The sequence below is a fragment of the Pan paniscus genome, chromosome 3 (assembly GCF_029289425.2).
Source record: "Pan paniscus chromosome 3, NHGRI_mPanPan1-v2.0_pri, whole genome shotgun sequence".
NCBI lineage: Eukaryota > Metazoa > Chordata > Mammalia > Primates > Hominidae > Pan > Pan paniscus.
The window spans coordinates 4,499,072-4,631,433 of NC_073252.2; the positions used below are offsets into that span (position 1 = coordinate 4,499,072).

At 45.2% G+C, this 132,362-nt stretch overlaps 3 protein-coding genes and 1 long non-coding RNA gene across 8 annotated transcripts; 2 read left to right on the forward strand and 2 right to left on the reverse strand.

The window, feature by feature from the left end:
* Positions 1-3,319: 3,319 nt before the first annotated feature.
* On the reverse strand, positions 3,320-16,395 carry TMEM128 (transmembrane protein 128). Of its 2 annotated transcripts, none has more exons than XM_003816486.5 (5): positions 15,872-16,395; positions 13,964-14,105; positions 8,099-8,257; positions 5,603-5,711; positions 3,320-4,034 (listed from the first exon to the last, which is right to left on the reverse strand). In XM_003816486.5, exons 1-4 carry the CDS (start codon positions 15,966-15,968, stop codon positions 5,612-5,614), a joined length of 498 nt encoding a protein of 165 aa, XP_003816534.1. In that variant the 5' UTR covers positions 15,969-16,395; the 3' UTR covers positions 3,320-4,034; positions 5,603-5,611. The 2 variants fall into 2 exon arrangements, with proteins under 2 accessions (XP_003816534.1, XP_008967791.1); XM_008969543.4 differs by having other exon boundaries at positions 15,367-16,395.
* On the forward strand, positions 16,147-16,650 carry LOC117978781 (uncharacterized). Its single transcript, XR_004669458.3, has 2 exons — positions 16,147-16,271; positions 16,389-16,650. It is a non-coding gene; the product is annotated as an uncharacterized LOC117978781 (long non-coding RNA).
* An 18,791-nt stretch (positions 16,651-35,441) lies between these two features.
* Positions 35,442-57,959, reverse strand: LYAR (Ly1 antibody reactive). 4 transcript variants are annotated; one of them, XM_003816483.5, is made up of 10 exons: positions 57,763-57,959; positions 54,252-54,305; positions 51,361-51,535; positions 49,521-49,635; positions 47,385-47,492; positions 47,190-47,273; positions 42,105-42,507; positions 41,321-41,407; positions 36,274-36,359; positions 35,442-35,766 (listed from the first exon to the last, which is right to left on the reverse strand). In XM_003816483.5, exons 3-10 carry the CDS (start codon positions 51,480-51,482, stop codon positions 35,632-35,634), a joined length of 1,140 nt encoding a protein of 379 aa, XP_003816531.1. In that variant the 5' UTR covers positions 51,483-51,535; positions 54,252-54,305; positions 57,763-57,959; the 3' UTR covers positions 35,442-35,631. The 4 variants fall into 4 exon arrangements, with proteins under 4 accessions (XP_003816531.1, XP_054967142.1, XP_034807858.1 ...); XM_055111167.2 differs by having other exon boundaries at positions 57,330-57,883; XM_034951967.3 differs by lacking the exon at positions 54,252-54,305 and having other exon boundaries at positions 57,763-57,931.
* ZBTB49 (zinc finger and BTB domain containing 49) lies at positions 57,947-89,429 on the forward strand. The gene is made up of 8 exons (XM_003816482.3): positions 57,947-58,078; positions 67,606-67,776; positions 69,666-70,768; positions 73,821-73,867; positions 80,706-80,779; positions 83,301-83,383; positions 83,474-83,635; positions 88,288-89,429. Exons 2-8 carry the CDS (start codon positions 67,625-67,627, stop codon positions 88,962-88,964), a joined length of 2,298 nt encoding a protein of 765 aa, XP_003816530.1. The 5' UTR covers positions 57,947-58,078; positions 67,606-67,624; the 3' UTR covers positions 88,965-89,429.
* The last annotated feature ends 42,933 nt before the right edge of the window (positions 89,430-132,362 follow it).

Here is a 132,362-nt window from a genome sequence, read left to right on the forward strand (position 1 = left end):
GATGAATGGACAAAGAAAATGTGTGTATGTATACACATTGTATACATACACAACAGAATACTATTCAGCCTTAAAAAGAAGGAAATGGCCAGGCACAATGGCTCATGCTTGTAAACCCAACACTTTGGGAGGCCACGGTGGGTGGACCGCTTGGGCCCAGGAGTTCAAGACTAGCTGGGCAACATGGCAAAACCTCAACTCTACAAAAAAAAAAAAATGCTGAGTGCGGTGGCTCAAGCCTGTAATCCCAGCACTGTGGGAGGCTGAGGCGGGTGGATCACCTGAGGTCGGGAGTTCGAGACCAGCCTGACCAACATGCAGAAACCCCGTCTCTATTAAAAATGCCTGTAATCCCAACTACTCAGGAGGCTGAGGCAGGATAATCACTTGAACCCGGGAGGCAAAGGTTGTGGGTGAGCCAAGATCGCGCCATTGCACTCCAGCCTGGGCAACAAGAGTGAAACTCTGTCTCAAAAAAAAAAAAAAAAAATTAGCCAGACCCAGTGGGGCGCACCTGTAGTCCCAGCTACTTGGGAGGCTGAGGTAGGATGATCATTTGAGCCTGGGAGGTCCAGGTTTCAGCGAGCTGAGATTGTGCCACTGCACTCCAGCCTCGGTGACCGAGCCAGACCCTGTCTCAAAAAAGAAAAAAAAAAAAATCCTGACATTTGCAAAAATATGGATATGAACCTGGAAGATACTATGTTAAGTGACATAAGCCAAGCACAGAAAGACAAATGCCACATGATCTCATTTACATGTAGATCTAAAAAAGCTGAGGTCATATAGATAGAGAGTAGAATAATGGCTACCAGGGGCTGGGCGGCAGGGGGAATTGGGGGGTTGGGAGATGTTGGTCAAAGGGTACAAAATTTCAGTTAAGTAAGAAAGGTATGTTCAAGAGATCTATTGTGCAGCACAGTAACTATAGTTAATAACAATTTATAGCATTTTGAAAATTGTGAAGAATAGATTTTAAGAAATCTCACCACAAAAAATAAGTATGCAAAGTAATGCATTGATTAATGAACTCAATCTAGCCATTCCACATGTACCCTTGGACTTCAAAACTTGGAAAAAATGAATGGAAAATATAAACTTTATGTCTCAACATAAGCTCCATCAAGTTCAAGACACTTCTATAAGTCATGCTACAGCCATTTAGCCCACCCCTAAGGAACTGAAGGTCCTGAGAATTTAACCATATCAATGCAGTTAAATTCTGAAGATAAAAGGATACCCTCTACAGATTTTTTAAGATTAGGAAACAAAAAGAAGTTAGGAGGAGCCAAATCAGGACTGTAATGATTTCCCATCAAAATTCTCCCAAAATTGCCCTTGATGAGAGGAATAAGCAGAAGCATTGTCATGGTGGAGGAGGACTCTCCTGAAGCTTTCCCAAGAATTTTTTGCTAAAGCTTTGGCTTTCTCAAAACCCTCTCATAATAAGCAGATGTTACCATTCTTTGGTCCTCCTGAAAGTCAACAAGCAAAGTGCCTTGAGCCCCAAAATACTGTTGCCATGACCTGTGCTCTTGACTGGTCTCCTTTTGCTTTGACTGACCCGCTTCCACTTCTTGGTAGCCATTACTTTGATTGTGCTTTGTCTTCAGGATAGTACTAGGAAATCCATGTTTCATATCCTGTTGCAACTTTTTGAACAAATGCTTCAGGATCTTGATCCCACTTGTTTAAATTTCCATTGAAAGCTCTGCTGTTGTTTGCAAGTGATCTGGGCACAACAGTTTTGGTGCCCATCAAGTGGAAAGTTTGCTTTCAGTCAGAATTGTGTAACCTGAACCAATTGAGACGTCTCTGACACTGTCTATTGTTTCTGCTATTGCTAACTGCTGTTAATCATCAGTCCTCTTTGATTAGGGCATAAACAAGATTAATTTTTTCCTCAAAGATTCATGTGTAGGGTCTCTCACTGAGGGCTTCCTCTTCAACATCATCTCATACCTTCTCAAAACAAGTTATTCATTTGTAAGCTGTTTATTTCTTTGGGGCATTGTTCCTATAAACTTTTCATGAAGCATTAGTGATTTCACCATTTTTTCACCCAAGCTTCACAATAAATTGATGTTTGTTCTTGCTTCGATTTTAGCAGAATTCATGTTGCACTGATGTGGTCTCTTTTCAAACTGATGTCTTATCCTTCTTAGTGTCTCAAACTAGATCCTGTTCGGACATGTTATGACAAGTTAGACTCTGTCTCAAAGTCTTTTTTTAAGTAATAGGATAATCTTCATACCATCCTAACTGGCCAGTTATTAGCTCTTGGGAAACTGGGTTTTAACTAATTGTTTTAAACACATGCCAGCCTTAGACTTCTATCCATGTTGTAAACATACTCTTCAAGAAAAAAAAAAAAAAGATATAAAATGTGTGAAGGCTGATACTGGGGCACTCTCCACCCAAGCTCCCTCCAGGGAGTCTGATCCAAATGCCCTACCTTCCAGGGCTGCAGCCTCAGTTGTATCAGACCCTCACATCACTGCCTGATTAATCACTGCCTGACTCTGCTGCCTGATTGTGGCCTTTGCCTGGCCTTGCTCCCTACTTTAAATGACACTCTCGCCACACCTTCACATACCCATGACCACAAACTGGGTTTGCTTCTGTCTACTCATCATGCCTGACTTTCTGCTTTGCAGACATCATGACCAGATGTGATATTCCTGATCCTAGATTCTGCTTTCCCTTTCTTTCCCTCTCCATTACCATTTATTGAGTGGACACCTACTATGTCAGGCACTGTAATTGGTGTTTTACAAACATTATTACTATTATGCACAACCCTATAAGACAGATATTGTTCCCACTTCACAGCTGAAAAAAGATTACAGTCTGACTACCCCTTCTCTGAAATGCTTGGGACCAGAAGTGTTTTGGATTTTGGAATATTTGCATTATATTCCAAAACCCAAAATGCTCCAATGAGCATTTCCTTTGAGTGTCACGTCAGTAATCAAAAAGTTTCAGATTTTGAAATTAGGGATACTAAACCTGTACTACTGAAGGTCTTGCAGCTAGTAAATGGCAGGGTATGATCTGAACCAGACACAAGTGGTGATTAAGTCAGGTCATTATTAGAAGTCACCTTACAGAGAAAACAATCAACATGAGATACATTCTGTCACAATGCTTATGCTGCTTAGATTTAATGTAGACATATTGGCATTTGAAAGTGCAAATACTGTCTTTATAAAGTCTTTGAAGAACAGAGTTAGCCCTTGTTATTGCTACAGTTAATTCAAAGTGCTAATAGCTAAAAACCAGAAGTTATTCCAAAGTTTGCATGAACAAAACTCACAAGAAAGTTATAAAGATATTTTATTTAAATGATACAGAAAAAAATGTATACTTAAAAGTGATTAAAACTTCACATTAGGAAATGCTAAAAACCCAGTAATGTACATAATGATAAAATCTAAAGTGATGAGAAAACATAAAATGTTTTCATTTGGTCCTGTCACCTAACAAAACTATCATAAATATGAGATTATAGTAATTACTAAAGCTGGTTAAAGGCACATGACAACATAATTCCTTTATACACATCCAGTCATTTTATACAAGGAACTGCTATCCCTTAAATGGAAGAGTGAACTATTTGTTTAAAATATTAACAGTGCACTATGTACCTATAATGAAACCACTTTCTCCAAAGACTCAAACAGATTAACATTGCAAAATAGTATTTCTGTATCACTGACTTCTGAAAATTTTAATAATTTAAGCATATGCAAGTGAAATATAATTTATTCTGGTTTCAACAATAGTTATACAAAGTCACAATTTTTCCCAGGAAACCATTCACTTCACAGTTGCAAAAACACACTGTAGCTTTTCTGTTAGGGTCTGCCATGCTTTCAGCTAGCTGGATGTTTAACCACTCACTTCAAATTTACATGTCCAGCCAGGCACGGTGGCGTGGGCCTGTAGTCCCAACTACTTCGAAGGCTGAGGCAGGAGGATCACTTGATCCCAGGAGTTCAAAGACAGCCTGGGCAACATAGAAGACCCTGTGTCTTAAAAAAAAAAAAAAAAAGTATATGTCCTTAAATCTGAAAGAAAACCAGCATTTATGTACCAAGTAAAACATTCTATCTCAAGCTATTGCATTTAACACTAAAAAGCATAGTTCACTCTGTAATCTACAACATTGTCTGAGTCTCCATTACCAATTATAACTTCATGTCAGAGTAAGAGCTCCCAAACATCTGTAAAAACTCAAAATTCAAGAGTCAAAGAAGGGGCTGAGCACATGAGAAGCGGAGACGGGTGACAGGGTCAGGTGAGGAAGTGCTCTGAGATGCGTAGGATTCCTCCGGGCCCAAAGCCGCTTGTGGCACCACATGTGTACAGGAACGAAGGGCCTCCTGTGAGGGCTCCCAGTGGTCCCAAGACACAGCAAGGTGCCTAAAGGAGGCTGGAGACATTGGCGTGGGCATGGAGGTGCTAGCAACTATTTTCAGACTGCTAACAATGAGACTATGTCCATTTCTTCTTTACACAGTTACCACTGACCTTCCTTTAAAATCCCACAGGGAGAACATGCTGTTTTTAGCAGAAATGTCAGTTTTCATTAACTCCTTGAAAATTTAGCGTATTAACTTTTAGTTCCATGAGCTTCAGTTTCCACACCTGTCAACTGCTGTATAAAGCAGGTTTCCTGCAAGTTCTGATGTAAGTGACCTGACAGGAGGCACTAACTTTGTCCTTCTCACCATGCCCCTAAGCATCTGGAGTGAGTATTCTCAATATACACTTATTTAATAACAGAGTTATCCGACACTCAGAAAACAGCCTCCACTGTGTAAGGCAGCAGATCTCAGGATGGGGTGATCTGTAGGGAGGCAGAAATTCTATAAATAACACCAAACGAAAGCTGATTGTGTCATCCAACACATTTTTATGAGGAAGTCAGAATAATTAGAAGATGGCAGAATTTTTTTTCCCAATTGGGTAAAATTGTTCATTCTTCCTGTATTCCCATTTCTTAAGAATGATCTAGCCAACAGTCATTGAATATAAGCTGACAGAAATTAATATAATTTCAACATAAAATGGTCTAATGTGTGAATTTAACTATATTGGAAGGTACAAATCCTGTCTTTATGAGGTCTTTGAAAGGCAGGGTACCTTCTCTAAAAAGTAGTCACTTAGAACCAACTTTTACAAAAGAAAGAGTCTCAGCCCCCAACCCCCGCCAGCCTGGGCAACATAAGGAGACTCTGTTTCTAAAAAAAAAATTTTTAAAAATTAGCCAAGCATGGTAGCACATGTTTATAATACCAGCTACTTGGGAAACTGAGGTGGGAGGATTGCTGGAGCCCCCAGGTGGTCAAGGCTGCAGTGAGCTGTGATCATGCCACCGTACTCCAGCCTCGACAACAGAGTGAGACGCTGTCTCAAAACAAAAAGGAGTCTATCTCAGAGTTCAATGAATGGATAATTCTAGTGTGGACAACTCTGGTGTAAACATGACTGAAAATAATTCACAAATAGTCTGTTACAGCTCCATCCACTGAAAATTGTCATAAAAGACATTTTTCAAACGAGTTCATTTTTAGAAAAACCACTCCAGATATCTTACCTTCGGAAATCATCCAAGGAGTGTGATAAACATGACAACCCCCATAAACTGGGTAAACAACAACAATGGAGTGAAAAAGGACCACACATGCCATAAAGCAATGTTGAAGCTGAAAAGAACAAGACATAAACAGTTGACAACTCCAATATGCATCAATAATTTTATTCTAGAATCCAGATTTAAAGAATTCAATGTAGAAAAGTTCATCCAGTCAGCAACTTTCTCTATGTATCATATTTCTCAGGTATGTGACTTAGCCAATGCTGGAAAGGAAAACTCTAGATATAATTACACAAGTATCACAATTTCTTCAAGAAGGCCCTGGAACTGGAACCACTAAAGGTCTCCTAATAGGAGTTGACATGGCTTAATAGAAACTGAAGTCTCTTAGTTTCTGCACTTGAACAAGAATTTAAATGGCTACAGCCCATTTTTATGACATCACACACTAAACTATCATGGTAAAAAAGACCAAAGTATTGTCTCTTAAAAACAGAATGAAAACAGTTATCACTTATAGGCTGCTATTATATCTTTCATTGAGAAAAACACTATTCCTGTCATCAAAGTAAAATTAAAACACTAATTATAAAGATTTTTAATGACTGAAATTTCTAAGAACAGAATAGGGAAAACTATATTCAAATAAGTTCAGATGGTTATTGGTTTTAATATATAATAGTTTGATAAGTATGAGTATTAAATAACTATAATCACAAATCACACTGTCTAAAAAATTAACATTTCTGGAGATGATCTTACCCTCATGGGAAAAAGTAAAACAACATATCTGCATGCCCCCACATACAGGTTAACAATAACCACATCACACTGTCAAACAACCTTGAACTTCAACTACAGAAAATAAGTCATAGAAAGAATATGTATAAAGGTATATGGTTCTTCCAAAATAAAAATTCAATTAGGCCGGGGGTGGTGGTGCACGCCTGTAATCCAGCACTTTGGGAGGCCAACACAAGCAGATGGCTTGAGGCCAGGAGTTTGAGACCTGCCTGAGCAGCACAGTGAAACCCCATCTCTACAAAAAATACAAAAAATAGCCAGATGTGGTGGCACATGCCTGTGGTCCCAACTACTCGGGAGGCTGAGTGAGGCAGGAGGATCACTTAAGCCTGGGAAGTCGAGGCTGCAGTGAGCTGTGATCATGCCACTGCACTCCAGCCTGGGTGACACAGTGAGACCCTATCTCCAAAAAGAAAAAAAAATCCAATTGATATAAAGAAAGAAAAAACTAGAGAGCTACACACAACATAGGAAAAGTAGTTTTCTTTCTGGTTGGATCATAGGATATATTTCCTTTGCGTTTTTATGTAATTTACAGATTTTTTTTCCCTCGGTGAGCAAGTATTACTTTTATAAACCCAAAAAACCCTGTATTTTTCATTGAGTATTTAATTAACTTATGAAGAAGGTTATTCATTGTGGCATTGTTTGGGTATAAATATAACGAAGTCCAGCAACAGAAGACAGGTTAAATAAATCATGTTATGTCCATGCTGTGAAAACTATGCAACTGTTTAAAAAAATGAGACACATCTATATGTACCATTATGGAAGAATCTCAAACTATAAGGATCCACTGAAAAACAAAAGGAAAAAAGGACAAACAACCACTTTGGAAAGCAGTTTGGCATGATTTACTGAAGTCAAAGGTACGTACATCCAACAATTTTACCCCTTGGGGTACATATATATACATATATACATACATCTCTACACCCAACAGAAATGTGTTCACTGTGCTACAAGAGCCATGTACAAGAATGCTCTTTATAGCATCCTTCATAGTAACCCCAAACTGAAAAAAATCTAAACACAATCAACAAGGGAAAAGAAAACTGGGATTCAATTAAACAATGGAATGCTAAAGAGCAATGAAGATGAGTCACTGTTCCCGGCGACAATATGAAAGAACTGCACACAATGCTGCACACAGCCAGCTCAATGTGAAGGAATACACCCTGTACAAATCCATTTCTATAAAGTTCAAAAGCGTAGCTGAAACAAAAATAGAATATCTAATGGAAGCAAAGCAAGTAGTTACCATGAAGGTCAGGGCAGTATTTACCTGTGGCAGGAGGGAAGGTGTAGTAACTGGGAGGGAGAATGAAGGGGGTTCCCAGTGTGCTGGCTCAGTTTACACCAATGATCACTTCATGAGAATTCATTCACTAATTCATTCATCTCAGTTTTTTCCACTTTTCTATATGTACTGTATGTCATAATAAAATAGATTTAAAAAGCAAAATGCAGAATATGTACAGAATGTCACCATCTGTGCTTTAAATAACTAGATCCATAAATAGAAGCAGAAAGAGATACTAATGAAAAGGGAACCAGAGAGCATGAATGACCAGGAGACTATTTTTCTGTTTTAACTTTTTTTCTTTCGAAGTTTGGACCAAGCATATCACTATCTGATCAAAAAAAAAAATTTGTTGTTCATTCCTGTTAGTCATTTCAAAGTTAACTTACCAAATTCCTGCTGCAATAAAGGAGGCAGTGGTAATGGGTATCAAGGCCGGATACGTGACATCATATTCTCCAATTCCACAATACCATTCCAGGTAGACTATGCAGTAAAATGCAATTGATAAACTGACAAGCAACAAGGCACTGCCACAGAGAAACCAGCTGTGGAGATAAAAACAGTAAGAGGTCTGACAGCACTTAATGAATCGTCAGATATCTTAAAAGTTTTTACTAATAGCTTAAAAATCTGCTTCTAAGAATATCAAGTGTTGCAGAGGGAGCCATACTTAAACAATCCATGCTTTCAGAAAGTCTCAATCTATGGGAGATGGGGGTGAGAAAAAGAGATACACAACTCAGGAAAGAATGAAAAGTAAGACTTGAAATACAAGCATTTATATACACACTCTCATCAGCCAACCAACCAAGGGAAAATTCTGGTCATGACAATGCATTTTCTTTAAAAATACAAGGAAGAGGCCGGGCGCAGTGGCTCACGCCTATAATCCCAACACTTTGGAAGGCCGAGGCAGGTGGATCACCTGAGGTCAGGAGTTCGAGACCAGCCGACCAACACGGAGAAACCCTGTCTCTACTAAAAATACAAAATTAGCCAGGCGTGGTGGCGCACGCCTGTAATCCCATCTTCTTGGGAGGATGAGGCAGGAGAATCGCCTGAACCCAGGAGGCAGAGGTTGCAATGAGCTGAGATGGCACCATTGCACTCCAGCCTGGAGTGCCTGGGCAACAAGAGTGAAACTCTGTCTCAAAAAATAAAATAAATAAAAACAAAAATACAAGGAAGATAGTGGCTTTCTGGTTGTTTCTGAAGTTTTGAGTGTGACAGGATTAAAGAAGTTTATCAGTGGGAAACTTCATTCCTCCAAGTTAAGTGGACTTTCTTGGAATACTGGAAGACAATTAGGAAGATCAATAATTCAAATTTGCTCTCATAAAAGATTTCTAAATGAAATCCTCCCATTTTCAAAATATCTTCTACTCACCACCTCACCCTCAATGCCAATGCCTTTTTACTCCCTTCCAATTCCACCTGTGACCTGATTCAGCAAGTGTGAGGCAAGCTGGACAACCCCTTCCGTCCACCCCAGCTGGACTTGGGGACTGAAGTCCCTTTCCCATTCTCCCAACTCAATCCAATATCCCATCATCATCTGCTTCTCTATGGGAAAAGCCTGACAATCCATGTGGAAGAGAGAGGGAGAACAGATGGCTACAACAGATAAGTTACAAAGGCACAAAGTGAACTTCCAATAATGGCAAGGTTCCGGATTCCATGAAGGCTTTTTACGATGATGCAATTCTGAGATTCGGAGTCATGAGAGGCTGTAGAGGGAAGGGGTTAAGAGCACAGCCTCTGAAATCTGTCTGTATGGGTTTGAATCTTAACTTGAGCAAGACTAGTTTTGTGACTCTAGGCAAATTACCTAACCTTTGTGTGTTTCAGAAATATTGACAGTACTTAACTCAGAATAGCTGTGAGAATTAAATCAAGTGGTCAGCAAAGTGCTCCTCACAGCTGACTCTCAATCATAATCATTATTATTCCACTCAAGTTATTTTTATTTTCATTTATTTATTTTTGAGCCGGAGTCTTGCTCTGTCGCCCAGGCTGGAGTGCAGTGCTGCAATCTCAGCTCACTGCAACCTCCGCCTCCCGGGTTCACCAATTCTCCTGCCTCAGCCTCCCGAGTAGCTGGAATTACAGGCACCGGCCACCACGCCCAGCTAATTTTTGTATTTTTAGTAGAGATGGGGTTTCACCATGTCCATGTTGGCCAGGCTGGTCTCGAATTCCTGACCTCAAGTGATCCACCTGTCTCAGCCTTCCAAAGTGCTGGGATTACAGGGGTCAGCCACCGTGCCCAGCCATCACTCAAGTTATATCCATGAGGAAAAAATTTCCATGTTCATCTTCAGGAATCTTCAAAGACCTCTCTTCTGCTAGAGCATGCAATCTCACTGGGGGGAGTATCGCCCCCAAAGTGAAGAAAAAAATCTGGCTCTAATTGTATGTATAAAGCATAGACATGCATGCAGTATATAAGTGAATATATAGTTTATCTAATTCCACATTCCACAGGAATGATTAGGAAAAAAATGTCTAAAAAGGCCTTTTATCATTACCCCTAAGGAGTCTTTTTAGACATTTTTTTTCCTTTGCCAACATGTGGATATAAGAAAAAAAAAATTTTTTTTTTGAAACGGAGTCTCACTGTTGTTGCCCAGGCTGGAGTGCAACGGCACGATCTCGGCTCACTGCAACCTCCACCTCCCAGGTTCAAGCTATCCTCCTGCCTCAGCCTCCTGAGTAGCTGATATTACAGGTGCCCAACACCACACCCAGCTAATTTTTGTATTTTTAGTAGAGATGGGGTCTCACCATGTTGGCCAGGATGGTCTTGAACTCCTGACCTCAGGTGATCCACCCACCTCGGCCTCCCAAAGTGCTCGGATTACAGGCATGAGCCACCATGCCCGGCCTAAGAAAATTTTTTAAACTGCCTGAACAAAATATAATACTATCAGTCAGTGGTCCTCGGCCCTGGCTTTATATCACAGTCACCTTGCACCTTTCTAAGAGAAACTACCTAGTCCCCAGTTTCCAAAATTCTGGGCCTGAGCATCTAGGATTTTAATTTTACTTTCTGTCTTTAACTCCACTGTTGATTTTGATGCACACAAGCAGTGTATTTTAAACTGTGATTTCTAAAGCATCACAGTGTTGTTTTGTTATTATTTATTTACTTATTTTTTTTGAGATGGAGTCTCGCTCTGTCGCCCAGGCTGGAGTGCAGTGGCGCGATCTCGGCTCACTGCAAGCTCCGCCTGCTGGGTTCACGCCATTCTTCTGCCTCAGCCTCCCAAGTAGCTGGGACTACAGGCGCCCGCCACCATGCCCGGCTAATTGTTTTTTGTATTTTTAGTAGAGACGGGGTTTCACCGTGTTAGCCAGGATGGTCTCGATCTCCTGACCTCGTGATCCGCCTGCCTCGGCCTCCCAAAGCGCTGGGATTACAGGCGTGAGCCACCGTGCCTGGCCTGTTTTGTTTTTAATACGGACCTGCTCTCCCATTTTTGAACAATATAAAGAACCTTAAGGCCTCAAGCTTCTAAATTTAGGCTAGAACCAGAGGAAAAAGAAATAACCTCAGGCATCAGAAGAACGAGCCATTTTAGCCATTTTCCAAAAGCAGAACTCAGCCGGCACTGTCTTTTGTGCAGCCCTCTCATTTCATGGCTGTTCAATGCCCCCCAACCCCCCTTAATGAGTCCTTCCCAAGAAAACAATGCAACTCAAAATCCTCAGCCTTTGAGAATGCATTTCTGCCTTTTTCTCCCTAAGATGACACCTTGTTGAGGACAGATCTATGACTTCTACTTTCTTTCCAACCCCCACAGCCCTGGTCCCAGTGTCTGCGTCCTGGCTTTGCCACACAGCAGCTACGTGGTCCTGGGCACTCCACTTCACTGCAGTTGCCCCCAAATATCTTATGTGTGACCATTTCTTACTCTGCCATTTCTTTAAACTACTAAAAATACCCAATATAAGGACACAAATAGAGAAGTTCTCTCACATCTCCTAAAACCTCAAAAAGGTCTCAGTCCTGAGGTTGACCTGGACTAGATATCCCTCCTAGATGCTCCCATAATACCCTGTGCCTACACTTACAGAGCACATACCATGCGGCCTGGTAACTTGTCTGCTGCAGCCTAGAATGAGCTGTTGGAGAGCTAGAAATGCACCTTCCACGTGTTTGGCACCGACAGCCAAACACATCTCAGCCTCCATAAAGTATCTGATGAAGGAAAGAGCAGCTGCTATTGGTGGTGGTTAAAGTACCCATCCCCTCCAGCCAGGTGCAGTGGCTCACACCTGTAATCGCAGTACTTTAGAAGTCAAGGTGGGAGGATCACTCTAGCCCAGAAGTTTGAGACCAGCCTGGGCAACATGAAGAGACCTCGTCTCTACAAAAAATAAACCAAATTAGCCAGGCATGGTGGTGTGCGCCTATAGTCCTAGCTACTTGGGAGGCTGAGGTGGGAGCATCACTTGAGCCTGGGAAGTCAAGGCAGCAAGCCATGATCGCACCACTACACTCCAGCCTGGGTGACAGAGTGCAGCAAGACCCTGTCTCAAAATAAAAATAAAAATAAAGTATCCATCCCTCTTTTCCCAGCCCAAGTTCTAAGAAAGATGACTGAGTCAAGCTGATGAAGATTAAATGTCTGTTATACTGATGCAGCCGTGGGAAGAATATGGCTTTGGTGAGTGATGACAAAGCACTTCCTAATACTGGGTCTCTGACACCCAGAAACAGCCTTACCCACTGGGTTCCAGGTCAAAATGAAAACCTAGAGACCTCTTCCTGTGGGGACTGCCCCCGTGAAATGACACCATGGGAAGGCAGACCAGACTCTGCGCTTCCTATGGGCAGCCGACTTGCAGCAGAAGAAGGTGCTGAGCTAACTTCGTCCAGTTCTTCATCACACACTCAATCAGTCACGCCACCTCCCACAAAGGAGTGAGTGACATGGAAGGGCAGAAGATGGGAGTGTTTAGGGAAAGTTTCTCCCTTAGAAAGTAGAGGACAGTTTAAATAAACTCCCCTCTGCCTACTTTCCCCTGTGGGCTTTTTCCTTGTGGCTCGGCAGTCTCCTCCGCCAGAAGTCACTGCTCCTCCTGAAGGCCCTTGAGGAGAAATCATGTGTCCTGCCATGATACGAGGGGACCACAGTCCTGTCTGCATCTTCCTACCCCCACTGGTACTTCCAAATTATTACTCTTGACCCTAAGCACACCAGCCCTCCCAATGCCATGATGCTCACCAACATACCTCTCCCTTCCATTTCTTATCCAAGGGTCTCCACATCACTCTCCAATGTGCAGTAAGGACCCTAGGATATGATTCCAACCCTCTCCTCCATGTCAACTCTGGAGACTATACTGAAAGGATCTCAGTCCCTGTGAATGAGGAACTACTGGACATCTGGTCTGGCCACAAAGTTCTCACTCCTCCCACTGTGGACCTTCACCTCCACTCTAACGCAGTCACACCCTGTAGTTACCTTGTCAGCTGTAACTACCCTCTGAAACCAACCCTGAGACCCAATTCCCACTGGCCACAGTTCTCGACTCTTCCTCCCAGTACTCTTGTACTTGGTCTTTGAAGACCTTCGGTCAGTCTTTCTCCCTCTTTTCCCCAAACGGATTAGGTTCTTCTTAAATTTACTACCTTCCTACAACACATTTATTTGCACACAAATAATTTCCAGTTCTATTCCACTCTACTGTATATGCCCAGAGCACACACCCTCTCATTGGTTTTATTTTTTTCCAGCTTTATTGAAGTATAATTGACAAATTAAAATTTTATATATTCAAGGTATACAGTGTGATGACTTGATATATATATACACACACATGAATATATACATATATACATATATAAATATATATGTGTGTATACATATACACACACACATTGTGAAATGATTACCACAATCAAGTTAATTATCACACTCATCACCTCACATAGTTACCACTGGTAGGGGAACAGGGGGAGGACACAAGACCTACTCTTAGAAAATTTCAAGTATACAATACAGCATTATTAACTATAGTCACTATACTGTATGTACATTAGATCTCCAGACCTTATTCATCTTATAACTAAAAATATGTACCCTTTGACCCCCATCTCATATTCATCTTCGTATCACCAGCACCTCCAACACAGGGCCTGGCAGAGAGTAGTAGGTGCTTACTGTTTGAAGAATTCAACTAACAAAATATAACACGAAAAATCAGACTTGGGTTTAATTTACAAAGCAATAAAATTTTCTTACCTGCTAGTGTGGAAGTTTTCTTTAAGGGTTTTAAAGAAGTCAACATAATAGGTCACAACAATGGATGCCAAAATCCAGAATCCAGAATGGATATTAAGTCTTGGAAGAGGTTTCTCCTTTTTCTCAACAGCTGCAGAGGTTTCTGCAAATAAGGAAGATTTCAACTTATTAAGTTACCACAATTTTGCGAGGAAAAATTACACTTAAGCCAAATAAAATCATTTCCTAGAGCTAAGAAACAGTCTCTCCCATGATAACAAATCCTTCTGTAAAACCCTTGAGATAGGTTTATATTTACAAAAAATAAGAGCCCACTATAAAATACGGTCAATACAGTCAATTTATTTCCTCTAAATACATTGTGAAATCAAATTTACACTTTCATCGTTTTTCGGAAATAACAATGTCACCTGGAAATGTAAGAATTTTAATATTATGTTTCACATTTCTTCTAGGAAAGCAATTAGTCTTGTTAATTAGGAAAAATGCCAAAGGCAAACATTAGCGCATGAACTGGACTTGTGGTCTTCCAAGAACACTTTTATAACTAAAAAAAATTTTTTTTTTTTTGAGTCGGAGTCTTCCTCTGTAGCCCGGGTTGGAGTGGAATGGTTTGATCTCGGCTCACTGCAACCACCGGCTCCCAGGTTCAAGCAATTCTCCTGCCTCAGCCTCCCGAGTACCTGGGATTACAGGCGCCTGCCACCACGCCGGGCTAATTTTTGTATTTTTAGTAGAGACGGGGTTTCACCGTCTTGGCCAGGCTGGTCTATTTGGCCAGGTTGGTCTCGAACTCCTGACCTCGTGATCAGCCCGCCTCAGCCTCTCAAAGTGCTGGGATTACAGGTGTGAGCTACTCTGCCCAGCCTATAACTAAATATTTTAGTTACTTTAAACACAGCTCAAAAGTGGAAACGGCACACCAGAGCTCTAGTTCCAGCACAGCACTGTCTAGACAGGTGATGGACAAGACATTTTTCCTGTCTGGAACGCAATCTGAAAGAATGGGTGGATGGGGGTTGGGTCAGATGGATGATTTCTATTAAGCTTTCCGGGGATTCTGACATGCCCTCTACGTTCACGTGAGAATCAATGGTCCACATCTGAGGTTTTGGGCCTTTAGATGACCATCGGAAACCCTGGGAAGCATGTTCATAATATTCTGGGATATCCTCAAAATGTATACATCATCATGCCTGGGCATGAGGTTATTCGTGTTTATTTTGAAAAGGTAATAAATGGACACGGTTTTAAAACATATGAGATAAAAAATATCCAAAATGAAGTATCTGTCTCCCATCCTTAACCTCAGATCTAATCCCCAGAAGCAACCACCACTTACAATTTCTACTGAATTCTTCCATATTCTACGCATCCACAGGTGAACATATATCACAAGTTACCTGTTTTGTACCCAAATGGCGGCATACCATAGTGTTCCACACTTCCCTTTGAAAATCATCCCCATTGGTACATACGAGTCGACCTGGCGTGTCAGGTATACATATACCCAAATTTACTTAACCAGCTTTCTGCTGACGGGCAAGACAGATATTTCTAGTAATTCGCTATTACAAGCAATCCTGAAGTGAAACACTGCGCACATCATTGTACACTGCGGTACAGGCATGTTTCTGGTAAATCCTTAAGACTTAAAACTGGTGGGTATTTTTAATTTTAATCGCTATTTCCAAACAGGTGTCAAATCAGCTCTCCAGAGAATTCTGAAGCGCAGCTGAGATGACGATGCACAGCACTCCGCGATTCTAAGGATCTTCCCTGACATTAAATATTCGACTTGCAAAGCCGAAACTCAGTCCTTCCAGACTGGGCCAGGGCTGCCGGAGGCCGGCCGTTTTCCGACGCCTCGCCTCTGAGAACCTCGGGGCGGCTTGGTGCGCGCCTCACCCGGCCCGGCGTCACCCTCGCGGTCCAGCTGGGCCTCGGCGTCCGGCAGGAGGAGGAATCGCCGCCGGAGCTGCTGCCGGGCCCGCGAAGAGTCCATCTTGGTACCGCCCCGAAATGCGACGGAAGTGACGTCAGACACAGCGCTTCCGGCGTCGGCTCCGGTTCTGGGCCTCCTGGCGTTTGGATTGGAGACTGTGTTCTCTTCGCTGTTTAGTTAGCGAGCAGTTAGGGTGGAGTCGGCCTCAAAGGTTCCGCTCTCATGTCGGCAAGTGTGATTTGAATTTTACAACACTGAGCTTTCCCGGTGGAAGAGTTCCCAAGTTCATTCCGACCTACGGAAGCCCAGGAGGACCAGGATTACCGCTGCCGCTGGATGCGTCCAGGGCCGGGATGCGCGACCGTGAGTCGCTGCGCTTCCGAAGCCCTCGCAGGCTTCCGGGTGCCAGAGCAGGAGACATACCCTCTGTCCAGCCCTCCACTCTCAGCCCCCAGTTTTTTTCCTACTTTTGCTTTTCAGGAGTCGTCCAGCAAGACTTGAAAGGAGGAGAAAGGCCTGCTGGACAGGATGCTAGAGCCTGGCAGTGACCACTTGGGGGCCCCTGGGCATTAAATAAACTTCTTGGGGCCCGTTTCGTTATTACACTTGGCTCTAGATTTGTTGTGCGTTTCAGTGAGAAGTACCTGTATGTGGTTCATGTGAGCCTCCTCCTCGCCACTTGTGAAAAATCCTCCCAGCCTGAACCGAGGGAACTAAATTGCTTTCCCAGCAAACTGCTGTTTTCCACACTGCTCACGTCCACAAACTGTGTGTTATGAGTTCACAACTTTTTCTTCGTCAATAATCCCGCGTATTACTCTCCCAGCCGTTTCCCAGCGAGTCATGTGCTGAGAAATGGTGGGCTTAGCCACGCAAACGTTTACTGAGCATCTACTATTTGGTAGGAGCTGTTAGGCACCATGCTAGCAGTGGAGATAAAGATGAGTAAGACATGGCCTTGCACGTGAGGAGCTCCTTGTCCAAAGAAAACCACAGAGGTATATTACAAGAAAACTCCATTTGTAAATGTATGAAAGCATTTCATCAATGCAGCCAACATTTTCTGAGCAGCTGCATGTGATAAAATGATGAGGACAGAAGAATCTAGTAGAGGAAGCAGCTTCAATACAGTGCCATAATAAAAACACTGTACATGGGGCATAATAGAAACACTGTACATATAAAGGGCAGTTTATTCTGCTGCAGAGTGGGAGAGCAGGGAGAGTGGTTTCAGGTGAGTTGAATACAGGGGTGGAGAACCAGCTACATAGGAAGTAAAATTTGAATTAGTAGGCACTGTTTAACATCTTCGATGTGTTGGGGTGTTTGTAAAAGGAATGTAATAAGAAATACTCAAGAAAAGAGTGCCAGCCCCGCGCGGTGGCTCACGCCTGTAATCCCAACACTTTGGGAGGCCGAGGCGGGCGGATCACAAGGTCAGGCGTTCGAGACCAGCCTGGCCAACATGGCGAAACCCCGTCTCTACTAAAAATACAAAAGTTAGCCAGGAATGGTGGCCGGCACCTGTAATCCCAGCTACTCTGGAGGCTGAGGCAGGACAATCACTTGAACCTGGGAGAAGGAGGCTGCAGTGATCCTGCCACTGCACCCCAGCTTGGGCAACAGAGTGAGATTCCCTCTCAAAAATAAAAATTAAAAAAATTTTTTAAAAAAAGAGAAATACCAAATCTCTACTGATTTATCATTTCTTCAGCCTTTCTTCCCCGTTCGGAGCACAGGATTTAACAGCTGGGTGGATCATATGGCCTTTCTAAACAATACCTCCTTTATCCTGTTTTTTTTTTCTTTTTTTTTTTCTTTCAAGACTCCTAAAGAACTGGATTCATTTATTCAAAGCCAACTGAAGTCTTTGCCCTCTCTTCTTCTCTTTCGTACAGGGTTAGAAGCCTTGTTAACAGGAAGTGAATTTGTCCCATCAAATACAATCTTCTGTTGATTGTCTCCTCGAAAAAGGGTCAGTGCAGGGCCTCCGTGGTAACTGAATACTCCCAAGAGCATCGCCGCTATCCCAGGTTCCCATACATGGTATGTTCAGGTCAGATCAGGTTTCTCCTTTTGTGGTTTCGGGGCCTTTGAATTTGGATCTGAAATCCTTCCAGAGTTTTTTCTCTGCAATTTTAAATGGCACTACTTGCACAGCATATTGATGATACTTAAAAGGAGGTTGGAAAAATTCCAGTATTTAATGACCACATCTTCATTTCTGAGGTCCATTAAAGAAGCTCTTTGGGCAGGTGCAGTGGCTCATGCCTGTAATCCCAGCACTTTGGGAGGCTGAGGCAGGTGGATCACCTCAGCTCAAGAGTTTGAGACCAGCCTGGCCAACATGGTGAAACCCCGTCTCTACTAAAAATACAAAAAAAAAAAAAAAAATTAGCTGGGCATGGTAGCAAGCGCCTGTAATCCCAGCTGCCTGGGAGGCTGAGGCAGGAGAATGGCTTGAACCCAGGAGGTGGAGGTTGCAGTAAGCCAAGACCACCCATTGCACTCCAGCCTGGGCAGCAAGAGTGAAACTCTGTCTCAAAAAAAAAGAAAGAAAAGAAAAGAAACCCTTCAATGTGTGTACTGTGGCACCCTAATTATAGATAGATATGTGATACCAGATTTGCTACCAATTAAGAAATTTTCATTTTCAATGTGGATTACTTGTGGGGAACAAATGAATTTCATTGTGACCTTTACTGGCCCCCCACTTAGCAACATAGTTAAATCCAAGGTGTGTATAGACTGTCAAATCCTGCCTCCATCCCTGTGGGTCTTTGGGCAAGTTATTTTATTGTTCTAAGTATCAGTTTGCTCATCTGTGAAACATCGGGTATTGGAGTGAAGATACATGTATACAGATTGTTTAGCTTAGTGCCCGGCATATATAGTTTGCCTCGAAACAGCAGTAGTTACTATTCTTAGTAATTTGGCTTGCCAGGCCTTCAAGATCCGGCACCTGTTCGCCCCTTGATCAGTGTTCCCTCGTCCCTGGGTTCCAGTGATTCTTTATTCATGTCTCTCTTCCAAAAATTACCAAGCTTTATTGTTATTTTCCTTTTGCCTGTGTTTCCCCCAGTTGATTGGGAGAAACAACCATGTCTTGGTATCCCCCAGTATCTTGCAAACACCAAGCACACGGCAGGAACTCCATTACCCGTGCTTACTTTGGTCCTTGAGCACAGCTAACTGGTCTTCAATACGGACATACATGTGTCTGCCTACCTCTGAGAAACCACTGCTGCTTTCTATAGTGGTCCTGCTCAGATCCCAGAGACTGACCCCGTCCTAGGGGAGGGCACAAGACCCAAAACAGACTTCTCATCCTCCACGTCTTAGGCTGGGAAGATGTTCACGGTTGCTTTGATATGGTGAGCTGTGAGGTCAGTTTGGGCTTGGGGCTGCTGTTCTGGAAATGGGAGCCCACGTGGGAAGGAAGCACTGAGAGGCAAGCTAAGAGGTCTTGGTAGCATTGTGCCGCCTCCCAGATCTAGCCAAGCCTTAGTTAACCCTGTTAAGGAACTGAGCTCTGGAGCTAGCTGCCTGCCTGGCTGTCACTGCCGGTCCTGTCATTACTGACTCTTTGAACCTTGAGAAAGCATCTTATCCACTCTTTGCCTTAGTTTCCTCACTTGCAAAATGGGGTTAAGAATAATACCCACCTCACAGGATTGGGTAAAGATTAAAAGTATTAATACATGCAAAGTCTTTAGAGCAGCCCATAGAAAACTCTCAGTAAATCTTAGCTGTTATTATCCATTGCTGAGACTTTACAGATGGTTAAATTTTCCCTTTTTTAATTAATTTTAATTTCAGTTGTTTTCTGTTACTTGAAACTCTGAGGCCAGACCAGTACCACCCTGTTCTCTCACTGTGCTGTGTAGCTGCCCTGTTGGTCCCCAGGTATTCTGTGAGTGCCTCCAGGAATGAGAATACAGGTAAAGCTCTTAGAAAAGTACCTGGCATATGGAAAGTACTCAGTGAATGTTAATATCTATCATTTAGGATACTGTTCTTCATTCCAAGAAGAAAGCTAGTTTTAAAAAGTTCTTTCATTGATTGTATAAAAACACAATAAAATGTGTGCCTATTTCTACACAGCTGTGATTATTCCCCTGGTAAAAGCTATAGCATTGGAATCCCTAGATCAAAAGATACAAACGTTTTAAAGACTTTTTTTTTTTTTTTTTTTTTAGATGGAGTCTTGCTCTGTCACCAGGCTGGAGTGCAGTGGCATGATCTCGGCTCACTGCAACCTCTGTCTCCTGGGTTCAAGCAATTCTCCTACCTCAGCCTGCCGAGTAGCTGGGACTACAGGCGCATGCCACCATGCCCGGCTAATTTCGGCTAATTTTTGTATTTTTAGTAGAGACGGGTTTTTTTTTTTTTTTTTTTTTGGAGACGGAGTCTCGCTCTATTGCCCCAGCTGGAGTGCAGTGGCGCGATCTCGGCTCACTGCAAGCTCCGCCTCCCGAGTTCACGCCATTCTCCTGCCTCAGCCTCCTGAGTAGCTGGGACTACAGGCGCCCGCCACCACGCCTGGCTAATTTTTAATATTTTTAGTAGAGACGGGGTTTCACCATGTTAGCCAGGATGATCTCGATCTCCTGACCTCGTGATCCGCCCGCCTCGGCCTCCCAAAGTGCTGGGATTACAGGCGTGAACCACGGCGCCTGGCCATTTTAAAGACTTTTGATTGATATTTTCAAAGAAGGTCCAGAAAGGACTTACCATACTACTGTAGTTTAAATTCCCACCAGCAGAGAGCAGGAGAGGCCATCTTCAATGTTTGCACCAACAGCGGGCTTTATCATTTTGATAAATTTTTCCCAAGTGATAGTTGTTGGCCGGGGCGAACTGCCATTTTAACTTGCTTTTCTTTGCTAACAGATTTTTTTATGTTAATCGACTATGCATATGTCTTTTTCCTTTTGGAATTTTCATTTTTGCATATTTTGATAGATCAAGGCTGTCTGTCTTTGAACCTCAAATATGTGGCAAGTCTACTTTTTTTCCAATTTGTTTACCTTTTAAGTTTGATCATGTTCAATATACGTTCATACCTATGTTTTGTTTCTTACTTCTCATACCATGTGATGAAGAGAGTTGGAATGGGCTTCCCTGTAGGGTCTAAATGGAAAAGCATGTTTCATGGAAAGTGTTCAGTCGATGTTAGTGTCTTTCACTTAGGGGACATACTATGTGGTAAAAATCACTTGAATCATCTTCAAGTGAGCCTAGTTATTCCTCACCCATTCATTACTCAAACTGGCTGTACTGTGAGAGGTTCTACCCACGACAGAAACCAACTTTAACCAGCCTGTGATGGTTAATACCGAGTGTCAACTTGATGGGATTGAAGGATGCAAAGCATTGATCCTGGGTGTGTCTGCGAGGGTGTGGCCAAAGGAGATTAACATTTGAGCCAGTGGGCTGGGAAAGGCAGACCCACCCTCAATCTGGGTGGGCACCATCTAATCAGCTGCCAGCGCAGCTAGAATATAAAGCAGGCAGAAAAAAATGTGAAAAGGCTAGACTGGCTTAGCCTCCCAGCCTACATCTTTCCCCTGTGCAGGATGCTTCCTGCCCTTGAACATCGGACTCCAGTTCTTTAGTTTTGGGACTCGGACTGGCTCTCCTTGCTCCTCAGCCTGCAGATGGCCTATTGTGTAACCTTGTGATCGTGTGAATTAATAATAAACTCTCCTTTATTTGTATATATGTGTGTGTGTGTATATATATATATCCTGTTAGTTCTGTCCCTCTAGAGAACTCTAATACACAGCCTAAGCAAAACAGTAGCAGTAATGACAACAGTAATAATGGGCTGTGCACAGTGGCTCACACCTGTAATACCAACACTTCAGGAGGCTGAGGCAGGAGGATCGCTTGAGCCCAGGAGTTGGACACCAGCCTGGGCAATATAATAAGACCTTGTCTCTATCTATAATAATAATAATAATGACAGTAATAATCATTATCATCATAAAATACATGTACAGTTTTTTTAGAAAGAAACCTATTAGAATTCCTCTGAACTGTTTCATAAGATTGAAAGAAAAATAGGATTTCCATCAAGCCTGAGTGAGCGTGAAGCCCAGGAAGCTCATGATGCAGCTTTGAGGACACTGTGCGTCTGTCACATATGGTGTGCCCGCCGTCATCCCTGTGGAACTCACCACTTCAGTGCCTGCCAGCCCTACTTGTGACTCTCAGCACCTGCGCCGCTTTGCCTGGGGTTTTCTCTGGATGCATTCTATTTAAGCAGGGAGATGGAGGGGTTTCTCACAGAAGCGAAGTCAACGTGAGCACAACAGCTGTCTGCTGCACTGGCAGAAAAGGGCCGCGAGTGAGCCTCTAAGGACAGACAGTGTGTTGTTTTCTGAAATAGGATGTTGGGGAGAAGAACAGAGAATAGAGATGCTGGTCTCAACCAAAATATCAGGAACAGGGAAAAGGACAGTTCCTATAACCAGAAAGAAGAGGGGAGGGGTAGGAGGGAGCTGGCCTTGATTGAGAGGCCAGGTGGGCAGGACCCTTGACTATGTAAGTGTCCCCAAGCACTCCTGAAATTTCTGGCTGTGCGGCAACATTTGGGTTCCAGTTCTGTGGGAGGACAATTTCTTTTATTAAATTGCTGCCATTCAGGTTGAGGGCCACTACCAGGCTGGCAAACCTAGAGGAGAATGGAGGTGGGTCCTGGCCGACTGCCCTTCCCAGGCGAACCCTGCAGCCTTGTCAGTCTTGTCACTGGCTGATTGTTCGGTGCCTGGAACTTGGTCTGTTACTGGTTTGCAGATGATCAAATAAAGCAGACTCATTTTTTTCTCTTTCAAAAAAAACCCTATATATTTGAATGATGGCCGTGCCTGATATTACCATCCATAAAACCATGATAAAGGCTTTCTGATCACATGGCCCATCACGGAACCCGCTTAGAAAACCCTGTTGTTTTTAATTAAAACCCTACTTGCAAGATCTTTTTAATAGTGATCTAATCAGTACTGAGAAAGGGAAGGGGGAAAAAAGAAGGGGGTCCTGACCAACGGAAAATGATGACCAGGAGAATACAAAGAAATCAAGGAGACACCTGTTGTGCCAAAACCCTATTGACTCCAATGTAGATACCGCCAGGTTCAACAAGCTAAAGAAGAGACCCAGAGTCAGAGCAAACGAGACATGGAGTGTTACATACAAGAGAGAGTCTACTGGTGGAGGGCTGGCCTGGATAACTGCAACTGCTTTCGAAAGGCATGCAGCTTATATAGCATCTTCTTTTAACACCCACCCCTAACAACCTCCACGCTATCCCTAGCAACCTTCATGCAACCCAAAACTCAGGGCTTCAATATCCCCTGTACAGCTCGTGTTTCGTAGGACAGGACAGGACAGGGGCTCAGATGACAAGGAAAGAATCTCTGGTTGGCCACTCCCGGATTCCCTAATCTGGAACACACATTCAGGTGCATCTGCCATAAAGGTCATTCCCAGGGTCTGCTTAAGTTATTGCTATCAGATGCATTTACCATACAGCACCTGAGTTCAAATCAGTCCTGATTCTGCTACTTACCATGTGGCCTGGGACAAGTCACGTAAGCTCTCGGCACCTGCTCATCTATGAAGAGGGAGCAATAACGCCTCCCTCCTAGAGATTTTGAAAGGCTTAATGATACATGTAAAGGGCTTATCACTATGCCTGGCATATAGGAAGTACCCATGAAAGGGAACAATTCATATTAAAGTGGAATCCAGGCAGTGGGGAAAGGCTGCCCACGAAGGCCTCATGGTCACTCCCAGGGGAGCAGCAGCAGGTCATTGCAATGCGGCCTTGAAGGGGTGAGGCTGGTGGCCATGCCAGGAGAAAGAGGGCAGGAAGCAGTGGAAGAAAGGATGACTGTGGTGCAAACTGGCCATCATTTACCATGCCCCTCACCTGTTAACTATGCCATCCTCACAGCAGCTGGATGAGGCAGTTACTGTTATAATTCCTATTTCATACATGAGAAAATGGAGGCACCAGGCTTTTTTGTTATGAGATTCAAAGGAACTTCTTTCAAGTATTCCTTTGCTATAAATGATTAAACTCTCCCTTTGGTAGTTTAATTACAATTACTGAGAAAATACCTACTTTGTCGGAGTTCAAAAGTCAATCATCCCTCAGGTCTTTGCTCCATAGTCTCAAAGCTAGGAAAGTGGGGGAGCTAGGATACTAACCCAAGCTTTCGGCTGCCAGGCTAAACTGCGTCTCATGACTCAAAGCACCTCAGGACATAAGCTATTTGTCAGTATCAGAAGCCGGGTGCGGTGGCTCACACCTGTTATCACGGCATTTTGGGAGGCCGAGGTGGGCAGATCACCTGAGGTCAGGAGTTTGAGACCAGCCTGGCCAACATGGGGAAACCCCATCTCTACTAAAAATACAAAAATTAGCCAGGCGTGCTGGTGCACACCTGTAGTCCCAGCTACTCTGGAGGCTGAGGCAGGAGAATCACTTGAACCCGGGAAGCGGAGGTTGCAGTGAGCCAAGATCGCACCACTGCACTCCAGCCTGGGCAACAGAGCTAGACTCCACCTCACAGAAAAGAAAGAAAGTCAGTGTCAGCTTCCAGCCCAAGCTGGGGTCCGAGGGGAGTAGGTGGACCGGTGGCGGGTAGCTGAAAGAACACTTGAGGGATCTTATGCAGGTGGGATATGGCTTTATTCTCTGTGTCAGCCTTTGTCTTGGCTGCCTGCTCAGCAGCCCCACTCAGTGCCAGCTCCACAGTCTGCAGCTGCACTCCCCAGTGTGCTCACCATTTCCTGGCTCCACCCACCCACCCCCACCTGCAAGGCAGCCAACTCCATTATGCATGCCTTCTCACAGTGTTCGTGATACATTTATGCACTTCACAGACAATAGCGGCTCAGAGCCAGGGGACGAGCCCACCCATAACATGGTTACATAACTGATTATATGCTGCACGGGATTGTGCACCTGCACTCCAATCCCACTGCGTCATGCTGCACCGGATATTTACCTCGGCCTACTCTTGATGGCAGCGCAGCCATTTCCTTTTCCCTTCCCTGGGGTCATTCTTGCTGAATGCTGGCTCCATGGTGCTGGCCATCTCCATAGATGAGAAGCCAGGAGGGAAGATGTGGCAACCTGGGTGCCCCTTTCCACCCAGACCCGTGGCAGATGTTGCTGATCAAATGCAGCATTTATTTCCCTTTGACAGCCAGGTGGAAGCCTCAAAATCCTGAAGAGCACCGGAAAATCACTGCCAGTTGACTAGAGTTAGTTGTAGTGTCAGATAGAATTTATTCGCCATCCCTTGCTTGAGGGCTTAGGACATGCCCAATAATAGTACAGAAATTCAAAAAGGTATTCGCCAACTGAGGGTCACTTTTATGCCAGTAAGAATCTGCATGTCATCCCCTTGAGAGACTCCACACCTCCTCATCAAGAAGTAGTGAAAATCACATCCAGGTGTGATTTCTCACAAAAGAGAAAGGAATGAAAGAAATTTTAATGTAAAAAGGAAAATCATACCATTTGACCCAGCAATCCCATTACTGGGTATATACTCAGGAATATAAATCATTGTATTATAAAGATACATGCACACATATGTTCATTACAGCATTATTCAAAATAGCAAAGACTTGGAACCAACCCAAATGCCCATCAATGATAGACTGGAAAAAGAAAATGTGGTACATAGGCACCATGGAATACTATGCAGCCATCAAAAGGAACAAGAGACTATCCTCTGCAGGGACATGGATGAAGCTGGAAGCCATTATCCTCAGCAAACTAATGCAGAAACAGAAAACCAGACACCACATGTTCTCACTTATAAGTGGGAGCTGAACAATGAGAACACATGGACACAGAGAGGGGAACAACACACACTGGGGCCTACTGGAGGGCAGCGGTGGGGTGGGGGAGAACATTAGGGAAAGGAGCTAATGCATGCTGGGCTTCATACATAGGTGATGGGATGATCTGTGCAGCAAACCACATGGCACATGTTTACCTATGCAGCAAACCTACACATCCTGCACATGTACCCCAGAACGTATAAAAATAATTAAAAAAAAGAAAATCACAAACGTCAATGTGCAAACACATGTTTGAACACAGTGTATGAGGAAATCCCTCTGCCAACCTTAGAAAAATCAAAGTGTTGCCAGGAGCAGTGGCTCACGCCTGTAATCCCAGCACTTTGGGAGGCCGAGGCAGGTGGATCACCTGAGGTCAGCAGTTCGAGACCAGCCTGAACAACATGGAGAACCCCACCTCTACTAAAAATACAAAATTAGCCGGGCATGGTGGTGCATGCCGGTAATCCCAGCTACTCAGGAGCCTGAGGCAGAAGAACTGCTTGAACCTGGGAGGCGGGGGTGGTGGCTAGCCGAGACCACGCCATTGCACTCCAGCCTGGGCAACAAGAGCGAAACTCTTTCTCAAAAAAAAAAAAGAAAGAAAGAAAGAAAAGAATAGACAAAGGAGAGAAACTGTCAGCCTTTCAAGACTGGCAACCGTGAGCAGAGTGCCCAGCTGTGAGGGAAAGGACAACCATATTAGAATCCCAGCCTGGGTGCTGTAATGCGGCAAGAAGCAGACCTAACATTCAGGAACCGACACAGCACCTGGCACAAAGAGCCCCCAAGATACAGTAGCTAGGCCGGGCGCGGTGGCTCACGCCTGTAATCCCAGCAATTTGGGAGGCCGACGCGGGCAGATCACCTGAGGTCAGGAGTTCAAGACCAGCCTGGCCAACATGGCAAAACCCCGTCTCTACAAAACATACAAAAATTAGCCGGGCGTGGTGATGTGCCCTTGTAGTCCCAGCTACTCGGGAGTCTGAGTCACGAGAATCACTTGAACCTGGGAGGCAGAGGTTGCAGTGAGCTGATATCGTGCCACTGTACTCCAGCCTGGGCGACAGTGAGACTCTGTCTCAAAAAAAAAAAAAAAAAAAGATACAGTAGCTGCCATCATTACAATTGTCTTGAAGTTACTGCCTATCCCTATAGACCCACAACTCTCAAACTCATTCACACAGTAGAGTGCCAGGCACACTTTTGTAGAACATCATGAAATCTGGATAAATTAAGCAAAAAATAGCCAAGTGCTATAAATGTTTATGCTAGCTCTCCTAGCATCTAAATTAGAATCTCATGGCCACAGATGCCAAAAGGCTTAAGAGGACACTAAAACTGAGAAATTCTATGACCTTAACTTTTTTCTGAAACCTGCAAGAGAGACTACCGTTTCAAGTTCAGCTGTATAATACCTCCCTGTTCAGTATAAAATCAGTCTGAGCGGGGCTATCCTATGACATTACTACTATAGTATCCTGATTCAAACTTGCTGCCAAATCCCCAAAGCCATGCTGTTAGCAACTGCTCAGTGGAACCGAATCTTTACCTACCTTTGATCTACAATGGACAGAAGTCGGCCTGAGGTCACCGGGAAGGGAGGAGGGCAGCAAAGGTGGTATTTCAACAGCTCACAATACCCGCTCTGTGGCCAAATAAAGGCCTGACCTCCTGAGCGATGTGTGACCTTTAAACTCTGACAAACATATGTATTTACTCAGCAATTACAATTTAAACTACCCAAGGGGCAGTTTAATCACTTGTATCAGAGGGAATAAATTAAAGCTTCCCTAGATCCCATAACAGCAACAAGAAACGAAAGTAGCATTTGCACTCAAAAGAAAACAAAGAAACTTCTCTTTTCACCAGTACATACCATTTTTCTTTTTCTCAGAAATCGTCTGTGTTGTAATCGAGACAGACAGTGAGAAGCAGGGTCCAACCCCAAATTACAGAAGCTGTTAAATCTAATGATAAGTGAGCCGAGAGCAAGATCTCAAGTTTCTTAAATGTGAAAAGGACAGGGGAAGGCAGATGCTATTCTTTAAGCTGGAAGAAATTACTGTTCCGTTTTATTTTTAACATCATCCAAGACTGAAATCCGCTGGGAAAATGGAGTCACCATTTTCCACAGTTTTATCATCCAGTGGTACCCGGTGACTTTGGTTGACAGCATCCAATAAGAGAGCTATTTTGAAAAGATAAACACAGAGATGGAAATTGGAGTAATACTAAATTTCGGTGCATTTTTTGGCAAAATAAATGCATATACCCTCAAATACTGAGGGTGGCAGTATAAACTGCTAAAAAGCCCTCTCAAAACTGGCTACATCTGTTAAAGCTGAAATATACCCTATGACTTAGTCCTGCCACCTGTGGGCATATACTCAGCAGCAATGAGAAAGTGTATGTACACACTAGGAGATGAGGAGAAGATGTCATCGATTTCATGAGAAACCTAGCCACCCTGAAACAGCTGAACATTTTATTGATTGATTGATTGATTGATTGAGACAGAGTCTTGCTCTGTTGCCCAGGCTGGAGTACAGTGGCGCAATCTCTGCTCACTGCAACCTCTGCCTCCCTGATTCAAGCGATTCTCCAGCCTCAGCCTCCCAAGTAGCTGGGATTACGGGTGCGTGCCACCACACCCAGCTAATTTTTGTAATTTTAGTAGAGATGGGGTTTCATTATGTTGGCCAGGCTGGTCTTGAATTCCTGACCTCAAGTGATCCACCCGCCTCGGCCTCCCAAAGTGCTGGGATTACAGGCGTGAGCCACCGAGCCCTGCCTTTATTTTTATTTTTTGAGACAGGGTCTCACTCTCTCATTTAGGCTGGAATGCAGTGACATGATTAATGCTCACTGCAACCTCCAACTCCTGGGCTGAAACAATCCTCCTGCCTCAGCCTCTGGAGTAGCTGGGACTACAGTTGCTTACAGGCATGTGCCACCACACCTGGCTAATTTTTTTATTTTTTATTTTTTGTAGAGATGGGGTCTCGCTATGTTGCCCAGATTGCTTTTGAACTCCTGGGCTCAAGTGATTCTCCCGCCTCTGCCTCCCATAGCACTGGGATTACAGGCATGGGCCACCACACCAGTCTGTAAAATCCAACATTTCATCAAGAGATGAATCTCATGGAATGTTGGGTGAAAGAAGCAAGACACAAACAGTTACATGCTGTGTGGTTTCATTTACATCAAGTTCAAAACCAGGCAAAACCAACCCATGCAGACAGAAGTAAGGTGGGCCGAATAGTCTGTTTCTTGATTTAGGTGTGGGCACTCTGTGAAACTCATGGAGCAGTACATTTACATTTTACATATGTATACTTCAATAGAAACCTGCATTAAAATATTAACTCATATAGGTTTGGCAGTCGTAGGATTGTGTCTTTGTTCAGAAAAATAGTTACACATTAACTGTAAACTAGAGTGCTACTTCAAAAATTGAAGTGGATTTCTTCATTTAAATGCTGTATGGTTTGGCCTTGCTGATTCTTCTTTGCTGCAGTCCAGTCACTTAGAGAGCTTTGTGCATGAAAAAGCAAGGTGTCAGATCCTGACTGTTGGGCCAGTGCCTCGGACAACCAATGGTAGACACTGCTCGGTCTGTGTACTTCCTGTACTTTAAGAGGAGATATTTTCAGACACCTACTATGTGCTACTTTGTGTACAGTATATCAATTTCACTCTATCTACCATAGAAAGTTGGTGTAAGAGAAAAACTCTTGAGGTTTAGAGATGCTAAGTAACCTGCCCACGCAGGGACCTTTGGCAAGTGAGATACAAAGCTCAGATTCAACCTCGAGTCTCATTCTGGCACATGGACCCTGTTTAGAACATGTCACCTCATACAGCTTGGGTGAAAATAGAGTGGCAGGAATATGGAAAAAGTGTCTTAAAACATCAAACAGTTAATAGATAACAATTTAAATTCCAAGAATCAATCCGGGGGCCTTTAATAACCTGGTGCCCTCTGTCCCCACCCAGGCAAAATTAACCAGTCCTTCTCAGGCCCACGTTCTAACCAGCACACCTCATAACACTCCTTGTGTTGGCCTCAATATTGTCTCTTCCTTCCTGAAGACCTCAGTGCCCGAGTACCCAGCCTAGATCTCAGCCCGGGTGGGCAATCTGGAATGATTTTATTAGTCCTTGTGACTTAGAATGGGTTCAATGATACAAGGGCTTGGTGCAGAATTGCAGGCACAAAGGGCACTAGAGGACTGAGGTCTCAACATGTTTGTGAGGGAAGCAAAACTCAAGACACATAAGACAATTTCCCAACACTATTCTTTATTTTATTTATTTATTTATTTATTTATTTATTTATTTATTTATTTATTTAATTTTTTGAGACAGAGTCTCACTCTGCTGCCCAGGCTGGAGTGCAGTGGCATGATCTTGGGTCACTGCACCCTCTGCCTCCCAGGCTCAAGTGATCCTCCCAAGTAGCTGGGAGGACTACAGGCGTGAGCCACCACACCAGGCAGATTTTTGTATATTTTTGTAGAGTCGGCATCTTGCTACATTGCCCAGGCTAGTCTTGAACTCCTGGGCTCAAGCGATCCACCCGCCTCAGCCTTCCAAAGTGTTGAGATTATAGTAATAGGTGTGAGCCACTGCCAGCCTACCATGTGAAATCCCACCACATGCTTATGACCAGTACTTCCTCTTACAAAATTGAAAAGGCCGGGCGGGCACGGTGGCTCATGCCTGTAATCCCAGCACTTTGGAAGGCCGAGGCAGGTGGATCACGAGGTCAGGAGATCGAGACCATCCTGGCTAACACAGTGAAATCCCGTCTCTACTAAAAATACAAAAAAATTAGCCGGGCGTGGTGCCGAGCACCTGTAGTCTCAGCTACTCGGGAGGCTGAGGCAGGAGAACGGCGTGAACCCGGGAGGCAGAGCTTGCAGTGAGCTGAGATCGCGCCACTGCACTCCAGCCTGGGCGACAGAGCGAGACTCCGTCTCAAAAACAAACAAACAAACAAACAAAAAGAAAGAAAGAAATTGAAAAGGGCGAGCTTTCTCCTACCTTCCAACTCTTTTTGCTAAAATCCAGTTTACTGGAATGAGAACAAGGATTAACTACAGAAACAACCTCCCGCCCACATGTAATTCAGGAATCACTATAAGGTAACACTTTCTGGACTTAGTAAATGAGAAACATAATATGCTCCCTGAGTGAAAAAGAAATTTAGAAGGCCTATTTTAGCCATTTCTTGAAAGCTTAATTTGGAGAAGGGATAAAGGCTGAATATATTCTGAGATCAACCACAAAGAACGGGTAAATATATAGGATATGCCTTTCTCTTATCTTGGATGATGATAATAATTGATCTCCAATTTTCTTCAACAATGGAAGGAGTTACAAGCTTGAGTGCTATGGTGTCCTGGTTCTAAATCCAGGCAAATTCAACAACATACAATTATCTGCTTTATGCTGGAGTCCCGGTTCGTCATTGAGTCAAAAAAAGAATAACACCCGCTCGGAGGATCAGTTTTCAATGGTGGAATAAAGAACTATGGTATACTCTCAATAGCTTTCACTAATGGAGATGAATTGCATAAAACCACTTGATCTCTTAACACTTTCTTTATTCGACCGCAAAAGTGCTATCTAAAAGACAGCAATCTATACCAAAGACTGCTTTTTTAAAAAACAATGTTTTATTCCTAGAAATCTCTTTTGGACAAGAGAGGCAATTCAAGGGTAGTGAGATTACCAAAGTATATTGTTTAAGAGGACCTGGTCAGCTCAAGTTTTAACTTTCTTTCTTTCTTTCTTTCTTTTTTTTGAGACAGAGTTTCGCTCTGGTTGCCCAGGCTGGAGTGCAGTGGTGCGATCTTGGCTCAGCACAACCTCTGCCTCCCGGGTTCAAGAGATACTTCTACCTCAGCCTCCCGAGTAGCTGGGATTACAGGCATGCACCACCAAGCCCAGCTAATTTTGTATTTTTAGTAGAGATGGGGTTTCCCCATGTTGGTCAGGCTGGTCTCGAACTCCCGACCTCCGGTGATCCGCCCACCTCAGCCTCCCAAAGTGTTGGGATTACAGGCGTGAGCCACCACGCCCAGCCCAAGTTTTAACTTTCAAAGAAAATGTAGATGCTTAGAAGGATAATGTGAGAGCTTTTCACAGATATTCACAAAAACCTACAGACCTGTAAAAAATGCTGTTGATTAATCTTGACTTTTATTTTTTCATTGTTCTAACCACCCTGAGGGGGGTTTAAACAGAGAACTAGAAATGGGATTCTGGAAAAGCCTTAGTTCCTCAGAGCAGAGGGGTCATCTTACTTCACCAAGGGAAAACTTGAGTGATTTTGCAATTTTTAAGCCTTCGTATAAATGCTTCTCTGCCATCAACCCATTTTTTTTTCTTTTTCTTTTTTTTTTTTTTTTTGACAGAGTCTCACTCTGTCACCCAGGCTGAAGTGCAGTGGTGCAATCTCGCTCACTGCAACCTCTGCCTCCTGGGCTCAAGTGATTCTCTTGCTTCAGCCTCCCGAGTAGCTGGGATTACAGGCATGCACCTCCATGCATGGCTAATGTTTGTATTTTTAATAGAGATGGGGTTTCACCATGTTGGCCAGGCTGGTCGCAAACTCCTGACTTCAAGTGATCCAACCTCCTCAGTCTCCCAAAGTGCTGGGATTACAGGTGTGAGCCACCACACCCAGCCTCATTTGCGTTCTTTTGACTTCTTCTGCATCAGTCTGGGTCTAGCTGCCTCGTCCAGGTGCAAAAAGAAGGGAAACCTTGGTTCACTTCCTGGCTTCCCACTCGTTCTGAGCCTGTTTCCTTGCTGGAGTGCTAAGCACCTACTGTGTCCCAAATTAAGGGCATGCAACAGTCCCACATTTTAAGTTTTGGGAGGTTGACAGAGTCCATCTTCTCCCAAATCCTGCTTGTTTAGCATCATCACAGGAAATGGCCGGTACACACAGTTGACAAACACCAGGAATCCCCAGAAAATAGAACATCAAGGTAAGACAACCACAGTATGTCAAAATGCATGGCTGTCAGGGTTGGAGATACCCAAGTGTCAGGCTCATCAGACCAGCCTGAGGACAGGCAGAACATGGTAGAATTCAACCATATACCCAACTTAGACAAAATGAAGCTGAAAAGCCTTACAGGAATATCATCAGATCACTTTCTAAAGTCTCTAGGAACTTCAATATCATGTGTGTTTTGAGTCCAAGTCAGGCAGGCAGCTGCCCAAACTGAAACGGGTGGTCTCTGCAAGGACATTGGGAATGACCCCTGGACCATGCTTTGCAGCCAGACCCCTGGAGCAACTGCACTTACAGCTAGTCCTTCCTGCCACTGACTGCAGACCCTTCCATGACACGGACCATCAGAGTCACCATCATTAGCTTTGCTTTTTTGTCCTTGTAGAGTTGAGGGAGCTAAAGCCACCTCCAGCCCCTGGGGGATGGATGCTCTGCTGAAATTCCTGAGCAGCACAGCCAGCCCCAGAAGTTCTAACTCTCGAGAACCTGGGGTAATGGATGGCAAGAACAGAAATGAAGACGCTGCTGCAGTGCTAAGGACACCTTTGTGTCACATTTGCCAAACTTTACCTTAAATGTATCACGGTAACTGATAGTTTTGACTGAAAAATAAAGATCACTGATATGGCTTGGCTGTGTCCCCACCCAAATCTCATCTTAAATTGTAGCTCCCACAATTCCCATGTGTTGTGGGAGGTACCCGGTGGGAGGTAATTGAATCATGGGTACGGGTCTTTCCTGTGCTGTTCTTGTGATAGTGAATAGGTCTCACGAGACCTGATGCTTTCATAAAGAGGAGTTTTCCTGCACAAATTCTCTCTCGTCTCTCGTCTGCCGCCATGGAAGACATGCCTTTTGCCTTCTGCCATGATTGTGAGGCCTCCCCAGCCACGTGGAACTGTGAGTCCATTAAACTTCTTTTTCTTTATAAATTACCCCATCTCAGGTATATCTTTATCAGCAGAGTGAAAACAAACTAATACAATCACAAACTGAAATTCCATGGCGCTAGTAGAGCATCATGTGACTCTCACGGGGTGGCCCTGCATCTCCCCTGTGCCCGGGTGATAACTGCAGAGCACACCTCCCTCTGCTCCCTGGAGCGCTGGCATAGGAAGACTTCGGGACTGGACTGAGGAGTCACAGCTCTGTTCTGCTTTTGTCCCTAATTAGGTATGTGGTCTGGGTTGTTTCACTTTCTCAGTTTTCTTTTGCTTTCCAGAATGTCTAAAGCTTCTCATGGCCCAAAAATTGTTACTGGTAATGGTAAGAGTAGTGACAGCACCCACTGAGGGGATCTATTGTGTTTAATAAGGAAACATGCTGTGTCCTTTACATGAATTAGTTCATTCACTCACAACCTTTACTATCCCCATTGTCCAGCTAAGAAAAGTGAGGTTCAGAGGTTAGCCAATGAGGGACAGAGTCAGGACCTGACTCTGGGCCTGATTCTGAAGCCTGCGTCCTACTCATTCTGACAGTGCCACTCAATGCCATCACTACACTTATATGTGGCACATCCCCTAATAAGCACTGAACTCAAGATGCTGCTTGGCTTGGCTGGCAAGTCCCAGAGTGAAGCTGCTCCATGGGCTTCTGGGCACTCAGAGGCTCAGACAGGGCCTCTGTCCTCCCTCTCACCCCTCCTCTCCCTCCTAACCCTTTAAACCACTCGTTCCATGTCCCAGACTTGCTTTTGTGGGGAATTGACGAGATATTAATGAAACTGGCTAAGGGGTGATCTGTACCAGAGGACCAGCTTTTAAGGGTCTTGTGGGCAAAACCTACTGAACCATCCAAGAGGTGGCAAAAAGGCTGTCCTACAGCACAATCAACCAGGACTTCAAACACTGTTTCTGAAAGCATTCAGTCCAATCAGAGCACTGGAGCAGCCACACAGCTGCACAAGAGATTCAGTCTCCAATGAGCTATTTCCCTGTGCCTCTCGCTTCCAGTCACAGGCCACGCTCCTGAATCCAGCCACTGACAAACTCGTCTCTTTGGCTGAAGGTAGATGGGGCCAGTGTGGATGGGTGAACCTGTTACAGAGAAGCCTCCTCTATAGCACCATACTTCTGGCTACAGAAGGATTAACACATACAAGACTCTTGTCATGACCATTCCTGCAGTTCACATACACATTCCAACAACACAAAAAACAAACGCACAAAACATCTCTAATCAAAAATGTGTAGAAATAGCTGGGCACAGTGGCTCATGCCTGTAATCCCAGAACTTTGGGTGGCCGAGGCAGGCGGATCACTTGAGGTCAGTTTGGGACTAGCCTGGCCAACATGGTGAAACCCTGGCTCTACTAAAAATATAAAAATGAGCCAGGTGTGGTGGCGGGTGCCTGTGATCCCAGCTACTCAGGAGGCTGAGGCAGAATTGCTTGAACCTGGGAGGTGGAGGTTGCAGTGAGCTGAGATTGTGCCACTGCACTCCAGGCTGGGCGACAGAGACCCTTTCTCAAACAACAATAACAACAAAGTGTAGAAATGATGTGGTTAAAATGAATACTTTTTAGTCTGATCAAAAGAGGAATTACTTTTTTACTTGTTGCTGCACTACATTGAAAACAATTTTTCACACAAAACTATTTTGTAAAGTTCAGTAATTTTTGCCACAACAAATTTAGAAGTTTGGACCAGAGTATATTTTATTTTTCTCATAAAAGTTATACCAAAAATATATTTTTTCTTAACTTAAAAATACAGCTTCAAAAAGCAAAATTTGAGTTGTTAGAATTCATTACACATTTTATAAACAGCAGTGAAAGGAAGAAGTCAGCAGAATGGATTCAATTTTTCAATACACAAATGTTCATTTCACAAGCTTGACTTTGTCCTTTAACAACTTAAAGGTAGGGTTCTTGCTGATTTTCTTGTTAAAGATGACCAGGAGCTCCTCTTCGGATCTGTGATGCTCATCTGTCACTGTGTAGTACTGAGCTAAAACCTTCACAAAGAAAAACATCAAATGAGTGTATTTGACCTGGAAAATTATCTTAAAATGTTCTGTCTTTAACCCAGAAATAGAACAACAGGAAAAAATAAAAGAAACCCAGGAGCAAGTGACACCGGCGTGCTCTCCTTGGAAAACCCAGGCAGCAGCCACGTGCAGGGGTTTGGCCATGTGTGAGTCATCCTGAGAAACAAAGTGAAATAAAGGAGAAGAAACCACTGCTCTGGGATAGGCAAAAGAGAGCAAATATCTAGAACAATAATGTCCAAACAATAAAAATTAAATAAATGGAGCCTCTCTTCAAAGTCTTATAAACAAGCCCAAAATCTAGGCACCATCCTGGCTGAGGCTGTGTGGGGCTTTGGAGCAGCTTGAAAATCACTGAGACACACACACAGATTTTCAGTGTTTTAGGTGAAAAAAGAAAAAAACAAACAATTGTACATTTAGAAATCAGTTCTCCCCAGCTGTTAGACATGTGGGTTTGTTCATATGCCATACCTTTTTCCTTAGCTTTTTCATGGTTATTTCATTGTCTGGGGCCTGTTTCAGAATTGCTTTAATAGTTCCCTTCCAGTTGAATTTACCTACAATATAAATAATAATATTTAAGACATTCCGTTTTGTTGTACTACGAGAAGGGTAAAGAAACAACTTCTGCAACACCTATTTGCTTCCCAGGAAATGAGCTAACCCTCTAATGAACCGGACTCCATAGCACCAAGCATCTGTTCAATTCCAATGTCCTAGAAGCACTCACTGCCCTTCAAAGGACTGGCTCTTAGAGTGAGCAGGTGCCCATGTGCTATTGGCATGACAAACTCCTAGATAGAGTTGTATGTAATGAACTCAACACAGATTTCCTAAGCATCCACTAAGATCATGGGGCTGTCCATGCACAGTAGGGAGGACAAAGATGAGCAAAAGCAGCTTGACCTGAAATGAGAGAGAGGACAAGCACCAACTATTACAGAGGAACGAAAAATACTCATCTAGGAGACTTCTGCTTCTGGGAAGATGGAGTGGACACACTTTCCCCTTCCTCCTGCCCACTACAACTGAGAACCCTGAAACTATATAGGCAAGAAACGTAAGAAGACTCTGAAAGGTAGAGACCAGCTGGGACCTCGGGGCCTGCAGAGCAACACGGGGTGAGCTTCTTGCTGCCTGTACCCCAGATCTGGAGTTGAAGAACCCAGCAACCTGAACACCAACAGCACAGACAAAACAGTCCCAACAGAAGCCTGCTCTCTTGGCAAAGGACCGGGAAAGGGCAGCCTAGCAAGACATAAAACTTTTGTATGATAACAACCCTACCACAGCCACACATCACAGAAAAAACGGTGGCTCCACCCCCACCCGCACCAGCAAAAGCCGAGTGGCGAGCCTGAGTTCTCTACCCTCGCAAGGCTGTAATGAGGGACGGTGTCACAGAAGGCCAAGCAGGAATTCAGGGGTCTCATCCACACAGGCCGGTCATGAGGCTGCCCCTGCTGTGATGTCAGTGGAGCCTGCACCAGGAGCCCTGCCCGGCAGGAGCAAGAAGTGGCCATCCTCAGGTGTGGATGGAGGCTGAGTAGAGAGCTTGGACTTCCGCCCCCACCTGACAGCAACAAGGCCGTGCCCCTCCACAACCACCAAAGTCATGTGAGAGAAAGCCAGGTAAAACAGAAAGCGTAAACGGGATCTCACACCTTACAAAAACAACTAACTCAAAATGGATCATGGACTTCAATAAAAAATGTAAGACTAGGAGGCATTGAACATAGACCTGAAATTTGCTGTGAGGATATATCTTAAGTGTTCTCAACACACACACACACGTAAACTATGTGATGTGATAAATGTGTTAATCAGCTTGATTGTAGTGACTATTTCACAATGTACATGTATAATAAAACATTAAGTTGAGCTGGGCATGGTGGCTCATGCTTGTAATCCAGGAATTTTGGGAGGCTGAGGCGGAAGGATTGCTTGAGCCCAGGAGTTCAAGACAGGCCTGGGCAACACTGCAAGACCTCCGTCACAAAATTTTAAAACTTCGCTGGGTGTGGTGGTGTGTACCTGTAGTCCTAACTACTCAGGAAGATTGCTTGAGCTCAGGAAGTTGAGGCTGCAGTGAGTCATGATCACACCAATGCACTCCACCCTGGGCAACAGTGAGACCCTGTCTCGAAAAATAAAAATAAAATACAGTAACACATTAAATTGTACACCTGAACTACATAAAATGTTGATTTGTAAAAAAAAAAAAAAAAAAAAAAAAGTTATGCATTAAGATAATTTAGAAAACAAAAACATCTTTAGGCTCTAGGGCTAGGTAAAGAGTTGTTAGCACAATCCATAAGATAAATTGATAAATTGAACTTTATCAAAATAAAAACCATTTGCCCTAAAAAGACTCTGTTATGATGAAAAAACAAGCAAAAAGACTGAAAAAAAATTTGCAAACTGTTATGTCCCACAAAGGAGTACTATTTAGAATAAATTTAAAAACTAAAATCTCAACAGTTAAAAAAACAACCCCCACAAAAACAACAACCAAAAAAACCCCAAACAACTCAAATTAGAAAATAGGGAAAAAAAATTTAAAAAAAGAGAGCAGACATTTCAACAAAAACATATACAGATAGCAAATACTCACAGAAGAAGACGCTCGACAACGCTAGCCATTAGGGCCACACAGATTCAAACCACAATGAGCGGTTACCACACATCCATCAGAATGGCGAAAATACAACACAGTGGCAACGCCTAATATTGACCATGATGTGGAGAAACTAGATCCCTTACACACTGCTACTGGGAATATAAAATGTGTACAGAGACTCCTGAAACAGCTGGCAGTTTTTTCCTTTTTAAATTTTTGTGGGTACACAGCAGGTATATATGGGGCACGTGAGATATTTTGATAGACATGCAATGTATGATACTTACATCAGAGTAAATGGGGTATCCATCACCTCAAGCATTTATCCTTTTGTGTTACAAACAATACAATTACACTCTAGTTATTTTAAAATGTACAATTAAATTATTATTGACTACAGCTACCCTGTTGTGTTATGAAATACTAGATCTTATTCATTCTATTTTCTTGATACCCATTAACCATCCCCACCTCTCCCACAGCCTCCCACCACCCTTTCCAGTCTCTGGTAACCATCCTTTTACTCTCCATCTCCATGAGTTGGCAACTGTTTTGATTTTTAGATCCCACAAATAAGTGAAAACATGCTATGCTTGTCTTCCTGTGCTTGGCTTATTTCACTTAGCATAATGACTTCCAGTTCCATCCATGTTGCTGCAAACGACAGGATCTCATTCTTTTTATGGCTGAATAGTACTCCGCTGTGTACATGCACCACATTTTCTTTACCCATTCATCTGCTGCTGGACACACAGGTTGCTCCAATCTTGGTTATTGTAAATAGTGCTGCAACAAACACGGGAGTGCAGGTATCTCTTCAACTCAGGGATTTCCTTTCTTCTGAATATATACCCAAACAGTGGGGCTGCTGGATCATACGGGAGCTCTATTCTTAGGTTTCTGAGGAACCTCCAAGTGGTTCTCCATAGTGGTTGTACTAATTTACATTCCCACCAACAGTGTACCAGCGTTCCTTTTTCTCCACATCCTCGCCAGCATTAGTTATTGAGCTGGCGGTTTCTTAGAAAAGAAAGAATATGCAACTACTGTATGACACAGCATTGAACATTCACTTCAGAAAAACTGACTTAGTTCACACAGAAACCTGCACATCAATGTTTACTGCAGCTTTATTCATTAATAACCGAGACCAGAAACCACCCAGGTGTCCCTCCACAGGTGAATGATGAAAGGACTGTGATGCACGCACAGCACGGGATACTCCCCACCAATAAGATGAATATTGGTCAGTTCAGCAACCTGGGTGAATCTCCAGAGAAAAACGCTGAGCGAAGAGTCAATCTCAAAAGGTTACATACTGTATGATTCCATTCATAGAAGATTCTGAGATTCCAGAAATGAAGAACAGATTAGTGATTGCCAGAGGCTAAGGTGGGGGTGACAGGGAAGTGGCTGTGGCTACAAGAGGGCAGCAGGAGGCAGCCTTGCGCAATGGCGATGGAAATGGAAGCGTATCCATGTCAACATCCCGGCTGAGATGCTGTACTACAGTTGTGTAAAGTGTTATCCTGGGTGGCAACAAGGTAAAGGGTACGCGGATACATAAGGACGCCTGAGTCTCCATTATTTCTTACAACTGCATGTGAGTCTACAAGGATCTCAAAACAAAAAATGTAACATCAATAACAAAAATAACCATTCCAGTTGTCCCCCTTGATCTGCAGGGGACAGTTCCCAGACCCCCAGTGGATGCCTGAAATCACAATGGTACTGAACCCCTATATATACTGTCTTTTCCTAAATATTCATGCATGCCTATGACAATGCTCCACTTATAAATGAGGCACAGTAAAAGACTAACAATAACTAATAATAAAATAGAACAATTTTACAATACACTATAATAAAAGTTATGTGAATGTGGTCTCTCTGTGTCTCTCTAAATATCTTATTGTCCTATCCTCACCCTTCTTGTGGTGAAGAAGGCATACAGCAGGACAGCAAGAGATCTCGCCATGCTGCTCAGAACAGCATGCAATGGAAAACTTATCAATTGTTTATTTCTGGAATTTTCCATTCCACAGATATGGGGACACTACTGTTTACTAAGTTGAGAAGGGGGTTTTAAGCTTAGAGATCTAACCCAATGCTGGCAGTCACTGAACTCTGCTAATAAAGCTGCAGGCCCATTTGAGTCTTTGGACCTGTTCTGAACTGCAGGATCCTGGGGGTTGGGGGAGGTGGCAGAGAGATGACGACTTGCCACCTCCCGACAGGTATGAGTGCTTCAGGCCTGAAGAAGCAGGAGAGAAGCTTTGTGTAAGAGACAGCATTTCAGAGGGCCCGTGAAGGCCAGGGACTGGATTCTGAGGTTGAGGATACAAGCAAGGAGACCCCAGAAACAGGCCCAGAGATGGGCAGGGGCACAGTTCAGGGGACTTCTAAGAGAACAATGAAAGGCAGGGGCAAGAGAGTTGGGGAGGAGCGAAAGGGAACAGGGTCTCAGAAAGCTATAGTGTGCTTATTTAAATTTCAAAGATAACATACATTTCCAAACCAGACTGCTTTACTTTTCTCCTTAAAGACAGTGGGTGAGAGGCACTGTAAGACTGACTCACACACCCTAGAGAACTGATTTTACTTTCAAATTCTTATATATACCTCTGGAGGGTAAGACCCTACTAGAAGTGCCCAGATTACACCTTCCTTCCCCAGAAGGGGGCATCTCTCGGCCCCTCTCCCAACCTACAAGGGACCGTGTATTTCTCTCTTCTTTTCTCTCTCTCTCTCTTTTTGAAAGTGGTACGCCCATGGCTCACTACAGCCTCAAACTCCTGAGCTCAAGTGACCCTCCTGCCCCTGCCTCTGAAGTAGCTGGGACTATCAGCGAGAGCCGCTATGCCCAGCTGTGCTCTTCAAATGACAGCAGTGATATACCTTTTGCAGGAGCCTCATCGTCTTCTGGTTCTCCGCCCTCAGGATGCTCTGGGAGCTTCATCTTTTTCTTCTTAGAATCTGTTTCAACTAAGTATTTGGAAAGATTTTTTTTAAAGAAGATTTTGCATTTATGCTAGCAGCTACCATTTAATGAGACCTTATGCGAGCTAGGCAAACTCCACGTATCATCTTATTTCTTCTCCAAGCTGCCCAGCCCCGGTTTATAAAACCCCAGAAGGGTTTTATCCTCCTCCATGCTGGAGATGGGATGAAGGGAGTTGAGAAGTGAGGTCATTTGCCTGGGCAGGGCCCACCTCTGCCTGGCCACAAAGCTTATGCTCGTTCCCTTACTTGGTTCAAAACATAAGGTCTAGCTAGGTGCGGTAGCTCATGCCTGTAATCCCAGCACTTTGGGAGGCCGAGGGGGGCGGATCACCAGAGGTCAGGAGTCTGAGACCAGCCAGGCTAACATGGCGAAACCCCATCTCTACTAAAAATACAAAAATTAGCTGGGTCTGGTGACACACGTCTGTAATCTCAGCTACTCAGGAGGCTGAGACAGAAGAATCGCTTGAACCTGGGAGGTGGAGGTTGCAGTGAGCTGAGATCGTGCCACTGCACTCCAGCCTGGGCAACAGAGCAAGACTCCGTCTCAAAAAAACCAAAAAACAAAAAAACCACACACACACGCACACAAAACGCTAGGTCTAACAGGCTTAAATATCCCAAATTCACAGCTTTCCCGGTTTTCAGATGAATCCTAGAGCGTGAGCTAGCCACTTACCTTCCGAGTGCCTCCGCTTCCTCTTCCCTGCGTCCACGTGTGCCTCTTCCTCACTGGCGCTGTCCTTGTGCTGCTTCTTCTTCTTGCTCCTCTTCCCTGCAGAGCCATTGGCCTCAGGGACTTCCTCCCCACCAGCCTCAAGGTCAGCCTCCTGTCCCTTTTTGCGCTTCTTAGGCTTCTGATTCCTTGAGTTTTCCTGGTGGTTTTCTAACTTTAGTTCTTTCTTTTCTCTTTTCCTTTTCTTCTGCCGTTCTTCCTTTCTTTCTCTTTTATTCTTCTTCACCTCCCCTTGCTGTTCCATGGCGTCTTTCACTTTGGAGGCTGGAACCTTGGTGGAGATTTCTGCATGTGGATTTGCCACTGGGTGGAGTGGCTGTTGATCCTGTTCCTTATTGACTGGTTCCTTATCATTAAGCAAAAGCAAGAAACACATATTCATTTTAAATGTGTAAATAGAGTTGTCACGTTATTGCCTGGGCCTACTACATAAACTATTCAAGAAAAACGGTTGGTTTAATCCCTTATCGTTTTATAACTGTGACCCCCACCAACAGCTAAAATGTAGCAGTAAATATACAAAATGGGAAACCACTTCCCCCAGTCCACACCCCTCTGTCTGCACAGAACAGACATTTTCATTCCACTGGAAAAGTGAAGAGTCCTTATGTCGCTGAAGATAAGACCTTTCATTCCAGCTCACTATTCACCTTTTAGATAAGAGAAGAGTACTTAGGGGTGGTAGAAACCACTGGATGTTATGTGTCTGCAGACCTGGGTTCAAGCTCCAGTTCTATTAATTCCTAGTCAGGTGACTAAGGGCAAGTTATTTATCTTTTCCAAACCTATTTCCTCATCTGTAAAATGAAAGGTAGTAATACCTACCTCACACACGGACGGATGAAACGAGGAAAGATCCGTCATGTGCTTATTAGCATAACACATGCCCAATAAACCAGCCCATTGTGTGTGAAGAGTTTTGTAAATTATCAGCCTTAGAAAATGGTACTGTTATTATCATCATTATTCAGACTGGAAAGTTACCATTAGAAGAATGGTCACCATTCTCACCATTCTTTTTTTTTTTTTTTAATGGGGACAGGGGTCTTGCTTTGTTCTGTTGCACAGGCTGAAATGTAGTGGCACAATCTCAGCTCACTGCAACCTCCAGCTCCCAGACTCAGGCAACACGCCTGCCTCAGACTCCCAAGTAGCTGGGACCACAGGCGCAAGCTATCATAACCGGAAAATTGTTTATTTTCTGTAGAGACGGGGTCACCATTCTTTACGTATGGAGGTGTCTCTCTAATGGTTACCCCTGTTAAATACATTACCTCATTTATGTATTTTTTTTTGAGACAGAGTCTCACTCTGTCACCCAGGCTGGAGTGCAGTGGTGCAATCTCAGCTCACTCCAACCTCCACCTCCCAGATTCAAGTGATTCTCCTGTCTCAGCCTTCTGAGTAGCTGGGATTACAGGCGTGCATCACCACACCTGGCTAATTTTTGTATTTTTAGTAGAGACAGGGTTTCACCATGTTGGCCAGGCTGGTCTTGAACTCCCAACCTCAGGTGATCCGCCCGACCTGGCCTCCCAAAGTGGTAGGATCACAGGTGTGTGCCACAGCGCCAGGCCTTGCATTACCTTATTAAAATCAGCACATAGAGCCTACTTTAAACAGTGACATCAGCAAGTTCAGTCCCATTCCTTCCTGAACTCCCTCCCTGAGCCCCTTTCTCAAGAGATGACCTGGAGCAATTCATTGAACTGCTCCATGTTCCCTGATGCCTCTGGAGGGAAAGAGAGTGGCCAGTGGCTGCTTCCACGTGTGAGAAACCACTGAGCTGATGCACCTGCAGGTGGGGGTTCAAATTCCGTCTCTGTTAGTCTAGCCAAAGGACAGGGTAAGTTACCTACAGTCTTCCTCCTTTGGGAGATTGTGGGTAGCAAGGACTATGTCCTCAAAACCGGACCAAATAAAAAAGGACAAGCTTTCACTAGAGTGCAAGGACTCAGGACTCAGACCTTAAGGCTCGATCCTTGGCTACAAGAGCAGCATTAGAAAATGGATACTGGGGAGGCTGAGGCAGGAGAATCACTTGAACCCGGAAGGTGGAGGTTGCAGTGAGCCAAGATCACGCCACTGCACTCCAGCCTGGGTGACAAGAATGAAACTCTGTCTCAAAAAAAAAAAAAAGAAAACGGATACTGTAGGCCGGGCGCGGTGGCTCATGCTTGTAATCCCAGCACTTTGGGAGGCCGAGGTAGGGAGATCACCTGAGGTCAGGAGTTTGAGACCAGCCTGGCCAACATGGTGAAACCCTGTCTCTACTAAAAATACAACAATTAGCCAGGCGTGGTGGCAAGCGCCTGTAATCCTAGCTACTCGGGGGGCTGGGACAGGAGAATCACTTGAACCCAGGAGGCAGAGGTTGCTGTGAGCCGAGATCGTGCCACTGTACTCCAGCCTGGGTGACAGAGTGAGACTCCGTCTCAAAAGAAAAGAAAATGGATACTGATGTAACCACCTGGTTTTCTCAGTAGCAGTGGCTTAGCAGCATCAGGTTGTCAAGGCTCATGGGGTAAAGGGCAGAGAAGGATTTCAGAAATAGACTTAGGAAGAAGGGAACAAAGAAACTTCACATCTGTCCTACAATTCTGTCGATATCTTCTAGTAAAATATTATTATCATTATGATTTTTTGAGACTGAGTCTCGCTCTATCACCCAGGCTGGAGTGCAGTGGCACAATATCAGCTCACTGCAACCTCCGCCTCCCAGGTTCAAATGATTCTTGTGCCTCAACCTCCCGAGTAGCTGGGATTCCAGGCGCCTGCCACCACACCCAGCTAATTTTTGTATTTTCAGTAAAGACAGGGTTTCACCATGTTGGTCAGGCTGGTCTCGAACTCCTGACCTCAACTGATCTGCCTGCCTCAGCCTCCCAAAGTGCTGGGATTATAGGCATGAGCCACTGTGCCCGCCATAAAATATTATTTTAACCACTGAGAGCCTGAGACCCTGGCTTCCCTTATACACAATCCAGACCAGATTTTCAGCTGGTGCCTTGCCTCTTTGTCTAAACCAACTCCTCGGCCACAGGGAGAGAGGGAGGGAGGCACACATTTACCCATCTGGTAGCTGCTCAATAAATAGGTGAACCAATTCTTCCCTATCTTCTTTTTACCTCATTACACACTCTCCTCAAATGTGGTCTCCTCTGTGATGCCCTGACTCTTTCCTAATCGAGCACCTCCTTCAGTCCTGGCCTCCCAATGCCTCTGGCTTCTTCCCAGTGCTGATCAGGACCTGACATTACACCATGGACCCGCACGTGGTGCCTATCTCCCCCACTAGAACACAGCTCCAACCAGCCAGGACCTTGGCCTAATTACAGTTGCATCCACAGTGATCAGGTGAACTGTGATGGGGTAGAGGACAGAAAAGCATCCGACCTGACATCTGGCAGAGTTACAGGAGGATAAACAACCAAGGTACGGAGGACAAGGCCTCAGGACCCTCTGCTCTGCACTACAAACACAGGGTATGCTGGGAGGGCCGTGGTGCAAAGGCAGAGGTAAGGGATGACAAGCTGCGTTTCGCAGAGCTCAGGGTTTACCAGGGGCTGTTTACTCCTTATTTTATTTAATGTTTAATATGTTCACACTTCAAAAGGGAAACTGGAAAAAACTTTCTAAAACCCTGCAGTTGAAGCAATTTCAAATCTTTGATTCTTAGTTAAAACAGAAATAACCTTAAAAAATAGATGCCACATAAAGGCCAATCTAATGATCGGTTATACGGTTTCAAAGGGCCAATTTGTACATTCTGAAAGAGACAAACGCTAGGTGTACTACCGAGATAAATTTTCATCTTGATGCCCACTTGTTGCCGAAAGTATTCTCTCTACATAAGTGAATCAACTCCCGATAATTTGACAAGAATGAAAGACCAGTGGGGTTCTGACCCCACTGTTTTTTGAAACTGATATTTACACAAAAATAAACAATGTAATCAACAATGTGGCTGAAAGATAGCAAACCAAGATTTTCTACATATATAGTCCACATTTAGGGTCTCTATTCAACCATTTTGACTAACAGGTGGCTGATTTAATTACTTGAAGGGAACTCTCCTTCTACCAGAAGGAAGGCGCTTCAAGCAGACTGCTCATCTACCTTAACCGTAACCTTCAGAGGCCGCTGTGACCCCTCACCCCTTATCCAGAGGAACACCTAGTCACTACGTCCTCACCCTGTTTTATTTTCGCTCATGCACCACCACCTGGGATACTTTAGATTTTTTTGTTCAGGGCCTGGCACAGATCAGGCACTCAGTTAAGTATTAAATAAATGAATGAATATTACTATCCACGTTTTTTTTAGATAAGGAAACTGAGGCTCAGAGGCTAAATAATGTGCCTAAGATCAAACGTCAGGCAAACTGCACAGCAGGGATTTGAACCAGGTCTGTCAGAAATCCAAAGCTCCTGTTCTTTCTTTCCCATGTATCTATCTCCCTGCCTGATTACTAAGCAAATCATTACATACTGGGCTGGCACCAGTATCAAACACTGGGATGAAACACCTTGCTCTTCACAATAAGGAAGTCTCTGCAGTGCATTCAGTTTCTTCCTTTCCATAAATGAAGGCACTAAGAGGTTCTCTAAAAAAGAAGGCTGGGCCAGGTGCGGAGGCTCATGCCTGTAATTCCAGCACTTTGGGAGGCCAACGCAGGCAGGTCACCTGAGGTCAGGAATTCGAGACCAGCCTACTTAACATGGTGAAACTCTGTCGCTGCTAAAAAAAAAAAAAATACAAAAAATTAGCTGGGCATGATGGCTCGTGCCTATAGTCCCAGCTACTTGGGAGGCTGAGACACGAGAATTGCTTGAACCCAGAGGCAGAAGTTGCAGTGAGCCACGATCGCACCACTGCACTGCAGCCTGGGCAACAGAGTAAGACTCCGTCTCAAAAAAATAAAAATAAAAAAGAAGGCTGCCTTGACTTCCAAAAATAAGAAATTCCCATTTCATTATTACTAATTATTTTTGCCACAATGCAAATCTAAAATCAGATCTGACTTACGCTGTTGGAAGCTTCAGAAAAGATATTCCACACCTGGTCCAGAATGGATTCATTATGAACTTTTAAACTGTTCTTCATCCAATTCTGTAAGAAAGAAAAAGAAAAAGAACTATTGATCCCACTTGGACAGGTACACACAAGCTCAGTCACTGATGGGCCACACGGCCCCCTCCATTCAAGAAAGTCAATTCATACCTGAAATTTTGCCTTTTTCCTGGGAACGTTGTCAAAAGCACTAATTTGCTCTAAAAGTTCTCTCACTTTGGGGCTGACGTTGGGTCTCTTTATTAATTCACTAATTTTCTACAAAAAGGGAAGAAAAAAGAAAAACTATTAATAAACAACCAACATGAGTTTCATGAAAGCCAAATGAAAAAGTCCTTGTCATGGCTAAAGCGTTCACGTTTTAAGCCCAGATTCTGTATTTATGTCTATGCTTAAAAATATATAGGTTAACTTCTATTAACATAGTACTGGAGTCCTAGCCAGAGCAGTTAGGCAAGAAAACAAAATAAAAGGCATCCTAATTGCAAAGGATGAAGTAAAATTATCTCTGTTCACAGATGATGTGGTCTTATATGTCAAAAGTCCTAAAGAGTCCACACAAAAATTGTTAGAATAAACAAATCCAGCAAAGTTGCAGGATACAAAATCCACATTCAAAAATCAAGTTGCATTTTATATAACAACCAGAAAGAGAAATTAAGAAAACAATTCCATTTGCAACAGCATCAAAAAGAATAATCAGGAATAAACTTAACTGAAGAGGCAAAAGACTTGTTTACTGAAAACCAAAAAACACTGCTGAAAGAAATTAAAGTAGGCACAAATAAATGAAAAACATTCCGTACTCATGGACTGGGAGACTTAAAGTTGTTAAGATGTTAATACTACCCAAGCAATCTACAGATTCAATACAATTCCTATCAAAATCCAATGTGTGTGTATACATACGTTTTTACAGAAACAGAAAAATCCATCCTAAAATTCACAGGGAATCTCAAAAGATACCAAATAGCCAAAACAATCTTGAAAAGAACAACAAAAATGCAGATCTCATATTTTCTGATTTCAAAACTTATTACAAAGCTGTAATAAGTTTCTGTAGTTTGCTGACCCCTGCTTCAGAGGATTTCATGGAGTGTGACAGCAGCAGAGACAGAACTCACAGACCCATGCACCTCAAGCTTAGGGTCTAGGAACGTCATCTGGTTTTTAGAGAATTACAGAGAGTGCCCAAAAGTGTGGCTGCTGGTCACCAGTGCAAACAGGATTTCATTAGCTTCTCAATCTGCTCTAGTAAGTCCTTTGTGAACAGAAATACCCTCCCAGTAGTATGCTCATTCAGTAAGCTAGTTACTGTCTGAAAAATTCACGTTTCAACTCTATAAATCAAATGGAACGATTACTTTTTATTGGTTTTTAGAAAAACACAGAATTTTCAATAGATGACATCCGTCTTTTCATTATCCCACCTTCCTTTCTGAATCCTTCCCCCTGCTACCTATTCTGTAAATGATCAGTAGCATTCTGAGAGTTATACTTCCCAGTGAATTAGGGAGTCAATGCTTCTGCCATTTCTACTGTGCATGTTTTCATGCTGTTTTAGTTAAGTAGAAAATTCTCTACATTGACGAAAGTATCTTTATTTTGCCTAATTCTAATGACTGGCAGACGTAACAGATTAACATGGCTTGAGTTAGAAAAGCTCCATTATCACTAGAAGCAGGGAGAGATTAGAAGCTTCCATTTAGTTTTACAGCCAAGGGAAAGCTAATGAGAATTCTAAAATTTTTTTTTCAAGAAATTAACAAAACACATGGATTAAAGGTATAATGCACCGCAACTGTTTTAACAGCTAGAAGAATAAAGAACTTTTTTTCTTTCTTTTCTTTTTTTTTGAGACGGAGTCTCACTCTGTCACCCAGTACAATCTCGGCTCACTGCAACCTCTGCCTCCTGGGTTCAAGCGATTCTCCTGCCTCAGCCTCCTGAATAGCTGGGATTACAGGCACCCGCCACTATGCCCAGCTAATTTTTTGTATTTTTAGTAGAGATGGGGTTTCACCACGTTGTCTAGGCAGGTCTTGAACTCCTGACCTCGTGACTCTCCTGCCTTGGCCTCCCAAAGTGCTGGGATTACAGGCGTGAGCCACCATGCCCAGCCAAAGAATTCTTTTTCAAGAGGTTTTAGTTCAACCTGTCTATCCTAGGACATGAGGTTTCCAGAGCTTGTCTGCAGGGATGACACATTTACTCTTAGTCTCTTGGGCTTCCAAAGAAAGCGGAAGCTGTCAGAGGAAGCTACTCAATGAGTTAGAAAGATGTTACCTGAATCCACGCCTGCTGTTTAATGTCGCCTTTGTGGGTTTTACCTTCATAGCCTTTGCCACCATACTTCTGATCTTCACTTATGCATTTCACGTGGTTTTTATAGTCATCGCCCCTTTAAAGTGATCAAAAGTTCTGCCATTAGATTGATACCCAAGTTGGAGGCGCTAATACCAGCATGCTGCCACTATCTTCTGTGGTCTACACTGTATATTTTCACATGTGTCTATCACACAAGCACCCCATCTATTTCACTTATTATGTTTACAGCCTCCTGGTCAGAACCACATCCCCCTTCCTCCAAAGTCGTCAATATAAAACCCATCACCAAACTTTTCCCCCATTTTTATAAACACCTTAAGCTAAATTGATAGGCAGTATTTTTTTTAAGTCATAAGTGTACATATACTGAATAAACAAGAAAATAGTTCTATGCAATAGGGTAGTTTTTTTAAATTATAAAAATCTCAATGTAATAGACAGTCAATAATTAGTTGTAGAATAAATCAAAAACAGATATAAAAAGGCAGCATGAGGTTACCAACAGTTCTGGATCCCTTAGGGTCCTGGGAAAAAATAAAACTAAATTCTCTCTCATATAATCTTTGTAAAGCTCTATGGGGTTCTTCAGGGAAATGTTGGGGACAAGGTCCAGGGCAAAGTCCCCTAATGAAAACTCAATTTTAACCTACTTTATATATCAAGCTTCCTCCTAGGATTACGTCTGAACAGAGGTTAGCAGTTTCCAAAAAAAATCACTGCTCCAGAATGAATTAAAAGAGAGTATTAGCCAGTACCATCCGAATGCCTCAGAGGACACTGGGGCAGATGCAGCCAGAAGCCAGCTTCTCGCCTGGACCTTCTGAGGCTGAAGGGGAATCAACATGAAATTCAAGAGGGGAGCCCTCTGCAAACGACCCACCTGAAGAACCGGTGTCTAAGGCAGGATCTGTCCTGTCCCTCCCCGCTAACTCCTCACATTCACAGAGGCCTCCTCAGTGGAAGTGTCTCCTGACACACCCGTGGGGCCAGGAAGAGCCTCACTTCCACCAGCACCTCTGATTTTCTAGGGAGGACATAGTTTCCTCTGCTACCAGTCATCTGCCCCACTGTGAGCTCATAAATTCACTTTCTGGTTCATAAGTCCATCTCTCCACTGTGATGGGCACGCGATACCCATGGTCTAATGAAACTGGCTCTAAACCCCTGGAGCCATCTTCCACGCAGTTAGTTCCCTGGGTCTGTAAACAGCGGCAATGCAATAGCAACCAGTGTCACCAACTGACTGAACACTCTAATCATCATAATTCCCCTTCCCCTAGTCTTTTCTTTAACATATCCTCAAAAAGCAAATTCTTTCGTAAAGCACATTTCCCCCCACCCCCGAGAAGGGGTTAACTTGCTCTATTGCCCAGGCTGGAGTGCAGTGGTGAAATCTCGGCTCACCGCAACCTCTGCCTCCTGGGTTCAAGCGATTCTCCTGCCTCAGCCTCCCGAGTAGCTGGGATTACAGGCGCCCACCACCACGCCTGACTAATTTTTGTATTTTTAGTAGAGACAGGGTTTCACTATGTTGGCCAGGCTGGTCTTCAACTCCTGACCTCATGAGCCGCCCACCTTGGCCTCCCAAAGTGCTGGGATTACAGGCCTGAGCCACTGCGCCCGGCCTAGTAAAGCACACTTGAAAGAATCACACCAGTTTTAATCAATGGACCATACCAGTTTTTAGTCTTAATTTCGTTCTTCAAATTTGCCACTATTTTTCTAAGCTTTGTGGCGCCAAGGCTTCCAAAACTGATCTGGATTTACTATGGATCTACATGAATTCTGCGAAGCTTACCAGAAATCTTTACCGCAGTCAATGCAAGAAAGGCATTCACAGTTTCTGCAAACAGACACATGCTTTTCCACTTGTATTTTCTTCACTGATTCACCACATGCATTGCATGTAAAAAATACCATTTTTAGGTAAATGGCTAAATATTCTCTATCCAAGACAGGTTTTAAGTCTTGTCCTAAGGAAAAAAAGACAATTATCATTATAAACTGAAACTTCTCATTTCAATAAATGGCTCATGCAGCTAACTTTTCAACCATAATTTCACATGAAAATAACAAAGTTGATTAGCAATCTACATAAAATTCCACCATTCATATAAGTAAAACTAACATTAACAATGAGAATGGCTAACATTTATTGTGTCCTTACCATGTGCCAGGCACTATTCTAGAGGCTTTACATGTATTCACTTATTCAATCCCCGCAGTAACCCTATGAGGGAAGGACTATTATTGTTCAGAATTTATATGAGGTAACTGAGACACAGAGATTACATAACTTGCCCAAGGATGCACGGTTAACAGAACCAGGATTTAAACCTGGCAGATTGGCTCTCAAGATGAAGAGCTTTGAGGGTGTTAAATCTTACTTTCCATAATACCTTAAACTCTCTCTCTGTATATGAAACTTATAGAAGGCATTGCAATTTAGGTGTACACTACAAACTATTTCAGGTCCTCAAATATACTAAGAACACAGCAAGAGGAAAACTGAGTGAAGTTTAGAAAGTGAAGAAGAGGCAATTCTATGGGCACAATTTCTATGGCACTAAAAGCATTCATATCAATATTACTATATATCTACAAAGGTTAAAATGAGGACATGCGCCTCAGCTGTAATGGACAGGGGCCTTCTTCATGTGGCAGCTTGTCAGACAAGTCAGAAAGAAATGGAACCAAGTCCAGGTGTCCCAACTGCTGGGTGCTGAATTACTGGAGTTCACAAACCCAGGTGTCCCGAGCACTGCCCCAAAAAGAAGTATGTCTGCACACGCACATAAACATCATTGTAAAATTTCACAGAAATGCTACCGTGCTCAGGAAAACACAAATTCGTCTAGAAGTGTTAGAGAAGTCACAGTAATTTTCCATACTTACATAATTTTTAATCACTAGATTTTAAAACAGCATTGTGGTTTTACATTATAAGTTTTACAGCAAAAATACTGAGAACTGTTTAACCCAGAGCTTTCTTTCTCATTAGGAAAATAAAGGTGAGGGTCAAGTAAACCGATGCAATTTACTTCAGGGTAGGACTTCATCCAACAAGCTTTCAGTACAAACGATCTACCCTTGGTTTGCAGAGAATTCCCATGCATGAAATCACCGTTGCTCCTCCACCAGCATGTTTTGGATCACTGCCAGTGAGGCCACACCCAAGCAACGACCAAGGTTATTCATGTCCATTCAGCCTTGAATGGAAATGTACATCCTGGCTGCATCTCCAGGGTTCACAAAGGTCCAGCTGGTCTCTTGTGGAGGCCTCTTGCCCTGTGGGACACTATCAGACACCAGCTCAGCTTCTACGCTACATACAAACCACAGACCCCTGATTCCGCGGTCCCAGGCCCCGCTCCTCAGCTCACTATCAGTGTATGTTAGTAAACGGACAGCATGTGGTCAGCTACAACCTAGCACCAAATCCTCAGGAAGGAAAACATGACTACCCTCAATGTGCTGCAGCAACTGTCATCTTCTCAGCTGCTTACTGTAAAGATGTGTGATATTGTCAAGCTCCTGGGAGCTGGAATCACGTTTCTCACGACCCAGCTCCCTCAAAGCTTACCATTCTAAAAAAAGGCAGAGGGATGATCAACATGTCAGGCAACGAGAGCAGCTATCCTGCCTGACAAGGGAGAAGAAAGGCTGGAATAAGAGCCAACACCACATTCTCAAAGAGCATGGAGGTGCACTTTGCTGTAAGAGCAGGAATAACTTATTAGTCACCAAGAAATAGATTGTCATCACAGGCACAAGGTGAAAGCAGCCGTGATATGCCAAATTATCTGCTGAAAAACGTTAAAGCACTTTTCTAATAAGATACAACAACAAAAAACAGTCTCTGAAACTTAGATATGGCTTAGAGCTTGCCAACCTCTGTTGCTGAGGACAATGCTATTTCTTGATGGAGTGGGAGATGGGAGGAAGAAAGGTTTCGACAAGGCTTAAGAGTCAATTGAGAGATTCCTGTCCCAGCAGGAATTAAAGGCCTAGGAAGGAAGCTGGAAACAAAATATATTGACTGAAAGAAGCAGTGAAAGCAGTGATGTTGACAAAAAGATACTCAAGAGTAACTGTGCCAAACATTCTATCTCTCTGGAGATCGGCTACACACTACAGTGTAATTAAGTATCAATTCAGAAGGTGATTAGAATCTGATTACATGTCCAGCTAAAAAATAACTCTCACATCATTTTCATTTGGTCTTTACTTGTTTAAGGCCGAATGGGTGGATTGCACAGGAAGTCAGAACTGTCTCTTCCTGCCTTCCTCCGGATTTTTACACTTCCCATGAAATGGGAACAGCTCTGTGTCCACTTGCTTGGCTAATGAGCTAATGTCTGTAAGGAGCTTACCTCTCCTTTATTCAGAGCCTGGAGGACAGTCCAGCACCTTGATTACACCTCAAACCCAACCTAGCCCCAGGCGAAAATACCTGTAATTTATGCCATAAACACTTGCTTGGGCTTCAAAGAAAAGCTCAAAACCATCAGAAGCTTCAAAGTCAGCCTAACTGCACAGCAGACAGGGTGTCCCAGGTCTTAGTGCAGGCTTAATATTCGTAAGCGTAAATGCTACAAACTTACAAAAAGCCATCAGGTGGAAATTCAGTCCCTCTAATGGAAGACAGCAAACATTGCCTAAAACAAAATGTAAATGCTACAAACTTACAAAAAGCCGTCATGTAGAAATTCAGTCACTCCAATGGAAGACAGCAAACATTGCCTAAAACAAAAAAGTAAAACGGTATTGTTCAAATTCCACAAGACTAGATAAGCATGAAGGAAATTTAATTAAACTTTTTTTTTTTTTTTTTTTTTGAGAAAGGAGTCTCGCTTTGTCGCCCAGGCTGGAGTGCAGTGGTGCATTCTCGGCTCACTGCAAGCTCCGCCTCCCGGGTTCATGCCATTCTCTTGCCTCAGCCTCCCGAGTAGCTGGGATTACAGGCATCCGCCACCACGCCCAGCTAATTTTTTGTATTTTTTAGTAGAGATAGATGGGGTTTCACCGTGTTAGCCAGGATGGTCTCAATCTCCTGACCTCGTGATCCGCCTGCCTCGGCCTCCCAAAGTGCTGGGATTACAGGCGTGAGCCACTGCGCCCGGCCTTAATTAAATTTTAAATGATGTTTTGGCAAGTTTGGATCATTTATGCTTCTGAAATTATGAAAGCTTAAAACTGCATTAAGATTTTGAGGACACCCAGTCTGCCGGGCTCAGATGTGACAGATTTCAACATTTAGCCCTAAGTGTAAAAAGACATCAGTTTTTTCATGGGGCTGGATCTAAATAGAGTCCTCTTTTCCTTCCCTGGCTCCCCAACTCCCTCTGCCCAATGTCCAGTCCCAGCGCAGCCAGAGAGATTCTACATGCTTTCCTTCTGGCCACACGCGCATGTTAAAAGAGAAAGGCAGGCAGAAGGCAGTGTTCTTGGACTGGTTGAGAGCATACTTCGGTTCTTGCTCAGTCACTTTAACTCAATTCGGCAGACATTTCCTGAGTGCTGACACTATCCTATCCACCCAGATACACCTGGGGCCCTCACGCAGGTCCTCTGCGTGTGCTCCTGGCTGCGTCTTCGTCTGTCTGTATGGTCAGTTTACTGAGCTCTCATCACATGCCATACCCATGAAAAAGATGACAGGGTCTGCACCATAGAACACATGATCATTAGCTCTCTACAAAGCCGTGTCCCATTTATGAACACAACTGCCCCCAATACCACTAAGACTGCTATGATCATACTACCTCCATCTGGAGAGAAAACCTAAGGCTCAGGAGGGTAAGTGAACTGCCCGAAGTCACAGTAAGTGGCAGAGGTGGCCTGAAAGACCAGGCAGCAAGCCCAGGCTCCCACCCTGCCTCCATCTTGACCTGCCATGTCCCAACCGTTTGCTTGGTGGTTACTCAGCACCTGGGACCTTGAGGTCCTCATCCAAAGAGAAAAAAAATTAAGGCCTCTATAAGATGACTTTCATGTATAAATATTAGAACCCTAAGTCTTAATTATAAAACCTCTGTGCAGTGGGCAAGGAGACCACCCATGTCACAGGAGACGCTGTCAGGGTCTGGACAGCAAAGCTAGCTGAGGGGCAGCAGCCAGTGGTCAGTAAGGGGCTGGGAACTTGTTAGTCTTCTCTTAACAAGATGGTTGCCAGCTTTTGTTGGACAGGGCCCTGACTCAGGCGTAGAGGATCTGAGCTGGAGCCTACATCTGCTAATGTCAAAAAAGTCATTAAAAACTAAATGACCTCAAAGCACCTTAACTTCCCAGAATCTGTTTATCTGTAAAATGGATCTAATACCTAACTCAAAGCATTGGGTGGAAAGTTAAATAAGACACCAGATATGAAAGCTTCATCCCTGCCCAATTGTAGAAAGGTTTCTCTGTGACCTACTAATTTGCACATCAATGCTATTATACCCAGCCCCCTCCTAAACCCATGCTCCTTTAAATATGACCATCAACCCACCCATTTATGTTCATAAATTCACTCCAACCTTCTCTGGCTCCTCACCCCATGGCTGCCTACTCTACCAAGTTCCCTGATAACATGCCCTTAGGTTTGGTTCTGAGATTGGAATGATTTTTTTTAAATCTTCTTCCCTCTACATTTTTGTATTACTTATTAAATTTTTTTTCTTTTTTTTTTTTTTTGAGACGGAGTCTCACTCTGTTGCCCAGGCTGGAGTACAATGGCGTAATCTCGGCTCACTGCAACCTTTGCCTCCCAGGTTCAAGTGATTCTCCGGCCTCAGCCTCCCCAGTAGCTGGGATTACAGACACATGCCACCATGCCCGGCTAATTTTTGTATTTTTAGTAGAGACGGAGTTTCACCATGTTGGCCAGGCTGGTTGTGAACTCTTGACCTCAGGTGATCCACCCTCCTCGGCCTCCCAAAGTGCTCGGATGACAGGCACGGGCCACTGCACTTGGCCTTGACTATTCTTAAAATATTCTTGCATGCACATACAGACACTGACCTACACATCATTACCACCACCACTGAAACAGCCCACCTGAGGGGCCTAGCTGGCAACCCCAGGATATCCCCCACTGAACACTGTGACCCTGAGCATGCCACTGCCTCTATAAACTTCAAGTTATCTCATCTGTGAAACAAGAAGTCAGGCCAACTTGACAAGACTCAAGCCCCTTCCACGGGTAGCATTCTGAGAAACCATGGGTATGGTGCAAGAGAAGGACAGACAAACATACTCTGTCCACCATCCTGCCTAAACCTTTGTGTATGAGGCTGACAAGGGTTACAATGGGTGACATTCACAAGGAGAGAATCTCTCCCTTGTTCCTTGCAAAAGCCCTGGGAAGTAGGTGCACCTATCTTCACTAAACAGATGAGCAAACTGAGGCACAGAAGCCATTTCTCTCTGCCTCGTACCCCACCCACGGCATCACCAGCACTGTTTTAAACACCATCCCTTCACTCGAGTAACTACCATGTGTCAGGCACTATGCTAGACCCTGGGAGCCTCGGGCACAGTGTAAGTCCCAAGTGGGCCCTCTCTGCTAGAAATCAGGGTTGCAAATACAGACCCCACCTCATCCTCCTCCCTCTCTCCTCAGAGGTAGGTGCTGCAGAGAATCCTAACATTCATGGAGCACCCAAGCCCTCTCATAGGAGGTTAACACATTTCTACTCATATAATCCTCATCACAGTTCTCCCAGTTAGGTTCTATATGTTATGACAGATGAGGAAACTGAGGCGCAAAGAGGTTAAAAAACTTACACCAGGTCATTCCACATCCAGGTAGTGGCAACCCAGATTCACACGCAGTAGTTATTCTGATCCTAAGTATGCGCTCTGGACCGCTACATCCTAAGGCCTCCTCTTTAGGGACTGATCTCCCAAGGCTCAGAGAAGAGCCCTGTCTCCAACATGCAGCAAGCCTGAAGCCCAGTCGGGCGGTGACCAACCGTCCTGGTTTGGCCAGGCCCGAGGGAGTTCCCAGGACGCGGGACCTTAAGTTTTAAAACTAAAACGAGTTGGTCACCCTAAGTCCAGGACTCCTGCCACTTCCCCAGAGCAGGAGTGAGATCTGAATGGAACTCCTTCCTCCATGCGTAACCCAGAGGGGCTGACGGTGGAAATCCCGTCCCTCCCCTACTCACTCTCTGAGCCCCAGCCTCCCAGGTCGGACCTCTGGGCCACCACCCCTCACCTCTCAGCCAGCGCCCGCCAACGGTTTCAACCGGCCGCGGGGAGCACGTGGACTCGCCGCCGCCAGCCCAGCGCCGCAGCTACCCGCCTCTCAGGCTTCGCGGTGCAGAATTCGCTTCCGAACCACCCAGCGCGCCTGCGCACCGCGGCCACGCCCCCCCAGTGGAAGTGACGCCAACGGAAGCAGGAAGGCGGTTCCGGCAAGCCAAGGGGGCGTTGTCGGGATGATTCCGCGGCCAGCGGATCGCTGCGAGTGGCCTTGAAGGCCGCTGCTGCAGGTGAAGAGTAGGCGGCGGGGCAGAGAGCGGCCTCCGAGGGTAAGGTGGCCGGCCTTGCGAAGGCGTGCGGGGCTGGCGCTGGTGGGAATGGCCCGGAAGGGAAGGGAGGCCGGGCGCCCGAAGGTGGCCCAGAAGGGCATGGACCCACCGCTCCTTCCCGTCTCGGGGCACTCGAGGATACCCGGGGGGTTGGCGGCTCCTGCGAGAGTCAGCGAGCATTTGCTCTGTGCCGGGCATCACAGGGGACGCGGACTGAGACCCAGACGGCCAGGTTCCGGGCCTGGGAGCCGGGCCTTCTCCCTGGTGCAGCTCCCTCGGCCTGGAAACCCCACTCGCGCCCTCTCATCTCCAGGCTTTGCCCGCTGGAAGCCAGCCCGGCCCGCCTCCGCCCCGCGCTGCCCATCTCTCGGCTTCTGTTTCCTTCCACGCTGTAGTTGAGAGTAGCGCTTAAGACGACAGAGCCCACAGCCTAGCTCAGTTTCATTACGGTGTGGCCTCTTTGTGCCTCAGCCCCGCATCTGTAAAGCGAGTGTCATAGCGGCACCTGCGTCCCTGGAACCTTGTCGTATTTCATGAGTTGGTGCATGTAAATCGCTTAGACTAGTGGCTGCCACTTAGTAAGTACTCAATAAACGTTAGCTCTTCTCAGCCGTTAAAACAGGGTCTGGCACACAGTGGTGGTCACTAGGTGTTTGTTGCTTAAATGAATGAATGAAAGTTGAGTGGAGGATGCACAGAGTATTGTGAGAAACCTTCACTCCCAAGGTGTGTGTATATGGGTGATAAGGTTTCACTCTGAAAGTGAGCAGTGTTGGGCCTGGAATAGAAGGTGTATTAGTTTGCTAGGACTGCAAACAAAATACTGGGTGGCTTAAACAACAGAAATTTATTATTTTCTCACAGTTCTGGAGGTTAGAAGTCCAAGATCAAGGTGTCTTCATGTTTGGTTTCTTCTGAGACATTTCTCCTTGGCTTGCACGTGGCTGCTTTCTTGCTGTGTCCTCGCATGGTCTTTCCTCTGTGTTTTCACATCTCTGGTGTCTCTCTTTGCATCCAGATTTCCTCTTTATAAGAACATCAGTCAGGTTGTATTAGGGCCCACCTTAATGGCCTCATTTTAACTTAATTACCTTCTTACAAGCCTGATCTCCAAATACAATCACATTCTGGAGTGCTGGGGGAACAGTTTAACCATAACAAAAGGAATTCACAGAAATGGACAAGGAGGGAAATACTTCCCAACAGAAGTGACAGAATGGCCAGGAGGCTTAAAAGCAGGGTGCTCAAGATGTTTTTTGTGTTCAGGGCACATATGTGTACTTCAGTCTTGTTTGTGCTCTCGTACTGTTTTTGGGTTTTGTTGTTGTTGTTTGTTTGTTTGTCCTCCTGAATACTCAAAGAAAGTGAGCCCGCTCATTTTTTTAGTCTGGCAAACTTAACTCACATTTCAGCATAGATGTGTCTTCTAGGAAGTTTTCCCTGACCCTCCCTCCCAAATTAATTTCTGCTTCCTCCATTTAATAACTTTGGTACAGGGCTGGGTGCGGTGGCTCACGCCTGTAATCCCAGCGCTTTGGGAGGCCGAGGCAGGCAGATCCTGAGGTCAAGAGATAGAGACCAGCCTGGCCAACATGGTGAAACCCTGTAAACCCCATCTCTACTAAGAGTACAAATATTAGGCGGGTGTGGTTGCGCATGCCTGTAATCCCAGCACTTTGGGAGGCTGAGGCAGGTGGATCATTTGAGGTCAGGAGTTTGACACCAGCCTGGCCAACATGGTGAGACCCCCACCCCTCGTCCTTACTAAAAATACAAAAATTAGCTGGGCGTGGTGGTGCATGCCTGTAATCCCAGCTACTTGGGAGGCTGAGGCAGAAGAATCGCTTGAACCCAGGAGGTGGAGGTTGCACTGAGCCGAAAGCACACCACTCCACTCCAGCCTGGTCAACTGAGCAAGACTGCGTCTCAGAAAAAAATAAAAAATAACTCTGGTACAGTGCGACGATACTTGTTTTTCCCACTAGACTGATGCTTCATGAAGACATGGATGACCGTATCTGATGTGTTTGCCATCGTACCTTCAGTGCCTAGCGCATAATGGGCACTGTGTAAAGTTAAGTGAATGATGGAAAACTGAGACACAGAGCCTGTGAAGGGCAGGGAGCACATCTGTTCCGTTTGTCAGCATTCCATCCTCACGACAATCTGTTGCACATGTTAGGCACACAGTATCTGTTTAACCGAATTGGCCTTCCCAGTATGATAAGAGTCAGCATAAAGCTAAGACAAGATTCCAGGTTTGTTGCTTCAAGCCAGTGCTTTTATGAGGTGAGGAGCTACGAGTAAGCCATTTGGAAAGTATGATGATGGGCAGACTCCTTAGGAGCCCTCTGAGGTAAGCTTGACTTTAAGGTGCGTGAACTGTGGGCCCTTGGAGAAGTAATCTATTAATGGCACTGCTGAAAAAACATCCACAAATTCTATCCAGTAGTATTTGACCTGTTGGTAGAATTGAGGGGCCTTTGCTCTAGGAGTCCTCTCTGCAGGCTGAAATTCCATTCTGGCTGTTGTTTTCTTTAGAAGCATTTCTTCATTCACATTGATCTAAACTTTTTCTTGTTTCTTTTCCCCCCATATTTTCATTTTTTGACGCCATTCATACCATCTTTCCACCATCACATTCCTTGTATAGATTTGTAGCTTTTAGAATGAGAAAAAAACCTCTAAAAGAGATCATCTAGTCCAATAGGGGACCTCTCCATTTTTATAGATGAAAAACTGAGGCCCAGAGTCTCATCCATCCAGAAATATGTATTGAGTGCCTATTATGTCGAAGACACTCTGCTAGGCACCAGAGATACATTGTTCAATAAGACGGATGGAGTCCATGTCTTCATCACAGAAAATTTTTACTGCTTGTCACTAGGTGAGTTAGTCGCAAAGATGGAAGAGAACCTTCTGCTCCTTCTGTCACGCTATAACACCTTGTGTAGCACATCTTAGTCCTGAATTGTGCAGTTCCTTAATGCAAAGCTTGTCTGTGGGATTACCTGGACAATCAGGCATAGGCAGTAGACTGAAGAGGCAGCTGATTCCAATCAAAGGAAACAGTGGTTATGAATGCGGCTTTGGTGTCAGATTCCCTGGCTCTGAATCCCACCTCTGTCCCTTATTACTTACCTATTTTTAGCTGTGTGACCATCTTCTCTGTACATGGTCAGGTTTTCTGTTGCTGTGTAACACTCTACCCCCAAATTTAGTGACTCAAAAACTATTTTATCTCATAATTCTGCAGGTTAGGTATTCAGGCAGGTGTCAGCTGAGAAATTCTTCAATTCTATGTGGTGTCAACTGGGATCACTCAGTGGCATTCAGTTGGAGGAGGGGCCAGCCTGGAGAGGTCAGGATGGCTTTCCTGGGAGCCAGCTGAACCCTTCTTTGTCTCCATGTGTTCTCTCTAGCTGGGCATCTTACAGGTGGCTCAGGCCTTCCATAGCCACTGTTCTGAAAGATGGGAAGTGGAAGCTGTTAGCTCTTAAGGCCTGGGCCTGGGAAATGAGCACAGCTTTGTAGCACAGAATCTGATTAAGGCAGAGCCTGTGCAGGAGGGAAGGAGACCTAGACTCCACTACCCCATGGGAGAATCATCAGAGAATTTGTGGCCATCTTAAATCTGACAAATTCCTCATTGTCCTCACCTGTAAAATGTGGATAATAGTAGCACCTATCTTATGGTAAATGAGTTAATAAGTGTAAAGGGCTTAGAATAGTGCCTGGCATCTAGGAAACATAAGTATTTGTCATAATCATTACTATTATTAGGTATAAGATACATTTTTGTTTATAATTGACAGAACACATAAGAAATGTAAGATACAATTTTTTTCCAGACCTTTTTATAACCTCATTGGGGTTTCCAGACCTTTTAATAACCTTATTGGGGTTTCCAGACCTTTTTATAACCTTACTGGGGAGGTACAGGATTGACATCATGAAGTAATTTAGAGAACTATACAAAATGATATGGAATAATAATAATTATTATTTTGAGATGGAGTCTCGTTCTGTTGCCCAGGCTGGAGTGCAGTGGTGCAATCTCGGCTCACTGGAACCTCGGCCTCCTGGGTTCAAGCGATTCTCCTGCCTCAGCCTCCAGAGTAGCTGGGATTATAGGCATGTGTCACCACGCCTGGCTAATTCTTGTATTTTTAGTGGAGATGGTTTCTTCGTGTTGGCTAGACTGGTCTCGAACTCGTAGCCTTAGGTGATCCGCCTGCCTCGGCCTCCCAAAGTGGTAGAATTACAAGCATGAGCCACCGCACCCAGCCTCTGATTCCTATAGTAAAAGTAAATTGTGTAACAGTTAATAACTGCGTAGCATCATAACTCTGGGGGTCATTCCAAATAACTTTTTCCTTTATCACTTCTATAGAGCTAGAAAATGTCTAATTTTCTAATTAGACATTTACCTAATATACCTAGACATTTACATTTGTATAATTTGACATTTTTACCTAATTTTAACAGGTCCGTGGAGGAGGGTTTCGTGTGTGTGTGTGTGGGTGGGTGTGTGTTTAATGTCTTTTTTCCCGTGGGCGATAGCATAGCGTAAAAGCATAGACTCCAGTGTTTGGGGGCCAGGATTCAAATCCTGCCTTTGGCACATAATAGTTGTATGATCTTGGATAAGTGACTTAAAGTCTCCATATCTTAATTGTTTCTCTTGTGAATGGTGGTAATTGGGTTCTTAGAGACTTGCTTCAGTTAATGGATGTTGTATTAATCCATTATCACACTGCTATAAAGATACTACCTGAGACTGAGTAATTTAAAAAGGAAAGAGGTTTAATTGACTCAGTTCTTCGTTGCTGAGGAGGCCTCGGGAAACTTAAAATCATGGCAGAAGGCGAAGTGGAAGCAAGGCACATCTTACATGGCAGCAGGGGAGAGAGAACCAGGTGGGGGGAGCAGGGACTGCCAAACATTTTTAAACCATCAGATCTACTGAGAACTCACTCACTATCACAAGAACAGCATGGGGGAAACTGCTCCCATGATCCAGTCACCTCCCAACAGGTCCCTCCCCTGACATGTGGGGATTATAATTTGGATGAGAACACAGAGCCAAACCATATCAGATATGATATGCTTAGCACAGGTCTGTGGTTAAATAGTCAGTAAATGATAGTTTAAAAGAATGATAAACTTAGAAGCCTTTTCAGGCAACCAGCTTGGCAGGGGTGGGTAACTGATTACTCACTTGGCTGTTACTAGCCTTGAGGATTCAGCACTGGGAACAGTGTTCGCCACCTACCATCATGCCTTTCTTTCTGTACTCTCTTTTGGGGCAGTACCTCAGTGTTGCTCTTTGTCCCAGTTTTCTCTGAGTCTCACTTTGATCTCAAACCAGGAGATCATGCCAATACCCCAAACCCTACACATTAGAAACAAAGCTTTCCATAAAGAGATGAGGGGAAACAGAATAAGGTCTCGATTTGATAGGTGAGGTGATGGGGGATTAAATTTAGAGATTCTACATTGAAGGGGCATGCCATTGAAGAAGTTTAGCAGAGAGTTGGAGATTAGAACTGGTAGCTGAAGCTAAAGTTTCAAATTTAGGAATTGTGTTAGAACATGTAAAAGCCAAGAATGAAAGTGATTGTCAAGGGAAAGAGGAGAGGGCTATGGTGCTGCACCTTAAGGAACATCAATGTTTGCAAGGCTTGAGGGAGACAGGTACAGGATAGGGATGGGACAGATCAGGGACATAGGAAGAGAACCAGAAGAGTTCTGGGAAAGAAGGGATTTCAGGATGGGAGTTGGCAGACCACATTGCCATGTGTGGCAGGAAAGCTGGAGAGGATGGTTGAGGACTGAGGAAAAGTCACTGTCGGGAAAGTCTGTTTCAGTGGAGTGAGTGGCAGCAAGGTTGCAAGGTGATATGGTTTGACTGTGTCACCACCCAAATCTCATTTTGAATTGTAACTCCCACAATCCCTGCATGTCATGGGAGGAACCTGGTGGGAGGTGATTGAATTATGGGGGTGGGTCTTTCCCACGCTGTTCTCATGACAGTGAATGAGATCTGATAGTTTTAAAAACGGGAGTTTCCCTGCACAAGCGCTCTCTTTGCCTGCTGCCATCCATGTAGGACATGACTTGCTCCTCCTTGCCTTTCACCTTCTGCCAAGATTGTGAGGCCTCTCCAGCCATGTGGAACTGTAAGTCTAATAAACCTCTTTCTTTTGTAAATTGCCCAGTCTTGGGTATGTCCTTATCAGCAGCATGGAAACGGACTAATACACAAGGTGAGAAAGGAGTCGTGAGAAAGTAAAGTGGGGCATGTAGATAGCTATTTTGAAAAGTATGAAAGAGAGACCTGTGATGACTAGAGGAACCTAGGGGGAGGGCTTTGTCGTTACCCTGTTTTGCTTTGTTTTCAGCATGGGGCAATGTCAGTGTGTTTGTGTGTAGGAGCCACCGAAGGACAGGGTGAAGCAATGAAAGCTTCACTGATGGAACCAGGTTCTAGGGGAGGCAGGAAGGCTCAAGGGGAGAGGGAAGGTTCATCTTGGGAAGGAGGAGGCATGTTTCATCCCATGAAGCCTAAGGGAATGAGGGAGGGGTGAGTGGGAAATTTGGAACTGAGAAAAATTTAAGGCACTATGGTTATCAAGTTATACATCGGTTCAACCTTCTTTTATTTTATTTATTTATTTTTATTTTTTGAGACAGAGTCTCACTTTGTCGCCTAGGCTAGAGTGCAATGGCGCGATCTCAGCTCACTGCAACCTCCCCCGCCTGGGTTCAAGTGAATTGCCTGCCTCAGCCTCCCCAGTAGCTGGGATTATAGGCACTCGCCATCATGCCTGGCTAATTTTTGTATTTTTGTAGAAACAGGGTTTCACCATGTTGGCCAGGCTGGTCTCGAACTCCTGACCTCAGGTGATCCCCCCACCTCAGCCTCCTAAAATGCTGGGATTACAGGAGTGAGCCACTGCGCCCGACTGGGTTCAGCCTTCTTAGTGAAGTTTAAGTCACAGCCATTTTTATGAGTGAGGGAAAGAGACGTGATGGGAATGAAGACCCTGGGAAGATCACAGAGGAGCAACCCCAAACCCAGAGCGGGTTAAGAATCATGGGGCTGGGTGCAGTGGCTCATGCCTTTAATCCCAGCACTTTGGGAGGCCGAGGTAGGCAGATTGCTTAAGCCCAGGAGTTCAAGGCCAGCCTGGGCAATGTAGCAAAACCCCATCTCTGCAAAAATTTTTTAAAATTAGCCAGGTATGGTGGCACATGCCTGTAGTCACAGTTGTGGCGGGAGGATCGCCTGAGCCCAGGAGGTTAAGACTGCAGTGGGCTCTAATCACATCACTGCACTGTAGCCTGGGTGGCAGAGCTAGATCCTGTTTCAAAAAAAAAAAAAAAAAAAAGAATGGTGGGAAAGTAGGTGACAGCTCACCTAAGCCCTGATCTGGAAGGTGGGAGGGTCAGGTATAAGTAAAGTATTCTCAGGACAGAACCAAAGGCTTTCAGAGGAGAGCGCAGGCAGAGATCTGCAGTCCGCCTGCTCAGAATCACCGGAATGCCTGTGATGCGGTTACCAGGCTCCCCTGCAGACTGACAGAACAAAACCCTGGGATGTACCCAGGAATCTGCATTTTTAACAAGCTCCCCAGGTGATCCTTACGGATTATTACAGAATCCTTCCATATGCCAGATACTAGTCTAAATGTTTACACAGGTAACCACAATAACCTGTGAGATAGGGTGAGGACAGTGGGTCACAGAGAAGTCATTTGCCCAAAGTCATATAGCCAGTGAGTGGTGGAACTAGGTCTCCAACCCACTGGCCAAGAACATAGGTGGTTTGGGGAGCTGCTAGTAGTTCATTTTGGCTGCCACATACTTGGAGTAATGGGAGATAAGTCTAAGTGAGAAGTAAGGGGTGTGTTGAAAAGCTTAGATTTGGGATTAGTAATGTAGTGACTTTTTCAGCCATGCTTAAGTACTGAGAATGAAGGCAAAAAAAGCAGATGATGCCTTTTTAGATTTTTAGTACCATACTGCCTTTTTTTTTGAGATGGGGTCTCTCTCTGTCACCCAGGCTGGAGGGCAGTGGTGCCATCATGACTCACTACAGCCTCAACCTTCTGGCCTCAAGCAGTCCTCCTACCTCAGCCTCTCAAGTAGCTGGGACTACAGGCATGTGCCACCATGCCCAGCTAATTTTTGTTTTTATTTTTCATAGAGACAGGGTCTCACTGTGTTGCCAGACTGATCTCGAACTCCTGGACTCAAGTGATCCTCCTGCCTCCACCTCCCAAAGTGTTAGGATTACAGGTGTGAACCACCACGCCTAGTGCAGACTGCCTAACCTTCATAGTCTTGTCCCAAACTGGTTCCATTTCTTCCAACTATTTCTCTTCCATAAATCATCCCCTACTAGACTGCGCCCTAGACGTCCAAGACCGTGGCTTACTGGCCTGTGTATATCAGTGTCTGGCTCTTAACTGTTTTGTTTAGTCGTGCGTCAGGCACTTTCGTGTGTGTGTTTCCCTCACTAGAATTTCAGCTGCATGAGAGTGGCGACCTGGCGTGTTTTGTTCATTGTTGTGACCCTACAGCCTGGCACACAGTAGTCAGTTGGAGAACAGAGGCTGAAGGTTGAAACTTGCAGTGTCTACACAATGGCTTCCCATCTCATTTGGAATCAGAGTCAGGGTTCATAACAAGTCCCGCAGGCCTGGGCATGACCTGACCCTCTGTCCCCTCTAGGATGTCATCTCCTGCCACTCACTCAGCCACACCTGAGCCCAGCAAGCTCCTGCCTCAGAGACTTGGTGCTTGCTGTTCTTTCTGGCCCAGGTACCTGCACAGCTCCTTCCCTTCCTTCAGGCATCTGACCAAGTAGCCTCTTAGGGAGGCACAAAGGCACGAGTGAGGGGACCTGCTTCTTTGCAATGTCTCTTATATCATTGTCTGGTGATGTTAGGTATTTTGACCTGTACCTTATCTCCCAAAATAGGCTCCTCGTTTCCCCGACTTCTAATTCAGTGACCTGTGTACAGGTGTTCGATAAATATGGATTTGATCTTAGCCAGCTGGCTTTTCTTTCACCTTATACATTTTTATGTATGTATATATTATTTTATTTTTTATTTGACATATTCCTAAGTAGATACCGAGAAGTACATACAGTATTAACATGGTCATATTCTAGATTTGTACTGTTTAAATTCTGTGGCTTTTAAAATATAAATTACAATTTCAATCCCCCAGCCACATTTCAAGTGCTCAGTGACCATGTGTGGCCAGTGGCTACTGTATTGAGCAGTGCAGATAGAGAGCATTTCCATCATGACAGGTAATTCTGTTGAACAGCAGCGGTCTAGATGCCTCAGAAACAGAGTTATGTCTGTGTGTGTGTGTGTGTGTGTGTGTGTGTGTGTGTGAGAAACTGTGATGAGAGAGTGAAGCACAGATCAATCAGTAAGTTTCAATCCCATTTAGTTTCCAGTGAGGTCCTTAAGAATATCTGTCGTATCTGTGATTTTTTGCTGTAGGTCACTTGAATGGTTGAGCATGGACCCTGTTGCTACCCACAGCTGCCATCTCCTCCAGCAACTGCATGAGCAGCGAATCCAAGGCCTGCTTTGTGACTGTATGTTGGTGGTAAAAGGAGTCTGCTTTAAAGCGCATAAGAATGTCCTGGCAGCATTCAGCCAGTATTTTAGGTGGGTATTTTAGACTTCATTCTCCTAGCTGTGAATTAAGGGTAAAGCTCTTTTAGTATGGAAGTATTCATATTTTGTTCTCCTTGGATTTCACTATCTTTATCTTTTATAGCACATTGGATTTTGTAGGAGTTGTTTTAATTTTTAAGTTTGTTAACCATTTTTATTATTTTTGCTTTTGTGTTTAGAGTAACCTGAAAAGAAAAGAGGCTCTTAAGTAAAATGAATTTGGGATGATTGAAAGTATTTTGGTTGTTTGTCTTTCATTTTACTAATTCTGGCTAATGTCAGTCTTCTACATATATTTCTTATCCTTTCAAGATAAAATGATGGAGGAATTAAGTTCCCGGTCAGAATTTTTCTGTGATAAGAAATCAGGGGAAAAACATATTTGGTGTTGGATTTTTCTTTTCTTTTTTTCTTAATTAAAGCATTTTAGTTTTTGTTTCTCATTTGAATATTCTAAGAAAACCTTATAATCATTTTGGCTTATATGAAATATTTATTTATAAATAATAATACTAAGAAGTTGTGTTTCAGCTTATTTAAACATTATTCTGTATTCCCAGCTACTCAGGAGGCTGAGGTGGAAGGATCCCTTGAGCACAGGAGTTGGAGGCTGCAGTGAGCCGTGGTCATGCCACTGTACTCCAGCCTGAGCAACAGAGGGAGACTCTGTCTCTTAAAAAAAAAAAATTGTTAGAGTTAAGTGATTCTGCATAAGTTCATTTTGTTGTTAGCAGGTTTCTCTCTCTTTAAATACAAAGTCTCTCTTTTTAAAGTACTTTTTGTTTCCAAAATGCATACCGTTTTACTGCTCTAGTAGACAACGTGGGACATGATTTGCACTTTCCTTGATAATCCTGAATCATCAAATTGAGTCTCAGTTATTGTATAGGCCACATTACACATTGTAATGAATCAGCTTCTTAAGGTAGGTAGCAGGTTTTGTTCCTAGGAAAAATGGTCGCAAACTCTTGGGTTTGCTATCACCTGTTTTTTCTGTCTTCCCAGGACAGTTAAATTTTGATATTGTGATACACAGGCTGTTTTGCGCTTAAAAACAGAACTGAAGGCTGTTTGGGGGAAATAGGTGATTGTATTTGACAAAATGCCTTCAACTTACTTACCTGAGCTTATTATTTCATACATAATACAAATTTGTTCACCTGTGACCTTGGCTTGTACCCAGAATAAAGTGCCTGGGCTTTAGAGTGCATTTTGGTCTTCACTAACTCTTAGGGTTTTTCTCACTGTTGGTTTTTGAACCACTGGCTGGCTGAAAAACCTAACAGCCAAATAAATTACTGGTTACAAAGGAATGTATGTGGAGGGTTGGTTTATTCTAGCTATTTTTTTTTAAGTTTTCTAGGCACTTAGATGTGGAAATATTTGTGTATATGGTTTATGGCCTAAAATATAATACTTGTCAGACTAAATATGAAATAGTGAAAAGTATATATTATTTAATTTTGTGTACTCTATTAGTATGTATGTAATATATATGGATAATTACCTTTCGAAAAAATATTTAGAGCAATCTTTTATTTCTTAGATCATATTGGGAATTATCTTAGAAACTTCTTGATTTGTGGTTTATCAGTCATATAAATGTATGTAATTTTTAATTTGTAAATTTGAGTATATTTCAAAATTTACTTTGAGATATATTTTGAAGTCTGCATACCCAATCCACCAATTTAATTCATCTGAATTATTTAGTTGGATGGTTTGCCAGGTTGTTTTAAAGGATTAAAATGTACTTATGTTAAAAGTTTTGACATTCACAGAAGGATAGTATTTTTTAATATTAATATATGAATGTTATTTATAAGAAAAAGACGGTGTGAATTTTTGGCACTGTAAACAGATATTCTTTCTTTTACCAGGAGCCTCTTTCAGAATTCTTCAAGCCAGAAGAATGATGTTTTTCACTTGGATGTTAAAAATGTCAGTGGCATAGGGCAGATCCTGGACTTCATGTACACTTCTCATCTAGATCTTAACCAGGACAATATACAAGTAATGCTGGACACAGCACAGTGTTTGCAAGTTCAAAATGTTCTGAGTCTGTGTCACACATTTTTAAAATCAGCCACTGTAGTACAGCCACCTGGCATGCCTTGTAATAGTACATTGTCTCTACAAAGCACCCTGACCCCAGATGCCACTTGTGTTATCAGTGAAAACTACCCCCCTCATTTACTGCAGGAATGTTCAGCAGATGCACAGCAGAACAAAACGTTGGATGAATCGCATCCGCATGCTTCACCATCAGTTAATCGTCATCACTCCGCAGGTGAAATCTCAAAACAAGCTCCTGATACTTCAGACGGCAGCTGCACAGAACTGCCTTTCAAACAGCCAAATTACTATTACAAACTCAGAAACTTTTACAGTAAGCAGTACCATAAACACGCAGCTGGTCCCAGTCAGGAGAGAGTTGTTGAGCAACCTTTTGCTTTCAGCACCTCTACAGACCTTACCACGGTAGAGAGCCAGCCTTGTGCTGTCAGTCATTCTGAATGCATCCTGGAGTCTCCCGAGCACTTACCTTCCAACTTCCTGGCCCAGCCTGTGAATGACTCTGCCCCACACCCTGAGTCAGACGCCACATGCCAACAACCTGTCAAGCAGATGAGGCTCAAAAAGGCCATTCATCTGAAGAAGCTCAATTTCCTGAAGTCACAGAAATCCGTAGAGCAAGTATCTGAACCCAAGTCAGATGATGGTTTGACAAAGAGGTTGGAATCTGCTAGTAAAAATACCCTAGAGAAAGCTAGCAGCCAAAGTGCTGAAGAAAAAGAAAGTGAAGAAGTCGTCAGTTGTGAGAATTTTAATTGCATTAGTGAGACGGAGAGGCCTGAAGACCCGGCTGCCCTGGAAGACCAGTCCCAGACACTTCAGTCCCAGAGACAATACGCGTGTGAATTATGCGGGAAACCTTTTAAACACCCAAGCAACTTGGAGCTTCACAAACGGTCTCATACAGGTAACTGATTCAGTACCCACAGGCAGAAGGGAAGGACATAATGCGGATGCTCAGACACCACTGGCTCTTCTTGTTTTTGTAAGAAGTTTTGCTGTTGTTTGATGTCATTGATGATTTTAAACAAAATAAGGGGGATTAACTACTTTTTGTTTTATATTTTTGGTGATGCATCTGACTTAAAGTTTTGTAAATGGTTTTATAAAGTCACTTTAAAAAGGTGCATACTTTTAATTTTTATTTCAACTATATTTTTATATGACAAGCCATCTGTCTCTAAAGAAAGTATAGTAATTTTGGTGCACTCAGAATTTCAAATTAATTCTAAAATGGATAAGCTATATTTAGTTGTCTTTTTAGAATTAGATTAAGCTTATTTTTTGAAAGCATCATATAGGTTAATTTAGACTAACCTAATATACTTTGAATAATTCTACAAGTTCTCTTGGAAGGAATTTGAGTGTCTAATTTTTAAAATTCTAATTTGGGAGTCAGGAAGTAAACTTTTTAATAAGAATCAGCTTTAACCATTTGATATTCTCAAAAGAAAATTCTTCCAATTTAAACATTGAATTTTCAAAGTTTTGTTATCTTAATTCATGCCTCTTTCTGTTTCCCAAAAGATTTTTTTAAGGTATTCTCTCTCTCTCTCTCTCTCTCTCTCTCTGTGTCTCTCTCTCTCTCTCTATATATATATATCTCCACACACACACATTATGTTATACAATACATATATATTACTTTTCTTCCTATAATTAAACATGAGTTTAATAGCACATTACAGATGAACAACAATTACCTTATAGGCATGAGAAGTAACATGCAACAGGACGCTTCCACAGCAGCTACTTTTACGGTGTTTGTGTAATTGTGTTTGTTGATGTGACCTTCTGTTATCACTATGGATTCCCAGTTTGCATTTTACTACCTTGTATTATTGGGAGATTTCTTTGATAATTGTGAAAGCCCTTTATACATTTTAGTGCATTTGAATATAAAGTACTGTTATTATCACTAGTAGTTCAAAATTATTCCACGTGAAGGCAATATCACAGACTTAGTTTTGCCCTGAAAAAACTTTAGATGATTCTGTTTGCCTAAATCTCCTACAGCCTAATGATTACTGCAATTTTTTTTTTTTTTTTTTTTTTGAGACAGAGTTTCGCTCTGTTGCCCAGGCTGGAGTGCAATGGCACGATCTCGGCTCACTGCACAACCTCTGCCTCCTGGGTTCAAGTGATTCTCCTGCCTGAGCCTCCCGAGTAGCTGGGACTACAGGCATGCGCCACCAATTTTTTTGTATTTTTAGTAGAGACAGGGTTTCACCATGTTGGTCAGGCTCATCTTGAACTCCTAACCTCAAGTGATCTGCCCACCTCGGCCTCCCAAAGTGCTGGGATTACAGGCATGAGCCACAACGCTTGGCCCGATGGCTGTAATTTTTTATTTGTGAAACTTACCTGCTTAGCTTTTAAAGGAATCAAAAATTGTTTATTCTGGGAGAACCTCTTTGAATGACAGATACAGTCATGGCAAAGATGCTTACTGGCACATAAATATTCTACCGAGAAGGGCAGCAATTCTCAAAGTATGGTCTGGGGAACCCTTTTTGGGGGTCTGTGAGGCCAACACTATTTTCAAAATTGTCTAAGATGTTAGTTGTTTTTTCCTCCTCTTATGAGTGTACAGTTAGTCTGCCCAAAGCTACATGATGTGTGATGAAGTCCTCACCCTGGTGGCCTGTGAAGTGTGTATTTACCTGTTCCAAAGATCACTCTGTTTTCATTTCCAGTATGGTAGATATCAATAGCTATAGCCCATATTAACAAAAGCTCTTTAGGACCTCAATTTTAAGAGTGTGAAGGGGTCCTGAGGCCAAAAAGTCTGAGGCCTACTGGAGTAGGATTGTTAACCTTGGTCATTTATTAGTCTTAGTAACTGGTGACCTCTCTCTATTTTCAAATTCTTATATTTCTTATGGGGGCTTTAACTTATTATCTGTCACCCCCAATAATTTCAGACATAAATGTAGTTTCATTTATTGCAATACAGAATTAATGTAATTATTAATTTATTATTAATTAATATAAATATAATTACTCAGGGTCAAGGAAGCCATTAGACATTTTCAGGATAAAATAAAATAAAAATATCCTAGAATGAGCCCAGAAAGCTAGCAAGCTGCTTTCTTCAAGGTAGCAAGCCCCAACGATATAGTAGGAAGGGAAAACATTATTGTTACTTTTTAAAGAAGATCTTAATGAAACCATTTGATTTCAGGGAAATGGAGAAAATGAGAGGTTCTTAGTGTTCAAAGTCTATTCATTAGCGTTATATAGATTAAAGGCAGTACCATGGAGTGTGCTTGTAAATTCAGATCATGTTCTGTAGGCCACATTTCAGAACAGCTGTGGTTTTTTTGCAGTAGAGTACCATTCTTAGAATCTGTTCTGTCCCCAAGCGCAGTTACTTAGTTATTGAAATTAGAGGTGATAAAGAAGTCCGCAGAGGAGCACATCTCCCAAAATGAAATCTTACTTTCTCTCGTAAGAACCAAGGCAGGAAGACTGTGGTGAGGGGCTCTTTCCTTTTCACACTCATGCTTCAGGAGGACCCACTGTGTTTGGGGCTCTCTGTGCTCATACCTTGTGTGGTGTGAACAAGTGACCCTGTGTCTGTTAGGATTGGTGGTTGGGTGGCATCAGGCTGAAGAATAGGTGAGCGGGATCGTGCTGTTCAGCAGGAAAACTCAACCACAGGAAAAGACCACTTCCAGAACGTGGGTCTGCTCTGGATGCAAATAAATACATTGATTTTAACATAAGTTTTGTTTGGAAAACAGTTTAATTTTTTAGAGGAAAATACTACTTTTATCATCTCTGTGTAGAAATAAAGGCAAGAGAGAAATATAAGGAAGTAGACACTCCCTATTTTCATACTGTTAGGATGCAGAATGTAATGCCATTTTGAAAGTACATAGGAGGTGATTTAAACAAAAAACTATTGAACAAATACTAGTAATGATTTTACAAGTTGTTGTTTTGTTTTGTTTTAGGTGAGAAACCTTTTGAATGTAACATTTGTGGGAAACATTTCTCTCAGGTGGGAATACTCTTATTTATTGTTAATAATTGGAAACCTGCAACACAGTGTTTTTTTATTGGAAATAAGACATACTTTTGTACTTGTGAGAGAAGCCTCTAATGATATCTGTAACTTAAAGACTTCAGAATAAATTAGGAGAAATCCTTTTCAAGAAAACAGATTTCTAGTTCTTTGAGAGAAAAATAGCATTTTCATGTGTGAATTCTTACAATACTGTTTTCGCCTTGCTAAGGATGAGTCCAAACTTAGCATATGTCTTCCGTTTCATGAATGAAGTTCACAGTGAACCACCTTGAGCTTGGCGTACCTGGAGGCTGCACATTGTGCTGGGTTAGGCTGAAGACAAGTAGGTCTCCTCATTCTTGTTGGGACTGTAGATTGTAGGATGTTGGAAAAAGAGATGAAACCAGTTTTGTTCCCTGTGTTGACTGCTACCTTTAGCTGACCTCCATTAAGGTCATCTGGACACATAGGCATTCAGTCCTTGAGGAAACGTTTGTTTTACCCTCCCATGGGCCAGGTGCTGTGCTGGGCATGGGACACAAAGAAACCTAGAGACCTAATGTTTTCTAGAAAATGGCTTGTGGGAACCTATTCTCTCTGAAACAGAAGGTAACTGTTCACCGCCATGTGCAGTGCCCTGGGCTTCCAGAGGTAGATCAGACGGAAGCTGCTCCAGGGCGTGAGGGCGCAGCTCTTCAGGGCACAGTCACTGGCACGACTGTCTCACACAGCATGGCAGATCCTGTGGCAGCAGTGCATGCCTCTGGAGCCGGGAGGCAGGCCCCGCAGAGCTTGGAAATGGCAAGCGCCGTGTTTGCTCGCATTCCCCCTAGAGCAGACTCTTCCAGTTTCTCTTCATCTGTTGAGGGTGTCAGTTCCATTTGCTCACACACCCAAACCTGCCATCTTAATGACTCTTCACCCTCCCACTCTCTGAGTCCCTGCCTGCTGGGATTCACCAAGTCCTCGCCGTCTCTCATCGCGTACTGGGTTGGGTCATGTCCTCCTGGGTGCTTCGTTTCTCTGGGCCTGGGGCCATGTCTTCTCTCCCATCCAGAACGCGCGGCAGCCAGCAGATGCTCAGGAAGGATTTGATAAGCTGAGCTGAGTGCTCGTCCCTCCAGCTGCCATTCTTGATGAGCCCCCGCTTCTTCCTGCCAGCCTGGCCTGGGGTTCAGAGCTTGGCCTCTGGGGCTGGACAGTCTAGAACTGAGCTCTGCCTCTGTCAGGGCGTCACTACCCTGTGACTTTGGGCAGTCTCACCTTTTGCCCCTTCAGTTTCCTTATCTGTGAAACACGGATAACAAGATTAGTTAACCTCATAGAGTGTGAGGAGTAAATGAGGTAATAACGGAAAGTCCTTAGAGCAGGGCCTGGCACATAGTAAGCGCTCAAGAAACGCCAGCATTCCCTACCTTGTTGCCATCCGCTTTCTCCTCTCCTGTCCATCCTCATGACCCCCAGATGCCGGTCTTTCTGAGGCACCTCCCCGCCCCCACCATTTTCATCTCAGCAGCTGTGGTTTGATGGGAAAAGCATGAGACTCGGACTAATGACCATGAATAATTAGCAATTGCGACTTCTCTGGGCCTCATTTTTCTAATTCTTAAAATAGGGATAATACTACTTCGTGGAACTAGTGGGAAAATGAAATGAAAAACTACAGCTGAAAGCCCTTTATGCATTTAAATTATGTTGAGAGTAGAAGTTCCATCCTTCTCATGCTTTCTCTGACTCTCCATAGCTGACCATATAAATTAAAACCCGACATTCAGTCAGGCTGCAGTCCACCTCCACTCCTCTCTCCTGGCATGGATCCCTGGTGCCCACATCAGAGATTCTGATTCTGTGATTTGGAGTGGGGCTTAGGTATTGATGTTTTATTTGTTTATTTATTTATTTTGATGGAGCGTCGCTCTGTCGCCCAGGCTGGAGTACAGTGGTGCAGTCTGGGCTCACTGCAACCTCTGCCTCCCAGGTTCAAACGATTGTCTTGCCTTAGCCTCCCACGTAGCTGGGACTACAGGTGCGTGCCACCACGCCCGGCTCAGTTTTTATATTTTTAGTAGACATGGGGTTTCACCATGTTGGCCAGGATGGTCTCAAACTCCAGACCTCATGATCCACCAGCCTCAACCTCCCAAAGTGCTGGGATTACAGGCGTGAGCCACCGTGCCCAGCCAGGTTATCAGTATTTTTAAAAATTCAGCAATTTTGATGTGCAGCCAAGGTTGAGAACCACCACTATATCTCTTGACCTGCACTTGCTCTCTTAAATCCTACCAAGGGTAGCCCTGCCCGATCCAGAAACCCTTCCCTTCTGTATTGGTCTGTGTACTTTTGTTAGGTTTCTGTGATTGTAGAGTCATACATAGTGATAGTTTTCAGATGTATATTACTGCTTTATTTTCATAGTAAAGTATGAATTTTGGTGAACAAGGAACTGTTTTAATGTTTGTTGCAAGCCTACAGTGTCCATGTGCTGTCCATGAGCTCTGCTGTGTGCTGGGAGGGGGGACAGAGATGGCCATGGCCTCCAGGAGCTTATTGTTTAGAGGAAGCAACAGACATGTAAATGATCGAGTACAGTGAAATGTTGGAACTGCTGACAGTTATCTACGGGAACAGTGTGGGCAAAGAAAAGACAGTAGTCCTTTCTACCTGAAAGGTGTGTTTGGGACAGCATGAGGCCATGAAATGCTTGAGAGATTGCTTAGGTGAACCCTGCAGACAAGCAGGCACTGGGCAAGCCTGGCATCCCTGGCATGCTGGGGCAAGAAAGCAGTCAGATTGTCTGCATAGGGATGCGTGGTAAAGAATGCCCACCGGCCCATCCTCCACCGTATGCCTAACATTATTTTCTTGTAATGAACTAGAATAAATGTTTGTGGTTACATGGAATTGGAATGCTGTTGTATAAAAACATTTACAAATAAGAATCCCTCATCCTGCTTACTGAGAATTTAGTATTTAGTAGGTTAGTCTTTTTAAAATAGTTAACCGCAGCCTGCATTATGAGGATGGCATGCCAGCATAAGGAAGTTAGCATCATCTTAGAGTGACCACAGAAGCTGTATCTGTCCATGTGACTGGACACTGTATATGTCCAGATCTCTGCAAGGAGAGTCATGTCCTACTTTAGAGTATGACTGAGTCGCAGTCAGAGGGAAGTGTTTCCTCTGTGGCGTAGAACATGGACTGTTTGGAGGGCACTGGAGAGAACCAAAAGAGTGACAAGTTTTGAGCGCTTGTCATTTGAGAAACGGGAAAGAAAATGCGGCATAATTACCTGTCTTTGGGGAGAGGAGTAGGATTGCTTTTGTTCCTCCAAGTAGGCAGAAACAGAAAAACTGGGCAGCTGGTACAGAGAGACGGGTTTTGAGAGGCAGTACTCTGCCAGCAGCGCTGTCTTGCCAGCTGTCTGCCCGAGTCCGGGGGTGCTAGTGCCTTCTGCAGGATTACCCTATAGGAGACATTTCCAGGGTGCTGATGTGGACTCATGCCAGAGGTGACAGTGTCAGCCATCCATGGTGGAAACACAAAAATAAGGACACTTAATGAGCTGTGCCCAAGCTATTACATTTTCATCTCTGAGGTTATATTTCCCACAGCTTTACCATTAAATGTCCTTTTATCAAAATAGTAGTCATTGTTTAAGTGATATCTCTATGTTAAACCTTACATTTTTTTCTTTTTAATTGTATTGCTGTGTGAAATCCTAAAGTCTTGAAACTCCTGAGCTAGCTGACTTTTAATATCTGGGATCTCTTTTATCTCTAAATGATTACGATTCCTGACTTTTTTTTTATATAAACACTCAACTGCCATTAAGAGTGCTCATGATAGGGAATAGATGCTGGGTTTGTTCATGTTTAAATACTGAGGTTCAAGTACCTGTCAGAAGGAGTTTATTATAAAAATTGCTGAAGGCAGATGTTAATTCTTCTCTACAGCATAGTTTTTCTGTTAAAAATTCTAACTCCATTTGAAGTTAAAATGGTATTAGAAAGGATCAAAGTTCCTTTACTGCTAATATCGTTAACATAGGTTTAACAGTCCAAACTTTGGAGTCACTAGGCAAACCTGAATTAGTGAATTCAGTCCCCATTTTATGACCCAAGGCTGGTTACTAACCTCTCAGAGCCTCTGTTGACTTCTCTGTAAAACATGGATAATACTGCTTTACAAGACATTGTGATGACTAAGTTAAATACTCTTCGCAATGGTTTAGCAAAGAGCTTCATTCATAGTAAGTTCTTAATAAATGAGAGCTATTATTACCACTTGCTAGAATTTTTTTTTTTTTTTTTTTTTGAGATGGAGTCTTGCTCTGTTGCCCAGGCTGGAGTGCAGTGGCATGATCTCGGCTCACTGCAAGCTCCACCTCCTGGTTCACGCCATTCTCCTGCCTCAGCCTCCTGAGTAGCTGGGACTACAGGCGCCTGCCACCATGCCTGGCTAATTTTTTTTTTTTTTTTTTTTTGTATTTTTAGTAGAGACGGGGTTTCACCATGTTAGCCAGGATGGTCTCGATCTCCTGATCTCATGATCCACCTGCCTCAGCCTCCCAAAGTGCTGGGATTACGGGCATGAGCCACTGCGCCCGGCCTACTTGCTAGAATTTTTATGGACACAACTATAGGTGATTTCTAAGACATGGTCTGTGCACCTAAGATATCCTTAGTACTAGAATATATCAAAAGTTTACCAAAAATAAAAATATGGACTAAAGCTCTAATAATCTGGGCCTGAGTTTGCTGTGTAACCTGGAATAAATTATCTGAATGTACTATTGGATTTTTTGCATGGCCCATTCCATTAGTTTTATTTAATCTGCTTTTATATTATTTATTAGAAATATGCATTCCTGTATCAGGGAGAAAGATTGTTTTCATTATCTATTTCTAGCACAAAATAAGTAAAGAACACTTTAAAGATTTTTCTACCACTTAAAATATTAAATGGAAGATCATTTGATTATATTTCTTTTGAAAACAAGTAACTGTTATGCCATTTTTAAAAAGGAAAAATGCGACATTGCTAAGAATTAACCCAGAATGCATTTCATTCAGAATACATAGTTTACAAAATAACCGAAAAAAGAGGGCTCTAATTTAACAGTTCAGCAGATGGTGCTATTCCGATTATTATGTAACTGATCAGCTTTTCTGAAATTTGCAAGTGACTAATTTAAAACACTGGTGTGTTATTTTTAACTCTCCAGTATGTGTTTCCTGAGTGGCAAAGTTACCGTCATATTGAATATTCAAAACACACTATTTCATTCATAGAAACTTGTGTTTCCTCAAGGTTTCCCCACAAGTAGAGGAGTTTAGATTCACACCAACCAGTATTAATTTCTGGCCCCACCATGTAACTGAGACAACTACTTTATTTATCTGAATACAATGGTAATTGTACAGTTTATCTGAATACAGTGTTAGTTGTATTATTATCTCAAGAAAATAGATGGTAAAGGCCTAATTTGAAGTTCAGCAAATGTATATTGCTGTTGATATTTGTTTTATTGTTATTAGGAGCCATTCTATTAAAAGCTGGACATTTTCCAAAGTTTTGTCAAACTCTTTCTCTTTGGTTGTTGAAAATAAACTCGAGTTTTTTCGAAGCCACATTTATCATATTCTTAAATGTAATGTCTAACTCTGTTTCCCAGAATTTGATAGACATGATGAATCTTTCATGTTATATAGTCCGCAGATGGCATTTTTTAATACTTGTGAATTCTAGTTTTCATTCACAAGTCAATATCAAACTCATCTTCAAATCTTAACCATGAATCTTAATCTTTACATTTTATTTAAAATGCAATTTGCAAATTAAAAAAAGCCCCGTGTGTTAGTTGGCTAGTATTCATTCTCGTTTTTCGCTTATGTTGTGCATGACTCCTGCTCATTTTTACCGCTGGGTATATTACCTCATTTCAGTAGGTTTTCCTTTTTTTTCTTTTTCTTTTTTTTGCAACAGAACACTGTACAAAATTAAAATGAGGAAAATAAAGGTTGAGACTATTAACTTAATTACAGCAATGGAAGATTTTCCAAACCTAATTCGAAACATTAGCAATTAGCTTTTTAAATATCTGAGGCATTTGCAGTTTTAATTTCGCTGTACTTTAGGTAATTTAATATTGATTTCCTGTTGATTAGTACATAGAAATCCATCTGATGATCTCCGTTTCAGTGTTATTCTTCGCAAAGCCTTGCTAGTTTCAGAAATTAGGAACACAATGGCCCTGCACCTGAGAGGCTGCTGTGATTCTCCTGATTTGCCCTTTTGCACAAAGGTAAAATTGAGAAACCTGTCAGAAAGAACCAAGTGTACTTGCCAGAGGAAGTACTTTTTGGAAATGTCTTCCCTTCTTTATGAACAGAAGTATGTTTTTTAGAAAGAAACAATACTGAAATAAGGACGTATGGTGCTTTTGTTTGTTTTAAGTGATGTTTTAAATACATGGCCCAAATAAAATACGTCAAGGCCTATTTAAAGTCCAGGCTTGGCGACCACCAAAGCAGCCTCCACAGGGTGCTGTTAAGAGGGAAGCACTGCATAGGGCGTGCCTGAACTAGGACACAGCCAAGGGCTCACATGGAGGACGGGGTGGAGACACATCTCGTGTACAGCAGGTGGCCAGGCACTCTGGCTGCTCTTCACGCTCTTGCCCATGGCTTCTTTTGAGTTGTGTGTAGCTCATCTTCATCTGGAATTTGAATTGGAACCTGGCTAAATGTGTCAGTTTTCCTTTTGAATTTATATAATTTAAAAAACCAAAAACTTTCATTATTGGTGTGTTTTTCTTTTCCTCTTTTTGCAGGCAGGTAACTTGCAGACTCACTTACGACGGCATTCTGGTGAAAAACCATACATCTGCGAGATCTGTGGAAAGAGGTCAGTGCTGGGCGTGTTCTTCCGTGTGGAAGGGAGCATGTCTAGTCTCAGTGTCTTTGGCAGTCAGTGTCTTCTGAAGTGGTGGCTCACAGATGAGCCACAGGTGGGCTCACCCTGCCACTGCAGAACACAGGTAAATTCAAACCTTCTGGCTTTGCATGTGACACACGAGAGAATAATAAAAAGAAAAGTTAATTCAAAGAAAGAAAATCTGGGACAGGAGTCCCAAAAAGGAAATGGGGTTTTAAATGCGACAAAATTATTTTATACTAATATTTTCATTCATTCTAAAAATGTCTCTGAAAATATAATAGATTAATGCCCCCAAGGAGGTGACTGTCTAGTAGGGGAAATGGGACTTGCCAGCTGAGTGACTAGATTTCAGGAGAGAAGGAGGTGGTGGAAGGTGCCACAAGCCGTGGGTCTGTAACAGCCTGTGAGAGCTCCACCCCAGGGAGGAGGAAACTAAGTCTTGATGAGGGGGTAGGATTTTGACCTGGCAAAAGAGAATCTGACTCTTGACGTGGAATAAAGTGTGTGGCAGCTCGATTCCTCTGCAGCGTGGTATAAATGAGGAGCTCTTCCCCTGCTGTGTGTGCAGGCTGGCACCCTCGACCCTCCTTCCCGTCCTTGGGCTGTACGTCAATCAGGCCACGTACTCCATCATCTGGTGGTTGTGCCAGGACAATAGGCATCAGCCAGGACTATGCCAGTCACGAAGCTCTGTACGCACCTTGGTTACGTAGCTTTTATATTCATTTATTTAATCATTCATTGATTCAACATTTTTTAGACACCTGCTGTATGCCAAGTGCTATATGGGTCCATAAAAATAAACAGTACAGAGTCTCTGCCTGTCACAGATTCATACCGAAGCGCCTTGAGGCAAGAGATAGTCACGGGGTCAGTTAGAAGTCAGTGTCCTCATATTCAGTCTCAGCACATGCTGGGGAAAGCCGAGGAGGAAGCGACTCTCGATTCAGTTTCAGGAAAACCATTTCTCTGCCAATGGTAGAAAACAAACAAAAGCTGCGGTGGGCAGCGCATCTCCCTTTCTGCTGTAGCTACCTGAACGCTGAAAGTCAAGTTCAGGGCCCAGTGTCATCTGCTACTCCTTCCAGATGCCTGGGAGCATAGCCCTTCTGCTGCCTCTGATGGCATCACTTCACTGTTGGCCCCTGCATGTCTTGTTTTGCATGGTGTTTGAAATCTGAACCTTCTGAATTCCATTTCAAAGTGAGGCATGTGTTTATTTTTTATTTATTTATTTATTTAGAGACAGAGTTTTTGCTCTTTTGCCCAGGCTGTAGTGAAGTGGCTCAATCTCGGCTCACTGCAACCTCCACCCCCTGGGTTCAAGCGATTCTCCTGCCTCTGCCTCCCAAGTAGCTGGGATTGTAGGCATGTGCCACCATACCCGGCTAATTTTTGTATTTTTAGTAGAGACGGGGTTTCGCCATGCTGGCCAGGCCAGTCTCAAACTCCTGACCTCAGGTGATACACCCGCCTCTGCCTCCCAAAGTGCTAAGATTACAGACGTGAGCCACCGTGCCCAGCCAAGGCATGTGTTTGAAACCAGGCCTATATGCAGCGTCTTCCTTAGAATATAACATACTCTGCTATCAAGCGTAGTGGAAAGGAAAGAACATAGATTTCCACATCTGAGGGCTTGGGTTGGAATTATTGTCTAAGGCAAGTTAGTAACCGCCTCTGAACTTGGTTTTCCCATCTGGAAAGTGGAGGTGAAAATGCCTGCCTGGCAGTGTTGTGGAATGACTAGAAGGGTTAATGGTTGTTAAACATGTAACCGATCACCTGCACACAGCATCTGCTCAGTGAATGCTGGTTCCCTTTCTTCCTTTAGTTCCCTTGTTCTCAATGTTAGGACTGATAGGTATAAGTCTCTGTTGTGGCTCAGAAAGAGGAGAGCTTATTCTCTGGGATATTCACAGTGGAGGGTGACAGCCATACCTCTTGGTCCCTGAGACTCTGAGCTCCTGTTTGCATTTTACTTTATAGTGAAAAGAGCGAGAGTCGCACCTGGCTAGAGCAGGGCAGAACTCACTCTGGGCCCTCTCAAGGTCATCCTCCTTGGGTTGGCACCACCCAGCTAGGGTCTCTCCCATGAGACCCCAGGAACCTTGGCAGGACTGCAAGGGTGGAAGGGGCATTTGGCTCTGAACTGGGGAGACTCCTTTTTCACTCTCTTTGTGGCCCCTAAGGTAGTGATGCTGAACCGTACGGTATCTGATCTTGTGCTCTGTAAAACTGAGGAAGAAAGTGTGATGAAATCAGGTAGAAAAAAATGCTTTAAAAACAAGACATTTGCATCATGTTCTGCTTTTCTTAAAAAAATAGAAAAGGGTTTTTTCCATGCACGTTTCAGATGAAACCAGTCCAGTTCACGTTCCTTTCTGCAGCAGTGTCAGGAGCAGGTATCTCCTCCCTCAGAGAGTTGCAGTTATAAAGACCCACAGTAATGTGGAAAGGCTCTTAATTGAATTTTCAAATTACATTCTAGGTTTGCAGCCTCTGGCGACGTCCAGCGTCACATTATTATTCACTCAGGAGAAAAACCACACTTGTGTGACATCTGTGGTCGAGGTACAGCTGAGTGTTTTCCTATTCTTCTTGAAGATTTCGGATTAAAATGTTCTCTGTCCTTCAGCTTAACACCTGTTATGGTCTCTCTAGGGTTTAGTAACTTCAGTAATTTGAAGGAGCACAAAAAGACACACACGGCTGATAAAGTCTTCACCTGTGATGAGTGTGGAAAGTCTTTTAATATGCAAAGGAAGTTAGTAAAGCACAGAATTCGGCACACGGGGGAGCGGCCTTACAGCTGCTCTGCCTGCGGTGAGTTTGGGTTTCTGGCTGTCTCCTAGTCATCTGTGTGTGGGAAGGGCTTTGTCCCCCAGCCCTCATTAGCTGAGTGCGTGTCTGGGATGAGCCCTTTGTTTCCTCCTGTTTTTTTACTGCCTCACATGATCTCTCATTCATTCCTGCATTTGTGTGTCAGGCATTTGCTGCTTGTCTTTGAGGTATTAGGAACTGTCCTAAACGCTCCGAATACAAAGATGACTAAGACAGAGTCCCAGGTGCTGAGGGCTCTTGGTCCAGAGGGGAAGAGGGAGGGTGGCTGGGAAAGTAGGGGACAGCAGGACGTGTGGCCGCACATGAAGGAGAGCAGCGGTCCCGCCAGAGCATTAGCACATGCTGGGGTCAGAGGGTCGGCTTCTATAGATCACAAACTTCCAGAGCAGACTTTATTCTCATGGGCACTTGATCCTTCGTTTGAGAGCGGAAAGCTGGCAGCCCTCGGTTTCAGGGCACCTGACTGCTCCGATGAGGACACGGAGGCTCAGGGTAAGGTAGCTCATGACCTGTGATCACAGCGTTGGAGCCAGGATTCCTATACACATGGCCTCTAAAGAGGGAGTGTGTGTACCCGTGACAAGTAATTGAGATGCCTATTGAACCATGGGCAAAACTATGAGTGACAGCAACTTTTATGAACTGTTTAGACCAAATAAGAAATGCACAGAGTCCAGCTGTAGGGAGCCTGGATTCAGGGCACCATTCAGAGGGGCACATTCTAATTGTAATTGGAATCTGAAACCAGCAGGACTTCTGCATATAACCAGAGGAAACTTGGTTTTTGTCCCTGCATTTAAATTGTACACAGATCTTCTGGATACAGATTTAGGCAACTCCATGACCATTCTGATCACTCTTAGAAAGTGAAGTTTCATCACTTTAAATTACTAACGTAGGAGCCTACTGTGGTGGCGTGTGCCTGTAATCTTAGCTACTTGGGAGGTTGAAGCTGGAGGATCTCTTGAGCCCAGGAGGCCGAGGCTGCAGTGAGCCGAGATTGCACCACTGCCTGGGTGACAGCGAGAGCTTCATCTCAAAGCATCAGTAGTGTAGTCTCAAATCACTAATTTAAAATGTCAGTTCCAAATAATTATCACAACTGTGAACTTGATTGAATGGTAAATTTTGTCCTCCCTCCCCAGCTAGGACTTGCTGCTGCTCAGACCCTGCAGTGGAGGAAGTGGGGCCTTCCGTCCCCTCCGCCCCACTTAGGGTTCTGCCCTTTCCCTGCCTCACTAACCCTGGTTTCCCACTCTGATGAGGTCAGCTTCTGGGGGATGGGGGAGCGCTGAAGAGAGGAGGAATGTCATGTGACGGTCAATTTTTTAACAGCTTTGAGACAATATTCCCATACCATAAAATTTACCAATTTAAAGTGAACAATTCAGTGGTTTTTGGTAGATTCACAAAGCTGTATAATTCTCAACACAATCTAATTTTAGAACATTTTCATCACCCCAGAAGGAAGCCTTATACCCATTAGCAACCTCCTTCCCAGCCCTGGCCCCTGGCTGCCACTCATCTAGGTTCTGTCTCTGTGGACTTGCCCGTTCTAGACATTTACTATGCATGGACTCATACAACACGGGGTATTTTGTAGTCGACTTCTTGCACTAAGCAAATCAGCTATGAACATCCGTGTACCAAGGCTTGTGTGGGGGTGTGTTTCTATTTTCTTGGATATATAGACAGTTCTCTTTTAAGAGGGTTTCACATGCTGAGCTTCTCGGTGTTTCAAACTGCTTGCAGGCTCGTGTGCTCTCGCTGTCTTAGGCGTGCTGGGCTTCGTAATTCTCAAGTCTGCCTTCCCTGTCTTCCCCCAGCATTTCACTGCGCTTTCCCAGATGCAGGCCTGCACTACACAGCCATGCATTTCCGTTCAGCTGGGGTCTTTCCTGGCTCTCTGGTTTTAGTGGCAGCTTCCTATAGGGAGGCTTCGTTGGGGTTTCACTGCTCTCCGGGCAGCCTCCCCTGCTGATTGAGAGCAGCTCCAGCATGCCTCTGTCCAGTGGGTGGCAGCCCTCAGGCCTGTATTCAGGGGCCTGCAGGCCCACAGCAGTGTGGCGCCCACCCGCCTGTCCCCTACTAGACCTACTGTGCAGGAGGTGGGCGTCATTCCCCTGCGCCCTCCTCGCGACAGGACACAGGTGGAGCCAAGCTCCTCTCGACTCGAAAGATGAAGGAGAGGCACCCATATTCCTCTTTCTTGGTGGAAACTCTGTCATGACTAAAAATTTTACATATTAAGGATGCTAAAAGTGGTTGTCCCATCTTGTTCAGTAATTCAACTGTTGAGAATTTATCTTGAAGAAATGATGTAAAGAAAGATTAAAAACTTGGCCAGGTGTGGTGGCTCACGCCTGTAATCCCAACACTTTGGGAGGCCGAGGCAGGTGGATCACTTGACGTCAGGAGTTTGAGACCAGCCTGGCCAACATGGCGAAACCCCGTCTCTACTAAAAATACAAAAATTAGCTGGGCATGGTGGTGTGTTCCAGCTACTCAGGAGGCTGAGACACAAGAATTAACTTGAACCCGGGAGACAGAGGTTGCAGTGAGCCGAGATCGTGCCACTGCATTCCAGCCTGGGCGACAAAGTGAGACTCCATCTCAAAAAAAAAAAAAAAAAAAAAGATAAAAACTTTATGCTAGAGCAGCAAACAGTTGGAAGCAGCCACCGTGTGCAGCAGTGAAGCTTCTAATGCACAAAATTCCGCATGTCTGAGTAAAGTGTGTGTTATAAGGACAACACAGAAACTAAATATACTTTCACTCTAGTGTTCTGTGAAGGAGCCTGAGCCTTACATTGTGGACAAAACACAGACATGAAAGCACAAAGGCAAAGGTCACTGTGATGTGTTGTTGCAGTGTTTTGGTTTTTGGTTTTTTTAATCTTTTTTTTTTTTTTTGAGACGGGTTCTTTGTTGCTCATGCTGGAGTGCAGTGGTGCGATCACAGCTCACTGCAGCCTCGACCTCCTGGGCACAGGCAGTCCTCTCGCCTCAGTCTTCCAAATACTGGGACCACAGGCATGCACCACCACACCCAGCTAATTTTTATTTTATTTTTTGTAGAGACAGGGTCTCACTATGTTGCCTAGGCTGGTCTTGAACTCCTGAGCTCAAGCAATCCTCCCTCCTTAGACTCCCAAAGTGCTGGAAGTACAGGTGTGAGCCACCTCACCTGGCCTACAGTATTTTTTATATGGAAAATGTGCCCAAAGTTTAGGCATGTAAGCTCACATCCAGTTTGATTATTCAAAGGCTTTAAAAAAAAATAGCCTAGCCATTGCTTAACTGGAGCTAGATAGCTGAGAATTCAGATGTAAAGTGAAAAGTTCTAAATATTTGTCCACGTGAGTTGTGCAGCTCATTCTTGGCTAGTCTGTGGCCTTTGTAAGGTTATGTGCTGAGTTCCTTCTCATCTTACCTATTCCAGTGGTGGAGCTAGATCCCTTACCTTTACCATATTCACAGAGAAAGAAAATAGAACCTGGACAGGAATGCATAACATTTTGTTAAAAGCTGAATACAGGGCCAGGGGCCATGGCTCATGCCTGTAACCCCAGCACTTTGGGAGGCTGAGATGAGCTGATCACTTAAGGCCAGGAGTTCAAGACTAGCCAGGCCAACATGGCAAAACCCCATCTCTACAAAAAATATAAAAATTAGCCTGGTGTGTTGGCACACCTTATAAATCCCAGCTACTCGGGAGGCCGTGACATGAGAATCGCTTGAACCCAAGAGGTAGAGGTTGCTGTGAGCCGAGATTGCACCTCACTCCAGCCTGGGCGCCTCACTCCCAGCCCTTTGGGAGGCTGAGGTGGGCAGATCACTTGAGGTCAGGAGTTCAAGACCAGCCTGGCCAACATGGTGAAATGCCATTTCTACTAAAAACATTAATACAAAAATTAGCCTGGCGTGGTGTCAGGCATCTGTAATCCCAGCTACTCAGGAGGCTGAGGCAGGAGAACCGCTTGAACCTCAGAGGCAGAGGTTGCAGTGAGCCAAGACAATGCCACTTCACTCCAGCCTGGGCGATTTTTTTCTTTTTTTCGAGACAAACACCCGAATACACAAACACCTTTAGAAAAGATGTTTCTAAATTATAGATTGGCTGTGTTAGATTTATGAACATGTAGTGAAACTGATGAGGAGAGCTGTGGTTTCTCAGCATGGGCTTGGCAGGTGCCCATGGCCCCCATGTGCAGGGAGACTCAGTGAGAAACGGAGGACTGACACTGAGATACTCAAAACCCAAAGGCTGTCGGAGGGGTCCGCAGCTGGAGAAGCACCTCCCACAGGAATGGAAAGCCTTCCAGAGTGAGCAGAAGCTGTGAGGTGACCCCCTCTCCTCAGATCAGGGTTGTTCAGTGTCTTGGGAGGGGAGGGGAGAATCCTTCCAGAATGGCCACTGTAAAAGCATCTTTTTCCAGCCTGGGCATCATAGCAAGACCCTGTCTCTACAAAATGTATATGTATATTAGCCAGGCGTGGTGTCATGCGCCTGTCGTCCCAGCTACTTGAGAGGCTGAGGAAGGAGGATTGTTTGAGGCTAGGAGTTCACGACCAGCCTGGGCCACATAGTGAGACCCTGTTTAAGTAAATAAATAACTGTTTTCCTTTTTCCAGGGAAATGTTTTGGGGGATCAGGTGACCTCCGCAGGCATGTCCGCACTCACACTGGGGAGAAGCCGTACACATGTGAGATCTGTAACAAGTGCTTTACCCGCTCTGCGGTGCTCCGGCGGCACAAGAAGATGCACTGCAAAGCTGGTGACGAGAGCCCAGATGTGCTGGAGGAGCTCAGCCAAGCCATCGAGACCTCCGACCTCGAGAAATCTCAGAGCTCAGACTCTTTCTCCCAAGACACGTCTGTGACGCTAATGCCAGTGTCGGTTAAACTCCCTGTCCACCCAGTGGAAAATTCTGTGGCAGAATTTGATAGCCACTCTGGCGGCTCCTATTGTAAGTTACGGTCCATGATCCAACCTCATGGAGTTAGTGACCAGGAGAAGCTGAGTTTGGACCCTGGTAAACTTGCCAAGCCCCAGATGCAGCAGACACAGCCTCAGGCCTATGCTTACTCGGATGTGGACACCCCAGCCGGTGGCGAACCACTGCAGGCCGATGGCATGGCCATGATGCGTTCCTCTCTGGCTGCTTTGGACAACCACGGCGGTGACCCCCTGGGCAGTCGAGCATCTTCCACCACTTATAGGAACTCAGAGGGTCAGTTTTTCTCCAGCATGACTCTCTGGGGGCTAGCGATGAAGACGCTGCAGAATGAAAACGAGTTAGACCAGTGATGTACCGCGCTTCTCCACGGTAGAGGCTTGTTCTCAGTTTAGCAGGCTGGTGTTAAGGCTGTAGGAGGACCCAGTTTCCCCATGACAGTGCCTTCTAACTAGCCAGAGAATAGGTAGCTACCCTCCTGATGATGGCTCATAATCTGAAGCATCTTGAGCTGGGGGTGTGAGGGGGAGGGCCTGCTGGCTCACCGTGAGGCAGCTGCGGGAGGGAGCGCTGACGTCACAGAAGCGAAGGCTTGATGCTGTCTCAGCAGCCTCAGCTGTGGGGGGGAAGCGCGTGTGCATCATGTCAACTACTGTACATGTTGGTCATGTGAAAGGAATTATATATGTATAGTATTACAAGTATTTTTGCATTTTTACAAGATTGAAATTTGTAGCATTTTGTATTATTTACACAGAATTTATTTGTATATGAAACTCATACCATAATTTAATTCGAATAAATGAAACTTTTCTATATATTATATGTTTCCTCTAGCATTTTTATTAATCTAAAGACTATAGGGGTATAAAAATAAATAGCAGCGAGGACTCACTCTGCAAGGATAATAACCTCATTGGTCAGTCTCCCTCCTGGTACAGCGGGTTTCTCAGTGGTCAGAACTGCCTGACTCCTGGCTGCCACTTACTGGCAAGGTCATGGGTGAGCTGTTCACCCTCTCAGGATCTTCTCTGGAGTTTCTTTTTTGCAGTATGAGAGGAACATCTTCCAGTATTTTCACAAGGCTTGTCTGATCTGAGCACTCACTGGAAAATACCTGCCCGGCACCTGGCCCTTGACAGGGCTTTCTAAATATTTACTTCCCCTTCCCAGCGGGCTTGACAGCCTCTGCAGGAAGGAGATGTGCCCGTGGCTCTGTCGCTGGAATATCAAGGTGAGACTGTGGATGTGGCACGTCACAGGTGATCTGCTTATAGCACTGCCTGCATGGAAGACTGTGTGGAGAGCACCCTACACAGAGGACTGTGTGGAGAGCACCCTCTAATACTCGTGAGCAGCTCTAACTCAGAAGTACAAGATACCCAACGAGAGACCAGTGAAGAGGAGAGGATTTTCATAGAAAAACAGCACAGTTGCAGAGTAGGGCATCAGCTCTGAAGTCCATTACAGGTGCATTTCTTGGTTTCCCATCCATCAGCTGCACTGCGCTTCTGCCAGGCTGGCTCAGCGAGCATCTGTTGTCCCCGGTGCACACATGGAGTGAACTTGGAACACAATGGCCGCATGTGAGTGCAGATCTTCCTCCTTCCTCCCCGTGTCCTCTCCTCTCATGGCCTCCTCTGGCTCCTCCCTCATCCCAACTCGTGTAGCTCTTCAGCCTCCCAGCACCTACAGTGCATCCATCCCCTTAGCTGTCCCTGTGGACCCTCCTTGGCCATGGTTCACCCACCAACCCCTTTATCCATTCCACCTGGTGAACCTCCAGCAGTACACACAGGGAGCCCAACCAGGCTGGTGAGAAACAGCCATTCTCTAGTTTTTACAGCTCTCCTGAGCCTCCGCCGTATCCTACAATACCCTCTCCTTGATCCAGGCCACGTGCTGCCCTAGGCACTTGTGTCACATCTTCTCAGACCTCTGCAGATCGCCTGTCCTCCTGCTTATGGCCTTGCTTCCTATTTCTCTCAGAACCTAGAAGCAAATAGGGGCCAGGCGTGGTGGCTCACACCTGTAATCTCAGCACGTTGGGAGGCTGAGGCAGGCGGGTCACTTGAGGTCAGGAGTTCGAGACCAGCCTGGCCAACATGGTGAAACCTCATCTCTACTAAAAATACAAAAATTAGGTATACTGCCACATGCCTGTAGTCCCAGCTACTCAGGAGGCTGAGGCACGAGAATTGCTTGAACCTGGGAAGCGGAGGTTGCAGTGAGATCGCACCTCTGCACTCCAGCCTGGGCAACCGAGCAAGGCTGTCTCAAAAAAAAAAAAAAAAAAAAAGGAAAAGAAAAAAGAAACAAATAGGAAAGAACGTTCCTCAAGCTCCCATAACACCTCCCTACTTCCCCACATCTGTGCCTGTGGACTCTGCACTTTCCCATCTAAAACCAAGCTGCCCCCAACCCCTTGATTTCCCACCTCTGCTTTTTCTAAGTCTTATTATCACCATCTGACCTACTATATAATCTTCCCCTATTACGATGTAACCTCTTCTTTTTTTTTTTTAAATAGAGACAGAGTCTCACTATGTTGCCCAGGCTGGTCTCAAACTCCTGAGCTCAAGTAATCCTCCCGCTTAGGCCTCCCAAAGTGCTAGGATTACGGGCATGAGCCACCGAGCCTGGCCAGGATGTAAACTCTTTGTGTCTCTTTTGTTCACTGCTTTATCCTCAGTGCCCAGAACAGTGCCTGACCCTAAATGCTCAGTAACAAATAGTCAAATGAATGTCTTTGGAATACTTTTTAGTCAAAATACTGGACCTCCTAGATTGATTGATTTTTTTCTCCTGAACCTTGTTCATCAGACTCCACTGAAATACTTTTTGCCCAGGTGGCCCACGACCTCCCCATTGCTGAACCGAGTGAGAATTCTCAGTCCCCTTCCTAATGACTCTGAGGCAGTATATGACACGTCAGCAGCAAGTGCATTCCTTTTTTCTCCTTGAAACAACAACCAAGAGGACCACTCCTGCTAGGTTTCCCCTTCATGCACGGGTGGCTCTGTCTTGGACTCCTTCCCCTACCCCAACACACATCTTAAAGTTGGAGTGCCCCAACTTTAAGAACACAGGCCCTGGACCTCCTCTCCGGCCTTGGCTCTGTCCCTAGGCCATCTCCTCAATGACAGAGCAGGAGCACTGTCATCTTGGACAAACATCTCCAAAAGTTCCAGCTCCCTTTCTAACCTCATGCGTTTCAAGGAAATGCAGCCAGGAAGAGCAGACAATGAAACACAGATAAGACAGCTTGAGCACAGAGGGAGGAGGGAAAGTCTCTTCATAACCACCAAACTTCACCCTCACACAATGGGTCCCAGTAAAACAGTGGGCCCTAATGAGCACATTTCTTTCCCTTTAGGCACACTGAGATAGGGAAGCTAAAAGCAAACTAGGGTGGTATGCCTGCAGCTGCAGGAAGATGTGTGGGAACAGATGCAAAAACTCTCCCTCCCAGATAAGCAAGACAAAGAGACACAGAAACATTCCGAGCCTGTGATAAGCTCTCCCACCCTGAACCCTTAAATACTCTTAGTTTGTAAGAGAGAAGGCCTCTGACCTAAATTGGCCAGAAGCCCCTCTCAGGTTCATTTTCCAAAATAACCTATCTTTGACTGTTGAGCGGCTTTTCATGTTTGTTTCCTCTTTATTTAACTCTTACACTCATATCTCATGACCTTAAGTACTGTCTGCCCATGACTTCTCCCAAAACTCTGGATTCCTGTCCTGAGCTGCCTACCAGCATCTTCACAGACACCCCAGACCAAGAGCTTTCAAGACCAAGCTCCTTGTCTTCTCCTCAATTCGTGGCCACCTTATTAAATGGCAATCCTGTTCCTCCAGGATTTTACTCAGACTAAAAACCTTAAGAGTTATCTTACTTCATCATTGTAAGTGTGGAGCTGCCCCCTGTATGCCAGGCGCTGGATTTGCCAAAGGCTCAGAAAGCAAGGCCCCTAGGCCAAGTCACATTTTTGAATAAATCTGCTTGATGAGGACAATAATTTGCTCTTGTAGAATAAAACTTTAGGGAATAGCATTAAAACCAAAGCTCTCAGCTGGGCTCAATGGCTCATGCCTGTAATTCCAGCACTTTGGGAGGCTGAGGTGGGTAGATGTCAAGAGTTCAAGACCAGCCTGGCCAACATGGTGAAACCCCATCTCTACTAAAAATACAAAAGTCAGCCGGGTGTGGTGGCGGGTGCCTGTGATCCCAGCTACTCAGGAGGCTGAGACAGGAGAATCGCTTGAACCAGGAGGCGGAGGTTGCAGTGAGCTGAGATAGTGCCACTGCGCCCCAGCCTGGGCAATAGAATGAGACTCTGTCTCTAAAAACAAACAAACCAAAACGCCAAAGCTCTTTTCATTCACATTTCCTGTCTCTTCCTTTTCTGTTCTTGTTACCCTGGCCCCAAAGCCTTATCCTAAAGAAAGAAAATCTCAGAAGAGGTGAAAAGGCTTGCATATGCATGAGTGCAAACTTGGACAGCAAATTATCTGACAGCGGACCAGACCTTGACCTTGTGCTGTAGACACAGCATGGGCCATCCACAGCAAGAATAACAGTGTGTGTGTGCGTGTGTGTTCCCACATGTGTGCACACACCTTTTATCCCAGTCAGGACACCAGGACTGTGTTCTTGGCTCCATCGCTAGCTGACTGTGCGACAAATGCCCTCTTCTCACTGGTCTTCAGTGTCCTGACATGCAATGGCCACAGAATTTCCATTTTAGAGCTCTATGATTTTCTAAGAATGGCCCATGGCTAGGTTTCTGTAGAACCTTCCAGCATCAAGACCTGGCTTCCATTACCAAGTTGGAAGCAGAGGCCAAGAGGCTGGGCAGGTCATCAGAAAACCCCCAGCATCTTAAAATGTCTGAGCGGAAAGGGACCTTAGCAACTGTACCCTACTCCATGGGCTTCAACCTTTTGTGACTCAGCTGGAATACTTGTTGACAATGCAGATGTTTGGAAATGATTCTATAGGTTGGGGCAAGGCCTAGGAATCTGCATTTAACTGGTTTTCTAGATGATTCTGAGGCAGGGAGTGCAAGGACAGTACTTGAAGGCACGCTGATCTAGTGTGAATCCCGCATTGTACAGACACCCTGAAATGTGAAGTGACTTGCTGGATAATAACAGTAGCAAGGACATATTGTGTCTATCATGTGCCAGCACAATGGTAAACGCTCTGCAAGTCAACTCAAGCTTCATAAGAGCCCTGTAAGGTGTATCTCATAATTACCCCACGGACAGTTGGGGAAAGTGACTCCCTGAGAGGTCAAGGAACTTGCCCAATACCACCTAGCCAAGAGAGTTGGGTCCCAAAGTTCCAGGATGACCTGGTGGCAAAGCCCCAAGCCAGGATCAGATGCAGCCTGGAATGGAGCGCAGGGTTCACCTGCTGGGTTGTGATGGATCTGGAGAGACACCTACTGCTATTGTATTCATGATACTCATCACCCATCCTGCTCCAGGAGCATCTTGCATTCTTTCCTATTATTTTAACTACTTTTTGAGACAGGGTCTCACTTTGTTGCCCAGGCTGGAGTGCAGTGGTGATCACGGCTCATGGCAACCTCAACCTCCCATGCTCATGTGATCTTCCCACCTCAGCCTCCCAAATAGTCTGGGACCACAGGGAAGTACCACCATGGCTGGCTAAATTTTTTTTTACTTTTTGTAGAGATAGAGTCTCACTATGTTGCCCAGGCTGGTCTGGAACTCCTGGCCTCAAGTGATCCTCCCACCTCAATTTCCCGAGTAGCTGGGACCACAGGCATGCACCACCATGGCCGGCTAATTTTTAAATTTTTTTTTGTAGAGACGGGGTCTCACTATGTTGCCCAGGCTGATGTCAAACACCTCAACTCGAGAAATTCTCACACCTCGGCCTCCCAAAGTGCTGGGGTTACAGGCGTGAGCCACAGTGCCCAGCCACTTCTTTTTTCTTAAATTACTCAAGTAATAATACATGGACAACAGGAAAATATATCAGAAAATACAAAGAAGTAAAAAGGAAAAAAGGCCTTCATGCATCGCATGCGTTCTCTCGTGAAATCCCTTGACAATCCGATACGGCGGCACACTGTTCACATCTCAGTTTATTTCCTATCAGACATTTCCCTCTGCAATCAGACAAAAAGAAATATAGACTCTTGAAGGTTTTTATTTTATTTTATTTTATTTTTTTGACAGAGTCTCACTCAGTCCCCCAGGCTGGAGGGCAGTGGCGCCATCTCGGCTCACTGCAAGCTCCGCCTCCCAGGTTCACGCCATTCTCCTGCCTCAGCCTCCCGAGTAGCTAGGACTACAGGCGCCCGCCACCACGCCTGGCTATTTTTCTTTTCTTTTTTCTTTTTTCTTTTTCTTTTTGTATTTTTAGTAGAGACAGCGTTTCACAGTGTTAGCCAGGATGGTCTCGATCTCCTGACCTCGTGATCCGCCCGCCTCGGCCTCCAAAGTGCTGGGATTACAGGCGTGAGCCACCTCTCCCTGCGAACGCTTTTCAAAGTAGCTTATACCGTACATCCTACTTTGTAATCCGCCTTTCATGTAGCAAATTGCCATAAACATCTTCCCTTGTCAGAAAACGTGTGTTTCGACACTGACTCTGAATCCCTGTGAAACTCCTGTCACTTCCCTTCAGCTCAGGACGTCTGTGAAGGCCCCACATGGTTCTGAGCAGGCGGGAGGAACTCGGTCCAAGCCCCTCTTCCCCGAACTCCCAGGGCTACAGCGTTTCCTTCCAGCCGCCAGATGGCAACATAGCCACTGGCAACAGGCAGAGACGTGGCCCGGCTGTTCCCCGTGTTAAGGCCACCAGCAGAGGCAGCATTTCTGCAACCCTGGGCAGCTGACCAAGCACATTGGGGACCTTCCCCTTCGACCCCCAGGGGCCCGTTGGAGAGTGGCGCTCTCTTTTGCCCCGGTTTGGAGGCGCGTGTCCTGAGAAGGGAAGTCGGTCAAGTATTTTTCACCCTGTTGAGCTGACTGTGGCCTGGACCTTAGCGTTCAGGCTGGAGCTGCCCTAGGAGCAACCCAGCCCGGGCCCCCACCTCCCAGCTCCCAACAGGCGCCGCATCTGACAGCAGCGTGAACTTGGCCAAGCTCCCAGGGGGGCCTCGGTGACCACGCCCGGCCTATTATCCCATTTTTATGAAATGTCCAGAGCAGACAAATCCATAGAGACAGAAAGTAAGTTAGTGGTGACCAGGGTCTGGGGGAGAGGGAATGGGGAGTGACTGCTCACTGGGTTTCTGTGAGGGTTGATGAAAAAGTTCTGGAACTAGAGAGTGGTTGTTATGGACTGGACTGTTTCCCCCTCCCCCTAAAATTCACATGTTGAACCCCCTAATCCCAAAGGTGACTGTATTTGGAGCTGGGGCAGTTAAGGAAGTAATAAGGGTTAAATTAGGTCATAAGGATGGGGCCCTGACTCCATAGGATTGGAGTCCTTATAAGAAAAGGAAGAGACACCAGATTCTCTGCCTCTCTCTGCACATGCGGAAAGACCATGTGGGAATACAGAGAGAAGGCTGGGCTGTCTGCAAGCCAGGAAGAGAGGCCTCACCAGAAATCAATGCTGCTGGCACCTTTTTTTCCTTTTTTAAAAAAAAAAAAAACAAAAACAAAGAGACAAGGTCTTGCTCTGTCAACCAGGCTGGAGTACAGTGATGCACTCCTGGCTCACCATAGCCTCCCCCTAGGCTCAAGCAATCCTCCTGCCTCAGCCTCCTTAGTAAACTATAGGCACATGCCATCATGTCTGGCTAATTTTTATTTTTTGTAGAGATGGGATCTCACTTTGTTGCCCTGGCTGATCTCAAACTCTTGGCCTCAAGCGATTCTCCCTTCTGGGCCTCCTAAAGTACTGGGGTTACCAGTGTGAGCCACTACAGCCAGCCTGCTGGCACCTTAAACCTTAGACTTCCAACCTCCAGAACTGTGAGAAAAAAACTGTAATCCCCCCAGCGTGTGGTATCTTGTTATATCAGCCAGAGCAGACTAATACAGTGGGGGTGGTTGCACAACCTTGTACACACACTAAATGCCACTGAATTGTACACTTTAAAATGGTGAAAATAGTAAATTTCATGTTGTGTGTATTTTACCACAATAAATAATATTAACAGCCAAGTAGCCCTATCCCACAGGACTGCTGTGAGGATGACATGAGTTTAGCTGGTGTCCAGGTGGCTGCTTCCAGAGTCTACACCCACGGGCTGAAGCTGAATCCAGCTCCCCTGTAGAGCAGAGTTCAAAATGGAACGCAGTCTCCTTCATGCCGCTTCTTGCCACAGAAGTGGGAGCAGTAACTACAGAACCTGGTGTTCTGGGGCTGCTGCTTCAGTTCAGCTGCTGCTTTTTTTTTTTTTTTTTTTTTTTTTTGAGATGGAGTCTCATTCTGTCGCCCAGGCTGGAGCGCAGTGGTGCAATCTCAGCTCACTGCAACCTCCACCTCCTGGGTTCAAGCAATTCTCTCGCCTCAGCCTCCCGAGTAGCTGGGATTACAGGCGCGTGCTCCCACGCGAAGCTAATGAGTTCAGCTGCTTCTTAAATATACTCATGCTGGGGGGCCTGATTTTTGTTTGGAAAATTCTGTCACCATAAAGTATCAACTTAAATCGAGGTCCAATATTGTTGACCGGCACCTGGAGGGATAAGAGAGGCACCTCAGAGAAACCGGGCCGTGACCTTGGGCCTGCGACTCGGTTTTCCCCTCTGTGAAGTGGGAGAGTAATAACCATGCCCACCTTCTAGGGCTGCTGTGAGGAACAGAGGAAATGGCCCATTAAGGGCCAGATCACAGCCTGGGGTGGGGATAAATCCACAATTCACGTGGGCCTTCGTGGTTGTTCTCTCTTGCAGGTGCCAAGGGAACAGGATTCCCGTCCTTCTCATTCACTGCATCTCCTCCAATCCCAGCAAAGCACCAGGTACATCACAGGCACTCGGCAATTATTTAATGAATGGATGGTGGAGGTGGAGTTTGTATTAGACAAAATAATTTCATTATGCTTGTGTCAAAATGACCACTAATAATTTTACCTAAAATCCAAGCAAGTTAGTTACTGTTATGGGTTGCATTGCACCCCCTCCCAAATTCACATCTTGGAGTCCAAACCTCCAGAACCTTAGAATGTGACCTTATTTAGAAATAGAGTCAGTGCAGATGTAATTAGTTCAGATAAGGTCCTGCTAGAGTGGGGAAGGCCCCTGATGTGACAGGTGTCCTTGTGAAAAGGAGAAATTGGGACATAGACATGCACTCAGGGGGAGCACCCTGTGAACACGAAGGCAGAGGTCAGGGTGAGGCCCCCACAGGCCAGGGAGCACCAAAGATTTCATCAAAGCACCTGAAGCCAGGAGAGGGCCTGGTGCAGATTCCCTGTCACAGCCTCAGAAGGAAGCAACCCTGCAGACACCTTGATCCTGGCCTTCCAGTCTCCAGAACTGTGAGAGCAGAAATGTCCTTTTTTTTTTTTTTTTGAGATGAAGTCTCGCTCTGTCGCCCAGGTTGGTGTGCAGTGGCGCGATCTCGGCTCACTGCAAGCTCCGCCTCCTGGGTTCACACCATTCTCCTGCCTCAGCCTCCTAAGTAGCTGGAACCATAGGCGCCTACCACCACGCCTGGCTAATTTTTTGTATTTTTAGTAGAGACGAGGTTTCACCGTGTTAGCCAGGATGGTCTCGATCTCCTGACCTGGTGGTCTGCCTGCCTCGGCCTCCCAAAGTGCTGGGATTACAGGCATGAGCCACCGCGCCCGGCCAGAAATGTCTATTTTTAAGCCACTGAGCTCCTGATACTTTGCCACTGCAGCCCTAGCAAACTAATGAAGTTACTCAGGTTTGAAGGCTTCAAATGCAATATATCAAGACCGTACAATTTAATTCACCCTATTCCTGGGTCTGCAGACAGAGCCAGACATAGGTGTGGCTGCATCTTGTTCCTCACCACCTCCTGCAGGCCTTAAAGCTGGCCATGCCTGCCACCACCCCCCGGCCTGTTGTAACCCTGCACACATACCCAACCTCTGTCGACCAGCGGACCCACCTGCCCAGGGGGCTCTCATCTCAGCACCCGTGGGGCAGTGGCCCTAGTGACCCCAATGCCTGGCACCAGTAGTGAGTGCTGAGTGGCCCAGTAAACAAAGCTGCCTGTAATTCTCAAATCCTAGAGTCCAGGGCAGTGAGGCCCATGACAGACAAGTCCTATTGCTAATGAAAGCTGGTCATTTTATTTTTCATCTCCCAGATTCTCAAATTACAAGGTAATTTTATCAGGGCCCTTTGCTGTAGACTGCCTGACCACTGACTGTAAGAAAGAAGAGAAAGAGAGAGAGAGAACTCTCAGCTTTGGGGAGAGACACTTTTTCCTTCTGGCTGAGCTGGTGGTTCTGGCTGGGCTGCAGGCTTTTCAAACACGTATTCATGACATGTTACGTGGAAGCCCAGTCCACAGGACAGAAAAACTGGATGCTCCGGTTGACAGGAGGATGGGAACCCAGAGCCCTGTGTGCCTGGCCCCTTATCCTTTTATCCCCCTCCAGCCTTGAGCTGCAGGAGACCCCCAGAAACTTCGAAGGACAACAGTGAAACCACTGACCTCGGGGACAGAAGAGACTGCAGGAAATGACCAGTCAATCATGGGGGGTGCTGTCCTTCTGGCTTCCATATATCAACTCCGGACAGTTCCACTATTTTGTGTTTATAAAGATGTGCCTTGCCCCAAGAAGACTATGGAAATACCAAGGGAAAATAGAGGTGCAGGATGAGATGAAGCCAGGGGGTATGGTTCCTACATGGAAATGCATAACATGCTGTTATGAGCTGAATGCCTATGTCCCCCAGAATTCATATGGTGAGGCTCTAGCTCCCAGTATGGCTGTATTTGGAGACAGGCCCTCTAAGGAAGTAATGAAGGTTAAATGAGGACATAAGGGTGGGACCCTGATCCGGTAGGATTCATGCCTTTGTAGGAAGAGACACCAGAGACCTCACTCACTCACCTTCCATGAGCACATACCAAGGAAAGGCCATGTGAGGACATGGCGGGAAGGTGGCCATGTCCCACAAAAATTCATATGTTGAAGTCACAAACCCCAGGACCTCAGAATGTGACCCTGTTTGGAAATAGAGTCATCTATATATCATGAGTCAAGTTAAGATGAGGTCACACTGGAATAGGATGGACACCTAATCCAATGTGGCTGGCATCCTTATTATTTCATTTATTTATTTATTGAGACAGGATCTTGCTCTGTCATCCAGGTTGGAGTGTGGTGGTGCGATCATAGCTCACTGCAACCTTGGCTCAAGTGATCCTCCCAACTTGGCCTCTTAAGTAGCTATGACTATAGGCACATGCCACCACACCCTGCTAATTTTTAATTTTAGAAGAGATAGAGTCTCACTATGTTTCCCAGGCTGGTCTCAAACTCCTAGGCTCAAGTGATCCTCCTGCCTTGGCCTCCCTAAGCTCTGGGATTACAGGCATGAGCCACTGCTCCCAGTTTGGTGTCCTTATTAAAAGGGGAAATTTGGGCACAGACGCATACAGAGCGAACATCATGTGAGGATTAGAACAGTGCTGCCACAAGCCGAGAAACTACCAGGAGCTAGAAGAGAGGTCCCTCCCAGAACCTTCAGAGGGAACCCTGTCAATATCTTAATCTCATACTTCTGGCCTCTAGAACTGTAAGAATATCAATTTCTGTTGTTTAAGTCCCCCAGTTTGTGGTACGTTGTCATGGCAACCCCAGAAACTGATATACATACAGTCCTAACAATACCTGTGAGTTCCACCTTCAGTTACGAGATTCCTAGTGGGCAAGGCAAAGAAGGAAATCTGTTATTGGAATCTCAGCATTTCATGCAGGCTAAGCTGGCGACCTCATCAAAATGAACAGATCCAGAGTGATGAATGCAGTGTCTGGCACCCAGGTGGTACTTAAAAATAAATGTTACCTGGCATTTTTCTCATTTTAAAATTTTTATTATTTTTTAACCACTGACTTTTTTTCCCCATGAAGTCAGGCATGTTAGTAGACTAGAGGCTGGACACAGTGGCTCACGCCTGTAATTCCAGCACTTTGGGAGGCCGAGGCGAGTGGATCACCTGAAGTCAGGAGTTCGAGATCAGCCTGGCCAACATGGTGAAACCCCGTCTCTACTAAAAACACAAAAATTAGCCGGGCATGGTAGCGGACGCCTGTAGTCCCAGCTATTCGGGGGGCTGAGGTGGGAGAATCACTTGAATCTAGGAGGCAGAGGTTGCACCGGGCCGAGATAGTGCCACCGCACTGCAGTCTTGGCAAGACTCCCTCTGGGGGAAAAAAAATGCAGTAGACTGGAAACTGTCTAAAGTTTCCCTTCAGCCCTGTGGTTTTAAGGTTTTACAATTCTCTTTCAGCAGCTAGTGTTGGTTTTCATTCCAGAGAAGTAGCTGATATGGGAATGCAGAGGATACGGGCTCCGGCCAAACCACAGGACTGGGGCCAGCCTTGTTTCCCAGATGCGTGCTACAGGGACTGTCCCTGGCGTTGGCAGATGTGACTGGTGACGGCAGCCACAAAGCAGGAAGAAGACACTTAGTGCTTCGTATTTATCTGCCCGTTTGGCTGACAGAAGAGCCATCGGGCGATTTGTGTTCTGCCATTCCTGCTGTGCAAGCTTGGGGAAAGCACATGACCTCTCTGGGCCTTGCTTTTTTTTTTTTTTTCTTTTGTAAAAACATTTCTGGCTTGGTGCAATGGCTCACACCTATCATCCCAGCACTTTGGGAGGTTGAGGAGGGAGGATCACTTGAGCTCAGTAGTTCAAGACTAGCCTGGGCAACATGGCGAAACCCCGTCTCTACAAAAATACAAAAATTAGCCAGGCGTGGTGGTGTGCACCAGTAGTCCCAGCTACTTGGGAGGCTGAGGTGGGAGGGTTGCATGAGCCCAGGAGGTCAAGGCTGCAGTGAGCCAAGATTGCCCCACTGCACTCCAGCCTAGGCGATGGGTGACAGAGGAGACCCCTTCTAAAAAACTAATAATAAACAAATAATAATGAAGACATTTCCTGCTCACCCACAACCCATGCCCCTGGCCTGCCTTGCTTGCTGATTGCAGCATTTTCTCACTGAGCTCAGGTTGACTCTAGGGTCCTCCTCAACACTGTGCTGCCACAGATGTTTTCAGCCTGACCAACTGCACCAATGAGGAAGGTCTCCAGCATCCCCAGACTCAATCATCTCAAAAGCCCCTTCAGGAGGGAGTGTTCTGGAATGCCTCTGTGCTGGGTCTTTGAGTTGGTCGCGGTGCCTCTGTGCCTCTCACTAGGTTGTGGTGCATGAGTGGTGGAAGTCCGAGCCTCTGACACCCAGCACTCGCTCACTCACGCACCTGTTGCAGGGTTACGCCCACTGGGCCCCGGGGCTCTCAGGGCAGAAGCCCCAAGAAGGTGGCACCTTCCCGCCCTCATGGCAAAGCCCTGTGTAGCCTTCACCTTCTCATCCTGCCTGCCTGCACATCTGCTGTGGCTTTGCACTTAGTGCTCAGTAATATGTATTGATTTTGTCAAATAAAAAGCAAATATGACTTCGCTCCTATTACAATGGCTACTATTAAAAAAAAAGTAAAAATAGAAAATAACAAGTGTTGGTGAAAATGTGGAGAAATCGGGACCACTGTGCACCATTGGTGGGAATGGAAAGTGCTGCAGCCACTGCAGAAAATGGTTCGGAGATTCCTCAAAATGTTTGACAAATTCTATAGGGTCCAACCCTATGGGGTCTGTGGGTTTTTCTCCTCGTGTGCAGAGACGAGAGATTGTAGAAATAAAGACACAAGACAAAGAGGTAGAAGAAAAGACAGCTGGGCCCGAGGGCCACTACCACCTAGACTTGGAGACCAGTAGTGGCCCCGAATGCCTGGCTGCACTGTTATTTATTGGATACAAGACAAGGGGTCAGGGTAAGGAGTGTGAGTCATCTCCAATGATAGGTAAGGTCACGTGAGTCACGTGTCTACTGGACGGGGGCCCTTCCCTGTTTGGCAGCCGATGCAGAGAGAGAGAGAGAGGACAGCATACTCCATTATTTCTTCTATGCATTTCAAAGACTTTTAGTACTTTCACTAATTCTGCTACTGTTATCTAGAAGGCAGAGCCAGGTGTACAGGGTGGAATATGAAAGCAGACCAGGAGTGTGACCGCTGAGGCACAGCATCACAGGGAGACGGTTAGGCCTCTGGATGGCTGTGGGCAGGCCTGACTGATGTCAAGCCTTCCACAAGAGGTGGTGGAACAGAGTCTTCTCTAACTCACCCAGGGAAAGGGAGACTTCCCTTCCCGGTCTGCTAAGTAATGGGTGCCTTCCCCAGGCACTGACGCTACCGCTAGACCGAGGTCCACTAGGTAACAGGTGCCTTCCCAGGCACTGGTGTTACCGCTAGACCAGGGAGCCCTCTAGTGGCCCTGTCTGGGCGTAACAGAGGGCTCACACTTCTGATCACGTCTCACCGTGCCTATCTCTGTATGGCCTGGTTTTTCCTAGGTTATAATTGTAGAACAAAGATTATTATAACATTGGAAAGAAGAGTAATACTACAAATTAATGGTTAATGATATTCATATGTAATCATATTTATAATCTATTTCTAGTATAACTATTTTTATTCTATATATTTTCTTTATTATACTGGAACAGCTTGTGTCCCTCAGTCTCTTGCCTTGGCACCTGGGTGGCTTGCCACCCACAAAATTCGAATTAAAAAACCATGTCAGGCCAGGTGCAGTGGCTCATGCCTGTAATCCCAGCACTTTGGGAGGCTGAGGCGGGCAGATCATCTGAGGTCAGGAGTTCAAGACCAGCCTGGCCAACATGGTGAAACCCCATCTCTACTAAAAATACAAAGATTAGCTGGGCATGATGGCGCAGGCCTGTAGCCCCAGCTACTTGGGAGGCTTAGGCAGGAGAATCACTTGAACCCAGGAGGCGGAGGTTGCAGTGAGCTTAGATCGCGCCATTGTACTCTAGCCTGGGCAACAGACTAAGAATCAGTCTCAAAAAAAAAAAAAAAAGAAAGAAAAGAAAAGAAAAGAAAACTGTATTAAAAAATTGAAATGAAGGTCAGGTGCGGTGGCTCACTCCTGTAATCCCAGCACTTTGGGAGGCCGAGGTGGGAGGATCACTTGAGGTCAGGAGTTGGAGACCAGCCTGGCCAACATGATGAAACATGATCTCTACCAAAAATACAAAAATCAGCCGGGTGGTGGGTGCCTGTAATCTCAGCTACTTGGGAAGTTGAGGCAGGAAATCACTCCATCTCAAAAATAAATAAATAAATAAATACTGAAATTAAAAATTAAAAACAGAACCAGCAATCCAAAAGAATTGACAGCAAGGTCTTTTTTTGTTTTTTGAGATGGAGTCTTGCTCTGTTGTCCAGGCTAGAGTACAGTGTCTTGATCTTGGCTCACTATAACCTACACCTCCCGGGTTCAAGCAATTCTCCTGCCTCAGCCTCCCGAGTAGCTGGGATCACAGGTTCATACCACCATGTCCAGCTAATGTTTATATTTTTAGTAGAGATGGGGTTTTATCATATTGGCCAGGCTGGTCTCGAACTCCTGACCTCGTGATCCACCCACCTTGGCCTCCCAAAGTGCTGGGATTACAGGCGTGTGTCACCGCGCCCAGCCAGACAGCAGGGTCTTGAAGAGAAGCTGCACTCCCGATTCACAGCAGCCTCATTCACAATAGCCAGGAGGTGGAAGCAACACGAGTGTCAGTTTTCAGATGAATGAATCAGTGAACTCTGGTGCATACATGCAGGGGAATTTTATCCAGCCGGAAAAAAGAGGGAAATTTCAACACATGCCACAGTATGGAGGAATCTTGAAGACATTCGGTGAAGTGAAATAAGTCAGTAGGAAGGGTCAAATACTGGGATTCCACTAGACAGAAAGTAGAATGGTGTGTGCCAGGGGCTGGGGGCAGGGGGCAGGGAGTGAGTGTTTACTGGGGACAGAGGAGAAAGCTCTGGAGATGGATGGTGGTGATGGCCGTGCAACAAAGTGAATGTGCTTTATTCGACTATACTTGAAAATGGTTCACATGGCTCATTCGATGTTATGTTTTTTACCACAAGTTTAGGAAAAAGAAAAACAAGCACATATATTAAAAGCAACAACAAAACAGGCCAGGCGTGGTGGCTCATATCTGTAATCCCAGCACTTTGGGAGGCCGAGGTGGGCGGATCACGAGGTCAGGAGTTCAAAACCAGCCTGACCAACATGGTGAAACCCCGTTTCTACTAAAAATACAAAAGTTAGACAGGTGTGGTGGTGAGCTCCTGTAATCCCAGCTACTCAGGAGGCTGAGGCAGGAGAATCGCTTGAACCCGGGAGGCAGAAGTTGTAGTGAGCTGAGATCACGCCATTGCACTCCAGCCTGGGCAACAAGAGCAAAACTCCATCTCTAAAAAAAAAAAGTCTGGACTTGGGTAAGCAGAGAGTTTATTAGAAAGAATTGTTGCAAGAGGAGGGAAGGGATGATTGAATAGGGAGAAGGCTATGCAATGCCACCTGCAAGCATCTTGAAGCCCAGGCACAGCTTTTCTTCTCCAGGGAGGAGCAGACAAGGCTTAGACAGAACCAGGTGTGGGGAGTGGGATGGACGGGATTGGGGGTTGATTAATCAGCAGATGAGAGAATGTCTTTCCTGTGGCCAGCCAAGGGTTTTGGGAGGTGCCACTAGGAGGGGGTATCAACTGGCCCAGGCAGAGGGTAGATCAAAGTTTGGGGACCTGGGGAGAGGAGAGAAGCTGAACTATACTTGAGTCAATCAGATGAATGAACAAGTCCAGATTGATGAGTGGTGACACACAGTTTAGCTAATCTTTGATGAGGCAAAGAACGAGAATTTGGAAGTTCTGTGCCTGGCCTTGTCTCAAACAAACAAGTCGTGGATGGGCATCTGTGGGTCTTGCCCACGTCCACTGGGAAACGTTGGTTCTTTGCGGTAAGCTGCTTCCTGGAACACGAAAGGGGTGAAGGTATTTCCTAATCCTCGCTGTTTTCCGGGAGCACAGCCTCAAGTCAAATTCAGCACAGTCCGTTCCAATAGGATGGAACTGAGAGGTATTATGGAGTATCCGATTTTTTTTTCTGGCACAGAGGGGGCCACTAATAAACATCCATTGAAGAATGAATGAATGAATGAGTTGGCAGAAGGGAGCAACCACTAGGAGCTGGAGTGATCTGAGAAGGCTTCATGGAGGAAGGTGGTGTTTGAGGTGGACCTTGAAGGAAGGGTACATTCAATGAACAACACATTAAGGATCCCAATAAAACAGTTCCGAGGGTGGGAAGGAAGGAGAACGCTTATGTACTGGGTGCACATTACACGAGAGACCTTGACTGGGTCCTTCAGGAAAACAGAAACCACTCTAGTTTTTTCAAGCAGAAAGGGGTTAAGACAAGGAGAAATTCATTGCTGACAGAGCTGTTGGAAGGTGGGGAGGAGCGAATGTCAGGCCCCGCTTTGATGTCTATTCTTCCAGGAACCGTTTCTCTCCTTTTCCCTCCTCTCTGTTTTTGCCATCCTCGGTCATGAGCAAGTGAGCCTCTGGGACTCAACCTCCTCAAAAGCAAAGCCAGAGTCCTAGCCTCTGCCAGCCCAGGGCCAAGATGCCCAGCAGGGGCCTTCTGTATTTGAGATGGATTGAAGCTCTCCAATCGCTATCTTGATGCATTCCCTGCCAATACCCCAGGGATACAATTATGCAACCGCGCTTTTCAAACAGACCTCCCAGCTGTGCAAGCAAAATCAAGGGGAGCAGGGCTCTGATCCAGCTCATCCTCACGGCCCCACTCCTCTCATCAGCCTGGCAACTTACAGGGCTCAGGAGGAGGAGGAGGTGACCTAGAGCTGGTCAGAGACACTAGGCCCTTCCTGGAGCCAGTGATAGGCCAGTGGGCAGGACAATGCCTCAGATTTCAGAACAATGCTCTGCTCTGAGCAGGTCAAGGTGATGGGTGGGACATCAGAAGCAACTCAGGATGCCCACAGGTTGTTCCCAGGCGATAGTATCCCCAAGGCCCAGGGTCAAGCAGCAGCAATGTGGCTGAACAGGAAGTAGAAGCCGGGTCCCTCAGACCCCACTACACCTGTGCTGAGCCCTGGACCTAGTTCCCAACACCCATCCCTCCGGCCAGACAGAATCTCTGCAGATCCCACCACCCATGCACCCCCCATACCCCTACCACCATGCCTCTGCTCAAGTCCCTCCTCCAGGGCATCCCTGCCTTCTTCCCATCCCCTCTACCTTTCTCGGCAGTTACTGTACAATAAGCCCTCCTCACCTCCACCCAGGGGACGGGGTCACATCTAGGCAGAACAGCATCATGGTCAACCTAAAAAAGGACACCAGAGAAAATGATCTCTAAATATGTGGAGCTTACTCGGGAGTAAGAAATAAGGATGGTAATCTGGAATGCATGCAAGCCATCAGTGCATTCGGCGAGGGAAGGGTAAAGAGCCACTTTTATTGGGAAAAAGAGATTTACATAAGCTGCTTAGAAACAGAGTTCATTGGTTCCCGAGGCTCGAAGCCAGAGTTGTTGTCAGTGCTTTGGTGGAGATGCCAGTGCTGGGCGAATGTTCTTCCGAGAGCGCCTTATCTGCGTTGCTGCAGTCCTGCAGAATGTCGAGTGTAAGTCTCATCAAAGCAGGAGCTGTGTGAAGGATGTGCAAGGGTTTCTGATGGGGTTTTAGAAAGTCCTTGGAAACAGTTCTTATCTCAGATATGGAAGTGCGAGCCTCTCCTTCACGCCTTCCCAGCCCTATTTTGTCTAAGTCTGATAAAAGTGATTTTATCCTGGTATCTGCAACTTTCACAGTGTTTATGGGTGTGACTGACAGTTGCCCAGGTTCACATAGCCGCCCTCGCCGTTGCCACGTGATGGGAGGCACGTTCCTCTGAGCCTCAGTTTTCTCCTCCATGCATTGGGGGAGTCACACTCCTACCTCATAGGGTTAGTCTGGGGATGGGCGTAGGATGATCAAGCCCACGTTCCCCTGGGGCCTGGCTCAAGTATGTGCGTCGGACTTGCCGGCATTGCCACCCATCCCTGCACCCCTCCCTCCAGCAGAGACCTGACCTCCTTGGTTACCTTGCTTGTCTCACCCACTGGACTGTGAGACCCCTCACTGCAGGGGCTGCATGTTGGCCACCGTTATCCTCAGCCCCTTTAGCACCAAGCCTAGCATTGGGTCCCTGTTCATGCTTACAGATACAAATGTACCAGGACAAAAGGCAGAAGAACAGCCACTCCGAGGGACACAGCCTCAGCCTCACAAATGGCCTGCGTTCATGATAAGTGTGAACAGGATGGTGGGGGGAGCTGGAAAGATACCTGGCAGAGGCCCCTGGCCCCTGGCCAAGGTTCTGGTTTCAAAATACCTGAGAGAGGTTCCAGAAACTGACACACTGACCATGAGGTCCAGCTGTTGACAAACACGTTCACTCCTTCTTTGTATAAAAGCCTGGTTAGGCTGGACACAGTGGCTCACGCCTGTAATCCCAGCACTTTGGGAGGCTGAGGAGGGAGGATCATCTGAAGTCAGGAGTTTGAGACCAGCCTGGCCAACATGCTGAAACCCTGTCTCTACTAAACATACAAAAATTAGCTGGGTGTGGTGGCGTGTGTCTGTAATCCCAGCTACTCGGGAGGCTGAGGCAGGAGAATCGCTTGAACTTGGGAGGCAGAGGTGGCAGTGAGCTGAGATTGCGCCACTGCACATTCCAGCCTGGATGACAGAGTGAAACTCAGTCTCAAAAAAAAAAAAAAAAAAAAAAAGACTGGTTATGGTCAGGCTGGTGAGAATCCATGGCCATGTGGCTGCTGCTAAGTAGGCCAGATTTCCCAGGCTCAGCTGGCACGTCATGCGTGCCCAGGGAGAATCCTCTCGTAAAGGAAGGAATTGCTGCTCTCCTATGGGGTGTGTGTAGTGGCGGGGGTGGGTGGTTGGTGTTATTATCAGCTTTTTCTTTTTCTTTCTTTCTTTTTTTTTTTTTTTGATACAGAGTCTCACTCTGTCACACAGGCTGGCGGTGGCACAATCTCGGCTCACTGCAACCTCAGCCTCCCGGGTTCACGCCACTCTTCTGCCTCAGCCTCCTGAGTAGCTGGGACTACAGGCGCCCCTCACCACACCCAGCTAATTTTTGTATTTTTAGTAGAGACGGGGTTTCACCATGTTGGCCAGGCTGGTCTCGAACTCCTGACCTCAGGTGATCCACCCGCCTCAGCCTCCCAAAGTGCTGGGATTATAGGCATGGGCCATCGGGCCTGGCCTCAGCTTTTTCTTAAAGTGAGGCCTGCTGAAGCCCCCCAGGAGGGAGGATGAGAGCAAAGTCAGTTTATTGAACAATGGCCACAGTGAAGGGTCATGGAAGCAAGTTCTTTCTCATCGTTGTCCCTTTCAACCTATCTCAGGATGAAATCCTGCAGATCCCTTAGCCTTTCCAGCCATGCTCCGGAGAGACAGTGTGAAATGTGCCATTATCTGGGGATTCAAAGTCAGGTCCAGTTGGCTCTCAAGCCTGAGAGCTCTGATCTGATTTAAAACTTCTCCCCTGCCCCAGGTCTTGGGCATGGAGGAGTGGGCTGGACTTTTCCTCTCTCCTGCTCACCCTGTACAGGCCTCTGTCCTGCACTAGGCTCTTCTTGGCTCCCCCAGTGTGTTTGTGATTTAGAAGGGTGCTATGGTTTGAATATTTGTCCCCTCCAAAACTCATGTTTAAACTTAATCCTGTCCAAGTGCGGTGGTTCACACCTGTAATCCCAACACTTTGGGAAGCTGAGGCAAGAGGATGGCTTGAGCAGGAGTTTGAGGCCAGCCTGGGCAATATAGCAAGACCCCATCTCTAAAAAAATAAAAATAAAAAATAAAGAAAGGAAACATAATCCCTAATGTGGCAGTATTGAGAGGTGGGACTTTAAGAAGTGGGGTCATGAGGCTTCTGCCCTCATGAATGAATTACTGCATTCATGAGTTAATGGATGAATGGGTTGTCATGAGACTGGTGGTTTCAGAAGAGGAAGAGAGACCTGAGCTAGCACGCTCAGCCCCCTCACCATGGGATGCCCTGTGCCACCTTGAGGCTCTGCAGAGTCCCCACCAGCAAGAAGGCCCTCACCAGATGCAGTTCCTTGACTGTGGAATTCTCAGCCTCCAGAACTGTAAGAAATTAATTCTTGTCTTTATAAATTTCCCAGTTTCTGGCATTCTGTTATAAGGATCAGAATATGGATGAAGACAGGGGGTGCTGTAAAGAAAGCTAAACAGTCTTCCATAGCTGGCGGCGCTGAAGTTCACTACTAGCTGTGCAATGGCCCTGGTAGGCAGACACCTGGCCCTCCATCCTTCAGTGGTTTCCTTGCAGCCCGCTGCATCCCCACTGCCCGAGTCACCAGAGGCTCCCTTTTGCAGCTCCTTCGGCAGGCAATACCTGCAGATAACACCCTTCAGGACCTGGCTTCCAGCAGGCACCATGAAGGATGCCTTCTGTGAGGTCCTGTGTTGTCATCTGGACATGGCTCTGGAGCTTTCCAGGACCTGATCCCCGGAATCCGTGAAGGGAACCTTGTATGGCAAGAGGGACTTTGTAGATGTGAAGGAGTAAGAGTCTTGAAATGGGGAGTTTATCCTGGATTATCCGGGTGGGTCCTAAACACAATCACAAGGGTCCTTATAAACAGGAGGCAGAGGAAGATTTGACACAAAGCAGAGGGCAGTGTGATGATGGAAACAGAGAGATAGATGAAGATGCCAGAGCTACAGACCCAGCCGTGTCACCAGGACACTGATCTCACAGAGTTTATGTTCTACTAGAGGAGACAAGGAGGCAAACAATGAATACGGTAATTTCAGAGAACAGACCATGCTACAAAGGTAATAAACAGGGAGGCAGGAGGGTACCTCTTGTAGATGAGGATTATTTACCTCGGGGAGGGCTGGGGTGGGGCTTAGGAGCTTGAACGCGATGACAGATGCCATGGTGTGTAGTTCAGAGCCTGGTGTGTGTTAGGTACTCACATGCCTATTAGCTAAATTTGGGCAGGAAATGCAGGCCGAGAGATGAAGCACAGGCTTTGGCTGTGCAGATACTCTTGCCCCAAGGGGCTAGGACACTCTTACAGGAATCCTGAGAGGTTTCCATCCTTTTCTAGGGTTCTGTTGCCATTTGATCATTCATTCATTCATTCATTACTCACTCGCTAATTCATTCATTCAGCACATCTCTGGGGAACTACTCTTCCTCCCTCTGTGTGCTGGACATTTTGCCACCGGATCTCTTTATCGCTCTCCCAGGCCACATGCCCTCCCAATTGGCCAGACGACCGTGATCAACAAAATGCCTGTTGTGTGTGAGGCCAGCTGTACTGTATAATCCAGACAAAACCGGGAGTTTTTGCTTTTTTTTTTTTTTTTTTTTGAGACAGAGTCTCACTCTGTCACCCCAGGCTGGAGTGCAGTGGCGTGATCTGGGCTCACTGCAACCTTTGCCTTCCAAGTTCCAGCAATTCGTGTGCCTCAGCCTCCCAAGTAGCTGGGATTACAGGTGTGCACCACTATGCCCAGCTAATTTGTCATACTTTTTGTAGAAACGGGGTTTCACCAGGCTGGCTTGAACGAGGCCTGGCACGAGGCCAGGCTGGTCTCGAACTCCTGGCCTCAAGTGATGCACCTGCCTCAGCCTCCCAAAGTGCTGAGATTACAGGCATGAGCCACCGCACCAGGCCCTACTTTTGCTCTTGATTGGTTCACCGTCCTTCATCCTTTCTTGAATTTCCCCTCCAGGACTTTCGCCCTCATCAGTGGCTCCTAGCTTCCTAGCTGTACTGTACTTTTTTTTTATTTTTCTTTTTTTTGAGACAGAGTCCCGCTCTGTCATCCAGGCTGCAGTGCAGTGGCACAATCTCAGCTCACTGCAAACTCTGCTTCCTGGGTTCAAGTGATTCTCCTGTCTCAGCCTCCCTAGTAGCTGGGATTACAGGCACGTGCCACCATGCCCAGCTAAATTTTTTTGTATTTTTAGTAGAGATGAGGTTTCACCATGTTGGCCAGGCTAGTTTCGAATTCCTGATCTCAGGCAATCCGCCTGCCTCAGCCTCCCAAAGTGTTGGGATTACAGGCATAAGCCACCACACCTGGCTTTTTTTTTTTTGTATTTTGTTTGTTTGTTTGTTTTTGAAACAGGGTCTCACTCTGTTGCCCAGGCTAGAGTGCAGTGGTGCAATCGCGGCTCACTGCCGCCTTGATCTCCAAGGATCAAGCGTCCTCATCTGGTCTCTTTAATCCTTCCCTAGGCCACACGCCCACCCAATTGGCCAGGCTACCATGATCAACAAAACTCCTGGCCAGGCTACCATGATCAACAAAACTCCTGGCCAGGCTATCCAGCCTCCTCCTGCTGGTTCATTGCTAGGTGTTTCCCAGGTGTCCAGGTAAGAAGAATCATCTCGGGAGCTTGTTGAGCATGCAGCTTCCCAGGCTCTGTCCCTAGTGAATCCACATTACCTCGTCCTAGGTGGAGGTCTGAGACTTTGTGATCAAAGCACTTTCCTGGGTGAATCTGAGAGCGGTGAGAGGTTGGAAACGCCGAATCCTGTGCATACAGCTCACCTGGGGGTCTCATTACGGGCAGACTCTGATTCATCTGCTCTAAGGCGGGCCAAGATTCTGCGTTTCTATCCAGGATCCAGGCAGTGCCCATGCCGTGGTTCATGGACCCCGCTTTGAAGGGCAAAGTGTTACAGGTCTATAGTCCTTCAACATATAGTAGTTTCAATGTGCTTAACCGCTTTCTTTTTTTGTCTGTTTTTGGTTTTTTTGAGATGGAGTCTCGCTTTGTCGCCCAGGCTGGAGTGAAGTGGCACGATCTCAGCTCACTGCAACCTCAGCCTCCGGGGTTCAAGCAATTCTCCTGCCTCAATCTCCTGAGTAGCTGGGGTTACAGGTGCGTGCCACCACACCCAGCTAATTTTAGTAGAGACGGGGTTTCACCATGTTGATCAGGCTGGTCTCTAACTCCTGATCTCGTGATCCGCCTGCCTTGGCCTCCCAAAGCAGGTGTGAGCCGCCGTGCCCGGCCACTTGCTTAACCACTTTTAAATGAGATCCGCTGCGTTCAGTGTGGTATGGCCATAGACTGCTTAACCACTTTCAGATGAGATCTTCCTATGAGCTGGGGAACAGGTGAAGGACTTTGAATGCAATGTCTCATTTGATCTCTTAATAGCGCCCTTTTACAAATGAGGAAACTGAGGCTTTGAGAGGTTTGTGATTTGCTGAGTCATATAGCTGAGGTGGGCAGAGTTGGCCTTGAACCCAGGCTGTATGAGGCTGGGGCCCAGGCAATGGAGAAGAAAAGGAATAACAATATCTGGGCATCTACTGTGTGTGAGGCCGGTGTTGCAGGCATTCATCATCTCCTCCCATTTTTTTTTCTTCTTCTTTTTTGTTATACTTTTTTATTATACTGGGGTACATGTGCAGAATGTGCAGGTTTGTTACATAGGTATACATGTGCCATGGTGGTTTGCCGCACCCATCAACTCATCTTCTACATTAGGTATTTCTCCTAATGCTCTCCTTCCCCTAAACCCCCACCCCCAACAGGCCCCGGTGTGTGATGTTCCCCTCCCTGTGTCCACATGTTCTCGTTGTTCACCTCCCACTTATGAGTGAGAACATGCGGTGTTTGTTTTTCTGTTCCTGTGTTAGTTTGCTGCATCATCTCCTTCAATTCTTATAGCAGCCTCACGGGGCGCTTATTAGTATCCTCAACTTACAGAAAGGGAAACTGAGGCACAGAGAGGCTACATATCTGATCCAAAGCCAGTCAGCTCCGGGTGGCAGAGCTGGGGTTGAGTCCAGTCTCCCTGATGCCCACATGTACCCAGCTCTGCTGCATCTCAGTCACCTGGCCAACACCGTCCTGCCTGCCCTGACAGCCATAAGCCCTGTGTCAGTGTCCTGGGGCTTCCAGAACAAATGACTCCAAGCTGGGTGGCCTTCAGCAACAGACATGTATTCTCTCCCAGTGCTGGAGGCCAGAAGTCCAAAGTCAAGGTGTTGGCAGGGCCGTCCTCTCTCTGATGACTTTAAGGCAGGACCCTTCCTCTTCTCTTCCCACTTCTGGTGGTCCTGGCCCCCCTTGGCTTGTAGCTGCATCGCTCCAGTCTCTGCCTCCGTTGTCACGTGGCCTTCCTTCCTCTGTGTCTGTCTCTGCATCTTTTTTTTTCTTTTGAAAAATTTAATCTATTTATTTATTTTGAGACCAGGTTATTAGACTGGCTAATTTTTGTATTTTGGTAGAGATGGGTTTTGCCATTTTGTCCAAACTGGTCTCGAACTCCTGGGCTCAAGCTATCTACCTGCCTCGGCCTCTGAAAGTGCTGCATTACAAGCATGAGCCGTCGCACCTGGCCTCTGCATCTCTTTTCTTTTCTTTGAGACAGAGATTCACTCTGTTGCCCAGGCTGGAGTGCAGTGGCGCAATCTCGTCTCACTGCAACCTCTGCCTCCTGGGTTCAAGCAATTCTCTTGCCTCAGCCTCCCAAGCAGCTGGGATTACAGGCATGCACTACCATGCCCGGCTATTTTTGTATTTTTAGTAGAGATGGGGTTTCACCATGTTGGCCAGGTTGGTCTCGAACTCCCGACCTCAGGTGATCCGCCTGCCTCAGCCTCCCGAAGTGCTGGGATTACAGGCGTGAGCCACCACGCCAGGCCTTTTGTTGTACTTTTAAGAAGTCAAAAGCTGGGGCAGGGATCGGGGGAGGTTGGGAGGTGGATGAGGGATAAAAGACAACATATTGGGTACAGTGTACACTGCTGGGGTGATGCGTGCACTAAAATCTCAGAATTCGCCACTAAAGAACTCAGTGATGTAACCAAAATCCACCTGTACTCCCAAAAACTATTGAAATAAAATAAATAAAAGGTCAGATGCAAAGAGAATTAACAGGCAACCCACAGAAGAAAATATTACTAGTTAACATGCCTGCAAATGTTTTCACCCCCTGGTGATCAAATAAATACTAACTGATGTAAGATGCCATTTCTTGGCCTTCATTAGTGAAAGTTTTTGTAAATGGTAATTGTGAATGCTGGAAACTGTTTGTTGAACAGTCACTTTCCTACATTGCTGTGGCCTCTTTTCGGGAAGCAATTGGACAGTGTTTCCCAGGGGCGGCCAAAAGATCCATTCCATTTGATTCCATGATTCCACTTCTAAAACTCTCTCCCAAGGAAATAATCAGAGATGTGGTCACAATTTCTATACAAAGATGCTGTTACAACATCTGAAAAAAAAAAAAAAAAACAGTGGCAGAAACAAATTAAAACTAGCTTAAATGTCTAACCATAGGCATTGATAAAATAAAAGGGTTTTTGCTAACTTAGAAGAATGCTTATGCTAAGTGAGAAGGGATGCAAAATTGTATATCCAGTGGGACCACAAATGTGTACAAAATTGTGCAGAATAAAAGGACTTGAGATACTCATGACAAGAGTCATAAAGAGAAAAATTTCCAAGTATGACAAGGGCCTCTCTCTGGGACAGATATGGGGCCATGTCATATACTATTGTTGGAGCACAGAAAACAATTCCCCAAAATATGACACTTCCCATGCAGACCTGAAGAAGCAGCCTCAAGGTCTCTCTGATCCCTCTCCTCCTGCCTGTCAACCTTCTGTCTCTCTCAAAGCACAGGAGGAGGCTATTCTCTGACGCTCCCCTATCTACCTAGAAAACAGAGCCCTAGTGAGGAACACAGCTGCCTCTGTTGACTTAAAAGGAAGAAGCTGAGGCAACATTCATTTAAGTACAAAGTTTATTTGGGCCAAGCTTGAGGATTGCATCCCAGGAGCATAGATTCAAATTGCTCTGAATATACACTCCAATTAGCAGCAGTTAAAAGTAAATTTTTAAAGGAAAAGAAGAGGCAGTTCCTGAGTTGTTTATCAAGAACTTGTAGTAAAATAACAAGTTTTGATTGGGTATAGGTTGTTCTTTTTATCACACATTTCAGGAACATGAAGATAATGAGTGAGGCAGCTAGTCAGGAACAAAATAACTTTTTTTTTCTTTTCTTTTCTTTTTTTTTTTGAGACAGAGTCTTGTTTTGTGGCCCAGGCTGGAGTGCAATGGCGTAATCTCAGCTCGCCGCAACCTCCACCTCCTGAGTTCAAGCGATTCTCCTGCCTCAGCCTCCTAAGTAGCTGGGATTACAGGCATGCGCCACCACGCCCGGCTAATTTTTGTATTTTTAGTAGAGATGGGGTTTCACCATGTTGGTCAGGCTGGTTTTGAACTCCTGACCTCGTGATCTGCTGGTCTTGGCCTCCCAAAGTGCTGGTGTGTCCGGAATTGGTTCCTTCTGGTGCGTTCTTCGTCTCGCTGACTTCAAGAATGAAGCCACGGACCCTCGCGGTGAGTGTTACAGTTCTTAAAGATGGTGTGTCCAGAGTTTGCTCCTTCAGATGTTCAGATGTGTCCCGAGTTTCTTCTTCCAGTGGGTTCGTGGTCTCGCTAACTTCAGGAGTGAAGCTGCAGACCTTAGCAGTGAGTGTTACAACTCTTAAAGGTGGCGCATCCAGAGTTGTTTGTTCCTCCCGATGGGTTTGTGGTCTCGCTGACTTCAGGAGTGAAGCCACAGACCTTCACAGTGAGTGTTACAATAAAGCTAGTGGGGACCCAAAGAGTGAGCAGCAGCAAGATTTATTGTGAAGAGCCAAAGATCAAAGCTTCCACATCCTGCAAGGGGACCCCAACGGTTTGCAGCTGCTGGCTCAGGTGGCCCGCGTTTATTCCCTTATTTGGCCCTGACCACATCCTGCTGATTAGTCCATTTTACAGAGTGCTGATTGGTCCATTTTACAGAGTGCTGATTGGTCGTTTTTACAGAGTGCTGATTGGTGCGTTTACAAACCTTTAGCTAGACACAGAGTGCTGATTGGTGCGTTTTTACAGAGTGCTGATTGGTGCGTTTTTACAGAGTGCTGATTGGTGCATTTACAAACCTTTAGCCAGACACAGAGCACTGATTGGTGTGTTTTTACTGAGTGCTGATTGGTGCATTTACAAACCTTTAGCTAGACACAGAGCGCTGATTGGTGTGTTTACAATCCTTTAGTTAGAAAAGTTCTCCAAGTCCCCACCCAACCCAGAAGTCCAGCTGGCTTCACCTCTCACTGGGATTACAGGCGTGAGCCACCACACCCAACTGGTAGGAACAAAATAACTTTAAACAATTGTCCCCAGGTGTGGGCACCGGGTACAGGGGGCCAGGGAATGACTGGAGTTCCATACCCATGTCTCTGTGGGTCTGCAGATCTCTCAGTTCTCAGCCTGCTCTGAGCTATTTTTCTTTTCTCATATCCCCCGTTGATCAAAATTATTCCCATGGCAGCAATGATGATCAGTCTCTGTGTAGGTGGCAGTGATAGATGTCCTTCATCCCTCAGTGCTGGGAAGTCTCATTCCTGGGTAGTCCTCATTCAAGCCACTGATTTATATAAATGCTGTTGTTGCTTGTTGAATCATCTCCACTCTTCAGAATATCATTTTCCGGTTTTCTTGGAAGAAGCAAAACCCTGAGAGATACATAGTAACAAAGCCTATTCCATTGGGGATTCAGTTCAAATTGTAGGAAAATAATAAAAGAACTCAAAAACAATGCTCGGGGCTGGAATCTAATAACAGGTGTTCTATAGCTTTCTTCAGGAGCCTAGCTTTTTTCTCCAGTCCCCATTTTTACCAAAGTTTAGTATTATACTTGGCCTGATTATTTGCATAAAGTGCAGCAAGAATAGTGATTGGCCATATAGACCCTTTTAAGTTGACTTTGCTGGAACGTTCAGAAGGAATTTCAGATTAGACTTTTAAAAGTCTCAAGGCTAGGACATCAAACCAAGGATTCACCGCTAGACTGCACCTGTAATACTTGTACAAATTGGGTGAATTTCTCTCTTCCCAAGGTCCCCAAAATATCTTTTGGTTCCTGGGCATATCAGAAAGAGACATTCTTTATTTACTGCAAGATTAGAAACCTTGAAAGGGAACAATGTAGACAAGATAGCAGGCCAGTTTTGCCAAGAGGCTTTTTATCAGCTCTATAAAGTCCATTTCAATTCCTCAAAGCAGTGTTATCATATCTGAAAATACGTCATTCCAGTCAGAATCTTGATTTTTAAAAAAAAGTGTCTTAAATTGTATCCTGTGACAGAAAACAGATTCTTACTGAACTAATGCAAATAACTTGATTGCCATAAAATACGAATACTCATGAAGATTTTCCAAGTTTTGGGGAAATCAGGTAGAGATAAAGGCAAATGTTTCCATTTTGTTTACAAAGGTATATTTTATCCAGTTTCTATAAGCTACAAATAGTTCAAAAGAGAAAAGTTTTCTTGACTGTGGAAATCAAAATATAAAAAGAATCAGCAATGTTTTGGGCAAAAAATCATTAAAGTCATTTCAGTCCTCTATCAGTTCAGTCCCATGTAATTAATTCTTGTCTTGCTTGATGTTGGGTTAGCAATTTTCATGAATGCATTAGTTTATTAGAGTTCTGAATGTTTTTACTTGGTCCAATGATACGATCTTTGAAGTTATCAAAAACCTGTATTCAAGAGTACAGAGCCAGGGTCCTTTTCCATGAATCTCCTTGAAGAAAAAGCAAATTTGAACTGTAGCCAGTTGTAAATCACTTTTTGAGAAGAATCAAAATAGAGCAATAATTGTCTATGAATGGCAAAAGACTTCGGGTAGCTATAGTTAAAGATGTAATTAACAAGGAAATTTGATTATTTCTGTGGCATACAATAATTTAACATAATAACTATAATTATGTGTGACAACATAGAAAGACGTATCAGAATGTTAGGAATCTCATAACTTGAGAACACACATTCATAACGTATCTATACAAATATAACTCAAACAAATTTAAACACCATTTCTTATTTGACAAAGCTTCCTGTATGACTTTAACATACCACGGTGGCTTAATATGTTTCTCTTGGGCCACAGGAGTTCCTTCTTAAAAAGGAAGATTTAGCACACTTAATTAAAATAGGATCACAGGTCACTGTAAAACAATAGTCATTTATTTTGCCAGAGTGATAATTTAAAGATTTCAAAAAGCACCCTCTTTACTCTTTGATAGAGAAGAGACCCGGTTTTCCAATCAAAAGGCCTAATAAAGACAGCATGAAGAATGAGATGAACGGAGTCTTTTTTTTCTCTTTTTTTTTTGCAGTTTACTCAAAAGGTAAACATGAGTCTTTTATTATCTTATTAATATTATATGAAACTCATGTTCAAAAGATAAAACCAAATTCTACCTTTGTATCAGCATATTATTAATGCTAAAGGTAATTTAATAAAACCTAATTATCAACAAATCCATCCAATCTCAATCAGCTTTGACCACATAAGATTTCCATAAACCTTTTATAAACTCATATAATTTTATATTAAAGAATAGATGGATGCTTCAAGAAAACCCTGTCATTCCAACATTAAGGCCCATACTCTGACCCTGCATCAATGTGCTTTTCATATTAATGCACAGTTTCCTCAGTTTTTGGAAAAATTAAATAATTCCCTTCTAATTTTAGCCAGCTTGATCACACACAAAATTCCTTTCATGAGATTAATCTTCCACAAATCTTTTTTTTTTTTTTTTGAAACAGAGTCTTGCTTTGTCGCCTAGGCTGGAGTGCAGTGGCACGATCTCAGCTCACTGCAACCTCTGCCTCCCAGGTTCAAGCGATTCTCCTGCCTCAGCCTCCCCCAGTAGCTGGGATTACAGGTGCACACCACCACACCCAGCTAATTTTTTGTATGTTTACTAGAGAGAGGGTTTCACCATATTGGTCAGGCTGGTCTCAAACTCCTGACCGCAAGTGATCCACCTGCCTTGGCCTCCCAAAGTGCTGGGATTACGAGCATAAGCCACTGCGCCCGGCCTCCTCATTTATTTCTACCTTTTTGTGCTTCTATCTTGGATCACCATGCCCGGCCGTATCTCCCACAAACCTTCTACAGTTCATGTAACCTTCAATTTTGGCCTATACTTCCTTTTTCCTATTGGCATTCCACCTTAGGAAAAAAATTTATTTTCTCCCTTATCATTTTGACCACACAAAATTCTTTCTCATGTAAAAGAAAACAAATGACTCTGTCTTTTCAATTTTCTTTCATTTTCTGTATATAAAATTGTTTATTTTGTAACTAGTAGTTTTAATTACATATATTAACTCCCATTTTAACTTTTCTTTTTTCTTTTTTTTTTTTTTTGAGACAGAGTCTCCCACTGTCACCCAGGCTGGAGTGCAGTGGCACGATCTTGGCTCACTGCAACCTCCACCTCCCAGGTTCAAGTGATTCTCCTGCCTCAGCCTCCCAAGTACCTGGGATTACAGGTGCCCGCCACCACACCCAGCTAATTTTTGTATTTTTAGTAGACAGGGGGTTTCACTGTGTTGGCCAGGCTGGTCTTGAACTTCTGACCTTGTGATCTGCCCACTTTGGCCTCCCAAAGTTCTAGGATTGCAAGCGTGAGCCACCGGGCTCAGCCCATTTGTTAGTTTTAACACTGGTGCTGCCCCAACTGAGAAATGAGACAACTCAATTTTGAGATAGTATAACACAAATTTGAGTTGGTTTTATCTGGTGTACCCCCTCTTTTGGTCAGCTTAGCTTGCCCATTTATGTTGGGATCAAAAGAGTCACACCAAAGATTCCTGCCCCAGTAGCACTAGAGATATGGGATGGATATCCAGATAAGAGTGTATCCACAGCATTATATTACAAGGCACTGACTGGCATCCCACTGAAAGGGCACAGTGACTAGGTATTTATTGGTTAGCTGCAAATGGAACATCTTTGCTGTGCGGGCACCAACTATGGCCGTGGTTACCCATAGGATGGTTAAGACGGTATTTTTTGGGTTATGCCTGGGCACAAGGTTGAATAGTTTATACTCTTTCAAAGCCCACAAATCTTCCTCACTGATATAATCATTGAGTTCATTGGGTTCATTCTGTATGCCATTGGTGTGATCATTTAGCTTCCGTCTTTCTGCCACAGCTAGGTATTAAGGATGTCATTTGGCATGCAGGGGCCCTAGCCATTTATACACAAAAGGCCCTAGATGATAGCCACATGGGCATCTCATTATTAAACAACAAAGTTACTCTTATGAGAAAGGCCGTATCACAGAACTGTGTGTTGTGCTGAACCCCTATTAACCTCAGTAGGGAAGGCACCAGATTCAAGAGGCTAAGCGACCCAAAGCCAGCAAACAAGACACGGGGTTTTATCAGGGGCTTACGCACAGGGGAGAGAATCCAGTGGCTGTGGGCTAGACAAGAGAACCCCCTTATGTATAGAAACCATCTAGGCTGGGCGTGGTGGCTCAGGCCTGTAATCCCAGCACTTTGGGAGGCTGAGGTGAGTGGATCACCTGAGGTCAGGAGTTCGAGACCAGCCTGACCAACATGGAGAAACCCCGGCTCTACTAAAAATACAAAATTAGCCAGGCGTAATGGCACATGCCTGTAATCCCAGCTACTCAGGAGGCTGAGACAGAAGAATTGCTTGAATCCGGGAGGTGGAGGTTGCAGTGAGCTGAGATTATGCCATTGCACTCTAGCCTGGGCAACAAGAGCAAAACTCTGTCGGAAAAAAAAAAGAAAGGGTCTAGTGATGGCAGGCTGAGCAGGGAAACCACAAATGCTTGCAAACAGCATGCAGTTCATATAGCATTTTCACTTAACACTGTCTCCCCTTAACAACCTACACCTGGCAACCTTCATTTAACCCAAAACTCAGAACCTCAGTGCCCTGTATGGCCCATGTTCAATGGGATGGGATGGGAACTCAGATGTTTACCATAGATACGGAATGAATCTCCAGGTTGTCCACTCCCAGGTTCTCTAGCTGGGAACACACATTCAGGTGCATCTTCCACACAGGGTCAGTCTAAGGATATGCTTAAATGTTTGCTGTCAGGTGCATTTACCTGACACCATATGACTTTAGACATACTCACTGCAGCCCAAGGGGGAACCTATGCTATTATAAAAACTGGCTGCTGTATCTGTATCCCAGGTAACATCACTAAATTGATGGCTGATATGAAAACTCAAATAATTATCCTTTCAGATCCAATGCCCTCCCTAAACGACTGGCTAAGCAGCTGGTTGGGATCTTGGGAAACTTGGTGGCAAAAGCTATTACTCATTCTAGAAATTATCATCATTGTTGGGTTTTGTCTTCTTCTTTTTTTTTTCTTTTTTGAGACGGAGTCTCACTCTGTCACCCAGGCTGGAGTGTAATGGCACAATCTCGGCTCACTGCAACCTTCGCCTCCCAGGTTCAAGCGATTCTCCTGCCTCAGCCTCCCAAGTAGCTGGGATTACAGGTGCCCACCACCAAGCCCGGCTAATTTTTGTGTTTTTAGTAGAGACGGGGTTTCACCATGTTGGCTAGGCTGGTCTCGAACTCCTGACCTCAAGTGATCCACCCACCTTGGCCACCCAAAGTGTTGGGATTACAGGCATGAGCCACTGTGCCCAGCGGGTTTTGTCTTCTTTTTGTCTTCACTGCTGCTACAGAATGTATTTGCAAGGGAGTCAACTCACAACTGAAGAAATGAAATTAATGGTCACTTGAAGAACTGCATTAACTGAAGCTGCAGCGGGGTAGCCTGACTCAGGTCACAAAGTCACTTCCCTCATATTGCTTTAGGTTAGGTTGCTACCTTATCAGGTTGATAGCCTGACATTCCCCCTACCATGGACATGACACTCTAGGAATGAGCCTTCTAGCAATAAGGGACTAAGGTCCTGAACATAAAAGGAGCCAAAACCATTTGAGTTCATCTATGAAGCTTTCTTCCAAAGATCTTGATGAAAAGGGGGAAATGTGAAGTTAAATAATTCAAGCTTAAAGCTGTTGAAACCTCGAATTAACCTGAGCCTTGAGAGCAATGTGGCTATGCAATCTCAGTCACATGGGTTGCAGCTGCAACTTCTGCCTTTATTTCTTCTTGTTAGTAATTAAGAAGACCCAAGCTGCACCAGAGATGAGACCCCCTCAGATCATTGCCCCTCCTCATGGAGTAATAAAGTAATCTTCCTTGGTATGAAGCAATCTGTAACCAATCCAATTGCTGTGATGTATGCACCTGGCCTTGTAGGGTAGCTGATGTAATCTTGCTGGAACTTCTCTACTAATATCAATGAAACCTTAACTCCTCCACGTTGGAAACTCTGAGCCCATTCCTTTGGAGTTGGTGCTTTCCCTGGTAGCCATCCTTAAGCTTTGCACTTGAATAAACTCTATACTCAATCACACTTTCTGAATCTCATTCTTTAAGGTTAACACTTCCTTCCAAAGGCTCTAGGTGACAACTCTTTGCCTCTTTTCAACCTCTGGTGGCTCTAGGCGTTTCTTGGCTTGTAGCCGCCTCACTCCAATGTCTGCCTCCATTTCATGTGGGGTCCTCCTCTGTCTTCTATGTGTCTCTTACAAGGTCACTGTCATTAGATTTAGGGTTCAGGATCATCTGGGATGATCTCATCCCGAGATCCTCAATTTGGTTATATCTGCAAAGATCTTTATTCCAAATAAGGTGACATTCACAGTTTCCAAGGGTTAGGACATGGCCATCTCTTTTTGGAGGTCAGCTTTCAACTCATTCAATATACCTGTAGTCAGTGTATTTATAATTCATTTCAATTCATTTCATTTCTATTCAGTGTTTCATTTTAATCCAATTCACTTCAATCAATATTGATTTTACACCAGCCATGTAACAGGCCTGACAAGTTCCAGAGATAACTGACGTGGGTCCTCCCTTGGAAATGGTTCCCCCTCTAATGAGGCAATAGGAGAGACAGAGACAGACAGAGGAGAGGGGCGGCTAGCTCTCCCTGTAGGCCTGGGGTGGTGCTTCCAGAAAAGGTGACATAGGAGCACAGTGGTTGGACGAGGAGGAGGCTGCTCTTTAGGAAGCCAAGGGACCAGCCTGCTAACAGCACAGCACACTGGACGGCTAGTCCCGCAGGGACCAACGAGCCTGCCGTGGAGGATGCTGGGAGAGCAGGGGAGACGTGGCCCAGGTCGCAGCTCAGGGGGAGCAGGACCCCCAGGCCTGCTGGTGGACCAAGTATTCCCGGGGTCTCAGAACATCCCCGGCCAAGCCCTCTCCACCCCCAGCACCCCTTGCGCACACAGGGCCATGGCTGTTGGATGCCAGGTCTGGGGCTTCCTTGGGACTATGAGGCTAGACTCTCTCTTTACAGTCGGGAAAAATGGCCACCTCGCCTGTAGCATCATATTTACCAGATTAAAGGCGGGCATTAAATGGCTGCTCGCCAATGGCCTCCTTTATCCCGAGAGCTATTCCCCCTCCTCCCTCCTCCCTCCTCCCTGAGCCTCTGTGATTCAGGAAAAGTCAATCTAGAGGAGATAAGGCCAGGCACATAAATATCCCTCCCTTCCTTTGTGGCAAAATCTTCTCCTGCTTGGAACACATTCCCTGAGTGTAAATTTGGGTCCTTCTCTGGAGAGTTCACCCCCGCGGCCCCCACCCTCACCCCCACACAGAGCTCTTGCGGTTCCGATGCACAGGGCCACCCCTGTGAGCTGCTGGAAGGCAGGAGCGCACCTCCCACACTCCCTGCGCCTTTCTGCTCTGTCTGCTGTCTTCCTGCACAACCTCAGTCCTGGCTGCTCAGGGCTTTCCCCAGGCAGAGGCCTCTTTGTCCAGTCGGAGCTGCAGAGACATTTTCTGATGGAGACGAACGTGCTCTGCAGGGCGCTATTTGGCCCTGGGCGTGTTACCCCTTCCTGCCTGTCTGTGTGCACATCTGTAAAACGGAGACAATAACTGCTTTTACTTCACTGGGTTTTTTAAATCGAGGTAAATAATATATATAACATAAAATTTGACATTTTATATTACCATTTTTTAATTTAATTTTATTTTGAGATAGAGTTTCACTCTTTTTGCCCAGGCTGGAGTGCAATGGCACGATCTCGGCTCATTACAACCTCCGCCTCCCAGGTTCAACTGATTCTCCTGCCTCAGCCTCCCCAGTAGCTGGGATTACAGGCATGTGCCACCACACCCGGCTAATGTATTTTTGTAGAGACGGGGTTTCTCCATGTTGGTCAGGCTGGTCTCGAATTCCTGACCTAAGGTGATTCGCCCACCTTGGCCTCCCAAAGTGCTGGGATTACAGGCATGAGCCACCGCACCCGGCCTATGTTACCATTTTAAAATGCCATTCATTGGTATTAATTTCATTCACAGTGTCGTATAACCATCATCACAATCTATTTCCACAACTTTCTCATCACCCCAAACAGACACTCTGTACCCATGAAGCAATAGCTCCCTATGGTCTCCCCCAGCCCCTGTAGCCTCTCATCTACTTTTTGCCTCTTTGAATTTGACTTCCAGGTACCTCACATGAGTGGAATCACACACTGTTTGTCCTTTTGTGACTGCTTTTTAAATTTAGACTAAGGGCTTCCAAATTCATCCCTGTTGGCGCATGTGTCAGAATGTCCTTCCTTTTTAAGGCTGGACAATATTTTATTGTACGGATAGACCACATTTTATTTTTCCATCCTTCCATGGATGGACACCTGGGTTGCTTCCACCTCGTGGGTACGGTGAATAATGCTGCTATGAATGTGAGTGTACTAATGTCTGTTTGAGTCTCTGCTTTTAGCTCTTTCAGGAACATACCTAGGAGTGGAGTGGCCGGATCATAGGGTAACTCTAAGCTTAATTTTCTTGCAGAACTGCCAGACTGCTGCCTACAATGGCTGCACCTTTTCACTTTCAGTCATTTTAGCATCTAGAGGTTCTCCTCACCCAGGGCGAAGCCAAGCTTCTAACCCCACATGAATTTGACCTTCTTTAGAGAAAGTCACAAAATGAAGAGGCCGCTTAGCAATAGGGAAGAAGAGCAAGGATTCTGGAGCCAGGCCACCTGGGTCACCCTGCTGCCACCCGCTGGCTACATGATCTTAGACTAATGACTTCTATGTGCCTGAGTTTCTTCTTAGTAAAATGGGGATGATAACGGTTCCTTCTCCCAGGTTGTCAGAGGATTAAATGAACTAATCTTTGTAAAGCACAGAACATGCCTGGCTTGAAGGTAGTCCTACCTAAGTGTTGTTAAATAAATAAACCGTCAGGTTGCTGCCTCCTGAAATAACCCCACACCCCATGCTCTTTCTTCCCTGCTTTGGAATCATGCACCATCCCCGCAGCTGCCTGTGCCCCCTGCAAGGGGGAAGGACCTAATTTATTCATAACCAAGGACGCTTTGTTTCGCAGCTCACAGAAGCAGGCTGAGCCCTTCGCACATGACTAGATTCCAAATGCCAATTTTATGGTTTAAAGACCCTAATTTATTGTCTGTGAGGCAATAACGCTGCAGGCTACTGCAGGGGACCTGCTTGTGAAACACAGGACTGGCAGCAGAGAAAAGCCCCCAGCCTCAGCCCAGCTGACCCACGGTGCAGAATACATAACATCATCCTCCTGGAGTGTGTCTGCTCTGCAGCTTCGACATTTAACCTCTAAAGTGGGCTGAACCCCAGCCCACACCCCCCCAGCAGCCTGAGCCTTCGAGCTCTGTACAGTTGTCACTTTCACGACAGTCTTTCCAGATCTCAGTCCCCTCCCCTCTCAATCCCCCGCCTAGTGTAGAGTTAAAGGGACAAGGGTTCGAAACCCACTTTCGCTGCTTGTGGCTGTATGACCTTGACCAAGTCACTTAGCCTTGAAGTCGTCCTCACAGGGTTAATAAGACTTCTGCACAGAAATCTAGTTATAATTAAGCATTCATCAGGCTACACTCTGGCCCAGTTCCCTGTTGTTAGAAGTCCCGTAGTACTAGACACTGACCATTTGCATGTAGCACTAGACACTACCCATCATTCCTAGAGGTAGGATTTCTGACATTAGGGTCATAAGACTGTTTAAGAACTGGTTTGCATCCCCACTGTTCCTACAGAAATTCTGTAGGATATAGTTTAGCTGTGTCACCACCCAAATCTCATCTTGAATTGTAGCTTCCATAATTCCCACGTGTTGTGGGAGGGACCCTGTGGGAGATAATTGAATAAGGGGGGTGGTTCCCCCATCCTGTTCTTGTGGCAGTGAATAAGTCTTATGAGAGCTGATGATTTTAATAAGGGGAAACCCCTTTCGCTTGGCTCTTATTCTCTCTTGCCTGCTGCCATGTAAGACATGCCTTTCACCTTTTGCCATGATTGTGAGGCCTCCCCAGCCATGTGGAACCATGAGTCTACTGAACCTCTTTTTTATTTATTTATTTTTATTTTTTATTTTTGAGACAGAGTTTCGCTCTCGTTGCCAGGCTAGAGTGCAATGGTACAATCTCAGCTCACTGCAAACTTCGCCTCCCGGGTTCAAGGGATTCTGCTGCTTCAGCCTCCAGAGTAGCTGGGATTACAGGCGCGCTCCACCATGCCCAGCTAACTTTTTGTATTTTAGTAGAGATGGGGTTTCACTATGTTGGCCAGGCTGGTCTTGAACTCCTGACCCACCTCAGCCTCCCAAAGTATTGGGATTACAGGCACGAGCCACTGTGCCCAGCCCTATTTTTATTTTTATTTTTATTTTGAGACAGAGTTTTGCTCTTGTTGCCCAGGCTGGAGTGCAATGGTGCAATCTCTGCTCACTGCAATCTCTGCCTCCCGGGTTCAAGCTATTATCCTGCCTCAGCCTCCTAAGTAGCTGGGAGTACAGGCGCTGGCCACCATGCCCTGCTAATTTTTTGTATTTTTAGTAGAGAAGGGGTTTCACCCTGTTGGCCAGGATGGTCTCAAACTCCTAACCTCAGGTGATCCACCCGCCTCAGCCTCCCAAAGTGCTGGGATTATGGGCGTGAGCCACTGTGCCCGGCCTAAACCTCTTTTTACTCATAAATTACCCAGTCTTGGGTGTGTCTTCATTAGCCGCATGAGAATAGACTAATATGCTGAACTATCTCTGGCTTTCTAATAATCATTAGGCTTTTGTTTAAGAAACACTTAAGATGCTTTTCACACCTTGAATTCCAGCAAACAGTTTGAAGCCCCCTCCAGAGGAATGGGGAAGAATTGGGGGGTGGGCAGGAGAATGCAGCCGGTTCCTCTCCCTGGTCCAGCTTCCACGGCTTTACCCCCCACTCTTCGAGCAATCAACCATCTCCACACGTCGGTGCACTCCAAAACCCTGAAAAACCCCAGCCCCAAACTCCCTGGGGAGATGAATTTGTCCTTCCATCTCCTCGTTTGGTGGCCCGACGATGAAACCTCTTCCTCTGCTGCCACCCCATGTCCTGGCACGCTGGTTTGCCACGCACACCGGGCAACGAGCCTATTACAGTTACACTCTCTCTGAACCACTGCCTTCTTCCTTAAAGTGGGAATAATAATACTTTTGCGAAAGAGCACTGAGGGGGATCCAGTGAGGTCAGGAGGAAACAACGTCTTGGTTTCTGTCCTCGAAATGGTTTCCCCACTCAGCTCTCTCACTCTAGACAGCTGCTATGTGAAAGGAAAAGAAATCTTGGGGCCCCAAAATCACTAAGCTAAAGGGAAAGGTCAGACTGGGAACTGCTTAGGGCAAACGTGCCTCCCATCCTATTCCAAGTCACCCCTCTGCTCACTGAGATAAATGCATATCTGACTGCCTCCTTTGGAGGGGCTAATTAGACACTCAAAACAATGCAACCAGGCCAGGTGCAGTGGCTCATGCCTGTAATCCCAGCGCTTTAGGAGCCTGAGGCGGGCGGATCACCTGAGGTCAGGAGTTCAAGACCAGCCTGACCAATATGGAGAAACCCTGTCTCTACTAAAACTACAGTATTAGATGGGCATGGTGGTGCATGCCTGTAATCCCAGCTACTCGGGAGGCTGAGGCAGGAGAATCAGTTGAACCTGGGAGGCCGAGGTTGTGGTGAGCCGAGATTGCGCCATTGCACTCCAGCCTGGGCAATAAGAGCAAAACTCCATCTCAAAGAAGAAACAAACAAAAAAAGAATGCAACTGTTTGTCTCTTATCTACCTAGGACCTGGAAACCCCCTCCCCACTTCGAGTTGTCCCGTTTTTGCTTCCAGTTGTCCCACCTTTCCGGACCAAACCAATGTACATCTTACATATGTTCATTGATGGCTCAAGTCTCCCTAAAATGTATAAAACCAAACTGTGCTCTGACCACCTTGGGTACATGTCATCAGGACCTCCTGAGGCTATGTCACAGGCGTGTGTCCTCAACCTTGGCAAAATAAACTTTCTAAATTAACTGAGACCTGCCTCAGATTTTCAGGGTTCACAGCTAATTCTGTGTGGGCTGTGCACAGTGGCTCACGGGTAAGCTGCCCACGGCAAGATTCGGCCAGTGTCAGCTTTTTGTCCTGCACAGAACTCAGCACATGGAACTGCCCCATTTGACATCAGCCACCAGGATATTCATACCCTTGTCAACACAGGCCCTTCCTACACATGGTTTTCAGAATTTATTTGACAAGAAACAGTGAATGCTTATTTTTAGACTTGTTTTGTGCTGAGAAATTAAAGACATAAGAAAACCCTCCTGAGTGTGTGTTGAACATGTGGGGAAACACTCGGGAGGGTAAGAAAGAGGCTTCCAGATGATTTAGGATCTGGAGCTTGGACGTGACCAAAGCCAAGCCCATATGTGGGGACTGGGCAGGTGTTACACAGACACAATGTCAGGTGGGGAAGTGGTACAGAAGCAAGCCCTAACCACACACCAGCCTTGTGGCTGTAGACACCCTGGGCTCAGCTGATGACACCACTTATGAGCTGTAGTGGGTTGAATGGTGGCCCCTAAACAGATGTGTCCGTGCTCGAGTCCCCAGAACCTGCGAGTGCCACTGTGTTAGTCTGTTCTCACGCTGCTGTGAAGGACTGCCTGAGACTGGGTAATTTATAAAGGAAAGAGGTTTAATGGACTCACAGTTCCACATGGCGGGGGAGGCCTCAGGAAACTTACAGTCATGGTAGAAGGGGAAACAAACACATCCTTCTTCACATGGTGGCAGGAAGAAGAGTAAGAGCCTAGCAAAGGGGGAAGCCCTTTAAAAAACCATCAGATCTTAGGCCAGGTGCTGTGGCTCGTACCTGTAATCCCAGCACTTTGGGAGGCCGAGGCGGGCAGATCACCTGAGGTCAGGAGTTTGAGACTGGCCTGGTCAATATGGCGAAACCCCGTCTCTACTAAAACTATAAAAATTAGCCAGGTGTGTTGGCCCATGCCTGTAATCCCAGCTACTTGGGAGGCTGAGGCAGGAGAATTGCTTGAACCTGGGAGGCGGAGGTTGCAGTGAGGTGAGATTGCGTTACTGCACTCCAGCCTGGGTAACAGAGTGAGACTCTGTCTCAAACAAACAAACAAACAAACAAACAGAAAACAACCATCAGATCTCATGAGAACTCACTTGCTATCACGAGAACAGCATGGGGGAAACTGCCGCCATGATTCAATTATCCCCACCTGGTCCCACCCTTGATACATGGGGATTATTACAATTCAAGATGAGATTTGGGTGGGGACACAGAGCTTAACCATATTAGCTACCTTATTTGGTAATAGGGTTTTGCAGATACAATTCAGTGAAGGATCTCCAGAGATCAGCCTGGATCATACAGGTGGATCCCAAATACAGTGACAGGGTCCCTGCAAGAGAAAGGCGGAGGGAGATTTGAGACCAAAGAGAAGGCCTGGAAGAGGCCAGGATGGGTTCTCTCCTAGAGCAGTCGGAGGCAGCAGCCCTGTTGCCACCGTGATTTCAGACTTCTGGCCTTCAGAACTGTGGGAAAATACATCTGTGTTGTTTCAACCCACCCAAGCCGTGCTATGTGTCATGGCAGCCACAGAAAATGAATGTGAGCTTTGTGACTGAATTTCCAAATCATCTCAGTCTCAGTTTCCTCACTGGTAAAGCGTCCCTAACTTACACAATTATTTTGAGGATTAACTGAAGGATTTAGGTCGAACTGTATTAAATTGCCACTTTTTGTAGGTCAAAAATGACTGGATGTTGGCAGTTGCATCAGAGCCAACCCAGTGATCGGTGAGAAGTGCCCAGCATGGCAGGGAGCACGTGGTGAATGCACAGGGAGCGCCGTGTATGCACAGCGGGTGCTGTCGGGGCTGATTTCTCCAGGGGAGAGTAGCATCCACACTGGCCCCAAGGGATGGGCAGGAGCTCATGTGGAAGGAAAGGGCTGCTGGGCGATGGGGGGCACCCACGAGACAGCAGTGTGGGCAGAGCACAGACTGGGGCAGGGAGGGGAAAGGCAGCTCTGGAGGGGCTTGGAGGGGACAGAGGGTGCAGGAGGGTTGATATATGCACCTACTGAATACACAGCCCTCTGTGCCTGCTCAGCCGCCAGAGGGGGTCTCTCCACCCTGCTACAATGGTGATTTTGCTGAGACAAGCCTGAATGCATTACACCCGGCGTCACCTGTGTTTCTAGCCTCTGTGAACTTGACACTTCGTTGACATCCATCCTCCATGCATGGGCCAGAAAGGCCTTGTTCTGAACAACCTGATAATGTGCTTATGTCACCGTGCCTGACCTCCTGCCTCCCTTGTCACCTCCCCTACTCCTCAGAGGAGTCCTCTTCTGGGTAGAGGCACTTTTCAAATACAAACCAACCAACCCAGAGTCCACGCTGCAGCCACCTGTTTTTCTAGGCTCTACTGCTCCAGCCACATCTATCTGTCCTCATCAGCCCAGGGAAGGTACCAGATTAGTAGGGACAGCCTTGTGCCCTGGAGCAGCTTTAATTATTCAAACTGGCCAATCCTAAGCCTGCCTACCTTTCTTGCTGGTTCTGTCCCACAGCAACCACAGTCAAAGTCCCCACTCACGGCTCTCCCCTTTGCCTCCTCCTCATGACTGTGCCCATTTTCCTGTGTGGCCCCAGGCATGGCCTGCCGCCTCCTCTTGGAAACTGTGAGTGACAAACTATCTTTTTATTGGCAGGTGTCTTGTGATCTGTGGGCCTTCAGGGACTTCAGATGTCCTATGAATACACTGTATTTTTAAACATCCCTGCTCAAAACTCTTCACTGGGTTATGTATGCTTGGGAGAAAGTTAAAAATTCCCTAGTTTATTAGTCAATTTTCATGCTGCTGATAAAGACATACCCAAGACAGGGCAATTTACAGAAGGAAGAGGTTTATTGGACTTACAGTTCCACATGGCTGCGGAGGCCTCACAATCATGGCAGAAGGCAAGAAGGAGCAAGTCACATCTTACGTGGATGGCAGCGGGCAAAGAGAGAGAGAGCTTGTGCAGGGGAATGTCTCTTTATAGAACTATGAAATCTTATGAGACTCATGATCATAAGAACAGCATGGGAAAATCCCGCCCCCACAATTCAATTACCTCTCACCAGGTCCCTCCTGGAACACATGGGAATTCAAGATGAGATTTGGGTGGGTACACAGACAAACTATATCACTTAACCTTGTGTATCAGTGTCCTGTGGCTGCTGTAACAAATTCATTAGCACACATTCAGTGGCTTAAAATGAGAGCAACTTTTGCAGTTCTGGAGGGCAGAGACCTGAAATGAGTTTCATGGGGCT

Coding starts and splice junctions, on each gene's coding strand:
- TMEM128 (XM_003816486.5), bottom strand. CDS start 15,968: ATGGACTCTTCGCGGGCCCGGCAGCAGCTCCGGCGGCGATTCCTCCTC. Junction 14,106..15,871: donor CGAGGGTGACGCCGGGCCGG/GTGAGGCGCGCA, acceptor CCTTATTTGCAG/AAACCTCTGCAGCTGTTGAG. Junction 5,712..8,098: donor TTTATTGCAGCAGGAATTTG/GTAAGTTAACTT, acceptor TGTTCTTTTCAG/CTTCAACATTGCTTTATGGC.
- ZBTB49 (XM_003816482.3), top strand. CDS start 67,625: ATGGACCCTGTTGCTACCCACAGCTGCCATCTCCTCCAGCAACTGCAT. Junction 70,769..73,820: donor TCACAAACGGTCTCATACAG/GTAACTGATTCA, acceptor GTTTTGTTTTAG/GTGAGAAACCTTTTGAATGT. Junction 80,780..83,300: donor TGCGAGATCTGTGGAAAGAG/GTCAGTGCTGGG, acceptor ATTACATTCTAG/GTTTGCAGCCTCTGGCGACG.
- LYAR (XM_003816483.5), bottom strand. CDS start 51,482: ATGGTATTTTTTACATGCAATGCATGTGGTGAATCAGTGAAGAAAATA. Junction 47,274..47,384: donor GGAAAAAGGCAAAATTTCAG/GTATGAATTGAC, acceptor TCTTTCTTACAG/AATTGGATGAAGAACAGTTT. Junction 36,360..41,320: donor CGATGAGGCTCCTGCAAAAG/GTATATCACTGC, acceptor TTTATATTGTAG/GTAAATTCAACTGGAAGGGA.